Source organism: Capricornis sumatraensis, chromosome 9, assembly GCF_032405125.1.
Source record: "Capricornis sumatraensis isolate serow.1 chromosome 9, serow.2, whole genome shotgun sequence".
Classification (NCBI taxonomy): Eukaryota; Metazoa; Chordata; class Mammalia; order Artiodactyla; family Bovidae; genus Capricornis; species Capricornis sumatraensis.
Window position 1 is genome coordinate 21,319,803 of NC_091077.1, and position 107,491 is coordinate 21,427,293.

A 107,491-nucleotide genomic window follows, 5' to 3' on the forward strand; every position below is an offset into this window, starting at 1 on the left:
CTTCCCAACCCAGGGATTGAACCCACGTCTCCTGCCTTGGCAGTTGGATTCTTTATTGCTGAGCCACCAAGGAAGCCCTTCACAGGGTATATTTACATCAAAGCTTATCAGATTCTGGAATTTAAAGCTCTGCATTTAAATGTGTATATATCAGTTATACCTCAATAAAGCTGTTTTTTTTTTAATGAAGTCCCCGTGATATCTGCTCCCTTTCCTGCTGAATTTTTCTCCACAAAGTTTATCATCTTCTAACACTGAAGTTTTCTTACTTTATCATTGTGTTTATAGTCAGTATTGACCACCTCTCCCATCCTGATCTCAAGTTCTATGATATAGAGATCTTTGTTCTTTTGTTTGCTGTGTGAAGAGGTGCTTCATAAATGTTTGTTAAGATGGTAAAGATTAATTTTGATTACAGCCTATTTTTTTGCTCAAGCTGGATTTAGAAAAGGCAGAGGAACCAGAGATTAAATTGCCAACATCCATTGAATCATAGAAAAAGCAAGAGAATTACAGAAAAACATCTACTTCTGCTTCATTGACTATGCTAAAGGCTTTGACTGTTGAATCACAACCAACTGGGGAAAATTCTTAAACACATGGGAATACCAGTCCACCTTACCTGCCTCCTGAGAAACCTGTATGCAGGTCAAGAAGCAATAGTAAGAACCGGACATGGAACAATGGACTGCTTCCAAATTGGGAAAGGAGTATGTCAAGGTTGTATATTGTCACCCTGCTTGTGTAACTTATATGCAGAGTATATCATGCAAAATGCCTAGCTAGATGAAGCACAAACTGAAATCAAGATTGCTGAGAGAGAGATCAATAACCTCAGATATGCAGACGACACCACCCTTATGGTAGAAAGTGAAGAGGAACAAAAGAGCCTCTTGATGAAGGTGAAAGAGAGTGAAAAAGCTACTTTAAAACTCAACATTAAGAAAACGAAGATCCTGGCATCCAGTCCCATCACTTCATGGCAAATAGATGGGGAAACTATGGAAACAGTGACAGACTATTTTTTTGGGCTCCAAAATCATTTCAAGTGGTGACTGTAGCCATGAAATGAAAAGCCGATTGCTCCTTGAAAGAAAAGCTATGACGAACCTAGACAGTGTCATCACTTTGCCAACAAAGGTCCATGTGGTCAAAGCTATGGTTTTTCCAGTAGTCATGTACGGATGTAAGAGTTGGACCATAAAGAAGGCTGAGCATCAAAGAATTGATCCTTTTGAATTGTGGTGTTGGATTAGACTCTTGAGAGTCCCTTGGATCGCAAGGAGATCAAACCAGTCAATCCTAAAGGAAATCAACCTTGAATATTCATTGGAAGGAGTGATGCTAAAGCTGAAGCTCCAACACTTTGGCCACCTAATGTGAAGAACTGACTTATTAGAAAAGACCCTGATGCTGGGAAAGATTGAGGGCAGGAGAAGAAGGGGATGACAGAGGACAAGATGGTTGGATGGTATTATCAACTCAATGGTCGTAAGTTTGAGCAAGTTTCAGGAGATGGTGATGGACAGGGAAGTCTGGCGTGCTGCAGTCCATGGGGACACAGAGTCCTGACTTAGCCCCTGAGCAACAACAAACAGCCTTTGTTTTTACATTACAGGGAGCTGGTGGGTTGCTTGCAAACTCAAAGTCAGCCAGCAGAGGGCAGTGATAGTCAGACTCAGAGATGAGATGGCTCTTCCCTGACATGATCTTGATTTGAAGCCCTGAGCATGGGGATCTGGCCAGAGGTTTGGGTGTCTATGATGTCTCAGATCCAGCACTGAATCAGTTCCCTTACCCACAAATGACCCATTCATCCACTCATCCACCCATCCATCCATCCATCCATTCATCTATCCACCCATCCTTTGATCCTTCCACCCACCCATCCATCCATCCATCTACCTCCATCCATCCATCCATCCACCCACCCATCCATCCATCCATTCATCCACCTACCCACCCCACCCATCCATCCATCCGTCTACCCATCCATCCATCCATCTGTCCATTCACCCATCTATCTCCTACCATCTGCTCATCATTCATCATCCATACCCCCACCCATCCATCCTCCCATCACCCACCCATTTATTCATGAATTCAATAATATTACTGAGTCCCTATTTTGGCAATGAGCAGAGGCGGAAAGCAAAGTCATAACCAAGAGAAGTTTGGGGAGGAATGGTCCAGGCAGATGTCAGAACCAAGTGAAGGGTTAGAATGAACTTACGATGTTTGTATCATGGAGGAACAGAGAGGAGGTGCGTGTGGTTGGAGCAGAGTGAGCAAGGGAGGCACTGATGGAAGATGAGCTTGGCCAGGTCCTCGGGGAGCATATCAGGCATCACCTTGTGGGAGAATTCATTGAGTGCCTATGGCTTATGTGTTCTTCTATTTTCATCCTCTTGACAATGGGTGGAGGTCATCTCCATTTGCTCTTGTCTAAATGTATTTTGTATGGAAGCATAGTTGATTTACAGTGTTGTGCCAATCTCTGCTATATGGCAAAGTGACAGTTATATACATATATACATTCCTTTAAAAATATTATTTTCCATTGTGGTTTATCTCAGGAGATTGGATATAGTTCCCTGTGCTATACAGATGGGCCTTGTTGTTTATCTATTCTAAATGAAAGAATTTGAATTTACTAACCCCAGACTTCCAGTCTAAACCTCTCCCTTCCACCCCTTGGCAAGCACAAGTCTGTTCTCTATGTCTGTGAGTCTGTTTCTGTTTTGTAGATAAGTTCATTTGTGCTATATTTTAGACTCCACATAAAAGGGGAATCATACGGTATTTGTCTTTCTCTTTCTGACTTACTTCACTTATTAGTATCACTATCTGTAGTTGCATCCATGTTGCCGCAAATGGCATTATTTCATCCTTTTTTATGGCTGAGTAATATTCCATTGTATATACATACTACACATTCTTTATCCATTCATCTGCTGATGGACATTTAGGTGATTTCCATGTCTTGGCTATTGTGAATAGTGCTGCTATGAACATCGTGGTGTGTTATGTCTTTTTGAATTAAAGTTTCTCTGAGCGTATGCTCAGGAGTGAGATTGTGGGATTACACGGTAACTGTATTTTTAGTTTTCTGAGGAACCTGTTTGCTGTTGATAGCCAGAGGCTCAGAGAATTGAGGTCAGTTAACCAAACCCTCCCAGGTATTAACTTGCCAGATTCTTACCCAGGTCTCATATTTGCCCGTGCTTCTAGCTATCTTTGAACCAACCAGTCCTTCAACAGCCTCTCTCTTCTGCATGTGGCTTCACTGCTCCAACACTCTCTCCATCCAATATAGTGGATGCTTGGTGTATCTATCAGTCAGCAAATGTTCTGGTAATGTCACGTAACAAACTACACCAAAGCTCGGTGGCTTAGATCTTAACTGTCCCTGGTCAGCTGGGCTTCAGTAGGTCTAACTTTGGTTCATCTCATTTTGATTTCAAAGTTTGAATTGGTACAACTATGTTCCATGCAAGGCATGCTGGCAAATGTTTAACCACTGGCTCCTGGGTGGAGGTGGAGTGGTGGCATCCTTTTGTCTCCTTTGCCAATTTCTTTTTTATTTTTTTAAAAGATTTTTTTGATATAGATCATTTCCAGAGTCTTTATTGAATGTGTTACAATATTGTTCCTGCTTTATGCTTTCATCTTTTTGACTGCAAGACATGTGGGATCTTAGCTCCCCCAACCAGGGATCAAAACTGCACCCCCTGCATTGGAGGTCTTAAGCACTTAACCACCAGGAAAGTCCTCTCTTTTGGAGACTTCTGTGGAGTTGATACTCTCACTGATTTAAAGCTAATATCGTGACATCACTGAGTGCAGAGTTGGGAAGAGATATGGAGGGGCAGGCCATTGTACACTCAGTGCATTCGAGCTGCTGTCGCAGAATATCTCAGCGACATTTATTTCTCATAGTCCTGGAGGCCAGAAGTCCAAGATCAGGGTGTTGACAGATTCAATGTCTGGTGAGGGCCCGATTGGCTACCCTGGTGTCTCAATGGTAAAGAGTCCGCCTGCCAATGCAGGAGACACAGAAGTGGCAGTTTTGATCCCTGGATCAGGAAGATCCTCTGGAAAAGGAAATGGCAACCCACTCCAGTATTCTTGCCTGCGAAATCCCATGGGCAGAGGAGCCTGGTGATCTATCGTCCATGGGGTCGTAAAGAGCTGGACACAACTGAAGTGACTTAGCATGCACCGAGATATGTTTAATAAAAAGTCACTTTCATGCTGTTTCTCCTTTACTCTCACACCACTGACACCAAATGTGTGGGGTTTTTTTCCCACAGCAAGCAGTTCTCCATGACATCAGCTCACAGGTCTACCACTGCACTCAGTTCTGACACTCTCTATCTGGAGATGGCATCAGACCCCACAGGCTTAGGGCTCAGTCCCACACAACTGTCCCTACCCCCATACCCACCAGGGTTCTTGGCCTCCTTAATCAATCAATGCGTTCAGTAGCTCAGTCATGTCTGACTCTTTGCAACCCCATAGACTGCAGCATGCCTGGTTTCCCTGTCCTTCACCATCTCCCGGAGCTTGCTCAAACTCACGTCCACTAAGTCAGTGGTGCCATCCAACCATCTCTTCTCTGTCATCCCCTTCTCTTCCTGCCTTAAATCTTTCCCAGCACCAGAGTCTTTTCTAGAGAGTCAACTCTTGGCATCAGGTGGCCAACGTATTGGCGCTTCAGCTTCAGCATCCATCCTTTCAATAGAAATCAATAGAAATGAATAGAGGCCAGACAAGAAATTCAGGCAAGACTTTACTAGAGGACTTTTCTGGTGGTCCAGTGGTTAAGAATCTGCCTGCCATCGCAGAGGACATGAGTTTGATCCCTGGTCTGGAAAGATTCTGCATGCTGCAGAGCAACTAAGCCTGTGCACCACAGCAGCTGAAGTCCCCTGGCCCTAGGGTCTGTGCTCTCCAGCACAAGAAGGCACTGCAAGGAGAAGACCACAGACTGAAGCTAGAGAGTAGCTCCTACTCCTTGCAACTGGAGAAAATGCCAAGAAGTAACAAAGACCCGGTGCAACCAAGAATAAATAGATAAATGAAAAAAATTTAAAGGCTTCATTGGGGTGGCTCCCTTGCTGGCTGCAGGAATGAGTGAAAACAAGTAACAGGTTCCCTGGCTTGCTTCCCAACGGAGGTGGCAAGCGTGTTCCTTATCTGGGGTGAGGTGTATGCAAGGGTCAGGCTGGAGGTGCCCACCCCTCTGTGGTGTTGAGTGCAGTTCTCTGCTTTTGCGCTCAGCTCTTCAGAAATGGCAGTTGGGTTTTTTGTCTTTGTATCTTTCAGTCCAGAATTTGCCCCGACGGTGCATTCACACAGTTATTTTTGGTCCCATATAGTTTATTTGTATTTTGTAGCTGGAAGAGAGGTGGATCCAGGTGCAGGCTTTGCGACAAAGGGTCCCAGGTCCCAGGCTTGTCTCAAACTCAGATGCCAAACACGAGTCCAGGTTATCTCCTGTGCTTCCAACCAACTGGCTGGAGAAGGAGGTTGCCAGGACCCTCTCCTCAGGTGCGATTCATTTGTTAGAGCCGCTCACAGAACTCAGAGACAGCTTCCTTAAATGTTACTGATTTATTATAAAACAGAGGTCCCTAACCTTTTGGTTCTAATACCTGATGATCTGAGGTGGACCTGATGTAATAAGGATAGATAAAATGCACAATAAATGTCATGCATTTGAATCATCTTGGAATAACCCTTCTTCCCCGGGGGGGCTGGGGGGGGCATGAAAAAACTGTCCTCCAGGAAATTGGTCCTTTGAGCCAAAAAGTATGGGGACTGCTTTTATCAAGGGATGTGATAAAGGATGCAGATGAACCTCCAGATGAAGAGATGCCGAGGGCAAGGTATGTGGGAAGGGACCCAGAACTCCTGCTCTCTCTCCAAGCCCCTCTACGTGTTCACCAGCTGAGAATCTTCTGCGCTTCCTTGGCGGTCCAGTGGTTAAGACTCTGCGCTTCCACTACGCAGAGGGCACAGATTCAATACGTGGTTGGGGAACTAAGATCCTCCAAAAACAAATTTAAAAAATTCTCCCTGAGCCCTGTAGTTTAGAGATTTTTATGGAGGCATCATCATCACATAGGCACAATCCATTATTACTTCCATTTCCACCTTTCTCCCCTACCCGGAGGACGGTGGTGAAACTGAAAGTTTCAAGTTTCTAACCATGGTATGGTTTTTCTGGTGACTACTTCTAGCCAGAAGCCCACCCAAAGTCATCTCACTAGAGCAAAAGACTCTCTAGCCAACCAGGAAATTAAAAGGGACTTAAGAACGCTCACCAGAAACTGAGGGGCAAAGACAGTGTGTGTGTGTGTGTGTGTGTGTGTGTGTGTGTGTGTGTGTGCGCGCGCGCGCGTGCTCAGTCATGTCCGACTCTTTGTGACCCCAGGGTCTGTAGCCCATCAAGCACCTCTGTCCATGGAATTTCCCAGGCCAGAATACTGGAGTGGGTTGCCATTTCCTTCTCCAGGGAAACTTCACCACCCAGGGATCAAACCCGCGTCTCCTGAGCCTCCTGCATTGCAGGCAGATTATTTACCGCAGAGCCACTAATATGTATTTTTTCCTATTATTTCACAAATATCATTTATATACCATGAAACTTACCCTTTTAAATGTTTAACTTTGGACTTCCTTGGTGGTCTATTGGTTAAGACTCTCTGTTTCCCTTGCAGGGTACACAGGTTCAATCCCTGGTTGGGGAACTTGGGAACTGTGTGCCACGCGAAGCAGCCAAAAATAAACAACCCAGTGAATTTTAGCACATTCACAGGTTATACAACCGTCACTCCATCCAATGGTAGAATAGTTTAATCACCAGAAAACAAAACCTGTGACCAGTCACCCACTCGCTTGCCCAGCCCCGGACAATCTGGACCCACCCTCTGTCTGTGGACCTGCCTGTTCTGGACGTTTTGCATCAGTGGGATCACTCCTTGTGTGTCCCTCTGTGTCTGCTCCTCTCACTGACTTTCTCTAGTTGGGGCGAGCGGGGGCTACTCTCTCTAGTGGTGATGCATGGGCTTCTCGTTGCAGTGGCTTCTCTTGTTGCGGAGCGTGGGCTATAGGGAGCACTGGCTTCAGTAGTTGGGGCTCCCCGGCTCTAGAGCACAGGCTCAGTAATTGTGGCACATGGGCTTAGTTGCTCCTCAGCATGTGGGATCTTCCCAGACCAGGAATCAAACCCGAGTCCCTTGCATTGGCACGCAAATTCTTTACTACTGAGCCACCAGGGAAGCCCCTATTGAGTTTTTTTGCTTTTTAAATTTTTGAATTGTAAGTGTTCTTTAGTCTTCTAGATAAAGCCCCTTTTCAGCTGTCTCCATGTAAACAGTTTCTCCTGCTTTGTGGGTTGTCTTTTAATGTTCTCAATGGTGTTCTTGGAAGCACTTTCATTCTGATGATGTGACGTTTATCTAAATGATGAACATTCTTGGGAATTCCCTGGTGACCTAGTGGTTAGGACTCTGCGCTTTCACTGCCAAGGGCCAGGGTTCAGTCTCTGGTTGGGAAACTGAGATCCCACAAACCACAAGGCTCAGCTAAAAAAAAATTCTTGTGCCTGTGTTTTGAGGGACAAGTATTTTCATTTCTCTTGGCTATGCATGTGGGAATGGAATCAGTGGGTCACGGGATAAGTGATTGTTAGATTTAGTCATTGATGCTAAACAAGTTTCCAAAGCATTGTAAGGATTTACAATCACATGAGTGGTGGGAGAGAGCTCTGGCATTATCTATCCTTGCCAACACTTGGTTTTGTCAGCAACATTTGTTCAGTTAACACACACACATAAGGCTATAGTCATGGTGTCTACGTGGCATGGAGGTAGTTTGCCCTGATCACTCAGGAGGTCAATGGCAGGGCACCAGCCATCTGACTCAGAGCCAGAAACACCTCTGCTTCTGCTGTTAATGTTCTCACTGCTATATTTAAAATGGATAACCGGGACTTCCCTGGTGGCTCAGGGGTAAAGAATCCGCCTGCCAATGCAGGAGATGCAGCTTTGATTCTTGGTCTGGGAAGATCCCACATGCCGCAGAGCAGCTAAGCCCGTGCACCATAACTGTTGAGCCACCCGGCCATGAGCCCACATTCCACAATGAGAGACGTCACCACAATGAGAATCCCCCACACTACAACAGAGAGTAGCTCCCATTCTCTGAAACTGGAGTAAAGCCCACGCAGCCATGAAGATCCAGCACAGCCAAAAATAAATAAAACAATTGTTTTAAAAATAATAAAGGACCATCAAGGACCTAGTGTATACCACATGGAACTCTGCTCAATGGTATGTAGTAGCATGGATGGGAGGGGAGTTTGGGGAAGAATGGATACATGTATATGTATGGCTGAGTCCCTTCTCTGTTCAGTTGAAACTATCATAACATTGTTAATCAGCGACACCCCAATACAAAATAAAAAGTTATATATATATATATATTTGGCTGCACCAGGTCATAATTGCATCATGTGGAATCTAGTTCCCTGACCAGAGTTTGGGAGCATCTAGTTCCCTGCATTGGGAGCTCGGAGTCTTAGTCACTGGACCACCAGGAAAATCTCTGCTCCTGCCTTTGAAGGTTGGAGTCCCAAATGTTGTGTCTGGTTCATGTCTGGTGAGTGATTAGACACCTCCAAGCCCCAGAGACACCAGTTAGGCTGCCTGGAGCCCCTGGTGACTGCGGAGGGATCCCAGCAAAGAACTCATCATCTTGCATCACCCATGGTTCCCGTAACAACGGGCACCAGGCAGGTCTGCTGGGACGACACGGAGAGCGGGCAACTCCTGTCACGGCTGTGGTGTGAGTTGGGCTGCCAGGGAGGTGATTAAGGGGCCTCAAGGGGCCTGTTCACAGCCGAGGCTCCACTGGGAGCTCAGCGATGAGATCCTGAGCTTTGGTCTCACTAGTCGTAACCTGGGGTTGTTGTATTCCCTGTTGGCCTCATCTCATGGGGAAAAGAAAAGGCAGCACTGACAGGGAAAAAAAAAAGAAGGTAGGGCAAAGGTGTTAATTATATTGACTTTAATAATGACAATAGGACTTCCCTGGTGGAAGCGTTGAGTCCAGGCTTCCACTTCAGGGGGCTCGGGTTCGATCCTTGGTTGGGGAACTAAGATCCTACATGTTGAGCTGTCAAAAAATAAAAACAAAGAGGTTAAGCTCAAGTTGGGATGAGGATACAAGGTCCTGTTTCCTTGGAAACTACCAAATGGAATGTGTCTGGACATCCTTTACTTGAAGCTCTACATCTGGGCTGGAAATCCAGGCTGCTCCTCTGGTCAAAGTGACCTACGGGGGGTTCACACCCTCCAAGAAGGAGTAAGATGTTGTATTGTCATCAGCGGGACTCAAAATAGTGACAAGAGTCTATAATTTTAGAGAACAACGTGGTCCCGCCCTGTATTCTCATGTGATTTGTTGTTGTTCAGTGGCTAAGTCATGTCTGAGTCTTTGTGACCCCATGGACTGTAGAACACCAGGCTCTTCTGTCCATGTGATTCTCCAGGCAAGAATACTGGAATGGGTTACCATTGCCTTCTCCAGGGAATCTTCCTGACCCAGGGACAGAACCAAGGTCTCCTGCATTGCAGGTGGATTCTTTATTGTCTGAGCCACCAGCGAAAACCAGGAAAAAGTGTGGGGAAGAGTAGATTTATGTTGGAGAAACCTGATAAACACACCTCAGCCAGGTGATCAACACCAGCATCCACTGTGACAAGTCATATGAATGGCATGTATAACTGATATCATATGCTGAGAAGGGCCATTCGTCTCTACGGTGTCCTCCTTCCTAAAATTTCATCACCTCAGTCTATTCATAAGAAAAACACCAGACAAGGGATATTCCAGAAAATTTCCAACAAGCACTCTGTAAAACTGTCAGAGTCATCAAAAACAAGAATTTCTGAGAAACTGTGTTAGCCAAGAGGTTCTTAAGAGGATGAATGGGACAGCTAAATGTCATGTGGTAACCTGGATGGGAACCTGAGACAGAAAAAAGACACAGAATTGGAAAATCCACAGAGACAGAGAGTAGAACCTAGAATAGTGTGTACCAGGGGCTGGGAGAGTGAATGGTTCATGAGGACAGAGTTGCAGTTTGGGAAACTGAGAAAGTTTTGGAAGGAGATGGTGAAGATGTTTTCACAACACTGTGAATGTATTGAGTATGACTGAATCACTTTAAATGGTTAAAATGGTAAATTTTGTATTATGTGTATTTTACCACATTTTTTAAAAAAACCCATCTGGAAATGCCAGGAGTCCTATATGGTTGACCAGATGGCTTCTGGAAGATCCCATAAGGTCAAAATAGCAGAAGAGAATTTGCTTTTTTGTATTTTTTCTTTGTTTTTAATCAGCATGCTCAAACCAACTGGTATAATTTGAGGCCCAAATCTGGACACATTTTTTAAAAAATTATTTTTTGGCTGTACCATGCAGCATGCAGGATCTTAGTTTCTCAACCAGGGATTGAACCCATGCCCCCCACCGGGGAAGCACAGAGTCTTGACCACAAGGGAAGTCATTTGACCTGGAGACTTGAAAACTTTGTGTTAGTCTTTCAGTCATGTCCAACTCTGTGACCTCACAGACTGTAACCCACCAGGCTCTGCTGTCTGTGGAATTCTCCAGGCAAGAATACTGTAGTAAGTAGCCATTCCTTTCTCCAGGGGCTCTTACCCACCCAGGGATCAAACCCAGGTCTCCTGCATTGCAGGCAAAGTCTTTACCGTCTGAGCCACCAGGGAAGATAATTCCTAAGAGATGTGTTAGTAAAAGGGAGTGTTTCCTTTAATCACAGACCTCCCCTACTGCACATCAGTCAGGAGTCTCTGGGTGTGAAAATATTGAGAAGTTCCCGGAACAACCCAAGCTCTTGGGCTGCCCTAGAACTCGAGGATGACCCCTAGCTTGAGACCAAGTAAGAACTTGGAAATAGGGAGACCTGGGTGTAGTTAGCAAGACATACTAGGAGCCAGAACCTCAGATACCCAAACCCCTGGCCAAGAAAGACAAGCTGGGGAGGGGGGGTGCCAGAAAGGGGGGTGTTTCAGTACCACGGAGAGCGCTGAGCTGCCCAGCGGGAACCCAGAATCTAGATTCTGCTGAAATGGGGAGAACGTAGCATTGTAGACCAGGGGGCAGAGGAGGTGCAATCTCAGACCCCAGGGACTTTGTGGTGGGTGTAGAGTGCCCTGAAAGGGCTCCACCTTTTACTTAGTGAGAGATGGGGTTTCTGCTTTTCTAAACTCTGCATTCAGCCCTCCATTGCCTTCCTCCTGCCCACAGGCACTTGGGACCCTGCTCATCACAGCCCTGGTGACTGGCATGGAGTTAGACAGACCAGGCCAACCACGGACCAACTCCTTGTGACTCAAGCAAGTCACTGGATCTATTACAGAAAGGGGAACCCCTTCCAGGGCCCGAGAGTGGGCTATTGTCTAACACGCGGAAATGAATTGTCCAAGGAGACACACGTGCTGACAAAGTGAGAGATTTTATTGGGAAGTGGTGCCCGGGTGGAAAGCAGCAGGGTGAAGGAACCCAGGAGAATTGCTCTGCCACATGGCTTGCATGGTGATGGGATTAGTTTCTGGGTTGTCTTTGGCCAATCATTCTGACTCAGGGCCCTTCCAGGTGGCACACGCATTGCTCAGCCATGATGGATGCCAGCAAGAGGGATTCTGGGAGATGGTCAGACCTGTGGCATCTCCTTTTGACCTTTCCCAAACTCTTCTGGGTTTTGGTGGCTTATTAGTTCTATGTTCCTTACCAGGACCTCCTGTCATAAAATAACTCATGCAAATGGTTACTATGGTGCCTGGCCAGGGTGGGCAATTTCAGTCAGTGTGTTTCCCCTAACTGAACCATCAAGCTTCCATTTTTGTTTTCTCATCTGCAAAATGAGATGTTTATAAAGTATGGTGTGGAGAAGGCAATGGCACCCCACTCAAGTACTCTTGCCTGGAAAATCTCATGGACGGAGAAGCCTGGTAGGCTGCAGTCCATGGGGTCGCTGAGAGTTGGACACGACTCAGTGACTTCACTTTCACTTTTCCCTTTCATGCATTGGAGAAGGAAATGGCAACCCTTTCCAGTGTTCTTGCCTGGAGAGTCCCAGGGACGGCAGAGCCTGGTTGGCTGCCGTCTATGGGGTCGCACAGAGTTGGACACGACTGAAGCGACTTAGCAGCAGCAGCATAAAGTATGGTGGAGCAGGAGATGGCAACCCACTCCAGTATTCTTGCCTGGAAAACCCCATGGATAAAAGAGCCTGGCGGTCTATAGTCCATGGGGTTGCAAAGAGTTGAACACGATTGAGCATGCACGCATGCATAAAGTATGTGTGCAGGTAAAAGGTCCTCCCCCTCAAAGATGCCCACATCTTAGTCCCCAGAACATGTGAATATGTTAGGATAAAAAGGAACCAAGTAAACAATAAGGTCCTACTGTATATCACAGGGAACCATATTCAATATCCTGTGATAAACCACAATGGAAAAGAACATGAAAGAGTATATATATATATATATATATATATATATATGAGAAACAGACTCATGGACTTAGAGAATGAACTAATGATGAACTTATGGTAGCAGGGGGGAAAAATGGGGGGGAAGAAATAATTAGAGAGTTTGGGATAGACAGGTACACACTGCTATATTTAGAGTGGATAACCAACAAGGTCCTATTGTACAACACCAGGAACTCTGCTCAAGATTATGAGGCAGGCTTGATGGGAGAGGAGTTTGCAGGGAAAATGGAAACATGTATATGCATGGTTGAGTCCTTTTGCTGTTCACCCGAAACTACCGCAACATTGTCAATTGGCTATACTCCAATATGAAATAAAAAGAATACATATATATGTATAATTGTGTCACTTTGCTGTACAGCAGAAATTAACACTTTGTAAATCAGCTATACTTCAATAAAAATTTTTTTAAAAAGAATTTAGATTATAAGTGTTAAGACCTCCTATTTTAAGATAACTCATGCAAGTGGTTATTATGATGCCTGGCCAGGACAGGTGGTTTCCATCACTGTGTCTCCCCTAACACACCCGGAGACTGTAAAGTAGGCCTTGAAGAGCTGGCAGTGCTATCATTTCCCTTTGGAGGTAAATTTGGTGAATTCACCGAGATTTCCCAGAGCACCTGGTGACAAGAAGTCATCCTCAGTGTGCCAGTCTTTGCCAAGGAAAAAATATTGCATTTCTGGGTCTTGTCAGACCCTGATGATAAAGACCATCAGAGAAACTGTCTAGCTGAGTCCAGTCCAAATTGCTGGTTGACAGAACAAGTAACATATTAAGGGGTGGTTGTTCTAAGCCACAAAGTTTTTCCTTTTTAATATATTTATTTAGTTGGCTGCACTGAGTCTTAGTTGTGGCATTCAGGATCTAGTTCCCTGACCAGGGATTGAACCCCGGGCCCCCTGCATTGGAATCACAGAGTCTCAGCCACTGGATCAACAGAGAAGTTCCCTAAAGCCACTAAGTTTTGAGGTGGTTTGTATGTAGCAATGGATAACTAGTGTGCATGGTCAAGACCAGGGTCAGTCAAGAAGGGGTGTATGTGTTGAGAACTCTAGTGGGAGACCCAGAAAACACTCATGGCACAGCATGAGGTACGCATGGTCCTCTTGTTGGGATAGACTCAAATATCTGGGGACAGCCATCTGCTCTTACTTTCCAGGGACAGTGTGTGGTGTGTTTCCTGTAAGTCAGAAAGAGACCATTATACACAAGTACATTGTATGTACACGTGTGTGTGTGTGTGTGTATGTGTGTACAAATATGATCTTCTACATACTCCTCAGCATCTGGACTTTTTCTTGTACTCTGTTGTGTCCATTCATCTCCACGAGGACATCTGTCTAAAGTTACATCTGCTGGATGACCTTCGACTTGGCACACAGACTTGTCATCATCCTCCCCTGCCGAGACAGATGTGTCCGTGCTCCCAGTCTTGCCAAGAATGAGTTTGCTGACTCCAGGACCAAGCAAACGAGGTGTCAGGAATACCGCAAGAGCAAGCTTGGAGGCTTCTATTAATAGATTGACTGCAAAGCTGGTATTATGATTGTGTTTGCTATCGCTGCTTTTCTTCTAATTGTGTTAAAATATACATAAATATGGTGGTGGCTGGTGGCTCAGTGGTAAAGAATCTGCCTGGTATGCAGGAGACAAGGGTTCAATCCTTGGGTTGGGAAGATCCCCTGGAGAAGGGAATGGCAAACCACTCCAGTATTCCTGCCTGGTAAATCCCCTGGACAGAGGAGCCTGGAGGGCTACAGTCCATGGGGTTACAAAAAAACTGGACACGACTTAGTGACTAAAACAACAACAAATATACACAAAAAGGACACAGATTACCAAGTGACTAGTTTAATAAATTTATCTCTGAACAAACCAACCGAGGAACAGAATACCTGATCAGTCTTTCTGAAAGCTTTCTAGGTATCAAAACTCAGGAAAGTCTGAGAGACTGTCACATCCCAGAGGAGACTGGGAGAGAAAAAGGACTTATAGGGAAAACTAGGGAAATTCTAGCAAAGTCTGCTGCTGCTGCTAAGTTGCTTCTGGACTTTAGTTAATAATAATGTATCTATCTTGATTCTTCAGTTGGTACAAACATATCATACTAATGTAATGTGCTGGAAATAGGGGTCCAGGGGCACGCCGTACCTTCCGTACAGATCTTTTCAACATTTTTGTCAATCTAAGCTATTCTAAAATCAAGTGAGTACTAAACAGAGATAATAATGTTACTTCCTCAATTTGAACATGCCAGAGTATATTTTCATGGTCATGTTTTTGCTTTCTGGGTGTGTCTTGCCATTAGTAGCTAATGAGAGCTGCCAGCCCTGGGAAGGTATGGGTGGTCTGCAGGTGGCTTGTCCTGGACCTGAAGACCATGGTTGTGGCAAGAAAGTCTGCAGCCTTGGGCAGCAATGAGAACCGTGGGGGAGGAAGGGCCCAGTCACTTAGGAACTGAATCTATCAATAAAGCTATTTTTTTCTTTTCCATCATGGTTTGTCACAGGATATTGAATATAGTTCCCTGTGCTATACAGTAGGAGTTTGCTGTTTATCCACCTTATATATTCTAGGAAGATTCATCTATGTGTGTTTAGTCATATCCGATTCTTTTGTAACCCCTTGGACTGTAGGGCCTCCCAGGTGGCGCTAGTGGTAAGAACCTGCCTGTCAATGCAGGAGACATACAAGACATGGGTTTGATCCCTGGATTGGGAAGATCCCCTGGTGAAGGGCATGGCAACCCACTCCAGTCAGTATTCTGATCCCAGGGACAGAGGAGCCTGGCTGTCTTTGGTTCATAGTGTTGCGAAGAGTTGGACACGATTGAAGTGACTTAGCACACACCCACGTGGACTGTGTAGCCTGCTAGGCACCTCTGCCCATGGAGTTTTCCAGGCAAGAATACTAGAGTGGATTGCCATGTCCTTCTCCAGAGTATCTTCCCAACCCAGGGATCAAATCTATGTCTCCTGCTTTGGCAGGTGGATTCTTTACCACTAGCGCCAATACAGTAGTTTGCATTTGCTAATCCCAAACTCCCAAAACTTCCTTTCCCCAACCCTCTCTCCCTGGGCAACCACAAGCCCGTTCCCTATGTCTGTGAGTCTGTTTCTATTTTGTAGATAAGTTCATCTGTGTCATATTTTAGATTCCCTATGTAAGTGGTATCATATTGTATCTGTCTTTCTCTTTCTAACTTACTTTGATTTTAGTATGACCATATCTGGTTCCATCCATGTTGCTGCAAATGGAATTATTTCATTCTTTTCGATGGCTGAGTAATATTCCATTGTATAGCCATACCACATATTCTTTATCCATACCTGTCAATGGACATTTAGGTTGCTTCCATGTCTTGCCTATTGTGAATAGTGTTACTATGATTATTAGTATTCTTTTCAAATTAAAGTTTTGTCTTCATATATGCCCAGGAATGGGGTTGCCGGATCATATGATAGCCCTCTGTTCTCCGTACCTTTTCAGCAAGCTTCACTCCAGTCCTTGCTCTCAGTATCACCTCTGGGATAGCCAACCTGCAAAAGAGACCTTGACAAGAGAGAGTGACTCAGGGAAAAGCTAACTGCACAAGGAAGTGATTGATGCCATCACCCCTGGGCACACAGACTTGTGGTTTCATCCCCAGTGCTCATCTCGGATCTCCTGCCTGCCCCACGCTAGGTCACCTCAGGACACAGAGGTGACCTGGATAGAGTCCCTGCCTGAGCAAGAATCTGGGGGCACCAGCAGGTCAGAATAATATTAGTGCAGGGTCTCCCCCATGATACTTCAACATTCAGGGCAGATCATCCTCTGTGGGGGGAGCCCTGGGCACTGGGGGGTTGAACATCATCCCTGGCCCCCACCTATTTGATTCCAGGAGCCCCTCCCTACTCCAGTTGTTACAACCACAGATTTTTCCCAGACATCATCAAAGAACTGGGTGGGGTGGGAACAGGAATGCCCTGGTGTTGAAGCCACCAGCTTGGCTGGGGGCAAAGCCTGCCCCTGTCCCATCACTGCCTGCATTTAGATCTGCCCTTTCTCTTCCCTTCTCACCTTCCCCTCCCCTTCAGTGGTCTCTGAAATATCAGTCCCATATAAAAAACCACACCTTCTCAGTTTACTGTTTGCTTCCCTCTCTAGAACTAAAAGGAGATCCAACCAGTCCATCATAAAGGAGAGCAGTCCTTTATGGGTGTTCATTGGAAGGACTGATGTTGAGCTGAAACTCCAGTACTTTGGCCACCTGATGCAAAGAGCTGACTCATTTGAAAAGACCCTGATGCTGGGAAAGATTGAGGCCAGGAGGAGAATGGGAGGACAGAGGATGAGATGGTTGGATGGCATCACCGACTCAACGGACATGGGTTTGGATGGACTCCAGGAGTTGGTGATGGACAGGGAGGCCTGGTGTGCTGAGGTTCATGGGGTCGCAAAGAGTTGGACACGACTGAGCGACTGAACTGAATTGAACTAGAACTGAAACTGTCTACCTGAGATTGGGACTTGAATCCATGTAACAGGATTTGAACCCATGTGCCAGGGCTTGAACCCAGCCAAAGGCCAATATGGAACTCAAACTCACCTGGCTGGGACTCAAACCCAGCCAAAACCCACAGTATTCCAACCAAGATCACACACATGGTTTGAGGACCTAATGAAGCTCAGGTTCTTTATGTCTCATTGCAGAAAGAATTCAGTAAGAGAAAAAGTGATAGGTAAGAAGTGGATTTATTCAGACAGAAACACACTCCACAGAGTGTGGGCTGTTCCAGAGGGCAAGTGCGGCCTCACAAGGCACTGTGGTTAGCTTTTATGGGATGGGTGCCTTCACAGGTTAATGAGTGGGAAGATTATTCGAATTATTGAGGGAAGATTTCTAGGAATTTGGCCACAGTCCACTTTTTCGTCTTTGATGGTTGACCATCAAACTCATGGCACCTCTGGGTGTGTCATTTGGCTTGGTGAGGTGTTACAATGTGTAATGAGGATCAAGGTTTAATCCAAGTTGACTTATCTGCCATCTTGGACCCATTTGATTCTAATCAGTTTATATTTCATCCTTGGGAAAGGTTGTGCCCTGCCGCCCTCCCCTCCTGTTTCAAAATGTGAACTTTTTAAAAAAAACTAATTAAAAATTTTTTTCTACTTATTTATTTATTGGCTACACTGGGTCTTTGTTGCTGCACACAGGCAGTCTCAGGTTGTGACGAGCTGGGGCTACTCTTAATCGTGGTGGGAGGGCTTCTCATTGCAGTGGCTTCTCTTGTTGCCAAGCACAGGCTCAGGGAAGTGCGGGCTTCAGTATTTGTGGCATATGGGCTTAGTTGCTCCATGGTGTGTGGGATCTTCCTGTCCAGAGATTGAACCCACATTCCCTGCACTGGAAGGCACATCCTTATCCACTGTGCCAGCAGAGAAGCCCCTAGAATGTGGGCTGTTTGAGAATGGGGGTCCTGTTACATTCTTAGCAACAGTCTGCTGTGTATTAGTGAGGTAGAAATTGCTAGGCAGTAAGTGTAGGACTCTGACACCTAGGTCTTGTTTTCAGTAAACATCTCACTCTATTCAGTTCAGTTCAGATCAGTTTCTCAGTCTTGTCTGACTCTTTGCGATCCCATGAATCGCAGCACGCCAGGCCTCCCTGTCCATCACCATCTCCCGCAGTTCACTCAAACTGATGTCCATCAAGTTGGTGATGCCATCCAGCCATGTCATCTTCTGTCGTCCCCTTCTCCTCCTGCCCCCAATCCCTCCCAGCAAAAGAGTCTTTTCCAATGAGTCAGTTCTTCCCATGAGGTGGCCAAAGTATTGGAGTTTCAGCTTCAACATCAGTCCTTCCAAAGAACACCTAGGACTGATCTCCCTTAGAATGGACTGGTTGGATCTCCTTGAGTCCAAGGGACGCTCAAGAGTCTTCTCCAACACCACAGTTCAAAAGCATCAATTCTTCGGCACTCAGCTTTCTTCACAGTCCAACTCTCACATCCATACATGACCACTGGAAAAACCATAGCCTTGACTAGATGGACCTTTGTTGGCAAAGTAATGTCTCTGCTTTTCAATATGCTAGGTTGGTCATAACTGTCCTTCCAAACAGTAAGGGTCTTTTAATTTCATGGCTGCAGTCACCATCTGCAGTGATTTTGGAGCCCAAAAAAATAAAGTCTGACACTGTTTCCACTGTTTCCCCATCTATTTCCCATGAAGTGATGGGACCAGATGCCATGATCTTCATTTTCTGAATGTTGAGCTTTAAGCCAACTTTTTCACTCTCCTCTTTCACTTTTATTAAGAGGCTTTTAAGTTCCTCTTCACTTTCTGCCGTAAGAGTGGTGTCATCTGCATATCTGAGGTTATCGATATTTCTCCTAGCAATCTTGATTCCAGCTTGTGCTTCTTCCAGTCCAGCGTTTCTCATGATGTACTCCGCATATAAGCTAAATAAGCAGGGTGACAATATACAGCCTTGACGTACTCCTTTTCCTATCTGGAACCAGTCTGTTGTTCCATGTCCAGTTCTAACTGTTGCTTCCTGACCTGTATACAGATTTCTCAAGAGGCAGGTCAGGTGGTCTGGTATTCCCATCTCTCTCAGAATTTTCCACAGTTTATTGTGATCCACACAGTCAAAGGCTTTGGCATAGTCAATAAAGCAGAAATAGATGTTTTTCTGGAACTCTCTTGCTTTTTCCATGATCCAGTGGATGTTGGCAATTTGATCCCTGGTTCCTCTGCCTTTTCTAAAACCAGCTTGAACATCTGGAATTTCATGGTTCACAGATTGCTGAAGCCTGGCTTGGAGAATTTTGAGCATTACTTTACTAGCATGTGAGATGAGTGCAATTGTGTGGTAGTTTGAGCATTCTTTGGCATTGCCCTTCTTTGGGACTGGAATGAAAACTGCCCTTTTCCAGTCCTGTGGCCACTGCTGAGTTTTCCAAATTTGCTGGCATATTGAGTGCAGCACTTTCACAGCATCATCTTTCAGGATTTGAAACAGCTCAACTGGAATTCCATCACCTCCACTAGCTTTGTTCGTAGTGATGCTTTCTAAGGCCCACTTGACTTCACATTCCAAGATGTCTGGCTCTAGATTAGTGATCACACCATCATGATTATCTGGGTCGTGAAGATCTTTTTTGTACAGTTCTTCTGTGTATTCTTGCCACCTCTTCTTAATATCTTCTGCTTCTGTGAGGTCCAGACCATTTCTGTCCTTTATCGAGCCCATCTTTGCATGAAATGTTCCCTTGGCATCTCTAATTTTCTTGAAGAGATCTCTAGTCTTTCCCATTCTGTTGTTTTCTTCTATGTCTTTGAATTGATCACTGAGGAAGGCTTTCTTATCTCTCCTTGCTATTCTTTGGAACTCTGCATTCAGATGCTTATATCTTTCCTTTTCTCCTTTGCTTTTCACTTCTCTTCTTTTCACAGCTATTTGTAAGGCCTCCCCAGACAGCCATTTTGCTTTTTTGCATTCCTTTTCCATGGGGATGGTCTTGATCCCTGTCTCCTGTACAATGTCATGAATCTCCGTCCATAGTTCATCCAGCACTCTTATCTATCAGATCTAGTCCCTTAAATCTATTTCTCACTTCCACTGTATAATCATAAGGGATTTGATTTAGGTCATACCTGAATGGTCTAGTGGTTTTCCCTACTTTCTTCAATTTAAGTCTGAAATTGGCAATAAAGAGTTCATGATCTGAGCCACAGTCAGCTCCTAGTCTTGGTTTTGTTGACTGTATAGAGCTTCTCCATCTTTGGCTCCAAAGAATATAATCAATCTGATATCGGTGTTGACCATCTGGTGATGTCCATGTGTAGGGTTTTCTCTTGTGTTGTTGGAAGAGGGTGTTTGCTATGACCAGTGCGTTCTCTTGGAAAAACTCTATTAGCTTTTGCTCTGCCTCATTCCATATTCCAAGGCCAAATTTGCTTGTTACTCCAGGTGTTTCTTGACTTCCTACTTTTGCATTCCAGTGCCCTATAATGAAAAGGCCATCTTTTTTGGTGTTAGTTCTAAGAGGTCTTGTAGGTCTTCATAGAACCGTTCAACTTCAGCTTCTTCAGCGTTACTGGTTGGGGCCCAGACTTGGATTACTGTGATATTGAATGGTTTGCCTTGGAAACGAACAGAGATCATTCTGTCGTTTTTGAGATTGCATCCAAGTACTGCATTTCAGACTCTTTTGTTGACCACGATGGCTACTCCATTTCTTCTAAGGGATTCCTGCCCGCAGTAGTAGATATAATGGTCATCTGAGTTAAATTCACCCATTTCAGTCCATTTTAGTTTGCTGATTCCTAGAATGTTGACGTTCACTCTTGCTGTCTCCTGTTTGACCACTTCCAATTTGCCTTATTCATGGTTCATGCATTTGAGAAGGAAATGGCAACCCACTCCAGTATTCTTGCCTGGAGAATCTCAGGGATGGGGCAGCCTGGTGGGCTGCCGTCTATGGTGTCACAGAGTCAGACACGACTGAAGCGACTTAGCAGCAGCAGCAGCATGGACCTAACATTCCAGGTTTCTATGCAATATTGCTGTTTACAGCATCGGACCTTGCTTCTATCACCAGTCACATCCACAATTGGGTATTGTTTTTGCTTTGGCTCCATCCCTTCATTCTTTCTGGAGTTATTTCTCCACTGATTTCCAGTAGCATATTGGGCACCTACCGACCTGGGGAGTTCCTCTTTCAGTATCCTATCATTTTGCCTTTTCATACTGTTCATGGGGTTCTCAAAGCAAGAATACTGAAGTGGTTTGCCATTCCTTTCTCCAGTGGACCACATTCTGTTAGATCTCTTCACCATGACCCGCCCATCTTGGGTGGCCCCATACGGCGTGGCTTAGTTTCATTGAGTTAAACAAGGCTGTGGTCCATGTGATTAGATTGGCTAGTTTTCTTTAATTATGGTTTCAGTGTGTCTGCCCTCTGATGCTTCTCACAACACCTACCCTCTTATTTGGGTTTCTACTTCCCTGGTGGCTCAGACGGTAAAGCGTCTGTCTACAATGCGGGAGACCTGGGTTAGATCCCTGGGTTGGGAAGCTCTCCTGAAGAAAGCAATGGCAACCCACTCCAGTATTCTTGCCTGGAAAATCCCATGGACGGAAAAGTCTGGTAGGCTACAGCCCATGGGGTCACAAAGAGTCGGACACGACTGAGCAACTTCGCTTTCACTTTTCTTATCTTGGACATGGGGTAGCTCTTCCCCTCTGCTCCAGCCGCTGCTCCTTACCTCTTGGCCACCGCCCCTGACCTCGGGCGTGGGGTAGCTCCTCCCAGCTGCTGGGAGCTCCTCACTCCATTTGCCTAAAGCTATACCCTTTGTCCCAAATTCCTGAAATGTGTCCTTGGTCTGATAAACTATCAGCACTCAGATCCAGGAAAGTGAAGTTGCTCAATGGTGTCCGACTCTTTGCAACCCCATAGACTGTAGCCTACCAGGCTCTTCCGTCCATGGGATTTTCCAGGCAAGAATATTGGAGTGGGTTTCCATTGCTTTCTCCAGGAGAGCTTCCCAACCCAGGGATTGAACCTGGGTCTCCCACATTGTAGGAAGACACTTTAGGAAAGGGCAGTAATTAATGTATGTCTCATATGCCTGAGGGAAAAACAACTGGTGATCATTAATCTTAATCCCATACACTAGTCCACTGTAAAATGGCCAGGGGGCATGCAAAAGGGTGGTGACTTAATCCAAGGAACCATAAAGATGTTAAATTAAACAATGTGACCTTTCAGCTGATTGGTTAGAAGTGATTTATTTTAAGGACAGGAGTCAATTAAAAATGTACAGATTAATACTGGTAAACATATAAAACTGCTATAATCTTCCTCTTCTGGGGGAGTCTTTACCTCCTCTCAGTGTTTATGCTGAAGTCTTTGTACTTTCTTTCTCGTTAATGAATCCTATACATGACTGAGTGACTGAACTGAACTGAACTGATTCACTTGCTACCTTTAGTGTTTCCTTGTCTTTGAAACTCATTCTTCACCTTCATGAACAAGAACTTCGATTCCTGTTTCATTAGGTACTTGGTAAATACTTGCCAAATAAAGGAGTTGAAGACAAGGATGAATGGATGAGTAAATGAAGATTACCATATAGGAAGGAAGAGGAGGGCTCCCTTTCTGGCTCTCGGGGGTTGGGGCATCAAGTAAGAGGTCTGTCCTCAATAGGCTGAGTAGCCCCCTCCAGGGTTCCCTGGGACTGAGGGTTTTCCCAGAATTCCAGCAGTAAAACTTGGGTGGTCCGGGGCAAACTGGGGTGAGGGACTGCCCACCCAACCAAACCATGATAACAATTCCAACTGCAATATTTGGAAGGACTGATGCTGAAGCTGAAGCTCTGATACTTTGGCCACCTGATGCAAAGAGCTGATTCTTTGGAAAAGTCCCCGATGCTGGGAAAAGTTGAGGGCAAGAGGAGAAGAGGGTGACACAAGATGAGACTGTTAGGGGAAGCACACTGATTGAAACCACCCATCCTGGCCAGGCACCATAGTAACCATTTGCATGAGTTGTTTTATGACAGGAGATCCTGATAAAGAATACAGAACTAATAAGCCACCACCAACTGGAAGAGTCCGGGAAAGGTCAAAAGGAGACACCGTGTGTCTGTCCACTTCCCAGAATCCCTCTCACTAGCATCCATCTTGGCTGAGCAATGCGTCTGAATTAGAATGATTGGCCAAAGACCACCCAGAAATGAATCCCATCACCATAAAACCCAACATTGTGAGCCACGTGGCAGAGCAGTTCTCCTGGGTCCCCTTACCCTACTGCTCTCCACCCAGGTGCCCTTTCCCAATAAAATCTCTTGCTTTGTTAGCACATGGGTCTCCTCGGACAATTCATTTCCAAATGTTATACAAAAGCCCAATTTTGGGCCCTGGAAGGGGTCCCCCTTCCTGCAACAAATGGCAACTCTGGTGGAAATCTTCTTCACTGAGACTGACATCCTGATCACTTGGGGTACACAGGGGCCAGCTTGGCTGTCAATGGACCACTGGGACCCTTTTGTCCCTGGTCTCCTCCTGACGCAGACAACTGGCCAGAGTGCCCTGACCGGTAAGGATCAAGAGACTTTATTGACCTCTCTCCCCTTCCCTCTCTCTTTCCTCTTCTTAACCCTTCCTATCCTTCCCCATTTTTCTAGTCCCCCGGTCCTGGACACAGCAATCTGGTTGAAGGGCCTCAGCCTGAGCTGAGGATTGGAGACTGATCACCTCCTCTTGGCTGAGAACTCAAATTCTGGTTCTGGTCTGGTCTGATTTCTGGTAGGGCCGAGTTCCAGTCCTCCCTTCTCTGGAGGCCCAGGGTAAAGTCCCATAACGCCTGGTTATCTACAGGTGCCAGGAGACGTCTGTAAGGCCATCCCTTTCGTCCCCCTCTCCCACCTCCTCCCCCTTCTTCTTTCAACCTGGCTTCCTTTCCTCCCTTTGAATCTTTGAAGCTGTTAGTACTTGGATCTGAAGTTCTGTGTCTCTATAGGAGGTTTTCTGAGAGACTGTATTCTTGTATTTAAGGGAGTGTCTGATAAGGACTGCCAGGTTTATATGTGCGTGTTTTAACTCTGTGTTCTGTGTTGCGATTTGTGGTGGCCATTTTGCTTTGTCTGGCCACCATTTGGGTAGACCTGCCGCCATTTTGTTACAACTTGATTTTCTTTCCCTGTGCCTTGAGACCAGGGGTCTCAGGAACACTTATCTAGACCATCTCTAACTCCTGAGACTGAGGGAAAAAGACTGTAAAAATTTTATTTATTTCAACTGTTTTTTTATAAACTAGTAAATTGTATATTGTAATATCTAATTCATGACTAAACTTAGAAAATGGAGCTAGATCTTGCACTGTGTCTGTCTAAGTATGACTTGGTATGCCTTTGTCTCTGGGTAATATTTTTGAGGTTAATTTGTAAATGAGCTCTATTTCTTTGGCTTAAAAAAAGGTAAGCACTTACAAATCAAATAATTCTAAATTAAACAATAATTTCCAGGTTCATGTGAACTGGGAAATATTCAGTATTAAATACCTGATATTAATGTTTGTTTGTTAATCTATCGAATATAGACATGTCTTAGAGTAATTAAGTAGAATATTTTCATTGTACTTAGGTTTAATATAAGTTAAATATTATTTCTGTTACAAGTTTGTCAAACAGGAAATTACCTCGAGTGAAGAAACTTCTAAAAAAATGTAAATGAGATATGAACTTTTATATAAACTCTATTCAGAATAATTATTCTTTAGAAATATCTGTCTAAAATAGTCTCTCCAGATTGGCATAACTGAAATTTCTAAGGGTTGTGCTAAGTGTGCAAAGTGTTGGAAGTCTATTGAATAGTTAGGTCATTTCCAAATAAAATAAGATTTTGAAACATTTACTACTAAACACTAATTTCCTTTTACAGAGAAACTAAAGAGATTTGGGACTGTAAACGAATAATGTTTGGTGCCATCCTAAAATGTTCTAAGAAACCACGGGTTTTAGAAATTATCACTGATATTTATGCTCACCAATCTATAAAATGCTAATATAAAAGTTAGTTCTTGGTTGCTAAAGGAAAGTAGGAAGTGTGTTTTCAGTTTAAAAAAAAAAACCGGTATGAAAAATACTAAAAAGAGTTATGCATGATCAGGATTTTCTAAAATTGGATTATGATTAGTTAGATAAATTGATTTTGTTAGGAATGACACAGCCATAAGAAAACTGGTTAGAGCAAATTAGGTCCAAGATGGAGGAGCTGACTTTCACTAGACCTTGAGCCTTGGTATTTACGCCCATTGTGACATATCAACAAGCTAAATGATACACCCGTCAACATTGACTAAATCTGACCAAATGTTCTAAATGCTTTTAGTTAACCTTTTTGATAAAACCTCCTAAATCAAATTCTTTTGAAGTTCCCTTGACCTCTAGCTAACTTTGGGGTGCTTCAGACCGCCCCTGAAACATCCCAAAGAAAGATATTAAACTGTGTTTATTTGGTTGGTTAAATTACATGAAAAAGATTATCAAATGAGTGATAAATCTGCTCATGTTATAATGTATGGTAAAATTACTAATACAGATATCCTAGAAATTATATGGAGTTCTTAACATTCTGATATGTCCTGGTATTCTAATGAAAAACCTGATGACTTCACAAAAGTTAACAGAAGGACTGAATGAACCAGCGAATATGCTTATAACTTTTATGGTTTCTATTTGAAAAATTATGGGTTTGAATCTTATGTTTTCAGGGAGTAGGGAAAACCTTCCTCTCAAACTAACTATGACAATACTTTGGTAAAATTAAACATTGTAAACAAAACAATTATATTTTCTCTCTATCTGACTCCTCCAAAAATTGGAAATTCTTAGGTTTCCAGTAAGTTTATCAAATGAGTTAGGAAGGTTATCTCACGGGTTCAAAAATGTCAATCAATTTTTGAGACCTTAAAAAGGGAAGAATTCACCTAGATTTATTAGGCAAAATCTGTGATAAGCCTTTGGTGTGAGTTTCCCAGCCCTGTTTTATTTTAAAAGTTCAGTCTGAGACTCTATAAATGTTTCAGGAAAATAAAAAGTCTATAATTAATTCAGTTCAGTTCAGTTCAGTCACTCAGTCGTGTCCAACTCTTTGCGACCCCATGAATCGCAGCACGCCAGGTCTCCCTGTCCATCACCATCTCCTGGAGTTCATTCAGACTCACGTCCATCGAGTCAGTGATGCCATCCAGCCATCTCATCCTCTGTCGTCCCCTTCTCCTCCTGCCCCCAATCCCTCCCAGCATCAGAGTCTTTTCCAGTGAGTCAACTCTTCGCATGAGGTGGCCAAAGTACTGGAGTTTCAGCTTTAGTTTCATTCCTTCCAAAGAACACCCAGGGCTGATGTCCTTCAGAATGGACTGGTTGGATCTCCTTGCAGTCCAAGGGACTCTCAAGAGTCTTCTCCAACACCACAGTTCAAAAGCATCAATTCTTTGGCGCTCAGCCTTCTTCACAGTCCAACTCTCACATCCATACGTGACCACTGGAAAAACCATAGCCTTGACTAGACGGACCTTTGTTGGCAAAGTAATGTCTCTGCTTTTCAATATGGTATCTAGGTTGATCATAACTTTCCTTCCAAGCAGTAAGCATCTTTTAATTTCATGGCTGCAGTCACCATCTGCAGTGATTTTGGAGCCCCAAAAAATAAAGTCTGACACTGTTTCCACTGTTTCCCCATCTATTTCTCATGAAGTGATGGGACCAGATGCCATGATCTTCGTTTTCTGAATGTTGAGCTTTATGCCAACTTTTTCATTCTCTTCTTTCACTTTTATCAAGAGGCTTTTTAGTTCCTCTTCACTTTCTGCCATAAGGGTGGTGTCATCTGCATATCTGAGGTTATTGATATTTCTCCATATGGTTATATAAATCATCAGACCAAAATTAGTGAGGACAGAGCTATTTTGCAAACAAATTAGCCTTAATTTGGTTATATCTGATAGAAATGAGGGTAACTTTAGGGAGAAAAAGATATTTCAAAAAATGTTAAATCCCAGTTTGTTAATGGAGGTCTGCATCTAGTAAGACTCATCTCTTAGTTCTTTGCTGTTATGTGATATTAATGTAAAATCTAATTGAATTCTTAAAGAACACCCTAAGTTTGTTTCTGAAGCTTATCTCAGTAATCTATCTTTGGATGAAGATCAGATGCCTCATGACCTGCAACCAGGACAAGAAAAGGACATAATTTAAGGGACTATCTCCATCCTGGATGGAAGGACTTTTTTATCAGGAGAAACTACACTACACCAGGATAAGAAGACAACGACATCAGAGGTAGAGAACTTCCCCAAGATGCTGGACATGATTCGTATGATCATTTATGTTTTCTTGACTTCTTAGACCTTGGCATATAAATCAAATGCTTTTCTATCATTGGCCTGATTCTATGCTAGTTTTAGAAATCAATTCAATTGTTGGGTTTGTGGCCAATTACCTGTGTCTAGTTCTGGGTTACCTTGGTAAATTTCTCTACTACAAGACTCTAACTGGTTGGCCCTGAGAAAATTTACTTAAAAAAAAAAATTATAGGCATATTCAGGTCACTGTGATATTACTAGATGGGATCTCCTCACCGGGCCAATTAATAATGCCTGCTCTGACTCTGGCCATAAATTTGAGCTGTTTTCTATTACTCAAGCTCAGTCAGAGCAAGAAGAAAAGTTTCAGCAAAGGAGGAAAAATCTCACAGAATTATGAGATGGATTTATATAGATAACACCAGGCTATGGTAATTTAGGTTTAAAGTCTCCTCTATGTTGGAAACAATTGAACCATATTAAGGATAATCGTCTAGTAACACCAGAAAACTGGGCTATGTGCCTTATAGACGGTGGTGCCAATATGTAATTTCCCTGGAAGATGAAGATTCTACAGAGCTGACTAAGTCAGATGACCTGAGATACATCTGAGATGACTGGGCTATATTTAATGGAAGATCTTAACTTCAGTCTTACTTGTGACTTTACTAATAACTGCTGGCTATGTTATTTGTATTTCACCTGTTTTACAAAATTGTTGTTTCTTACACTGTCAAATGTGTGTCTGAGGCCTCTAATAGAATAATATATAGTCCCATATGAGATCGATGATGGTAACAGTGTAACTCTAGATATGGGAAGAATCAACAAGAGGGAATATTTTCCTGGACCAAGAGGCTAGTAAGACAGGCGGTCCAGAGAATTTTGGACACTGTTTTATGACCTAGGCCAGTAACACACATTGACTGGCGTGTCAAGAAAATCTTTGTCAAACCTGAGAATCGACATTCTCGGCATCATGGAATAAAATGGTCATGAAATGCCCCCCTCAAAATCATGGTCAAGTTTATGAGCAAAATGGGGCTCTGCCAACTGAAGACTCACACTTGCCATCTACATCTACAAAGATTAAAACATGGCCGCTGCAACTGCTGACTTTCAATGCCCCTGAAAGGAGTTCAGGGTGAAAATCAAGAATGAGGCACTGTGTGCTCTGGGAAAAACTGGCAGAACAGTCCTTCAGATAGTTAGATTTTTTCAGAAGATTTTATGAGTCCCAATTTTTGCATCTTCTCATATCTAAAGAAACACTGACGTCATTAATGGTGAAATCTACTTTGACTATTAAGGAAAAGTTTACAGTTAAAAGTCAAAATAGAGTAGCTATGGTTCAGATATCCTGGAAAATAACTAGGTGATGCTATGGGTGTACTTTCAGATTAGACCTTGTATTGCTAAACACCTGAGTTTTCTGAGTCGTGTCAGGCTTGGATGCCACTATTCTCAAAACAATGTCTGCTGGAAGCTAGTAACCTTACTTTTTATAAAACTAGGCAACTGGCTACCTGGCTACAAGTCTCCCTGAAGTGCCAGGTCCAGACTGGGTTTCAGGCCTATTCTTCTAAAAAGAAATGAGATTTATTTTGTCTACTAAATTCCAGTTATCACTCCTCCAACTACTTCTAATTGGGTCTGTTACACCAAAATGGCAGACCAAGGGATCAGGATTTTAATCATACAAGACTCAGATCTAGAACTTGGAACCCGGAAATACTTCCAATTCAGTGTCGATACTCCAAGCTGAGGCAGTCCTATGCTCCATTTTGACAGGAAGTTATCACAGTCATTGTTGCCTAGTTCCCTAAATTAAAACTGAGTAGAACTCTGTGGGGCTCTGGAGTAGAGATCAGTTCTGTGTTCTCCATATCTTGTCTGTAGGATATAGGCTTCTTTCAGCCTCCTTGACCTTCCCTGAGTTCCAAAGGGTGGATTCAAACAATTGCTAATCAGGGAAGGGAAGGGATACAGAAACAGGATTAACAATCAAAGGTTGGTACAGCCTCCAGACAGAGTCCTGGTTCCTACTCAAAGAAATATGCATAACAATGTCTTTGAGCCCCCACCCAGGTGGAGGATGGTAACTTCAGGCTGAACACAAGATTCCTGGAGCACAGCTCTGTTGCCTCACCACCAAACCAATCAAAAAGGGTCACAAACCCTGCAACCCTCACTCCAAATGTTGCCTTCTGTTTCTGGGGACCAGAGATGGCCAGCCTGTTAGGTCTTCTGTTCGGCCCTTGTCTATTTCATCTCTGAGAGGGGCCAACAGTTTCAAAATAAATTGCTGTTACTACAAGGGTGGAAGCTGGTTTCAGATGTGGAACACTCCAGCTTAGATCAGGTAGAGAGACACTTTTGCTCTGCTAGGCACTCCTATGCCCATGGACAGCAGGAAGAAGTTACAGAAGAAAGAGACCTCCGCCTCAATTCCCAAGAAGTATCTCAGTATGAAGTCTCTCAGGGGAGAGTTGTTAGGAGAAGCACACTGATTGAAACCACCCACCCTGGCCAGGCACCATAGTAACCATTTGCATGAGTTGTTTTATGACAGGAGATCTTGATAAGGAATACGGAACTAATAAGCCACCACCAACTGGAAGAGTTCGGGAAAGGTCGAAAGGAGACACCATGTGTCTGTCCACTTCCCAGAATCCCTCTCGCTAGCATCCGTATTGAAGAAGGCAATGGCCCCCACTCCAGTACTCTTGCCTGGAAAATCCCATGGACAGAGGAGCCTGCTAGGCTGCAGTCCATGAGGTTGCTAAGAGTCGGACAGGACTGAGCGACTTCACTTTGACTTTTCACTTTCATGCATTGGAGAAGGAAATGGCAACCCAGTCCAGTATTCTTGCCTAGAGAATCCCAGGGACGGGGCAGCCTGGTGGGCTGCCGTCTATGGGGTCGCACAGAGTCGGACATGACTGAAGCGACTTAGCAGCAGCAGCAGCAGCAGCAGCATCCATCTTGGCTGAGTGATGAGTGTGCCACCAGGAAAGACTCTGAATGTAGAATGATTGGCCAAAGACCACCCAGAAACGAATCCCATCACCATAAAACCCGAGACTGCCAGCCATGCAGCAGAGCAGTTCTCCTGGGTTCCCTTACCCTACTGCTCTCCACCCGGGTGCTGTTTCCCAATAAAATCTCTTGCTTTGTCAGCACGGGCAGTTCATTTCTGAATGTTAGACAAGAACCCAGTTTCGGGCCCTGGAAGGGGTCCCCCTTCCTGCAACAAGATGATTGGATGGCATCACTGACTCAATGGACATGAGTTTGAGCAAACTCTGGGAGACAGTGAAGGAAAGGGAAGCCTGGCAAGCTGCAGTCCATGGGATCGCAAAGAGTCAGATATGACTCAGACTGAACAGCAACAAAGGATAGGTGAGGGCACACCTTGAGCCCAGCCTCATATAGGAGAGTCTGAGAAGGTCCTGGAGGAAGTGATAGTAACACAGGAGGGAGGGAGGAGTCTAAGGAAGAAAGTGGCATGCTGACAGCATGTGCCAATATCCCTGGGCCCAAAGTCATACCTGACTAGGGCTTGCTTTGACATCTGTCAGATGGTGGGGGTGGGCACAAGGAGGGGCTAGGGTTTTCAGCTGTCTGTGGGCTATCCTGTGGCTGGTGCCTGAATCAGGGTCTCAGAGGATCCTGGGGGTCTCTGCAGAAATGCGGTTTGTGACAGCTAAGGGGGAAGGGGAAGAAGCTGAGAGGCAAGGGAGCGGGGAGAGACAGAGATTGTCTGCAGACAGCAGCTCTCTCTAGCTATGTCCTGTGGGATGCAAGCTTAAAATAGCTCCTAGTGCAGGGAGCCTGGGAGCCACGGTGACTGGCTCTCCTCTGTGGTGTGGGTAAGGTGGTGGCTCTGGGTATCTTGGGCTGGGAAGAGGGTGCCCAGAGCAGGGACCCTTCTCTCCAGGACCTTGCTGGCCATCCTTAACTCAAGTTCTCCAGCCCTGTGAATGGGGGGCTCATCCATTTCTGAGTCCTCCTGCTGGGTCCCCTTACAACACAGACACACAACTTTGGCAGGTGTGTTCCCAGCAACCAAGGCATCCATTTTTAAAAGATTTTGGAGGATAAACATACAGACAAGGGCAGAATGGATACTTTTCAAGTGAGTGACTCTGTGTAAACCCCACCCACCCAGAGTCCTGACCAAGAACACCCTTGGGGATGCAACCTCCATCTGGGGCTCCGAGGGACCTCCAGAAGCTTCTCTAGACCTTCCTGCAGATCCTGTCTCTCCCTCCACGTCTTTGTGAACAACACCCCGGGGTGCGGGACTGTGGGGCTCCACTGCTGTTAGCATAGTCAGAACTCCATGTGGGCTCCAGCCAGCCCCCCTGCCAGCACCCTGTGAACTTCTCTGACCGCAAGACACCTCACCTGGGGACTTGCAACACTAAAGGCACACACTAAAAGAACAAGCATTTGGCTTCCTGGCTGGCACAGAGGAGGTGCTCAACTGTCATAAGGGTCTGTGTCTGTGAGGGTTCTCCAGACAAACAGAATCCATCGGGTGTGTATATAGTTGCACACAACATATGTATATTGTGTTAAGTTGCTCAGTTGCGTCCAACTCTTTGTGACTCCATGGAGTGCAGCCAGCCAGGCTCCTCTGTCTATGGGATTCTCCAGGCAAGAATACTTGAATGGGTTCAGTTCAGTTCAGTTCAGTTGCTCAGTTGTGTCCGACTCTTTGCGACCCCATGAATCACAGCACGCCAGGCCTCCCTGTCCATCACCATCTCCCGGAGTTCATTGAGATTCACGTCCATCGAGTCAGTGATGCCATCCAGCCATCTCATCCTCTGTCGTCCCCTTCTCCTCCTGCCCCCAATCCCTCCCAGCAAAAGAGTCTTTTCCAGTGAATCAACTCTTCCCATGAGGTGGCCGAAGTACTGGAGCCTCAGCTTTAGTATCATTCCTTCCAAAGAAATCCCAGGGTTGATGTCCTTTAGAATGGACTGGTTGGATCTCCTTGCAGTCCAAGGGACTCTCAAGAGTCTTCTCCAACACCACAGTTCAAAAGCATCAATTCTTCAGTGCTCAGCCTTCTTCACAGTCCAACTCTCACATCCATACATGACCACAGGAAAAACCACAGCCTTGATTAGACGGACCTTTGTTGGCAAAGTAATGTCTCTGCTTTTCAATATGGTATCTAGGTTGGTCATAACTTTTCTTCCAAGGAGTAAGCATCTTTCAATTTCATGGCTGCAGTCACCATCTGCAGTGATTTTGGAGCCCCCCCAAAAATAAAGTCTGACACTGTTTCTACTGTTTCACCATCTATTTCCCATGAAGTGATGGGACCGGATGCCATGATCTTTGTTTTCTGAATGTTGAGCTTTAAGCCAACTTTTTTGCTCTCCTCTTTCACTTTCATCAAGAGGCTTTTTAGCTCCTCTTCACTTTCTGCCATAAGGGTGGTGTCATCTGCATATCTGAGGTTATTGATATTTCTCCTGGCAATCTTGATTCCAGTTTGTGTTTCTTACAGTCCAGCGTTTCTCATGATGTACTCCGCATATAAGCTAAATAAGCAGGGTGACAATATACAGCCTTGACGTACTCCTTTTCCTATCTGGAACCAGTCTGTTGTTCCATGTCCAGTTCTAACTGTTGCTTCCTGACCTGCATACAGATTTCTCAAGAGGCAGGTCAGGTGGTCTGGTATTCCCATCTCTCTCAGAATTTTCCACAGTTTATTGTGATCCACACAGTCAAAGGCTTTGGCATAGTCAATAAAGCAGAAATAGATGTTTTTCTGGAACTCTCTTGCTTTTTCCATGATCCAGTGGATGTTGGCAATTTGATCCCTGGTTCCTCTGCCTTTTCTAAAACCAGCTTGAACATCTGGAATTTCATGGTTCACAGATTGCTGAAGCCTGGCTTGGAGAGTTTTGAGCATTACTTTACTAGCACGTGAGATGAGTGCAATCGTGTGGTAGTTTGAGCATTCTTTGGCATTGCCTTTCTTTGGGATTGGAATGAAAACTGACCTTTTCCAGTCCTGTGGCCACTGCTGAGTTTTCCAAATTTGCTGGCATATTGAGTGCAGCACTTTCACAGCATCATCTTTCAGGATTTGAAACAGCTCAACTGGAATTCCATCACCTCCACTAGTTTTGTTCGTAGTGATGCTTTTAAGGCCCACTTGACTTCACATTCCAAGATGTCTGGCTCTAGATTAGTGATCACACCATCATGATTATCTGGGTCGTGAAGATCTTTTTTGTACAGTTCTTCTGTGTATTCTTGCCACCTCTTCTTAATATCTTCTGCTTCTGTGAGGTCCAGACCATTTCTGTCCTTTATCGAGCCCATCTTTGCATGAAATGTTCCCTTGGCATCTCTAATTTTCTTGAAGAGATCTCTAGTCTTTCCCATTCTGTTGTCTTCCTCTATTTCTTTGCATTGATCGCTGAGGAAGGCTTTCTCATCTCTTCTTGCTATTCTTTGGAACTCTGCATTCAGATGCTTATATCTTTCCTTTTCTCCTTTGCTTTTCACTTCTCTTCTTTTCACAGCTATTTGTAAGGCCTCCCCAGATAGCCATTTTGCTTTTTTGCATTTTTTTTCTATTGGGATGGTCTTGATCCCTGTCTCCTGTACAATGTCATGAACCTCCGTCCGTAGTTTACCCAGCACTCTATCTATCAGATCTAGTCCCTTAAATCTATTTCTCACTTCCACTGTATAATCATAAGGGATTTGATTTAGGTCATACCTGAATGGTCTAGTGGTTTTCCCTACTTTCTTCAATTTAAGTCTGAATTTGGCAATAAGGAGCCAGCCCCACCACTTAATGGCAAATAAACTGGGGAAAATGGAAGCAGTGACAGATTTCATTTTCTTGGGCTGCAAAATCACTGTAGGCTTCCCAGGTGGCTCAGTGGTAAAGAATTCGCCCGCCAGGGCAGGAGACACTGGAGATGCGTGTTTGATCACTGAATTGAGAAGATCCCTTGGAGGAGGAAATGGAAACCCACTCCAGTATTCTTGCTGGGAAATCCCATGGGCAGAGGAGTCTGGTGGGGTCTGTCCATGGAGTCGCAAAGAGTTGGACATGACTGAGCACGCACACACAAAATCACTGCCGATGGTGACTGCAGCCACGAAATTAAAAGATCCTTGCTCCTTGGAAGGAAACTATGACAAACCTAGACAGCTTATTAAGAAACAGAGACATCACTTTGCCAACAAAGGTCCCTATAATCAAAGCTATGTTTTTCCAATAGTCATGTATGGTTGTGAGATTTGGACCACAAAGAAGGCCAAGCACCAAAGAATTGATGCTTTCGAACTGTGGTGCTGGACTCTTGAGAGTCCCTCCAGACTGCAAAGACATCACCGGTCAATCCTAAAGGAAATCAACCCTGAATGTTCATTGGAAGGACTGATGCTGAAGCTGAAGCTCTAATACTTAGGCTATCTGACAGGAAAAGCGACCCTGACGCTGGGAAAGGTTGAGGGCAAAAGGAGAAGGCGGTGGCAGAGGATGAGACAATTAGATATCATCACGGATTCAATTCACTGACATAAATTTGAGCAAATTTGGGGAGATATTGGAGTATACAGGAACCTGGCATGCTGCAGTCCATGGGGTCACAAAAAATGGATACAACTTATCGACTGAACAACAACAAAACAGGCTAAATATATGGCATTCTTGTGACCGAAGCCGGGACTCTACCGGTCACCTTTAATGAGAAATTATACTTTTATTATGGGGGGGGAGGGGTTGTTCCTGTCCGCCAAGAGCGGGTTTCGAACCCTCCATCCCAGGCCTTGCGGGGTCTCCCCGGGTTCCCGCTTGGGGCTGGTGGGGGCAACCGAGGGCAACCGAGGACGTGCGTGCGTGCGTGCGTGCGTGCGTGGGAGCGGGAGAGCCCACAGGGCGGGCCGGCGGGGGGGGGCGCACGAGGCGCGGCGGGCGGGGCAGCGGGAGCGCACCGCCTCCTCGTGCCAGGCCCCCCCGCGCGCGCGCCGCGAGTGGTTCAGCCCGGCCCCCGGCTCATTGTGCTCGTCTCACGCCGGCCCAAGATGGCGGCGGCGCTGGAGGCCCCGGGCCTGTGACCACAAAGAGGGAGCCGGGGGCTGGACGGGAGCGCGGTGGCGGCGGCTGAGGCCCAGGCCAGGCCCCCTCCCCTCAGCCTCCCGCCCGCCCTCCTCCGGCCGTCCGCCCCGCCCCCGCCGGCGGGGCCCCGCCCCTCCCCCAACCGCCCGACTAGCATGGTGCGGCGGCCGCGCGCGCCGACATGGGGGAGAAGCTGGAGCTGAGGCTCAAGTCGCCCGTGGGGGCCGAGCCCGCCGTCTACCCGTGGCCGCTGCCGGTCTACGTGAGTGCCGCCCCGCTTTTCCCCAACCCCTTCTCCCCAGACCCTAGCCCCCTACTCCCCGGTGAGCTTGGTGGGGGGCCCACCGAGAAACGGAGCGACTCGAGCGCCCAACCTTCCCTGGGACCCCCCATTCCCGCCCCGCCGGATTCCCGGCGGCCGTTTCCAAGCCCCGCGCGCAGAGTGGGCAGCGGGGAACCCGGGCCGGCCGAGGGCGCAAACTGGGCCGCGGGGACCCTGCGCCTCCGAGGGGCGCCCGAGCCGGGCTGCCGTTGGTCCTGCGGGGCTGGGGACCCCCGTTCCCCGGGCCTGGACGGCCGGCGGGCTTGCCTTTCCGTACTTTATGATTTGACGTGTAGGGTTTCTCTTTGCTGGTAGTTTTTTCTTGGCGCTGTCACCGTGCTCAGCTTTTTTATTTTTGAGGACACTCTTTCCTCCTTCCCAGTTGTTAATTTTGTAAATTAGGCATTTGTCTAATTTTGAGGGGCAGGACTGGCTAGAGCTTTGGAAAGGAAGCGTCCTGTTCCCGGATCTTTAGTGGGTGGGCTGGCCGGACCCTTGGCAAGGACGCGTCCTGTTCCCTAGTTTGAGTGGGTCGGCTGGCCGGACCCTTGGTAAGGAGGCGTCCTGTTCCCTAATTTGAGTGGGTGGGCTGGCCGGACCCTTGGAGGCGTCCTGTTCCCTGATCTTGTGTGGCCTTTGGAAAATGACAGTCCGAACGGAAATTTACACAGGCGTCCGGGTGATTCCAGACATGCAGGGCGCAGGGTGGGCGCCCCGGCTCCTGTCCCCGGTGGCGGCGTGGGTGCGCGTGTCCGTGTCCCAGCGACCGCGCTCGGGCTGGGCAGCGCGCCTTCGGGAGGGAAAGCACAGCGGGCGCGGTGGGCGGGCGCCTTTGGGGCGCCCTTTCGCGCGCTCGGCTTGCGGGGGGACCGGCCTCCACGGGACCCGGCGGGGAAGCCCGCGCGCCCCGCCCCTCGCGCGGGCTCCGTGTGTGTCAGTTTTTGGAAACTGTCGCGGCCAGGGGCGGGGTCGGGACGCTGGGACCGCCCAGGAGCCGACGTTGGCTCCTGGCCCTGGTGCTCCGCGGTTCTCCGAGGTCGGAGGCTTTCCAGCCCGCCGAGCGCACCGGCGCTTTCTATTTTTGCGCTTCCTGCGCCCGGAGGCGCGGCTGAGCCCGGGCTCTGGCTTTTCCGGTTGGGTAGCTCTGTGTCGCTCGCCCTGGCGTGCGGCCTGAGCAGTGGGCAGGGCGGGGAGACGATCCAGGGGACGTAAACTGAAAGTGGGGAGAACGTTCAAAACTCCAGTTGATCCACCTGCCTCCCTCTCTGCCCCTGTTACTGCACTCGTCTTGTACCAGTACGTTGGCCCGTACATTTTTCAAAATGTAATTTGTTTATTCTCAGTAGACATGAAGTGTGGTTCACTTGTAGCTCATAGTTCTAGAGTATTTGACAGATCATTGCAGTCAGGCAGCAGAACAATCCCATCAAACCATCTGCTGCCCTTTGGGATCAACTTGCCTCTCGCTTCCTGGCCACCAGTCTCATCTCATTCTCTAAGGTTTTGGCTTTTCTGGGAAGTCAGGTAAATGGGGTCAACAATGTGTAGCTTTTTGATTCGGGCTGCTTGGCTCAGCAAAATGTATGTGAGATTCATGCCCGTTGTTGAGGGTGTGAGTAGTCACTCCTTTTCCCTGCTATGCAGTTTTGAGAGATGAGGAATAGAGCTACTAAACAGCGCGGGCAGGTGAACATGGATTTTCACCTCACTTGGGGGAACACTCTGGGAGTCAGACTGGGGTCTGTGCTGAATGTCTGTTTAACAACATTCCTGCATCTTGGAAATTGGTATTTTTCCAAAATTGGTATTTTGAGTATCAGGAGAATCTAGAAATCCACTGTGACCCAGCACTGAAGCACCTGAAACTAAGATGAAGGTTCATCTGGAGACGGTCCCATTGTTGCCATCACCATCTTATTTTCAGGGCGGAGCAAGGCCACAGAGGTCTGCTCAGTTCAGTTCAGTTTCTTAGTCATGTCCGACTCTTTGTGACCCCATGGACTGCAGCATGCCAGGCCTCCCTGTCCATCACCAACTCCCGGAGTTTACTCAAACCCATGTCCATTGAGTTGGTAATGCCATCCAACCACCTCATCCTCTGTCGTCCCCTTCTCCTGCCTTCAATCTTTCCCAGCATCAGGGTCTTTTCAAATGAGTCAGCTCTTCGCATCAGATAGCCAAAGTACTGGAGTTTCAGCTTCAACATCAGTCCTTCCAATGAATATTCAGGACTGATTTCCTTTAGGATGGACTGGTTGGATCTCCTTGCCATCCAAGGGACTTTCAAGAGTCTTCTCCAACACCACAATTCAAAAGCATCAATTCTTCAGCACTCAGCTCTCTTTATAATAAAGTCCAACTCTCACATCCATACATGACTACTGGAAAAACCATAGCCTTGACTAGACGGACTTTTGTTGGCAAAGTAATGTCTCTGCTTTTTAATATGCTGTCTAGGTTGGTCATAACTTTGCTTCCAAAGAGTAAGCATCTTTTGATTTCATGGCTGCGGTCACCATCTGCAGTGATTTGGGAGCCCAAAAAACTAAAGTCTGCCACTGTTTCCTCATCTATTTGCCATGAAGTGATCGGACCAGATGCCATGATCTTAGTTTTCTGAATGTTAAGCTTTAAGCCAACTTTTTCACTGTCCTCTTTCACTTTCATCAAGAGGCTGTTTAGGTCTTCTTCACTTTCTGCCATAAGGGTGGTGTCATCTGCATATCTGAGGTTATTGATATTTCTCCCGGCAATCTTGATTCCAGCTTGTGCTTCTTCCAGCCCAGTGTTTCTCATGATGTACTCTGAATATAAGTTAAATAAGCAGGATGACAATATACAGAGGTCTGTAACCTTTGCCAGTAAGACATCGTGTGTGTCCAGGTCCCAGCAGGAGCTGGCTTTCCAGTGGTGGGCGGGTCTGAACTAGAGAGTGTCTTTCCCTCGCTGGCAGGATCTCACTTGGCAGGGTTCAGGGTGTGCTGCCTGCCTGGCTGGGTGCTCCATCTGAGGTCAGCAGCCATTCCTGGGGTGGCAGTCCCAAGACCAGGCAGTAGGTGGAGGCTGGGGCGTGCCGTGGTCAGCAAGCTGCAACCTTCCTAAAGCAGTGCAGTGACGTCTGCTCCCCTCCCGTGTCCCCACTGGGAGATTTTGCTTTCTCACAGGAAGTGAGGGGGCAGAACTTTATTATAAGAGTTCATATTTAGTGATGACTCGATGATGAGTACGTTAAGAAAATGGGCCACTTCCAGGAGCATAGCCTTTCCAAAGGTCAGATTACTCATGTGACCACACATTGGAAATGACTGAGCTTGCTTGTTTGTTCATTCATTCATTCATTCATTCATCCCAGCACCTCCTGTATATCTCCAGTGTTCCAGGGGGAGTGGAGCACAGTACACAGTGTTCTTGCTCTCAGGAAACTTATGAACGAGGAGGGTCAGTGGGCTGTCTGTAAACACAGAGGTGCAATGGAGGTGTGTCCTGGGGATGAGGTCCTGGAGGGTGGGGCTGAGGGAGGGTGAGTGGCTTCTCCAAAGAGAGGGCACCCACAGGAGGAAGTGCAAACAGCCACAGTCTTCCACATGCGGAAATGTCCAGCCTCCGAAACAGGTTTTTGTGCAGTTGACAAATAAGAGGGCGTGGTGCAGGGCGAGTTTTGTTCCTTCTGTCACAGAGTTCCCAGATGTCCACTCGCAGTTTATGGCAGCGTTGCTAAAGCAGGATGGCCCTTCTCTTGGTAGAAAACTGGGTCTCAGCTCAGGAGGGAGCAGGTGCCTGGTGGCTGGGCCGGAGGTTGCGAGGGCGGGCAGTAGTCCTTCCCCTCGGTGACTCACGGAGGCTGTGGGTGTGGAGCAGCCTCGGTGTGACTGTCCCTGCCTGCCTCCGCGAGCGCACGAGTCTCTGATGAATGCTGAGCCGTCATGCCCCAGACTCGGCTGTGAGTAGTAGCTGAGGTGGGCGGCTGGCTGAGCCATCCCTCCCTATGACTCAGAAAATATTTTCTGCTCTGACCTCTTGTGTGCATGACTGAGTGCTGACTAATCTGAGCTCAGGTGGAAGTCAGGTTAACCCTCTGACAGCTCTCCGTGGGTGAGGTGACCACTTTAGAGAGGATGGCGTCATTGGAAACGCCTGGTACCCCGCATGTGGCTCTCAGCTTCTGTACCCTGGTCCCTGACATCCAGGTGTCCTGGAGTAGGCAGACCAAGTACTCTGTTCCTGGTGGAAGGAGCCAGCAGCGCTGGAACCTGGGGTATTCACTAGGGAGGAGGTGGCGGAGCTGTGGGCCACCTGCCCCCGTCTTCCTCTGGGAGCCCTGTCCTTTTTTTTTTTAAGTTTTTGTTTTCAGATAATCATAGATTCTTGTACAGTTCTAAGAAATGAGACGGAGGCACCAAGTGTTCTCTTCTCCCAGCTTCTCCTGATAGTGACCCCTTTCGAAGCTGCACGACGATGTGATTCTTTCACTGGCCTGGGTTCACCAGGGTGCAGTGTTCCGGGGCCCTGCAGGGTGTGGCCGGCCGTGTCTGCCGGGGCCTGGGTCCTGGGCTCCGTGCTCGTCTCCCGAGAGGCCCCTCTTGCCCCTCATTCTCTCTTCTCAGTCGGTGCTCTCCCCAGTTTGTGCACCTGTCTTTCCACCGGGGGATAACAGTCCATTCTGTTCCTCTTGCTCAGGGCTGTGCCTGGGAGCCTCTTTGGCTCCTTCTCTGTCGTTTCAAGCTGTCCTGCCCTTCCCACCACCAGGTCTCCTGCCCCCGGCACCTGTGGCGGTCCCGAGAATGTTCAGAGAGGACATGCCCGAGTCGGTCCGTGTCCTCTGCAGCCTCCCTCGCTGCCCACCTGCCTGACCTCCCCTCCCAACCAGCATTTCTCTTTTCTTCCCTGACTCTTTCTCCACCCATGGTCACTCTCTCAGTCCCTAGCCCAGGGGTGATTAGCCCTGGAGCAGTGTTCCTTGGCACCCCTGTGTTGGACAGGGCCCTCTTGCAGCTGAGGCACGGCCCTGTGAGCTGGGTGGGGAGGTCCGAGGCTCCAGCATCATTGTGTGTGACCCTGGATGGAGAAACTGTCTCTGCTGGGCTTCAGTTTGAATCCCCTGAGTTAGTCGTGGGGTCCGAGGCTGAGGCACGGAAGGTGCATTAGCGTCATTCAGGGGGATGGGCGGCCCCTGGTAGAGGAACACTGCCTCTGGAACTGCTGCTTCTTTGCTCCTCAGAGATAGCAAGGGTCGGGGCCTTGGGATGAGACTCCTCAGAAGGATTTCTCCATTGCAGGGCGGTGTTGGACCTGTTCATAGTGGATCATGTTTTTCCTGGTCTGTGAGCGGCCCCCCGTGGTCTGCTCTGGGCTTGCCCTGGGACTGAGCCAGGCTCCCACTGAGGGGCAGGGCTTGGCCCACACCTGGTTTGGGTGCAGCCCAGGTGAAGAGGCAGGACATGGGAGGAGGGGCCTTGTCAAGTCTTGTGGTTTTTGTGTTTGTTTAATAACAGCTTTGTTCTAAGCTGTACGCTTTTAGAAATTTTAGGGAGAGTGAGCCTGTAATTTCAAGATACCTTAAAGAGCAAAATTTGAAGTGCCCTTCTTAGTAAATTTATTTAGAATCAAGTTTAAAACTCACCACCAGCAAATCATTTTCGTAGCCTATATGGCAACTGAACTTTCTATTTAAATTTTCAGCACTGCTTTATTGTAAGACATAGGTTGCAAAAGATAATAAGCTATTTGTATTGTAAGCTGAACAGAATGAGAATCATAGAGTAGATTTGCAGCAATTTCTTCTGAGGATAGAAGAAAAATAGACATTTCAACTGTGTCTTTAGATTCACAGTCAGGTTGATGGAAACAAATAGCCCCAGGTCATTCACCTTAAAACCTAAATAAAGAAACAAACAATTGGCCAACCAGAGGTATAGAATTGGTATAGAATTTAAAGGCTCAAGAGACAGTTACAGGTTAACCTGGGGTATCCTCTAACGCACATTAATGAAATCTCCTTTATGTGTGGTTGGGAAGATCCCCTGGAGGAGGAAATGGCAACCCACTCCAGTATTTTTGCCTGGAGCCTGACGGGCTACAGTCATAGGGTTGCAAAATGTCAGACACTACTGAGCAACTAATACTTTTTTACTTTTATTTTGTCCAGATAACATTCGTACCACACAGCTCACCTACCGCAGGTGTACAGTTTAACGGGTTTTACTGTACTGTATTACTGTATTCACAGAGTTGTGCAACCATCTTATCTAATTCCAGGACATTTCATCCCCTCAAAGGACCTGCATCCCCACCCCGGCCCCTGACCACCAGGAACCCACTCCCTGTGTCTGCGGATCGGCCTGCTCTGCACGTTTCCCATCAGTGGAGTCATAGCCTGTGTGTCCTTCTGTGTCTGCCTCTCTCACTGAGCATCGTGTTCTCAGGGTCTGCCCACGTGGTAGCGAGTGTCGGCTCTTCACCCCTTTGCAGGGCCAACTGATGCTCCTGTGTGTGGAGGGACAAGTCGGTCTTGAGGCCCCTGGAGAGGCACTCCTTTGGCCTTGGTTCTGGGGTGGCTGGCACCAGGTACCCTGGTGGGGCATTGACAGTGACCCCTGCTGGGGGTGGGACAATGCTGGCGCGCTCAGAGCTACAGTGCTCAAGGTGAGGCTTGCCTGGACTTTCCAGACCTCGGGCTGGCAGCCATGCAGCCACTGGTTGCTCAGGGATCCTGGGTGAGTCCTTCTGCTGACTGGGCCCCTGGAAGGGCCTCCTGTCCTTCCTGACCCTTGCCCTCCTTTCCCATCACGGCCTTGGCCTTGGCCTCAGGCGAAGAGAGTTCTGGTGCTGAGCTTTTGATCATCCTCTTCTCCCATCACCCCAGAGTCCCTCCCCGACAGCCCCTCCATGTGGACCCCCACTGGTGCTACTCTGATCTGAAGACCTGTGGAGCGTGAGAAGTGGCCAGAGCTGAGAGGTTGTGAGAGCTTCCGAGTCATTCAGGTGGTCAGGGCAGCCACGGGAAGCTGGACAGGCCCTGCAGCAGCGTCACGAAGTCGGAGGAGGCATGTTGTCAACCATTCCCTCCTCTCTTTTTGGTGTTAGAGCTTAGGACAGCTTGAGTTCACCTCATCTCAGAGAAGACCACGCTCCAGGCCCCGTGTCTTCCCAGGGGCCACTGCAGGCCCTGCAGGAGGAGGGGCCCTGGACGTGTCCTGGCTGCCTGGGGGCCCAGAGAGGGAGCGCGGTCCACAGCTGGGCACACTCCTGCCAGCTGGGCACACTCCTGCCACGTGGTGGGGCTTTTGCACATGGGCATTCATGGGGCCTTTCATGGTACTCCTTGTTTTGTAATCTCACGGTGATGACTGGAATCAAATGTTTCTGGTTGCTACTGCATCTTCCTCTGGCTCTCAGACTTGTTCTTGCAGGCCGTGCTTCCTGCATATCAGCCTAAACCCAGGGCTTGTATCCGTTATCTGTGGTGTGTAACGAAACAGCCTGACATTTAGCAACTTGAATAACATACGCTGGTGACTGCTCATGGTGTCTGAGGGCAGGAACCGAGAGCTGGCAGGCGAGGGAATCTGGTCAGGTGCCCACAGGAGGCTGCTGTAGATGCTTCATCCAAATGCTGATGGGGCCAGAATCATGGCGCCCCACATGCTGCCTGAGACTCCCCAGTCCATGGGGCGAGTTCCCCTCAGAGTACGCGTCTCAGCATTGGTGAAGAGGCCCAGACCGTCCCCTTCATTCCGTGGCTGCCCCACGGCCCTGTGCACTGTTCGTGTGAGCTTGTCTCTGAGTGGACCCTTCAGGACAGCGTGGCGTCGTCTCTGCCGTCTGTGCTGTGGGGGCCTGGGGATGCCTGCCAGGGCTGTGGGGACTTGACTTCCTGGATGTTGTTGACCTGTGAGCATCCCAGAGACTCAGGATTTTCCTGCTGAGGTTGGAGGTGCTTTTAACAGTATATCACATCTACTCCCAGACATTTTGTTGTTATTAGTTTGTTTTTGCCACCTCAGTGACTTGGGGGATCTTAGCTCCCCGATCAGGGATTGAACCCGGGCCCTCAGCAGTGAGAGTGTAGACACTGCCAAGGAATTCCCTGTTAATGGCATTATTGAGGTGTAATTCCCGCCCCATGCAACTCAGCTGCCCCGAGCATGCTGTTCCCTGGTTTGTGCACTGGGTGCAGTCATCACTACTACTAATTTTAGAACCTTCCATCGCCCCCTGGAGAAACCCCATCTCCATCAACATTCCCCCCATCCTCCTGCCCCAGCCTCTGACAACCAGGAACCCACTCCCTGTGTCTCTGGATCAGCCTGTTCTGCACATTTCCCATTTGTGGAATCACACCCTGTGTGTCCCTCTGTGTCTGCTCTTACTGAGCGTCATGTTCTCAGGGTCCGTCCACATGGCAGTGAGTGTCAGGGCTTCTTTTCGAGGCCGAGTGATGCTCCCATGCATGGAGGGATGACACATTTGTTTATTCATTCACCTGTTGGTGGTTGTTTGGGTGATTTCCAGTTTGGGGCTGTGGTTGTATGTACTCACTTCTTTTGGGCAGACACCCAGAGAGGAATAGCTGTGTCAAGTGGGGCCTTTTTCACCTTTCGGGGAGCTACCAGCTGCCCCCACCATTCTGACGTTTGCCGTGAGGTGTTGGGGCCTGCCGCTCCCACCTGTGGTTCTTCCCGAAGGTGTTGGGTCAGCGGTGGTGATGCTGGGGTCGAGCACCCCATGCCAGGAGACGCTGGTCTGCGGGGCTGTCCAGTTTTGGAGCACACGCACTCCACCTCCTGCCCGTTTTGTCTAAGTGATAGGAGTTCATTGAATGTTTACTGCTCCATCCTTGGAGGAGTATTCCAAGGATGGAGGAAACAAAGTTGGACGATATTCATGATAGAAGGTTGCTTTTGTCCTTTGCCTTAAAAACTAAGCCTTTGGACAAAAGGTCACATATTGCAATTCTATTTACAAATGTCCAGAATAGGCAAGTGCGTAGAGACAGAGAGTGGACTAGTGTTTTCAGGGGCTAGGGGGAGGCCTGTCTGCTGATGGGGTAATGGAATGTTCTGGAACTAGACAGAGGTGCTGGTTGCACGACCCTGAGTATATTGACTCCACCACATTGCACACTCAAAGCGGGGTCTGTTGTATGTGAGCTATACCTCAGTAGAGCTGCTGTTAAACACTGATGAGGCTAGGGCTATGAAAGTGGTTCTGGAGTGCTGAGTTGGGTGGGGCCCTGTCCTGCGACCTGCCCTCGTGGCTCTTGTCCATTATGAAGCCGGGAAACGGTGGCCTGGGCTGAGAAGGGCAGTTGCTGTCCCAGGCAGGGCTGGTGGCTCTGGGTCTCTTACCTCACTTCTGGTTTCAGCCCGCGCTCTTCACGGCCCTCCTCACCAAGGTTGGAGTGAAAGTGTGGCCTCGAGTTACAGACGTCCGTGCGTGCACGCTCACTTGTATTTTTTGGCCACACTGCACAGCATGTGAGATCTTGGTTCCCTGACCAGGGATTGAACCCACACCCCTTGCACTGGCAGCATGGAGTCTGAACCACTGGAAGGCCTCCCTTGGTTTCTGTGGGGTCTCCAGTTCACTGGTCACCGAGACTGCAGGGAGAGGCCAGAGTGACCTGTGATATGCCCTCTGGGAAGAGCAGCTGGGAGGGCACTGCTGTGACCGGGCAGGATGATGGCTGCTCACCCACTCCTGGCAGTGACAGGACCCTTGTTTCCCATTTTACAGACGGAAGCCAAGGGTCAGGGACTCAGGCAGGCCTGCGGCTGCCCGGCTGCAAGAGTGCCCAGGAGAGCCTTGGGGAAGGAGGGTTGGAAGTTAGACTCCAGCCCAGCCCTTTCCCTTCTCTGCTGCTTTCCAGGTGCCCCCAAGGCCGGCGTGCCCCTTGTGCCAGGGACCCCAGTGCCATGGGTGGGGAAACGAGGTGGGAAGGCCTGGGGGCTAGAGTGCCTGCCTCCTCTGGTTGCCACCATCACCGAGGCTGGAGGGACGGCTCTAAACCCTGTCCCATTGTCTTTCAGGACAAACACCACGATGCTGCTCATGAAATCATCGAGACCATCAGGTGAGTGTGGCACCTGCTGGGGTGGGGCCTGGGGGTGGGGCCTCAGGTGGGCCCCCAGTGCCTAGCCGTGCACTCTGACTCTCACCTCAGGCTCCTGGCCCTTGCTTTCAGCCCCCACATGTCAGCCTCCCTGTTCTCCATGCTGGTCCACCTCAGCGTGGTTACCATGGAGAACCCGGGGAAACTGTGACTGGGGTCAGGGGTCAGGTGCCTGAGTGTGACCCAGCACAGGGCCTGGTGCTTTGTGAGCTTCCTGTGGGCAGGCTTGGAACCCCCAGTGGCAGGTCCCCAGGCCCCTTCCCCTTCCCCTCATCACCTGCTTTCCTCTCTTGTCATGGGGGGTTGGGTTTGGGCCACTCCTCCGCATGTGAACCTGCCCCTTGTGGAGGGCAGGCGCCCGGCAGGCTGGCCTGGGCAGCTCCAGGAGGAGGGCCCTGCGGTATTTCTGGTGGGCGTCCTCCTCACCCTGGACCTGAGGGTTTGCGTTGGCCTCCGGAGTGACCAAGCCTCGGCGTTCTGTGACCACTCTCCTGGCTCTGGCACCTCCCTCGTGCTGTTATATCCTCTCAAATCTGCGGTGGCCAGGCTGGCAGTGCCCTGTGAAGGAGACCTCGTCCTGCCCCTGGCAGCCAAGCGGCTCAGCCTCCTGAGCTCGTCTGCTTCACTCAGGGCCGAGCCAGGCCTCTGTGCAGGATTGTCCAGGAGACTGAGCAAAGTCTTGTGTGCATCTCACAGGGTGGGCCTGACTAGGGTGGTGCTGAGAATGTGGGATCTACTTTATTAAATGGTCTAGTCCACAAACCAGTTGATTGGTGGAGTAGTGCTACGGCCGGCTTAGTTTAGTTTATTTTTAAAGAAGGCTGCCAGTTAGGAGGGGCTTTCCAGGTGGTTCAGTGTAAAGAATTTACCTGCCAGTGCAGGAGACGAGGGAAACGTGGGTTCATTCCCTGGGTCAGGAAGGTATCATGGAGGAGGAAATGGCACCCCACTCCAGCTTCTTGCCTGAAAAAATATCCCATGGACAGGGGAGCCTGGTGGGCTATAGTTCCTGGGATCGCAAGAGTCGTACATGACAGCGACTAAGCACCCACACGTGTCAAAGTCGGTGAGGAAGGGAGGCCATGTGGTTATGCGAGGGGCTCCTAGCTGGCCAGCCTGGGTTCCCTCCCCCCTCCCTTGGGCCAGGTGAGTTCTGGGGGCAGGTTGGCCTGGTTGCCTGCTGCCTCCTCCAGGGAGGGCGTGTCCCTGTGGTGCAGGGCGGTAGGACGGGGTGCAGTGGGCCAGGCAGAACAGGTTCTCTGGAGCCTCCCGGTGGCCGGGTCCTGTCCAGGTCTGGCGGGGCCCGCTCCCCATCCTCAAGTCTACAGGCTATTTCAGTCCTTCCCTCTTGTCTCCACAGATGGCTTTTTCCCACTGGTAAAGATGGCAGTCACCTGTTTTGTTTCTTCTCTTATCTCTTCATCCTGGAGGATTTCTGACATGCCCAGAGATGGACAGTGTGTATGACGAGCCCACGTGCCCGTCACCCAGCCTAGCGTTTGTTTCACCTGTACCAGTGCCATGGGTGGGGAAACGAGGTGGGAAGGCCATCTGCTTTTCTCTTTTGCCGCGTGTTTACTGGGACAGTCAAGGTGTGACTGAAGTACAGGAGGGAGACTCCCTGTTAGGATCGAGCATGGTGGCCAGGGTGGATGTGTGGGTGCCCCTTGTACCTGTGTGAGAAGGAGTCACCCCTGTTTGCCTGGGTCCCCTATTGGCCCCGTCCCTCCACTCCTGTCCCCGGGAAGCCCAGCCTGCTTTCTGTTGCTGTGGATTACTTTGCATTTTCTAGAATTTTACATTTTTAAAAAATGTGTCAAAAGCTTTTCTTTCTTATTCCTGAGGAGTGTACCATTGGTGCACCCTTTCACCAGATGACATACGTTTGGGTGGTTTCTGAGTTTCGGCAATTGTAAATAAAGCTGTTGTAAACACCCCACGGAGGTCTTTGTGTGGACATGTCTTCCTTCATTCTGGGTAAATACCTGGGAATGAGGCTGCTGGATTGTGCTTGAAGGAAGACCGCCCCCTGCACGCTGCAGGCAGCCATGCAGGACCGCTCCTGTGGCTCCCACGTTGGCAGGGCATGTTGACCGCATTGTTTTTGCTGGTCCTTTGGTGGTATCATTGTGGTTTTAATGAGAATTTTCTTAAGAATTAATGATGTTCATCATTTTTTGCCTGCTTTTAAAAAAACTGGTTGTTTTTTAACTATTGAATTTTGAGCATTCTTTGTCATTCTGGCTTATCCTTTATTAGGTATGTGTTTTGTGAATATTTTCTTTCAGTCTGTGGCTTGTCTCTTCACATTCATAAGAGTGTCTTAAAGAGCAAATATCTTAAATTTTGATAGAGGTCTAATTTATCAACTTTTTTCTTTTATAGTTTGCAGTTTTTTGCATGCTGAGATAATGTGTGCCTAACTTGAGGTCACAAAGATTTTCTGCCATGGTTTCTGGAAGTTTTATGGTTTAGGTTTTACATTTACATCTTTTTTTCCACTTTGAGTAAACTTTTACATGAGGTGCAGAGCATGGGTTGAGGCTTATTGCTTTGCATGTGGACATCCCGTAGTTCCAGCAGCATTTGTTGATGAAACTGTCCTCTCTCTGTGGAATTTCCTTATCACCTTTGTGAAAGATGAGTTGACAGTGTATGAGGTGATTTGTTTCTCGAATCTCTTTCAGTGCCACTGACACATGGCTCTGTCCTTTGGGCAGTACCACAGCTTTATGGTGAGCTTTGGAATCACAGAAAGTCCTCCATCTTTATTCTTCTTTTTAAATGTTGCTTTGGTTATTCCACCGCCTTTGCATTTCCATGTAAATTTTTGAATCAGCCTGTTGATCTTTGCATAATTTATTTAGGAATTGTATTGAATCTGTAGGTCATTTTGGAGAGATTTGCCATCACACTTGAGTTTTCCAGTCCATGAACATGGTATGTCTCTCTGCTTGCTCAGGCCTTTCAGCTCTTCTCTTGGCAGCGCTCTGGCATTGCAGCATGGAGGTCTTAGACAAGCATTTGTTAGATTTATTTCTAGCTCATTCATGCTTTTGGCACTACTGTTAAGTGGGATTGTGTGTTAAATTTCACGTTCTGTTTGTCTGCTACTTGTGGGTAAAATACAATTGATTTTTGCACGTTAACCATGACCTTGTGCTCAATTCATCAATCCTAGTAGTAGTTTTGTAGATTTCCTGGGACTTGCTGTGGAAATAAAAATAATTGTATCACCTGTTATTTCTTTTTCTTGGCATTATTGAATTGGCTGGGACCTTTGAGACTGTTTTGTGATAAAGTGGGGGGAGGTTGCATTCTTCTTTTTTCCCTCATCTCTGCGGCAGGGATGTTAGATTTAGCCTTCTGCCATGGAGGTGACGTTAGCTGTAGTTCCTCACAGATGCCTAGTACAAGTTTGAGAACATGCTCTACTATTCCTGGTGGCGTTTTCCCTAGGTGTAACAGTTGCGTCATTGTTAGGTTAAAAAAAAAAAAAACAAGGCCATAACTTCTACAGTTTAATACTGAAATACTTATGGGTGAAAATGTCATGTGTGGTCTGCTTTCAGATAGCATGGAGTGGGTGCAGAAAAGTGCTCTGAGCCCAGCAAGCGGCTTGTGGCGTCTGCATGCCTTGCCGTGGTGAGGTGTCTTCCAGGTTTCTTTCATGTAAAGTTACCGTTTCCCACGTTTTTTTGAAAGTTATTTGTTAATTTTGGGCTCTGCTGGGTCTTCATTGCTGTGAGGGCTTTTTTCCTCTAGTTGTGGGGAATGGGGGAGTTCCCCTCCAGTTGTAGTGACAAGCTCCTCATTGCGGTGCCTCCTCTTGTTGCGGAGCATGGGCTGTAGGACTCCTCGGCTTCAGTGGTTGCGGCACCTAGTCTGTGGGCACAGGCTCAGTAGTTGTGACGGATGGGCTCAGTTGCTCAGTGACATGTGGGAGCCTCCTGGATCAGGGAGCGAACCTGTGTCTCCTGCAGTGGCAGGCGAATTCTTCACCACTGAGCCACCAGGGAAGCTCCTGCTTTCCCCTTTTTAATTAATAAAAATCATGGGGGAAATCCTTGGAGACTGTGCAGAGATCCTGTTTCTTCTTGGACTTTTGCAACTGATTGTAGGATCCAGAAGTGAATCTCACTGCTGAGAACTAGTTACTAGGGCGTTCGAAAGGCTGTTCTGTTTCGCTTTCTTCCCCTGCCCCGTTAGTCGTTGGAGCTTTTCTGGGAGAAAGGGCTGTTCCCCTGTAGGCACTGGTTTCATCCTGTGGGTCCTAACCCGCTTCTGCTGCACCTGCTTTGCTCCTCAGTCGTTCCCGTGCTGGCCTGGGGGGCTCTCTGGATTTATCCCCCCGCCCCTTGACTTGACCCTGCCTGCTCCCAGCACAGCCTCGCTATCTGGAGCCTCAAGATGCTCCACAGCCATCTTGAGTTTGCTGTGTCCCAGCCCGAGTCGGCCGCTTCCCCAGAGAGTTCTGGTTTCCTCCCCTGGAGAGGAGTTTGTGTTGCTTTTTAGAGATAAAGTTGTCTTCTTACTGAGTTGTAGGGATTCTTAACATATTGCGGCTGTGAGTGTCCAGTGAGGTAGGCATGACTGACCGCGACTTTAATGGCATCTTGATGAAGTTCTAAACTTATCAACTCATTCTTTGATGGTTAGTTGTCTGAGGCATAGCCAGGAATCTTTACGTGCAGAGTCAGGCAGTTAGTCTCCCGTTTTGGGGGGAAAGGTCTGGGGTTTTAGGTTTTACATCCAGGTTTTAGGATCAGTTGTGAATTAATCTTTGTGTCTAATGTGGGTTTGTGTTTATGGGGGTCAAGATTCTTTTTTCCCGATCAATATTCAATCCTTCCAGCCTTATTTATTGAAATATTCCTTTCCCCATCACATTGCCTTGGTGCTTTGGTCAAAAATCATTTGTTAAAATTTAGTCTATTTCTGGATCCCATGTCCTGTATGGTCGATCTGTCTGTTCACCTCTCTGCCGGTACCACACTCCTCCTGTTTTCTGTTGGCTGTGTATGGGCTCTGTTGGTGCAGCACGTGGACTTAGTTGCCCTGCGACATGTGGGATCTTAGTTCCCTGATCAGGGATCGGACTCTCGTCCCCTGCACTAGGTGAAGTCTTAACCACTGGACCACCAGGGAAATCCCACCGTCACACTCTTGGTTACTGTAGACTTACAGTACATCTCAAATCAAGGCGGTGTGGATTTTGCAACAGTGCTTTTGTAAAAAAAACATATGTATTATTTATTTGGCTGTGCTAAGTCTTACTTGCAGCATGAGGGATCTTCGATCTTCATGGTGACATGCAGGATCTTAAGTTTCGGTACGTGGGATCTAGTTCCCCAACCAGGGCCCGAACCCCGGCCCCCCCAGCATTGGGAGCACAGTCTTAGCCACTGGACCACCAGGGAGGTCCCATTGCTGTTATTTTTAAAGGCTATTTTGGCTCTTCTAGATTCTCTGCCCTTGTATGTCAGTTTGATAATTGGTTTGTCTGTTTCTCAAAAAAACCCTAATTGAACCTTTTTAGAGGAATCACTTTGCAGTTTAGTTTGAGGAGGAGGTTTAACAATATTTAGTCTTACGTTTCTTGAGTGTTTTTTGTTTGTTTGTGTATTTATTTATGTTGCCCTTAATTTTTGTCAGCAAGGTTTTGTTGTTTTCAGTGTAGAAGTCAAGATCATTCCTAAGTATTTATGTTTGAACGTTATTTTAAATAACATATAAAACTTCTCTTGTTCTAAATTCTTTGTTGCTGGCGTTTCTAAGTACAGTTGACCTGTATCCTGTGACCTTGCTGAACCCACACGAGTTCTGGTAGCTTCTCCATAAACTCTTTAGGTTGGCCCATGTACTGAATTGTGTGGGATCCCTCCATGAGGAGGGATGGTTTTGCTTCTTCCTTCCTGGCCTTTGTGCTGTTGGTTGGTTTTTCCTGCCGCATGAACGCTGTCCGGGCCCTATGGTAGAAGGCTGGAGGTCCCAGTCCTTCCCTGCCACTGGGGTGTGGATGCCCTCCCAAGGAAAGCAGATGTGCCGGAGAAGCGCTCGCCAGAGGTAGCGGTCTCTGCTCCGCAGGCCCGGTGCGGGGGAGAGACTGCTGACACAGGGACTGTGACTTGGGTTCCCTTGGGTCTGAGGGAGCTGGCACTGCCCAGCCAGCTCCGGGGACTGTGGGTGGGTCTCGCAGAGAGGGGAGCCAGATGCCTAATGTGGGAGCTCTGGCCACCCAGTGGCTAGGGCCAGTGTGTGTCAGAGGGTCCCCGGGGCGGGTGGGCACGCATGGTGAGAGAACTGCCCCTCCCTGCTTTCCAACCCTTGGTCGCCTTGGGCTCCCCTGGCAGAGCCCACAGCAGCGAAGGGACAGCAGCTCCTCCAGCCCTCCCTGCCCCTCCGTTAGGTGGCGGGTGGCTCTTTCCATGCCTGTTTCCTGAGAGTTTTTATTGTGAATGGAAACTGATTTCATCATGTGTTGAGACAATTGTATGATTTTTTTTTTCTCCTTTATTCTCTCAGTGATGTGAATTACAGTGACTGGTTTTAGAGTGTTAAACAACCTTCTGTTCCTGGGATAAACTCCATTGGAATAAGATGTGTTGCTGACTTTGGCTTACTAACATTTCTAGAGGAGTTCTGTGTCTGCGTTTTTGAGGGATGCCAGTTTAACAGCTGCATCTTTACAAGGCTTTGTCCTCTGGTTTTGGTCGTGTGGCAGTGTTGGCCTCCCCAAGCTGGAAAGGGTCAGCGTCACCATTCTCCAGCGAATGGCAGAGTTCACCGCGAAGCTCTGTGGGCTGGGAGTCTCTGGGAGAAAGTCACGTCACATTCTGTGCTGGGTGTCCCACTGTTCAGGTGTTCGGCTTCTTGTGTCGGTTTGGGTAATTTACATCTTTTAAGGAATTTGTCCACTTCTCCTAAGTTGTTGAGTTTATTGACATGCCATTTTTCGTGATATCCCTCATTTTCCTTTTATTCTCTGTAAGCTCTGTCATGATGACTCGTCTTTCACAATTTTTCTCCAGATTGTATCAGGATCCAGTCAGGGTTCCACCTTGGGATCAGCAGATTCCCCCTCCATCTCTTTTTCCCCACTGCAGTATTTTTTGTTTTCACTTTTTGTGGGGGTGATCTCAGTCCCCGTCCAGGCACTGGACCCTGGCCCTCAACAGTTAAGGCGCCGAGTCCTAGCTGCTGGGCCGCCAGAGAAGTCCGGCGGTTGAAGAAACCCTGTTGTTTGTCTTGGGATTAGTTCATTCTTCAAATAATCGTTCCCTTTTATTTCTGGTCGACGCATTGCTTTTCAGACTCTCTGATTTAAGCTGATTGGTGTCTTAGACCCTGTAACACATTAAATCCATTGAGCTCCCAATGGCCAGCGTTGTTTAAACGCGAAGCAACATGAGACTTGTGTAATTTGTAAGGACAGCATCCTCCTAAGAACATGTCTTTACATTGTTTGTTTTGAAGTCACGCCCCCCTTCCATCTTTCATGTTTTGAGATGAGTAGCCAGAATGTTTTGTTTTTGTATTTGCAGAATCAACAGTGTTTAAGAACAGCATTGAGAGTAGGACATAGAGCACTAATACCAGTTTCCTTTGCGTTTCAGATGGGTCTGTGAGGAAATCCCGGATCTCAAGCTCGCTATGGAGAATTACGTTTTAATTGACTACGATACCAAAAGGTAAGCGGAGTTGTGCTGGGGCTGCGTCTCCACCGGGGACGGGCTCCGTGTGTGTGGACACAGGCTAAATTTAGACCTTCCTCGACACTGCAGGCTGATGGGAAGTTTCCTTTTAGACTTGGCCATAGCCAGCACGGAGTTATTTTGGTAGGAAATGTTTATCAAATATTGGCAGAGGCTGTCGGAGTGAGGACATAATTGGAAAGTGGGATCGGCGTGTGTAAAGCTGGAGTTGCTCTCTCCACTGCAGCGACTGCTGTCGCTGGCCCGGCTTCTCAAGCCTCGGCCCCCAGCTCCAGCCAGATCTCATATGGTTTTGGCTGCTCCCTGCAGTTTCCTCAGGCACATCCTGGATCCCCTAGAAGAGTCCTGTGGGTGGGGAAGGGCGAGGCCGGGTCTGGAATGCCTGCCTGGAATTTCTTTTTGTTTTTCTTTGAGAGACTCTCCTGCCTCTTTCAGTTCTTGGCAGGCTCACTTTGATCGCTCGCAGGCTGTGGGCCTAGGTGACTGGTCTTGACGGAGAAGGTGGCCCCAAGGTGCCTGCGGGCCCCTGCGCAGGCTGAGTGGTCTCGCTCCTGTGTCTGGAGGACTTGCTTGACTCAGTCAGCCCTAGTCCCTTCCCCTCACTTCCCACCTCCTTCCGGTCCGATAATTGGTACAGGTGGCCATTACGGGCTTAGGTGGCTGGGTGCACGCATCAGCCCTGACCCCAGGGTGGGGGTGCCTGTGGACTCTAACCTTGAACGTCGGTCTCAAGATCCACATGGTTCACATTTCCTGGTGGTCAAGGGCCGAGTGCCTGGCTCAAGCAGTGGAGTGTTGAGAGGTGCTTCTGCTCCAAGGTGCTTGCGCGGGGGCAGGGAGGGGGAGTTTCGAAGCTCCTAAGCAGACTGAAAGGATTCCGGGCTGGGAGAGGGCAGGTGCAGTCTGATGGCAACTCTCTGCTCCCCACAACCCAAGTGACCTCGGAGTCCTGCCCAGAGCAGGGGTGTGTGAGGGCAGGGCTGGCACAGCGGGGTCCAGGTGCCAGGCTCCTCTGAGCCTCCATGTGTGTGCATTCTCCCAGGAGAAGGTATACCAGGATGTAGTCAGGGGCTCTGACAGGGACATGGAAGCTGGAGCACAAGGAAGGAATCGGGGAACTAGTGCGGGTTTTCTCCCTGAGGACAGCCAGACCGGAGTGTCGGCACTTGCCCTGGCTGCCCACTCCTGGCCTGTGTTACCAGGGTCCCTTTTGGGCTGGCACTGGGCTGGACTCCTCCCCTGAGCATACAGGTAGCTCCTCCAGAATGGGTTTCCCACCTCATCGTGTCAGCTTGCTCACAGCATATTAGAGCCGCATGTCCCCTCGCTGTCTGTGTGAGGTTTCACTGGCCTCGCGCACATCGGCTCTTTCCCATTATCGAGGTCTCTGGCTTTTCAGCTTCTGCTGCTATTCTTGGAGATTGAACGTGTCATGTGGTTACGGGTCCATTTAGATCCCTTTGCTTCTGTTAGAAAAGGAAGTGCACTTAAGCTCTTGGGGTCCATCCAGGGCCCAGGGTCAAGGGGTCTTGATGCAGGTTGAGAGAGGCTGTGGGTGGGTGCCCCGTGCCCCCCCATGTCTCTGCCTCCCCCCCATGTCTCTGCATACATCTCAGGGGTCCTGGGCCCTTGGTGCTCACTGGGGAGCAGCTATCTTGCTGCCCAGCATGTGGGTGGCGTTAGGAGACACGCCTCAAGTGACCGCCCCCTCCTCCGTGCAGCACAGATGCCGGGGTAGACCCCTCGTGCAGGGGCATCGGGTCGCTCATTGCCGGTACTGACAAACATGGATCCCCCAGATACCCTCTGGGAGAACCTGGGTTGGGGCCTTCCACTGAACACTCCCCCCTGGTGTGGGGAGAAGCTGGGTCGACGACTCCCTCGCTGAATTTCTGACGTGGACGCTTGTATCTGGGCAAGTGTCAGCAGTTCACACTGTTGGGTAAATAGAAGCCACACCAGCAGGAAGGCGGGTGCTGACCTCTGTCTGCAGGGTCGGGGTGTTGATTATCGTCCCCTCCCACCCGACTAGCAGTGCTGGGAGCCCTCCCTGCCTGCAGTGGCCCTTGGCACCCAGCTGTCCCCCAGCCCTGGGGCAGCGGGACTTCCTGCATCTACAGGTGGGGGTGAGGCTGGCCTTGGTCTGCCTGCCTGGTTCTGTGAACAGCTGTGAAGCTCATTCCTCACCTGAGCCCTCAGGGCACAGTGAACTGAAGCTCTGCCCCATGGCCTCTGCCCCCTCCCCGAGGCCTGGTGGCTTGTTCTGAGCCCAGCGGTGACCAGTGCCTTCCCTTGCTTGTTTTAGCTTTGAGAGTATGCAGAGGCTCTGTGACAAGTACAACCGGGCCATCGACAGCATCCACCAGCTGGTAGGTGGCCTTCACCCTCACCTCGGACCTGTCTTATCATCTCAGCCCCCTGAGCTGTGGTTCAGGCCCCCTCCTTGCCCATCAAGTCATGGTGTGGGGTCTGCAGTGTCCCAGGGTGTGGACCCTATGGCCCGGGGTTGGAACTGTGTTGATGCAGATGGCTGGGGCTGAGCTGGCCAGTGATCCCGGCCCTTGTGGATGCCCTAGGAGCCGTGCTGAGCCAGCTGGTAACAGGGAACCTTCCTGGGGCTTCTCCCCCACGGGTGCTCTGGGCGCCAGGACAGACCAGCTTGTGGGGAGAGCAGTGCCAGGGAGCTTGCTCTGCCCAGGTCCCAGCTGCACTTGCATGCACGCACAACCCGACACATCTATACCCACACACACTCTGTCTACACACATGCACGTAGGTTCACACCACTGGCACACACACGCAGGCTCACACACGCTCCTGCGCACTTGTGTCCCCCCTGGGTTGGGGCAGCGGGCTGGGTGGTGTGGCCCCGCAAACTGTGTGTGTGCCCTGTCGCAGTGGAAGGGCACCACACAGCCCATGAAGCTGAACACACGGCCGTCCACTGGGCTCCTGCGGCACATCCTGCAGCAGGTCTACAACCACTCGGTGACCGACCCTGAGAAGCTCAACAACTATGAGCCCTTCTCCCCAGAGGTGTATGGGGAGACCTCCTTCGACCTGGTCGCCCAGATGATCGATGAGATCAAGATGACTGAAGATGACCTGTTTGTGGACCTGGGCAGTGGTAGGTGGGGACTCTTCCCCCCACTCCTTCCCCCACTCCTTGTGCTTGCAGGATGGCCGCCCCATGAGGAGAGGTTCCGGGGGCTGGGGCCAGGCGGGTGCCCGTGGGTGTGCCATGTTGCCTGAATGAAGAAGCCATGGGCCAAATTGTCCTGGTGGGACTGTGCAGGTGACAGGCTGCCCAAGGGGCTCCCTGGCGTGTGGTTGGGCTGCTCTGTCAGGAACCCCAAGCATAGCACTCTGGGGTCTCCACTGCCCCCCATAACCTACTCACAGACCCCAAGGTCCTGTCCCATATGGCGTGGCCTCGCCACTTGAGAAGGGCCCTGCAAACAGACAAAGGTGGCTTCTCTGGTGGCATTGTCATTGGCTTAAGTGTACAATTTGTATTCTAATAAGCATGCACATGGTTGAAGGTCATTTCTAGAAAAGCCTGTAAAACTCCCCTGTGTGTCAGAAGGTTTATGATTTCTGAAAACTGCCAGCCTCCTCAGACCCCAGGTCCCCTAGCTTCTCCTGCCCCCCGGGAGGGACCCCATGTCCTCTCCCTGTTTACCCTGTGTTTCTGAATAGAGGCTTGTTTCCATCATTGGATTCTGTTCTGTTCAAAATGGGAAATCTTGGGGCTCCTGACACTTTATTTGAAGTGCACCTGGCCTGAGTTCAAGGAGGGACAGTCTCAGAAGCCTCCTTTGTCTGTGAGCTAGTACCCACAGATCCTGCCATGTCCTGTGGGCGTGTGCTGTGCGGGGCCTCTTGCCACCACTCTGGGCTGCTCCCAACTCAGGTGGATGGTGGAGCATGGCTCATTGGTGGGGGGTGCTTCCTCCCAGGGGTCACTGTGCCTCAAAAAGCTGTGTCCGCGTGTGCACAGTGAATGCCCCGTGGGGCCGTGGACCATGGCAGGTCCCAGTTGGGTGGCCACTAAGCATCTTCTTCGTGATGAAATGGAGCACGGCTTGGCTGGGGGTAGGGGCGGTGCTCAGCCCGTGGCCTGGGGCATTTGAACACATTCTGTGACCCAAGAGGGCTCTCAGGGACTTGCGCTGAGAGGCCAAGGCCTCTGCCTGATGATCTTGTTGTCATGGCCCAGCTGCTGGGTGTGTCCTGCTGTGCGTCTGACACCTCTCTCTCTCTCTCCCCCCCGAAGGGGTGGGCCAGGTTGTGCTGCAGGTTGCCGCAGCCACCAACTGCAAACATCATTATGGTGTAGAGAAAGCTGACATCCCAGCCAAGTACGCGGAGGTGAGTGGCCCTGGGCCCCGGGTGCAGCCACATCTGTGTCACTTTTGTTTCCAGCCTTGGTGTGCAGCGACCTGCAGGATAGGGGGCAGTCTGTGCTGGGGTTGAGGGAAGGTAGGGGAGGGGGTCCCTGCTTCACGTGTCCCTGAAAGACCGTTGCGGCTGTGTCCCCTGGTTCCCCTGGCGCTGGGGGTCAGCTGGCATCACCCTTGTGCCAGCGTCTGCTGGGGGTTGGGATAGGGGAGGCAGCAAGGTCTGAGGAGTGCGCGTCTGAGTGGTGGTGTCGCCATGGGAAACCGTTGAGAGTTTGTGGTTTGCACGCCTGCCCACTCTGGTTCCCTGCAGTCAGGCTTCTTTGCATGGGGAGGACAGGGGCGCCCTCCTGGCCACCGGGTCCCTGATGGGCTGTCTGGTTTGGCTCTTTGCAGACGATGGACCGAGAGTTCAGGAAGTGGATGAAATGGTATGGAAAAAAGCATGCAGAATACACAGTGAGTGCCATCGCTCCATGCCCCCCGGCTAAGGGTGCAGCCCCGCCCTCTGCGCCGCCTCCCCTGACCCGCCGCCCCCTCTTTTCCCTGCCCGGAGCCCCCTCCCCACCACTGTCACTGCCTCCTGGCCACCTGCCGCCTCCTTGCTGTGGGCCTTGTAGGCAGTCGACTCCTCCGGCCCTGCACTCTGCCCCACTTCTCTTCCTCAGGCACCCAGCGAGGCCTTGGGAGCACCGGCTCTTTCAGGACCACATGTGGGGCGGTGGGGTGTGGGCTGGCCAAGGGCATCTTTCTCGTGCTTGCCCCCTGCCTGCAGCAGTGAGGCCCCACCAACGAGCTGGCCTGGTGCCGCTGCCCCGTGCCCCTCTCCCCACATCCGTCAGCTCGGCCTTCAATGCCGAGGTTCTTTGGGTCTCCCTCCTGGATCCTGATGTTCTGGCCTCTCTCTGCTCCTCCTGCCTGGAGTGTCCAACTCCATGTTCTCAGCTCCAGCGCATCTCTGTGCCCAGGGCTTTGTCAGCCACTGCAGGTTTCAGTGGCCAGTGGACATAGGGCTGCCATGCAGCCTCCATCTGCAGGACTGCGGCCGGGGCATTGCAGGGGGAAGGTTCCAAACTGGCTCTTCAGCATACACGTCACTTCCTGTCCCAGGTCCCCCAGGGCCCCAAGCTCCACCTGGCTGTGATGTGGTCTTCCTGGTCCTTCTGAAGATTCCTGACGTTATTTGTGTCTTGCTCTTGGGGGTCCTGGGGGACGGGGGGCTACAGGGCCAGAGCTAGCGTTCCTTGTTGCCTCAGGGAATAGAATGGTGTGTGTGATTCCAGGGGGTGGGGCACCAGCAGGAGAGACGGAGTTTCGGCCCTGGAGCCACCTGACTGGTTCTCCTTTCAGGGATTGCACCCTCAGTATTGATGTGAAAGTCCAGTCTCAGCTCACCTGGATTTAAGATATCTTATAGGTGGTCCTTGATTGTGTGGTTCATCTCTAGGCCTGTGGTTTCTTTTGGGGTAATTCTCAAGGGGTGTGAGGTCTGGTCTAGACTCATCTCTCTCTGAGTGGATGTCCAGCCGTCCCACGCCATCTGCTGCAGAGACTGCCCCTCTCTGCTGAGCCATCTCTGTTGTGTCATCAGCGGCCATACTCAGTGGGTGCTCTGCTCTGCTTGGTTCCACGCTGCTGCCCCCCCATCCCCACCCCCACCCCTGGTCTGCTCTCAGCAGCGCCCTGCCATGATAGCATCGTGGGAGTCAGCCCAGAGTCCTCACCTAGGAGGTGAGCCGTTGACTTTGTATGTGGTCTGTTAACAGATGATAGGGCCTTTATCTGCAGCCTTGCTGTAGTTGCTGGTGTTACTTCTGGGTGACTGTTGTTGTGGTTGTTGATTGTTTTCGTTTTCCTCCGTAGAATAGAAGATTTGAAGGTTGAGCCAGCCTTCCAGGCCTGAGGTCAACCCCATCTGGCCTTGGGAATAGTTCCTTTTTGTTGTGGGTATTTGCAGCCCGGGGAGATACTGGTTTCCTCCCCTCGTGAGTCTGACTTTGGTGTCCAGGTGATGCTGACCCCATGTCGGGAGGTCAGCCATCACCCTCTGCTTCTGCCCTGCTTTCCCTGGGCCAGGACTTACCCATCTGCAGTGTGGGCCCAGCTCCCCTCCCCTTTCTCTTGATGTGATTTCTCATAGGTTTCTTCCCCTCAGTGAAATATGAGGGTGTCACCTCTGGCCCACATGTCCTCCCACACCTGCAGTCCTCTAGTGTTTGTTGCTCAGGCTGAGGGAAATTAGTCCAGTTCGTTTCTATTTCTGAGAAACTTCTTCCTGTCCTGTCCCCAGTCCCATTGGCATGCTAAGAGTTCCTGGATGGCTTGCCATTTTCCTAAGGCCTCAACCTCCTCGGAGAAGGCGATAGCACCCCACTCCAGTACTCTTGCCTGGAAAATCCCATGGACAGAGGAGCCTGGTGGGCTGCAGTCCATGGGGTCGCAAAGAGTTGGACACGACTGAGTGACTTCACTTTCACTTTTCACTTTAATGCATTGGAGAAGGAAATGGCAACCCACTCCAATGTTCTTGCCTGGAGAATCCCAGGGACAGGGGAGCCTGGAGAGCTGCCCTCTATGGGGTCGCACAGAGTCGGACATGACTGAAGTGACTTAGCAGCAGCAGCACAACCTCCTAAAACACAGGTTTTTAAAATTATAAAGTGCTTCTTGGTTCTGATGAGAGGGCCAAATGGTTGAAACGTGATGTAAAAGCCTGGTTGACTTAGGCCCCAGAATGCCCCATGGACCCACAGCAGCCTGTGGTGCTTGATTCACAGTGTGGTTCTAGCTGCTGGCATGACGCCCATGGCTGGAGGCCAAGGTGGGGGTGAGGCTGGTGGGCTGCCTGCCTGGTGGGTCACTGCTCCTTTCTCCCTCTCTTGGCAACATCGGGAAGCAGTGCAGTTTGAGAGGGGGGTGATTGGGGGTTGGTGGCATGTCAGCTGGTGCACTGGCGCAGCCCCCTGCGTGGAAACCTGCTTGTTCTCTGCCTCCTGAAGGCCAGGCACTCATCAGGGCCCTGCTGTTAGGCCCCACGAGGTGGCTGCGAGCAGAACTTGGCTCTGAGGACTCTTAAGTCGTGGCTTTGGCTGCTGTGTCTGGAGCAGCAGCCGGCAGTGCCTCTGGTGTCCAGGCAGCCCTACTCCAGGAAGCCGTAGTGACAACTCCTGCCCAACGCCTGGACTTGGCGGAAGGGCGCGTGCTAAGTCTGGGGAGGCCCTCCTTGAGGTTCTGTGTGGCTTCAAGCAGGCACCCTGGTTGGCAGGCAGAGTCCTGCCTCCATCACTTGATGATAGACAAGGGACAGCAGACACCCTAGCCAATGTGTTTACCTGCGGGCGCCGGAGCCTCCTCCTGGGTCCCCTCCTCCTGTTGAAGCCCTGGGCCCTCCCTGTGTCCGGCTTCTGCCTATGTCCCCAGCTCCTCAGGGTGCCCCTTTGCCTGGGGACGTCTGAGTGACCGCGTACCACTGGTGCCTGGTGGCGGGCCTGGCACAAGCAGGTTTCCTGTGCCAGGGTGTCAGTGAGTTCTCGGAAGTGCCGCTGAAGGAGGTGCCCCCAGCCAGGTGGCAGCGTGGAGCCCAGTGGGCGAGGCTGCCCTCGGGCTGGTGCGGTCAGGTTGGCAGGGACCTGGTGCTGCTGAGGGGCCTCCCAGAGCACGAGCCCTGCCCTCCTCTGGTGGCTCTAGCACACAGCAGCTCCGAGGGACTGGCTGGCAGTTGGGTGCCGCGTCTGCACCTGTGGCCGTTCCAAGGCAGGTGGCAGGGTGACTGAGTTTGGGGCACCTGTCTCTGGCTCCCGCCCTATGGCTTCGGGTGGGGCCTCCCTGGGGCCCCCGGGAGGGAGTGCTTTCTGCAGGGGGAGCATGTGCGCCATGTGGTGTGGGTGGTGGCCCATAGGAGGAGGCTTGTGGTGAGGGGGGCTGTGCCCGCCTTGTCTGGTTCGCGGCCTGGAGCAGGGGCACACTGGAGGTCTCCCTGGTTGGGGAAGGGCGGTCACGCGGGGCAGCCTTCACGCACATTCCTCTGGAGCTGGAGGTCTGGGCCAGCTGGGCCGGTCACGGTCCTCGGTGGGGGTGACAGGAAGGCCGTGCTTACCTTCCTGTCACTGTTAACCTGGGCACGCGGACCCCAGCGACACAGAGCTGGCCTGGTCAGTCCCTGTCCTCCACCAGTTATGGCCTGCCCGTGCCAAGAGGTGGTAGGTAGCCTGGGGGCCAGGCGGGCGCGACAGTGGCTGTTTTCTTGCCCTGAGCCTGAGGCCGCCGCGGAGCAGTGGTGCTGTGGCTCCAGTGGCTTTCCTTGGGTGGGTGAGCCCCACAGAGAGGAGCTGCATCAGGCTGGGCTTGAGGGAGCCCAGGACACAGCAGTCGGCTGTCCTCACCGACCAGTGTGTTAGGGACAGGACAGAGCAAATAGAGGAAGGAGGCGGTGGATGAGTCCCAGGACCAGGCATGAGCTTTTAGTAGGGCTGAACTCTCTCAGACAAGACATGACAGCACCAGTGACGTGCAGTCCCCAGTGGGGCTCGTACAGACCCCATGCCCAGATGAGACGTAACGGCACCAGGGAGGTGTGGTCCCCCGGGGGGCTCGCACAGACCCCATTCCCAGGGTTCTTTCTGGGTGCTGGCCATGCCAGTGTTGCTACCTACCATGGCCAAGACCCCAGACTCTGGGAGGATGTGAGGTGTTTGCACGGACAGTGTGGGAACGCTGAGAACCCTCCCCAGGACACAGCCCTGGGCCCGCAGCATGAGATTTCTCCTGCACAGCATCATAAGGATTTTGAACTTGAATCAGTGCCCAGCCCCACTGGGCTGTGTGCAGGGAGCGGTGGCAAACTTGGGAGACCTAGAGATGGATCCCCTGGACATGGACAGCCCTCCGCCAGCTCCCGGATCCTTTAGGATGGCCGCCTCTCTTCTGCCCAGCAAGGCTCGGCCCCTCCCATGCTGGTGGTTTCTGTGTGCAGGGAGGGTACTGAACCCGCAGCTGCTCTGCCTGGGCGCTGCTCGTTGCAAGGACCTCTGCTGGGTGCTAGGCCTGCTGGGTGGTGCTGCCCCGTCGCTGCCTGGAGGGCCTCCCTGTCACCTGGGGGCACTGGTGGGAGTGCAGATGAGGGCCTGTCAGCAGTCACCCCCACCTGCTCCCCCAAGGTGCTCTGCCTCTGGACCTGCCTGTTCTGGATGTTTCCCATCAGTGAAATCACATCCTGTGTGTCCTTCTGTGCTTCCTCTCACTGAACATCATTTTCTCAGGGTCCATCCATATGGTAGCGAGTGTCAGGGCTTCTGACGGATGCTCCTGGGTGTGGGGGGATATGTGTGTATCTGCTTGTCCATCAAGCGACACATGCACTGTCCACACCTGTGCTCTGCGGACAGGGGTGTGCAGATGTTCCCGTGGGTGGACACGGGGTGGGATGATAACATTTTTTGAAGAATCATAAAATCAGGTTTCTTGGTTTCTGAAATGGTACAGTTCTAGACAGTGAGGTTAATGAGACTTGTGTTGTCTCAGATGCACTTTGGCCTTGAGGCAAAATGAGATTAGTCCTCTGAGGGAGACAGTAGTGGGAGCAGTACTGGAAACGTCGGGATGCCCCCGGCACGGGGAGACCACCCACAGCAGTGTGGATGGGCGCTGGGCTGCACCCTGGGGCCCTGATGCTGTCACAGCGCTTGCAGTCCAGCTCTGTGGCACATGGTCACCCTGGGGCGCCCCCTGCTGGCCATGCATGGACATGGCATTGGGACTTTCCAGCACCTCCAGTGCTCCGGCAGCTGTGTCCACGTGCATGGTCAGCCTGTGGCTGTGACCCTGGCCTCTTCCCATATCCTCCCAGTCAGGGCCTCTGATCATTTCATCTCTTCTTGGGGGTCAGACGGGGGTGGAACACAGAGGCAGTGAGACCCCAAGTGATGGGTTGTCCCTCTTATCTCCTTTCAGCTGGAGAGGGGGGACTTCCTCTCGGAGGAGTGGAGAGAACGGATTGCTAACACAAGGTACGGCCGGGGCCTGGGGGTGGGGCTGAGGGGCCGGGCTGGCAGGGACGATGTGGCTTTCCCTCCCTGAGGGTCACACCAGCAGACAGGGTCCCGACCCCCTGCCTCCCTGGGCTGGACAGCAGCGACCACCGCCACCTGTCCTGAGCTTGCTGTGGCCCCGCCTTTGTGTCCCTTGCGCTGGAGCCTGATGGGCATCCTCCTGGCCCTGGCCGTGGGGCCGTGTGCTCACACTCCTGGTGGCTCCCCGGGCCTCAGTGACCAAGGAGCGAGTGTGTCACATGCTCTTGGCTCTGACCGGGGGAAGGGGTCACAGTCATTCTCTCTGACCTTCCTTCCACACGTGCTTGTTGCAGGGCGCCCTGAGCCCCGTCATTATCTTCTCGCTCACAGAGGTCTGACCCCATCTTTGATCTCAGTGAGGACGTCTCCCCTGAGGCGGGCATGCTATCCCCCTTTTGTCGAGAAAACATGCTGGCTTGAAGTGTCCCCCTCAATCTGAGTGTGGGGACTCTATTGCAGCTGTGGGGCCTCTCCTGTGGGGCCCTGCGGCTGTATCTGGGCTCCATGGTCATGGTTATGGCGAGGAAGAGCTGGCTGAGGGGCCTACTCCCAGCTTTGGCTGCCCACTGTCCACCTGGCCTGGAGTACCTCGAGGCCGCGCCTCACCCTAGCTCCCATGGGCCTCGGAGCTGCCTTGTCTCCTTGCAGGCGACCCCAGGCTCTGTCCTGGCTCACGCCCTCTCCTGGCCAGTCCCCTTGAGACCCTGCCATCCAGCCTTCCCAGGCTATGTCCCTGCTCCCCATGGAGGCCTCCCAGCCAGCCGCTCTCATCAGGGCTCTGCCCGTCATAACCTCACCATCCCTGCGCTTTTTCCCAAGTAGGGGCTGGGAGAGCTCAGCCCCCAGCTGAGGGCTCCCACTGCCACTCTCTCACAGCAGTCAATGTGTCCTCGCCCTGGCCAGGCCCTGTGACTGTCCTTTTGCCGAGATTCAGGAGGAGCCGCATGGGGCCGGCAGGCAGCTGGCTACTCTGTCACATTCAAATAAGGAGGGAAACCCAGGTTGGGGAGATAACCCCATGTGGACAGGAGCCAGGGGATAGAGGATGGCCAAGGGATGGGGGACCCTGGGTGGGGCAGGAGCCCCCGACTGCCTGGTTGGCATCTGCAGACAGAGCTTCTCAGGCCCTCAGATGCCAGAGAACATTGGAAAAACGGGAAGCCTGGGCCAGCCCCTGCCTCAGAAAAACTTCGTGCTGGGCCCTCAGGTGGTGGGCTCCCTTCCAAGTGTAGCTCAGTGGGTCTGTGCTGCCTTCCTGCCCAGGCGGCCTCACCCCTGTGTGCCCAGGTGGCCCAGCTTGTACTGCCCATGCACCAGCCTTGGGGACGCCCGTGTCGGTGCAGGCCTTCCCCAGGGAGCCAGCAGCCTGCTTGTCATGGGACCTGGCTGAGGGGTCTGTGTTGGCAGCACCCGGGGCAGCTGGCACGCCCCGTGGGCCCTGAGCCTGTGCCCCCGCTGTGGAGGAGGTGCGGACAGCGCTGCGGTGGAGGCGCTGCAGCTCTGTGCGTGTGCGCGCAGAACCTGGCACTCAACTGGAGCATTGTTTTGCAGTGTTGTATTTGTGAATAACTTTGCCTTTGGTCCTGAGGTGGATCACCAGCTGAAGGAGCGGTTTGCAAACATGAAGGAAGGTAATGTATCCCTCTGTCTCTGCTCTGTGTGTCCGTTCTGCGTCCGTCCCACGTCTGTCCCGTGTCCGTCCTGCTTGGGCCGTGTAGCAGCGGCCTTGCTTACGCATGCTGGGGTCCTGACTAGCAGCATCCTCTGATCTAGCCCCAGTGGGAAGGCCTCGGAGGCAGGAGGGAGGGGTTTGTCTGTCTTTCTTGCTGTCACCTAGGTTGCAGGCAGGGTGCCTCCCAGCTCAGAATGTTCAGTGAACAGAGTGGACCTCACCACTGCTCAGGCCAGAGCTTGCAGCTGCCTGGGAAACGGGTGGGGACCTGGTTAGCAAGGGAGTTGCAGGCTGTCCAAGTCATCTGGGTTTCCCATGGACAGTGCGTAACTTCTTAGTTTAAGGACGTCCTGGGCACTTAACTGTGTGTCTCATACTGGAACTTGACTAAGTGGAAGTTCAGCCTTGGGGTGCTGGGGCTGCCCAGACCAGCCCTTTGGCTTTGCCCAGGGCTTTCTTGTGTCTGGACCTTCGAGGCCTGGCTGCAGCCCCCCGCCACTTCCCCACTTTCTCTTACTCTCCGTCCCAAGGCTGGGTGAGACCAGAAGCACCCAGGAGGGGAGCTCACCTCTCCAGCTCTGAGTCTCAGAATCCCTGTGGGACTGCTGGGCACAGCTCTGGAGGGAGAGGTCATCAGAGCTTGAAAGCTGAGCTTCCATTCTGATTCTGAGTCAGAGTCCATGTAGTCTTTAGGAAGGGTGTGCTCCGTGTGTGTGTGAAAGTGTGCAGACTTGAGGCAACAGGAGTGGTTTTATGGAGGGAGTATTGATGGCGTCTGGCTAGAAGCTCATGGGAGATCTTGACAGTCCACAGGGAGGCCGAGAGGAAGGTGCTGAGGCTGAGTTCTTGCTTTTGACCCTGCTAACCTCACTGGCCTTCCCTCCCTCCTCTCCTCAACCTCTTCCTCTCCCCTCGCCGCCCTTCAGAAACGCCGGGGTGTTGGATCTTCTTGTGTCCCAAGCTCCTCCCCCAGCCTGTGGCAAACCTGAGCAGGGCTGTCCCCAAGTGGGTGATCTCTGAGAAGCTTCCAGACCACTGAAGGTACAGGGAGCAGGGATGCAACTGCGTCACGATCTTGCGGTCATGCAGCAGGTGCAGCAGTCCATGGGGCATCCCTTCACAGTGCCAGAGCATCCTGGTGCCTGTGGAGCGTCACACCCATGAGGACTGGCATTCATTCGTGTTCTCATCACCACCGCTGGGTCCCTGGGGAGTTGGGCTCTGGCTCAGGGTAGGAGAGCAGGTCTGGCATGTTCAGGAAGGGGGTTGGAAGAGCTTCTCCAGTCGTGACTCAAGACAGCAGGAGTCCCCTGTCCTGGAGGGAAGCCTCGCCTGACACGGGCAGGCACCTTGCCCTGCCTCCCTCATCCCCCACGTCCCTGTCCCCAAGGCTCCAGGGAGACTCCCATGTCCTCCTGAGGTCCGTGGCTGGGAGAGAAGCAGGGTGGGTCCTCCATGTTTCATCATGAAACATGTCAAGCGGACAGAAGAATTGAAAGGATCACCCAGCATAGAAGCAGTTTCCAGCTGCCCTCAGTACAGCCGGCTGCATGTGTTTGCATGCGTGTGCAGGTGAGCACAAGCCTGAGCGTGCGGCAGGGGTCGTTCCTGATGGTTTATGGGAGTGAGTGCCTTTCCCCAGCCCCAGGTTCCACCCAGAGAAGAGCTTGAATTGCTGTCCTCCCAGCTGGCCCAGGCATCTATCTGGCTGTGGGGTCCCACTCTGTAGCCTTTGGGCCTCGGGACACAGCCCCTCCATTTGGACACTGCCCACTGGGCATCCTTGTTCGTTGTCTTATGGATTGTCACCTGGGGTGCACTGGTTCCTCATGGTCTGCTTAATCTTGCCCTCTGCACCCCATGTCCTGAGTTCTCGGGTGTCACACATGCTTGGCTCGTGGCCCCTGGTGGGAGTGGGACTGCCTACCAGGCCCTCCTGTCACCTGGGATCTGTGGCCCTGCAGTGACATGCCCACAGAAGTCCTCTTAACGTATCCTGTTGACCCTAAAAACTTGCTTGGGCTTTCTAATTAAAGCATCCTGGAATGTGTGGGCTTTACTCCCTCCCGCTCCCCGGCCCCACTCTTCAGACGCCTCCACGATGCCTGGGGTAACCCCAGACTCTGGCCACAGTGACTGCTTAAATGTGCACCCAGCTGGCCAGGGACCTGTCATCACCGCCTCCTCATGGGGTGCCAGAGGCCAGGCTGATGCTAGGGTGCTCTTTGCGCCTGGAGAGTCAGGAGCATGTGAGCATGTGCTGAGGGGCTCATCCTGACCACTCCACTTTCCTTGTAACATATTTTTTTCACTTTTTGGGGGTAAGTTTATGTATTTTGTCTGTGTTGAGTCTCTCCTGCTGTGCAGACTTTTCTCTAATTGTGGCCAGCGGGGGCTAATTTCTAGCGGGGTGCAGGCTTCTCCATGCTTTGGATTCTCTTGTTGCAGAGCACTGGCTCTGGAGCACATGCTCAGTAGTTGCGGTACACGGGCTTAGTTGCTCCGTGGCGCTTGGGTTCCTCGTGGACCAGGGATTGAACCCATGTCACCTGAGTTGACAGGCAGATTATTAAAAACTGAGCCATCAGGGAAGCTCCTCTTGGACATTTATTCTTGGTTCTTTATTTCTTACACTGGACAGTTTCAGTCCTTCTTGCGTTGGTGCATTTAGAGAGCGTTTCGTACAGGGTAAGGGGAAGCTTTTGTACTCTGAAGGTAACATCACCAGTCACAGTGACCTCTTTGCATAAGGCTTCGAGTCCTTGTGGTTCTTTTCTCTGCAGTGATTCGCACGCATGCCAGGACTTACTGGAAAAACTTTCCTGTGCAGCCGTTTCTGACTTGAACCATTCCCATTATGGCTGTGTGGGGTCAACCCCTGATTCTCCTCAGGTTCTGTCTGTGTGGATCAGGGCCCGGTTCTCCTCAGATCCTGTCTGTGTGGATCAGGGTCTGGTTCTCTGCAGGTTCTGTCTGTGGATCAGAGCCCGGTTCTCCTCAGATGCTGTCTGTGTGGATCAGAATCCGGTTCTCCTCAGATTCTGTCTGTGTGGATCAGGATCCGGTTCTCCTCAGATCCTGTCTGTGTGGATCAGAATCCAGTTCTCCTCAGGTTGTGTCTGTATGGATCAGGGCCTGTCCGTGTGGATCAGGGCCCGGTTCTCCTCAGGTTCTGTGTGGATCAGGGCCTGGTTTTCCTCATGTTCTGTCTGTGTGGATCAGGATCCAGTTCTCCTCAGATCCTGTCTGTGTGGATCAGGATCTGGTTCTCCTCGGGTTCTGTGTGGATCAGGTCCCGGTTCTTCTCCGGTTCTGTCTGTGTGTTTCAGGATCTGGTTCTTCTCCGGTTCTGTCTGTGTGGATCAGGGCCCGGTTCTCCTCAGGTTCTGTCTGTGTGAATCAGGATCCAGTTCTCCTCAGGTTCTGTGTGGATCAGAGCCCGGTTCTCCTCATGTTCTGTCTGTGTGGATCAGGGCCCGGTTCTTCTCAGATTCTGTCTGTGTGCGTCAGCGCCCGGTTCTCCTCATGTTCTGTCTGTGTGGATCAGGGCCCGGTTCTTCTCGGGTTCTGTCTGTGTGGATCAGGATCCGGTTCTCCTTGGCTCCTGTCTGTGTGGATCAGGATCTGGTTCTCCTCGGGTCCTGTCTGTGTGGATCAGGATCCGGTTCTCCTCGGGTTCTATCTGTGTAGATCAGGGCCCGGTTCTCCTCAGATCCTGTTTGTGTGGATCAGGGCCCGATTTTCCTCATGTTCTGTCTGTGTGGATCAGTATCCGGTTCTCCTCATGTTCTGTCTGTGTGAATCAGGGCCCAGTTCTCCTCATGTTCTGTCTGTGTGGATCAGGGCCCGGTTCTCCTCAGGTTCTGTGTGGATCAGGGCCTGGTTCTCCTCAGATCCTGTCTGTGTGGATCAGGACCCAGTTCTCCTCATGTTCTGTCTGTGTGGATCAGGATCTGGTTCTCCTTGGGTTCTGTTTGTGTGGATCAGGACCCGATTCTCCTCAGATCCTGTCTGTGTGGATCAGGACCCAGTTCTCCTCATGTTCTGTCTGTGTGGATCAGGATCTGGTTCTCCTTGGGTTCTGTTTGTGTGGATCAGGACCCGATTCTCCTCAGATCCTGTCTGTGTGGATCAGGACCCAGTTCTCCTCATGTTCTGTCTGTGTGGATCAGGATCTGGTTCTCCTTGGGTTCTGTTCGTGTGGATCAGGACCCGATTCTCCTCAGATCCTGTCTGTGTGGATCAGGATCTGGTTCTCCTCCGGTCCTGTCTGTGTGGATCAGGACCCAGTTCTCCTCATGTTCTGTCTGTGTGAATCAGGATCCGGTTCTCCTCAGGTTCTGTCTGTGTGGATTTGTCCTGCTTCTCCTCAGGTTCTGTCTGTCTGCGTCAGGGCCCGAGTCTCCCTCAGGCTCTGTCTGTTAGCATGGTTCAGGGCTGGTTCTGATCTGGCTCATCTGCACAGTGCAGACAGTGTGGAGGACCCCAGCTGTCCCACCCTGAGCCCCGGGGCTGTGGGGCTGTGAGCACCTTTGCAGGAACGCAGTCAGTGCTCCAGGCCAGGGCACTCAGATGCCGCTTAGTTTGGCTCTCACTGGAGCAGAGGACTGACTCACAGTGCGTCCTCCCTTCTGGGTGCTGGGGGCTCGTTTCCTGGACGCTTTTGCACCCCTCTGCTCTGATGTCATCAGGCTCTTGTTTGCATCGTGTGCTGGTGTCCTCAGGGCGGTGCTGACTCCTCTCTGTTTTCCAGGTGGCAGAATCGTGTCCTCGAAGCCCTTTGCGCCTCTGAACTTCAGAATAAACAGTAGAAACTTGAGTGGTAAGAACACTTGTGTTGCCAGATTCTTAACATGTCTGATTGTCAGCACCTGCAGTGACTTAAAGCAGGATCCCTGCCAGCAGAGGTGACCTGGGGGGATCCTGGGCCTAGCTCCACTCACTCCATGCAGGATCCCCCATGTGACAGCCCCTGATGTCCCCAGACATAGCCCCGGTCAGGGTTGTAGGGGTGAGAGTCTCAGGTCCCATGGGAGAGTGACAACGCCCCTTGGGGGCATATACGGGACCTGGGCATTCTTGCAGCTGCCCTGGCTGTCTTGTTGGACTCCGAGACTCTTTCAGAGCCCATGCTGTGGGCTTGTCCCCACCCTCGTCCTCGGCTGAGGGCCGGGGGGAGGGAGGGCCATGGGCACCTCCCAGGCCGGTGGTTGGGATGCCCAGGCGTCCCCTGACCCATGGGCCCATTGTGCACAGACATCGGCACCATCATGCGCGTCGTGGAGCTGTCGCCGCTAAAAGGCTCGGTGTCATGGACGGGGAAGCCAGTCTCCTACTACCTGCACACCATCGACCGCACCATAGTGAGTGGTGCCCGAGCGCCCCTGCCCTGCCTCTCAGCTAACCTGGTGGGGGCAGAGGTTGTACTCCCACCCCGGGGTCCAGCATGTTCCCTGGGCACGTCACTGCCTGGCGTTGGTGGGTCTGGGATATGGCTTTTATCCTGCAGGGTTTTCCACCACTAATGAGACTTTTTCTTTTCCATTTTTAGCTTGAAAACTATTTTTCTAGTCTAAAAAATCCAAAACTCAGGGTAAGTTTGTCTGTTTGCCCTTGACCTATAAGCCTGGTTGCTGCTGACCAGGGCCTGAGGGTCCGGATTCGGGCCTGGGCACCAGGGGCCCCTGGCTGTGACAGCCTTGACTTGAGCAGTTTCAACAATTTGGGGGGAAATAGGTTGATAATAGGTTGAAAACAGTTAACATTTTGAAACGTTTTGCTGCCCCTTGGTCCCTGTTGGTTTGTCCCTGAATCTTGTGGGATGTGTGTCCCAGTGTCCCAGCATCTTTCTCTTTGGAGGCTCAGATGAGCCTGTGAGCCTGGAGGAGCCCCCAACCCGGGCCCCTCCTACCGTGATAGGACCTCAGGTCACAGTGTGGGGACTACCACCCCATCCAAGACAGAACGGCTTCATGGGCAGCACTGTACTGCCTGCTGGTGACCCAGGGTGTCCCTCAGCCCTCTTCATGGACAGAGCACCCCCAAGTGGGGAAGCAGCTGTGGGGACCTCAGGGAGGCCAGGCCATTCAGCAGCTCCTCACTCTGCACCCAGGCTCTGCCTTTAATAACTTTTCCTTGTGACCTGAAGGCCGCTGGGGTCCTGGCAGAGACAGGGTGTGGGTATTGTTTTTCCCTGCGGCATCATCAAGGGTGCAGATGAGCAGAACCTGGCTGACCACCCCCGGGAGCCTGAGCTGTGGGGCCCCTGGAGGCAGGGGGTTCCACACGGTGCCTGAGATTCAGGAGACACCCCCTGCCTGCCCACCAGGAGGAACAAGAGGCAGCTCGGCGCCGGCAGCAGCGGGAGAACAAGAGCAACACAACCACACCCACCAAGGTGCCCGAGAGCAAGGCAGCTGTGCCGGCAGACACCCCCGTGGTGAGCCCCACTCTGGTCGGGGAGGGAGCCAGGCCACCCTCAGAGCCCACACCTCTGGCCAGTCCTTCATGCGGGTTTCCACCAGGACTCCGGTGCTGAGGAGGAGAAAGCCGGGACGGCCGCTGTCAAGAAGCCATCTCCCTCCAAGGCCCGGAAGAAGAAGCTGAACAAGAAGGGCCGGAAGATGGTGGGTCGGAAGCGTGGGCGCCCCAAGAAGATGAGTGCCACCAACCCCGAGCGCAAGCCCAAGAAGACCCAGAGCGCACTGGACCTGTTGCACGCCCAGACCGTGTCACGAGCGGCCTCCCCCTTGCCGCAGGGTGAGCCCCGCCCCCGTGCTGTGGGATCCTGGGAGTGAGTGCCGTGAGGTCCTTGGGCAGAAGCTGCTGTGCCAGTGTCGTGGGCGTGCTGTGTGGGTACGCCCAAGCTCTGAACCTTCCTGAGGGAGGTTCCACCTGAGGGAGGTTCCACCTGAGGGAGGAACCACCTCAGGGGTCCCCTGGGCCATTGGTGTGGTCAGCTTGACCCAGCCATCTGCCCGGGAGCAGGTCCTAGGGCCTTGGCTTCCCACGCTCCTGGTCCTGGCAGGAGGCTTGGCTCAGAGTGAGTGGCCAGGTCACGAGCATGTACAGCTCAGTGTCTGGTGGTTGGGGCTGTTGGAATTGTGTTGAGTCCTGTTGTTGGGGCACTGGGGGCTCTGTAGTGGCCTTCTGGGCCCCGTTAATGGGATTGTGACCACTGCTGTGTCCCCACAGACGCGCACAGGCCACCTCACAGCCCATTCTACCAGCTACCTCCCAGCGTGCAGCGGCCTACCCCTGAGCAGCTGCTGCTGGCACCCACCCCGCCCGCGCTGCACAGGCTGCTAGGTGAGCACCAGCCGGGCCCACGGGTCAGGGAGGGCGAGCAGCAGCTGGTCTACACCCTGGCAGGAGCCCCATGCTGTGCAGCGGAGCACACCACCTCCAGGGCTCAGGCTTACCCTGCCAGGGGACTCCTGGGTTCCGGGATCACCAGGGCCCGTGTGGTGGTCTGAGGCTAAGGTTCTGCCCCAGGGCACACTGGGCCACCCTGGGGGCTCCTGGCATTGAGTGAGTGGGGCCAGGGAGGCAGCTCCACCCCCCTAGAGGATGGCCTCCGTGTCCATGGTGCCAGGATTCCGCGGGATCAGACCCTGTTCTGCCAACTTGAGCTCGCAGTCGTGGGCAAGGGTGGGCTGTGTTGACATCACTCACCTCCAGAAGCTGGGTGAAGGAAACCCTTTACAACCTTGGGAGCTATCAGTTTTCTCAACAGCAGTAGCGTATGTTTACCAAGAAAACTGGCAGATTAGCCAACCAGAGCCCACACGTGTGGGAGAAAGGAAACATCGGCCGGTGATGCCAGGAGCTTTGCGGGGCCCCAGGAGGGGGCGACCCCAGGTTGGGGCAGAGCCCTGGCCCTACCAAAACCCTGTGGGGCCTGCATGTGTTCATGAACCCCACCCCTGCCTTGAGCCTCGGCGGGATCCTTCCTGTGTCGACATCCAGTCTGCTCTCTCCTTTCAGAGTCCTTCAGGATTCAGTATCTACAGTTCCTGGCATACACGAAGACCCCTCAGTACAAGGCCACCCTGCAGCAGCTGCTGGACCAGGAGAAGGTGCAGCCCCCGTGCTGCCAGCCAAGTTCCCGGGAGGGTTGGGGGGCACTCATCCCCCACCTCAGGGCCCAGTGGCCCCATGGTTGCAGCTGGCCCGGGCCCTGCTGTGATGGCTGAGGCGTCCTCATCTGGGGACAGTGTCCCCCGTGCTGAGAGGCATCTAGGGGGCCCTCAGCCTGGGCGTGTCCTCTGCAGCCTCAGTCAGGCCCAGCTCGGGCATGGCTCTTGGAGGGTGGGCGGCATAAGGCCCCACGATGCTTATAAACAGGACTTGAAGCCACCGCTGTGTGGCACCACGTTCTGGGGTGAAGCCCTTATGGGGGTCTGGCCAATCTGCTCGCGTTTCCCCCACCTCCCTCCTGCCATGGTCCTTGCACTCATCAGCCCTGCCCCGCAGGAGAAGAATGCCCGGTTGCTAGGCGCAGCGCAGCAGCTGTTTGGCCACTGCCAAGCTCAGAAGGAGGAGAGCAAGAGGCTCTTCCAGCAGAAACTGGACGAGGTAGACTGGTCCCTGCCTGGCTGCCGGGAGGCCTTGCACATGACCCCCAGTGCTGAGCTATGGGCAGGCGGGTGGGCAGGCAGGTGAGAGGGTTGGGACCCCAGCCCAGACAGCTGATATCCAGGTGGACTGTTGCCCTTCCTGTGCTTCTGACGCTGAAGTCTCCCTCACAGGAGGCCTGGAGCCTGGGGGCGGTCAGAGGGCAGCTCCTGGGACTGCCTGGGGTACAGTGGTTGAGACTTCGCCTTCCAGTGCAGGGGCCACGGTTTTAATCCCTGAGCAGGGAACTAAGATCTTGAATGCCTTGCGGCCAAAAAACCAAAAACATAAAACAGAAGGAATATTGTAACAAGTTCAGTAAAATCTTTAAAAATGGTCCGCATCAAAGAAAACGAGGGGAAGTCTGCATGTGGCCCCGTGAGCGCCCACCTGGGCCATGGTGTGTCCTCAGCTGGGAGTGAAGGCGCTGACCTACAACGACCTGATCCAAGCGCAGAAGGAGATCTCAGCTCACAACCAGCAGTTGAGGGAACAGACGGAGCAGCTAGAGAAGGGCAACCGGGAGCTGAGGAGCCAGAGCCTGCGGCTGGTGAGCATCCCGGGCCGGGTGGGACCCGTCCTTGCCCCTGTCTACCATCAGGATGCTCTAAGGGCACCTGGCGGATCTCAGACTCGGGCTCTGATCTTCACTGCCAGGGCACCCTCAGCCCTTCCCCCACCTACAGCCCAGGGACCCTGAGCCCACATCCCCCTGTGTGCTGGGCCTCACCTGCTGGAAGCGCCCTGTCTCCTCTCCTGGATGTCCCTCACTTGCTCCTGCAGGGTGTCCTTCCCAGGGACCCATCTTCTCAGCCCTGCCTCTGCTCTGTGCTTCGAGGGTGCGGGCTTGGGGTTGGGCAGCAGACTCCTGCTCTTCCGTGCCCCAGCTGTGTACCAGGGGCTCCTCCCCATCTCCACTGCAGGCACCCCTGGGTAGGAGCCGTCCACCGGAGCCCCTCCCAACCCCCACCAGCTGTGCATACTGGGTGGGGGCTGCCCGCCAGGACTCACAGCCCAACACCCTCCCCACAGCTCAAGGCACGGTGTGAGGAGCTGAAACTGGACTGGTCCACGCTGTCCCTGGAGAATCTGCTGAAGGAGAAGCAGGCCCTGAAGAGCCAGATCTCAGAGAAGCAGAGGCACTGCCTGGAACTGCAGGTAAGGCTGGGCTGGGGATTGGAGCCTTCCTCATTGCCCCCTTCCCCACTCCCTGGCTCACCTACAGAGACGCCTTCCCCTCGACTGCAGCTCCCAGCACCAGACCCTGGGACGCTTTTGAGGGATCTCTGATCACAGAGCTTTCATGGTGAACTGGTGTCCACTGAGATCCTTTTGAGGATGTGTCCTGAGCACACACCTCCCCAGAGCAGCTTTCTGCAAGGTCACAGCCCGTGTGTCACAGAAAATGAGATTTATTGCCCAAGCCTGTGTGTGATGGGGCCTGCAGGAGGGGTCTCAAGAGGGAACACTCTGGGTTCTGACCCTCCTCCGTAATTGAGAATCAAGGAGCGGCCCGTTAATTGTGGGGAAAAGCCAAACATGCGGTTCCTCAAGCCCTGGCCCGCCCAGGACAGGTTCTGTCCTGATGTCTTACCCTGGCAGTCGCCATGATGGCCACGGAGCCTGGGTCCCTTATCATCTCTGTGCACCTGCGCCCGACTCTGACACTCGTTCACCTGTCAGCTCACCAGCCACATCCTCCTCTCCTGGACGGTTCTGGCTGGAGGGGTGCTGGGCTTGGGGCTGGGCGGGCCTGACACCCCCCTGGTCGTCCCACAGATCAGCATCGTGGAGCTGGAGAAGAGCCAGCGGCAGCAGGAGTTGCTCCAGCTCAAGTCCTGCGTGCCGCCTGATGAGGCACTGGCCCTGCAGCTTCGTGGGAAGCCAGAGGCCGAGCCTGGCCGGCTTCACTTGGAGCTGGACTGCGCCCGCTTCTCCCTGCCGCCCTTCAGCAGCTTGAGCCCCGAGCTCTCCATGAATGGCCATGCGGCTGGCTATGAGCTCTGCAGCGCACTGGGTCGGCCCTCACCCAAGCAGAACACCCCCCAGTACCTGGCCTCTCCGCTAGACCAGGAGGTCGTGCCCTGCACCCCTAGCCACAGCGGCCGGCCACGGCTGGAGAAGCTATCCGGCCTGGCCCTGCCTGACTATACCAGGCTATCCCCTGCCAAGCTGGTGCTGCGGCGCCACCTGAGCCAGGACCACGCGGCCAGTGGCAAGGCAGCTGCCAGCGAGCTGCACCCACGGTGAGTGCAGGCCAGTGTCACTGCATTGTACAGGCCCTGTGGGTCTTCTCATCTGAGAGTCATCAGTTTTGAAGAGAATCGGGGGTTCGCTAGGCCAGGGCTGTCAGCTCTGAACGCAAAGCTGCAGCCGTGTTCACACTCTCCAGAGTGACCGAGGACACGCCTTGTTTCTAGAGCCGAGCATGCCAAGGAGAACGGGCTCCCTTACCAGAGCCCTGGCATCACCAATGGCATCAAGCTGAGCCCACAAGACCCCCGACCTTCATCCCCCACGGCTTTACAGATGGGAGAGAAGGGCCCTGAGAAGGTGAGGCTGCTCTCTGAGAGCATCTATGGCGCTGGGTGCGGGGGGGGGCTCTCAAAGGAGGTCCTGCAGGAGGGGGCAGCATGGCCACCCGAATGCACCCTTGCCTTCAGGTGAGGGTGGGAGAGAGCTCAGTCCCTGGGGATGGGAGGAGAGGGTGGTTGAGCAGCAGGGTGGGCCAATCATGGGTGGAGGCTGCTGACGGGCGGGTCTGGCCAGTTGGGAGAACGGGTTGGGGTGGGGGCTGGTTGGAATCCCCGGTATCCCCGGGGCAGTGCCCGAGGCCACTGTCCTGGTCGGCAGGGTGTGAAGGAGCGTGCCTACGCCAGCAGTGGGGAGGCCATCACCAGCCTGCCCGTCAGCATCCCGCTGAGCACCGTGCAGCCCAGCAAGCTGCCCGTCAGCATCCCCCTGGCCAGCGTGGTGCTGCCCAGCCGCGCCGAGAAGGCGGTGAGTGCGGCCCTTGGCCCAAGCCTGCTGCCCCAGGCCTCGTGTGCATGCACAGGCAGAGCCGCGGGCCTGTCCTTTCTCCTCGAGGGCCAGTCACTTTCTGTTCAGTTGCTCGCAGTTATATCTCCAGCATGCCGCAATACCTGAGAGAAAGAAAGCACCGATTCCCAGTAAGGTTTTCAACTTTAATCTTAGATCTGAGTGTGCATGGTGACTGTGAGTGGAGAGAAGCTGCCCTTGTCCTTCTGGTCCACACTTGGGTTCTCCCTCACACACATGCCCTTCAGAATGACACTTTGTGTAGAGCGGGCTGGGCTTTGTGTTTATGGAGGTGTCATTCACACAGAATTCATTCATCTAAGATGTTCAGTGCAGGGGTCTTTGGTGTGTTCACCAGTCTTGCAGCCAGCTCTACTTCTAGAACATTCTGTACCCCAAGAGGAGGCCCATCCCCATCGGCATCACCCCTGTACCCCCTCCCAGCCCCTGACAATCAGTACCCCACTCCCTGTCTGTGGTTCAGCCTGTTCTGGATGTTTCCTATCAGTGGAATCACACACTGTATGTCCTGTGTCTGCCTCTCTCACTGAGCTTCGTGTCCTGAGGGTCCATCCATATGGTAGCGAGTGTCAGGGCTTCTCTCCTCTTTGTGGCTGAGGGATGGTCCAGTGTGTGGAGGGACACGTGTGTATCCTCTGTGGATGGTCATTTGGGTTGTATGCACTTTGGGGCTGTTGTAAATCACACTGCTGTGGACATGTGTGAACAGGAATCATGTGGACAGTTGTTTTTATCTGGCTTCACCTAGGAGTGGAGCTGCCAGGTCAGGTCATGACATCGCCCCACTGCTGTCCCAGGCGTTTAGACCTGAGCTCAGACATCTGCACCTCACCTTGTGAGAGCCTTCTGGTAGCTGACTTCTAGGCTTACCTGCGTGGCCGTCGCCCTTTTGGGCTCGCTGCCTCAGGCCCTGGGGACGTCCTTGGGTGTGTGCCCGGCTTGGCTGACAGTGTGCGCCTTCTTTCTGCAGAGAAGCACACCCAGCCCTGGGCCACCGGCCCGAGAGTCCTCGTCTACGCTGGAGAAGCAGGTGGCTGCTAACACCCATGGTGCCGGGGGCAACACTGCTGGGAGCAAGAGCCTCGCCCTGGCTCCCACAGGTGAGGGTTCCCAGAGGCCAGGCCTGGCCCCTCCAGCCGCAGGGTCTAAGCTGCATCAGGGCCGCCCTCAGCTGCACGCACCCTGGGGACCCGCCCGGCTTGTGTCAGGCAGCCATGCTCGGCCCAGGCCCGTGCCAGCCCTGTTGGCGGGGTCTGGTCCTCTGGGAGATCCAATGGGGCTTCTGTGTGGGGCCAACTGTGCACTTGGGTGCCTGCCCTGTAGACGGGCCCTGTTGCTGCTGTGAAGCAGGCGGCTCCAGCACTCGTCTCGATGCCACTGCTCTTGTGGGGGAGGGCATCTCTGCTGGCAGTGCCCAGGGTCCACTCAGCATGTTCATGGGCTCCAGGCCCTCGACTGTCGCAGGCCCAGAAGTGGGGAGGAGGGCACAGTGAAGGCCCAGGGGTGCCAAGCATGAAGAGAGCCGAGCCACCACCTCGTGTTCTCCACAGGCTTTGCATACAGCGGCTCGGTGGCCATCAGTGGGGCCCTGGCAGGCAGCCCAGCACCCCTTGGCCCTGGAGCTGAGCCCCCGGCCCTGGACGAGTCCTCCAGCTCTGGAAGCCTCTTTGCCACTGTGGGGTCCCGCAGCTCCACCCCGCAGCACCCACCCCTGCTGACGCAGCCACGCACCTGCGGCTCAGCCTCGCCGGCCCCCCAGCTCTGTGCCAGCCCCCGGCTAGGCGCCCTGGGCCCGCTCCCCGACTCTGGCAAAGGGGACCTGCCCTGCGACGCCAGCTTCTCAGACCCCGAGAGCGAAGCCAAAAGGAGGATCGTCTTCACCATCTCGGCGGGTGCCAGCAGCGCCAAGCAGTCACCTTCCAGCAAACACAGCCCTCTGCCCTCGGGTGCCCGCGGGGATGGTGGCCAGGGCCATGGGCCAGACAGCCGCAAGCGGGGCCGGAGGAAGCGGGCATCGGCGGGGACCCCCAGCCTGAGCTCAAGTGTGTCCCCCAAGCGCCGGGCCTTGCCATCTGTTGCTGGGCTTTTCACGCAGTCTTCAGGGTCCCCCCTGAATCTCAACTCCATGGTGAGGCGGGAGCAGTGTGCTGGGGCTGGGTGGCTGATGAGGGCACATGCCAGGCCTGCTGGCGCTCATCTGTGTGCCCGGCCCTCAGGTCAGCAACATCAACCAGCCCCTGGAGATCACGGCCATCTCGTCCCCTGAGAGCTCCCTAAAGAGCTCACCCGTCCCCTACCAGGACAATGACCAACCACCTGTGCTCAAGAAGGAGAAGCCCCTGAGCCAGACCAATGGTGCCCACTACTCCCCACTGACCTCGGACGAGGAGCCAGGCTCCGAGGATGAGCCCGGCAGTGCCAGGCGAGTGGGCTGCGATCAGGGGGTTGGGGGGTGGTCCTGACTGCAGGGCGCATCTGGGATTGTTTAACTGTGTGAGAAACAGCCCGCGAGGGCCCAAGGCTTCTGAGAGCACCTCGCTGCCTATGTGCGGGGCGAAGCCGAGCCTGAGCCTGCAGCCCACCTGCAGGTGTCCCATGTCAGCGGAGAGGAGGGAGGGCAGCAGGTGGGAGAGCTGGAAGCAGGTGCACAGGCTCCGGGCCACTCATCTGATGGGGAGCAGGGCTTTCTTTGCCTTATTTTTTCTTTGACAGCAGCTGTGTTAGGTATAATTCACATAATATACCATCTGCTTAAAATGTGTGATCCAGGGCTTTCTGATGTATTTATGGGGTTGTGCAGATATCACCACTCAATTTAGGGCAATTTCATCACCTCAGAAAGACTCCCTGTCCCCTCCCCCAGTCCCTAGCCTCATCATCTACTTCCTGTCTCTGTGGATCTGACTCCTCTAGGATCTCCTGTGAGTAGAATCAGATAGAGTGTGTCTTTCTGTGTCTGGCTTCTCTTACTGAGCATCGTGTCCTTAAGGCTCATCCAGGTTGTAGCAGGTGTCGGAACCTGCTTTTTAAAAGCTGCATCATGTTCCACTGTGTGGATGGACCACGTTGTGTTCCCCCATCGTGGATGCTTGGGTTGCTTTGTTTTTAGCTACTGTGAATCATGCTGGTCTGGATGTTCGTATGTATGTTTCTATTTGAAAGCGTGTTTATGGTTAGTGGTGCTAGTGGTAAAGAATCTGTCTCCCAATGCAGAAGACATAAGAGATGTGGGTTCAGTCCCTGGACTGGGAAGATCCCCTGGGGAAGGGCATAGCAACCCACCCCAGTATTCTTGCCTGGAGAATCCCATGGACAGAGGAGCTTGGCTGGCTAGTCCATGGGGTCACAAAGAGTTGGACACAACAGTGATTAGCACACATAGGCCCTAGGTGTGGAATTTGCTAGATCACATGGTGAGTCTGTGCTTAACTTTTGAGGATCCTTCCAACTTCCCACAGCGGCTGCCCCATCTCACTCCTGCCAGCCATGCACGGGGTGCGTTTCTCCACGTCCTTGCCCTCGTGTGTTAGCTTCTGGGTCTCTGTTCCATGCAGCGATGCTGTCTCTGTGGGTGTGGTGGTGTCCTCCTGGTTCCAACCTCTTCTCCTCAGGGGCCAGCAGCACTCCACATTGCCTCTTCCTTGGAGAGATGTCTGTTCACATCCCGGCCCATGTGTGATTCGGGTTGTGCTGCTAAGTCGTGAGAGCTCTTTGTTTGTTCTCGTGTGACCCCTCTCCAGGTAGGGGCCTACAGCTGTGTCCTCCGATCCTCGGTGTGTGGTTTCTGTCCTGCTGGTGTCCATTGAGGCACAGGAGTGCTGTGTTCTGAACAGGCCCCGTGTACCATGTATTTGTGGTATTTCTTTAGTTGGCTGTTTCCAGTGTTGTCTGAGTTCATTCTTCCACAAACAAACATCACATTGTGAAAATTCTGGATTATTTTGGGAGTTATGTTTCGAGGTCATGGTCCTTTGGGACGGCCGCTAAGAATCCTGACATGTGAAGCCACACCGTTGTGTCACTGGGTGCAACCTGCTGGGGGGTCATTACGTGCTCAGCACCATGTCATCCCCCTCTGTGGACAACATAGTCTTGTGGCTCAAGAGCCCGTTCCACTTGGGGCCAGTCCTGCGTGGGGCTCCTGCATGTGTCTGTGTGTTGGGAAGCAGCATTCCTCCGCTGCCGGGGCCCACCCACAGCCGTGTCCCCTTGCCACAGCCGCTGTTGGGGGCCCTGACGGCAGGTCAGACATCCCTGGCTCACGGCTTGCCTGGGCAATTCAGTGTACACACACAGCGTTCTGGTGTGCACGTGGATGGCAAACACTCATCCTCTTTTTCTTTTTCTGATAGAATTGAGAGAAAAATTGCAACAATCTCCTTAGAAAGCAAGTCTCCACCAAAAACCTTGGAAAATGGTAAGTTTAGTCTGCACAACGTTTGAGTCCTTGGCACCCACGCTAGGCTTGCTGCCTGGTCCCTGAGGACCCCACAGGGCTTCCAGGATTGTCCTGGGCTGTGCTGAGTACACACCTCCCCCGCCCCTTTCCCTGTGATGCTCTGGACGCCCTTGGTGCCGCCTGGTTCACTCAGGTGCAAGTAGTCCTCCCTGTCAACACAGCTTTCCTCTCGCTGAGCAGCCCACCGCCCTCAGCTTCTCTGGCAGCCCCACCCTTGCCAGGCCACTCTTCCTCTCCAGAGGGCCTTCTCTGTGTGGAGGCACTCTGAGCAGGCGGTGGTCTGGGATCTGCAGCGTCTTCCCCAGACCCCACCGGTGGCCCAGGCCTCAGCCACTGCCTCTCCCAGCAGGTGGCAGCCTAGCAGGAAGGAAGGCACCGCTGGCCAGCGAGCCGGTCAACAGCAGCAAGTGGAAGTCCACCTTCTCACCCATCTCCGACCTGGGCCTGGCCAAGGCAGCTGACAGCCCGCTGCAGGCTGCCTCCGCTCTGAGCCACAACTCCCTGTTCGCTTTCCGGCCCGGCCTGGAGGAGCCCAGTACAGCCGATGGCAAGCTGGCCACCCACTCCAGGAAGAGCTTCCCAGGCACCCTGCCGGGGGCAGGCGGGCTGAGCCCCAGTAGCCTTCCTGCCAGCGGCTTCGCCCTGGGCGGGGGCCTAGCAGCTGACCTCAGTTTACACAGCTTCAGTGATGGTGCTTCTCTCTCCCACAAGGCCCCCGAGGCAGCTGGCCTGGGTGCCCCCCTGAGCTTCCCCGGCCCACGGGGCAAGGAGGGTGGCGCTGCAGAGTCTGGCCCCTTCGCGAACAAGCGGCAGCTGGACGGACTGGGCCCAAAAGGCGAGGGGGGCCTTCCCACATGCGGACCCCCGGACAAGGCCTCCACAGTGCATAGCAAGGCAGGCAAGGGCCGTGAGCGCGAGCCCGACGTCAAGAACGGCCACAACCTGTTCATGGCTGCTGCCGCCGCGCCCCCTGCAGGCCTCCTCAGCGGCCCAGGTCTTGCCCCAGCGGCATCCTCGGCAGGTGGCACAGCCCCGTCCGTGCAGACCCACCGCCCCTTCCTGGGCGCCTTCGCCCCTGGGCCACAGTTCGCGCTGGGCCCCATGTCGCTACAGGCCAACCTGGGCCCGTCTGTGCTGCAGTCCCTGTTCAGTTCTGTGCCCGCCGCCGGCCTGGTTCACGTCTCGACCGCCGCCACCAGATTGACCAACTCGCACGCCATGGGCAGCTTCTCCTCCGGGGTGGCCGGCGGCGCAGTTGGAGGTAGGCAGGGCCCTCGCGGCCACTCGGTCCCACAGGACCCGCTGGGGGACGAGCTGCGGGCCACACGTTGTCTCCGCCGCCCACCCGGACTGTTGGGTTTAACCGCCGCTGTTTGCAGGTTCCCTTCCAGGGCCCCCTGAGGGGGGAGAGGCTGTGCCCGCGTGTCCCTTTGGGTCCACTTTGCGCCCGCCACCTCGTTCCTTTTCACGAAACGCAGCCGTGACGGTCGTGTGGGCAGAGCACTCGGGCGTGAGTCGGCTGTGCCGGGCTCTCTGGTCTGACCGCGCCCTCTGCTTCTTAGAGGGATCGGCACCATGCCCGGGCTCTCCTTCCTCCCGCAAGCTCGCCCGGAAGGTCCGATGCGGCCGGCGCTGGGACAGAGCGAGGGGCTGTGGTGCCCATGGCCCGCGTGCATGCAGGGTGGAGCAGAGTGCGGGGAGCCAGAGGCTCCCGGCTCGCGTGGCACCCAGGTGGGGTGGGGTGGGTCCAGGCCGGCGGTGGGCCCGCCCGCGCTCCTGCTGCCTGCGCTTCGCTGCATCTGTGCCCGCACGCGGAGCTGCAGCTGCCGTCGCTTCCTCCTCCGCGTGCTGCTCTGGGCTCGGCTGGAGGTGCCCGCCTGTTGAAGCTGAGTTTTTCTCTCCTGTTTGCAGGTGTCTTTAACCACGCGGTGCCTCCCGCCTCCGCCCACCCGTTTGGAGCCAGTTTCGGCAGTGGGGCTGCATGTCGCAGCACCACGCTGAGCTTAACCCCGCTGCAGGCGGTGGCCAGCACCCCGGCCTCTTCCTCTCAGGCCCCGTCCTCTGCGGAGCCGAGGCCACCCCAACCCCCTCCGCACCTGGGCCGGCCCCCTCTGGGGCAGCCTGCCCTCCACGCACCCCCCCATCCTAACGCCACCTTGCCTCCTCCCCCTGCGCTGCTCCCAGCTAACTCTGAGCCCGTGCTTCTGCAGAACCTCGCATCCCTCCCTGCTAACCAAGCTTTCTTGCCCGCCGCCTCTGCCGCCTCTCTGCCGCCTGCTAACGCCTCTCTGTCCATCAAGCTCGCCTCCCTCCCGCACAAGGTGTCCCGGCCCGCCTTGACGGTGCATCACCAGCCCCTGCCTGGGTTGGCCCTGGCCCAGGCCGCGCCCGTGAACCCACAGGCCAGCTCCACGGGGCCGCCCGCCGTGTGGGTTTCCCTTGGCATGCCGCCTCCGTATGCCGCACGCCTTGCGGGGGTTAAGCCGCGATAAAGACCTTGCTTAGCTAGCAGTTCGTATTCTGTAAGGTAAGGCTAGAGCCCGACTAGGTGGCCGTGCTTCCCTTTGCAGAGAACAGGTGGGCCGGCGGGGCTCCTGGAAGGTCATGGGGCCAAGGCTGTGCTCCCAAGCCAGGAGGTGTGAAGGCAGAGAGCCAGGGCAGCAAGGGAACCAGGGTGTGGCTGGTCCCACTGCCTTTGGACCCGCACCCTAGGTCTCCCAGGTAGAGTGCCAGGAGGAGCAGAACCGAACTGGTGTCCTCCCTGTTGAGCCCAGCTTGAGCTTGCTGCCATTCTGGGCTTGGGTGTGTGGCTGCCGGGGACCCGGGCAGCTCCCATGTGGGTTCATGGGGGCCATGGAGAAGCCCAGCAGTGCCTTTTGTGCGCTCTTGGGCCTGTCGCCTGGTGCTTGAACGTGCCTCATAGGGTTTTAGGAAAACTCAATGCATTTAAGGCCCCTGGTGCACTACAGGCCTTCAGACCGTGGTCATCTGGTGGGCTCCTTAGCTGAAGGGCCTGCCGCGGGTGGCCTAGGGGCAGCAGGGTGAATGTGGCAGGAGCCACAGGAAGACAGGCCCGGTGGGTGGGCAGCGTTCTGTCATATGACTGAGGCCCAGCCACTCCCAGTGCCGCACCCACATCCCCAGGGTGAGGTCTGGAGCAGAAATGGGGCATCAGGACTGGGCTCAGGATCTGCCTGTCTTCAGCTGCGTGTCGTGTGTGTAAGTGGAAACAAATGGGCAGCCGTGGGAGTCCGACGGCCTCCTGGTCAGGGTCCTCAGACAGCTTTACTTGAGGCCTGGGACTGGGGCTGTGCCTTGGTGGTTGGAAAAACCCAGGTGGGGCTGCTCAGCGTGCAGCGGCTGCCAGTCATCAGGAGCTAAAGAGGGCAGCTGAGCACATGGAGGCCGGGTCAGGCCCATGGTGGACGCTGCCTCCCCTGCTGCCTGAGCCAGTCTCTCCCAGGAGCACGTAGGCTTATTGCCAGGCTGCTCACAGGCCTCTAGGAGCGCTGCCCGACAGGGGACCTGGGGACGGGCCTAGGGTGTGGCTCGGGGTCCTACGGCCACCATGTGCGTCGTCTGTCGGTCCGTCTGTCCGTCGGTGGCTCTGGCTCCCGACCTGGGGCAGCGCCGGGCCGTGTGGGTGAGGGGCTAATGCTGTGCTGCCTTTCTTCCCACGCGTGTCCGCAGGTAACTAGGATTTCTACCTCAACCGCGAGACTATGCAAGGGTGGGCTGGGCCAGCGGCGCGGGGCCCCCCATGGGACGTCGAGGACGGACGGAGGCCGGAGAACAGGCTCTACTGTGAATCAGCACCGCGCAGACCTGCGGAGACGGCTCGCTGGAGCCCAGCTCCAGCCTGTACTGTCCTTAGTTTTAGATAAAGTATTTATCGTTTTTTAAAAAGTATAAACAACTTTGACTTATTTTATTCCACCGAAGCCGTAAAGGCAACCTATTGAGAGATGTAGATACTGTATGTGAAAGGATCTATGTAAAAGACGTCCATCTGCCCGAGGACTGGCCGCCACGGGGACCGCCAGCTGCCCGGTGCTATCGTTGCAGGCCGGCCTCCATGCTCTTGGTGCTGACTCTCGGGGTTGACCAACGCCGATGCCAGGCCCCGTGCCTGCCCTGTTTATCTAACGCTCTTCCTATACCAAAGGCCCCAGCTCCGGGTGGAGGCCCGCCCCACCTCGCACTGTGAACGGCCTCGCTCGGCCCCTGGGTCTGCATCATGCCTTTGGCATAGGAATGGTGGCCGCACGGCCAGGCTGCAGCAGGGTGCCTCGAGGAGGAGGGGACCCGTTTGAGTGGTGCTCGCGAGGAGGGTCTGGAACCCGCCGTGTGACAAGTGCATTTACTTTTGTACGTCTCTGCTCGTCTGGGCCCGCGCCACGGCTGCCCAGGGAGGGTCAGCGCCAGTGGTGGCTGGGGACGCGGGTGGTTAGTCCGTGGGTGCCTGGTGTGTCTACAGGGGAGTCACGCTGACGGGTGACAGTATTTTATAGAAATGTGATGAAAATTTATAAATTTCATAGACTTGACTTCATTTATTTTTAGACTGTATGATGAATACACAGTAAACTAAAGAGAAAAAGGAAGAAAGAAAAGTGAGGGGAAACCTTGCTGTTTATTCAAGTGCACATAGGTGCTGGCCCAGGGCCCACCCACCCACCATCCCATAGCTGGAGTGACCCTCTCCCCCTGCCCCCCGCAGCCACATCTCTCCATGCGGGAGGGATGTGGTGGGGTGGCAGGGCAGGAGGGCTGGTCCCTGAGGCTCTGAGGTGGTGGGTGGGGCTCTCCGTCCGCCACACAGCATCTGTGACTATGCTGGGTCCTTGGTGCAGCGGTGTTGTCTGTGTGCCTCCCTGGAAGGGCCAACATTGGCCAAAGGTGCTGGCAGGGGGCCCAGACCCCAAGGTGGGCACCCAGCCAAAGGCTGGGCGTGGGCAGTCAGAGCCCTGTCCTCAGGTGCTCACCACCCCCCACCAGGTGGCACCCACCAAGAAGCGCAAGAGGTGGGCCTCCACGTAGGGATCTAACCTGAGCCTTCCCCGGCCTGGCCACCACCACCCACCCCTGTGGAGTGGGGCCCTCTGCTGCCCCAAGGATCAGTATGGTGGCTGAGCCCCAGCCCGCCGCCTCATTCCTGGGGTGGGTCTGGAGCCAGCCTTTCTGGCAGGTGGAGGCCCGGCGAGATACAGGCCACAAGGTCAGAGCAGGACAGTGTCCCACCTCTGGCCACCTCTCCACTGCTCAGAGCGGCAGTTGAAGCTGGAGATGGAGCCCTCCTCCTGTGACCACCGGCCCTGCCCTGCCCCCTCCACTCCAAGTCGGTGCTCCTGGTGGGTGCGTGATGGTGCTTTCCTGCCCCCTGCCCCCACCCCTCTTCAAGAGGCTCCCCACCCCCAACAGAAAGCTGCGGGGCTGCCTGAGGAGCCCCATCTGAACAAATGACACTGTACACAAACACTGCATGGCTTGTGGGCCACCGTGCCCTGTCTGCCCTCCAAGCTACAGGGAGAGACACACGTGCACAGGGCCTGCCCCACAGTGGGGCCAGCTTGGCCTCTCCACACCCACCATCCGGCCCCAGCCCCCTGCCTTGGCCTGGGTGCCGCTGCCACAGGAAGGAGGGGGCACCAGGGTATTGGGCGTGGGGAGGAGCCCCACTGCTGCTGTTGACCCAGGTGCTTCACTCCACTCCAGGAAGTCCGATGGCTACGGTTGCTTTGCTCAGGAAACCCTAACAATGAAGACACCCTCTGGTCAGGGGACACAGCCCTCCATTTAGCTACAAGTCAAATCGTGAACTATTTAAGATTCCCCCGTTATTTATCCCGCCCATCCACTGTAGGACTGTTTGTTCTCACACATCCATCCACGCTCGCTCTGTCGCACCTTGGTTTGTAATGCAGACGGGCTTGGCTTTGTCGTTTCGGTAGCCTGTGTTTCAGTTGGGGTGCTAACTCCCTTCCCTTCCCAAGGGAACCCCACTGCACTGCATATCCATCTCTAGACGCTGTAATAAAATACCTGTTTTCACTTGAACCTAGTCTGGCAGCAGTGTTTCTTCCGGGTGATGACACGGCAAGGTCGTGGAGTGCATAGGGCCCAGGGCAGTGCTTACCATCCCCAGGCAGGGAGAACGGTCGCTCCCAGTAGAGGCCCCACCTGCTCCTGAAGACAGGCACGGTGGCCACAACAGACAAGTCACAATGACTTCCCCAACCCTGGTCTCAGAGGCCCAGCCCCTGCTCAAGGGCAGACAACTATAACCAGGTCAGGACCACCCAGGGTAGTCTCCTTTTAGCCTTCCTAAACTGACTACTTAGCGACCTTAATGCCACCAACAAACCCTTCCTGAGGTCCTGCTGGCACTCAGACGGGGGCCTGTGAGTGCCAGAAGCCCTGTAGGCCGGGTCCCAGCCCCCCTTGACCTTACTGGCTCTGGGTTCCAGGCCTCCCCACTCTTGCTCCCAGGCACTTCAACCTTGAACCTGGGAAGAGCCTCACCTCCCTCAGGAACGGCTGTGCAGATGCAGGACAGACGCACGGCAGAGGACACACGTCCCTCTCTGCAGTCACAGCACCACTGGCCCGTATGGAAAAGAGGTACCTTTATTTGAACAGAATATACTGGCCACCCCAAAGGCAAGCCTTCCAGCATTGCCCAGAGGCGTCCGGCCAGGGCCTGCCCCTTCAGCAGGAGAATTCACAGTGGCCCCAGCACAGCCCCACGCCCTTCACAGCTTTACCTAACTTTATACATTCAGCCTGCCCAGCGCAGGAGAATTGCACCTGCCAGGCCCTGAGTCAACGCACCCAAAGGGCAGGGCACAGCTCATGGGAGGGGGCACTGGTCCCCTGGCAGCAGCAGGTAGCACCGACGTACCAAACCAGTCCAGTGGTTCCCAGTGTGTCTAGAGGACACTTGCTGGGTGGTTTCTCGCAACAAGGCAGCCCCTGCCCACCCTGGGGCGTTTGAAGTCTTTAAACCAAGACACTTCCCACAGCAAATCCAGGGTTGGTCAGGAAATCTGGGGCCAGGAGGGCAGGGAGGCCTTGTCCGACAACAGGACAGCTGGGGAGCCCCACCCGGCCTCATGCCTTCAGGCCGCTCAGCTGGAACCTGGCCTCCTCTGATATGCCAAACTGTTCCAGGGGGTCCTGCGTGGGTGGACAACAAGGGTGGTTGGCGTAAGCCTGAGCCCAGGCGGCCCCCATCCCCTGCCCCCTGCCCCCACCCCCACACACACCTTGCCAGTCATCTTCTGGATCTCATTCCTGTAGAAAATGAGGCTCCTCCGCATGAACTCGTAACTGGAGAGGAAAGCTGAGTGAGCCCCCAGGGCCCCGCACTGCCCTAGGCTCCGCCTGGCCCTAGGTTCTGTCAGCACCCCACCTGGCTCGACGCAGCGCAGCCATCCACTCCTGACACTGCTCCTCACTGCAGCACTCGAAGTGGTACTTCCTCTCTGGGTCCTCCAGGAAGCCTGGGAAGGGAGCAGCCCCCATATGTCCCTGCCCCTCCCACCTCCCCCATCCAGGCCTCAACCTCCTTTTACAGCCCCGGTCTGGGCCCACTGCTTCCCAACAGCTGGCTGTGGGTTGAATCATGTCCCCCAGAAAACATACGTTCACGTCTTAAAACATATCTCCCAGGACAGGGACTCTATCTGGACATAGAGTCACTACAGGCATAGGTAGTTAAGTGGTTAAGCTGAGCTCATACCGCAGGAGGGTGAACCTCTAATCCAATAGAACTGCTGTTAAGAAAAGCCGAACCTAGACCCAACCACACAAGAGAGGAGATCCCAGAAAATGAAGGCAAAGATGGGGAGATGTTTCTACAAGACAAGCTTTGCCAACGACCCCTCCAGAAGCTGGGCAGATTCTCCTTCAGAAGGAAGCAGCCGCGCTGACACTCTGATGTCAGACTTCTCGCCCCCTAGAACAGGGAGGAATACATTTTTCCTATTTAAGCCTCCCAGTCTGTGGCACTTTCTTGCGGCCTCCAGCGAAAACTAGTAGAAGCTCTATCTTTCCCCCTGCAGACCCCACCCTCTCAAAAGCACCGAGAAGAAAACCCTCCCGGATCCCCAGCACAAGCCCTGCTCACAGGAGAAATGGAACAGTTGCAGCGAGGCACGCCGGGAGAGAAATGCTCCCCAACAAGACAACGGCGGCCGTTCGGATCACTTCCGTCTAGGCTACTGGGCCCCACGGGAGGAGCCAGCGCGTGAGGCTGCCCGGACACTGCACTCAGCCTCTAGGGACTTAGGTGGGGCCGCGCCGGGGCGGGGACAAGCAGCCTCGTCCCAGGCCGCACTCACTGATGGAGAAGCTGCTGGGCTCTTCGTGGATGACTCTGCAGTGCTCCAGCAGCAGGGCTCCAATGGGCTGCGGGCAAATAGGCGCATGGGGGAGGACCCCGGGAACCCGCCCGCCCCTTGCCCCGCCCCTTGCCCCGCCCCCGATCCCCGAGCCCGCCCTGCTCTGACACCGGACCTCGACCCCGCCCCGTCCCCGACTCCGAACTCCGAACCTAACCCCCACTCCGATCCTCTCTACCACCCTACCTCCGCCTCGTCCGTCCGGAAGTAGAAAAGGAAGTTGACCACCAGCTTCACCAGCCGCCGCTTCACCACTGCGAGCACAAGGCGGGATCGCGCGGGTTCAGTACCTGCCCACTCCCACCCCCTCAGCCGCCCGCCCGCCCGCCCGCTCCGGCGGCCCGGACCGCTCACCGCTGCCTTTCTTGGGTCCCCGCATGCCCAACTCGGCTGCCATCTCGGCAGGCTGCCGGGATAACGCCTGCAGCTCTTTGTCGTTATAGCGCATGGCGCCGCCGGTACCCAGAACGCGGAACGCCGGCCGCGCCCTCCCGGCCGCCGTCCCAACGCTCGCCGATGCCGGCGCCAAGAGTCCCACGGCACCGTCCCGGAAGCGCAGCCGGAGCTACTACGCCTGCGCGCTCCCGGGCCGCTCGGTCTGTCAATCACCGGTGTGTGGCGGAAGCGTCTCGGAGGCCGTCAAGACGGAGCGGGAACTTCCTGGGGCGAACGGGACTATAGGCAAAATGGACGGTGTCATATATGACCATGTAATAACGTGAACCCGGGATGGGAACAATAAAGCATCCCCACGACCGGTGATGCCCGTTATTCAGACAAACAGGCGCCAGGGGTGGGAGGCGAGTCGCAACTACCCTCCCCGCGAAAACTGGCCCTGCGCGAGCGGTACTGACAGAAAGAACAAAATTATCCGGCGTGCACGCGCACTTCGACTTCCGGTTTGCACTCCGCTCCCCTCTTTCCTTCAGCCTATCAGCGTGTCGCCCGCGCCATTGGGCGGGCCGGGCATGCGTACGCAGGAGGCCCCGCCCGTCCTGTCCCCGGAAGTGCTTTCTCAGCTCTCGGCGCGCGTGCGCAGGACGAGGTCGTCGCGGTGGCTGTGGCGCCTGAATAGATCAAGGCAGTGTGTGAGGAGCCCGTGGACTTGACGAAATCGTGGGTGAGGATTACTAGTAGTGCGAGACAAGGGCGGCGGCCCCGGGGGACTCCTTGGAGGGGAGTGGCTGAAGTGCTGGGTTGAGGGCGGCATCGGCTCTCTACCCGCCGGGCGCTGGGCCGGCCCAGCACCCCCACCCTCCCGCGGGGAGCTCCGGCTGCAAAGGCCCGTTGGGTCGGGTCGGGTCGCAACGGACCCGGGGCGCCTTCCCTGTGTCCTTTGGTTTGCTGGCTTTGTGGTCCGGGGCTTACCTGGTTCCTGTAATAGGTGGGGGTGACGGCGCGCCTGGTTCCAGGCCCGCCGAGGAGTGAGGAAGGTCCAGAGGCGGATCTCTTGGCGCGAGGCCCAAGACCCGTTAGCTAGGCCCCCTTTAGCGAGCGAAGCCCAGAGTTTAAATGACTTCTCCCCTTGTCACTCTGGGAGCCCGGCCACCTTCTCCCTTCTGCCCTTTGGCAGCTGAGTACGAGCGACCTGAGCTTGTAAATAGCCTGAGTCGGGTGTAGAAGTGGTCTCTAAACTTCCTACCGGGACTGCTGAGGTCTCATTTCTGCCACCCCCTCACCCGCTGTAGCCTCATCCTTCATACCATGGATGTGGTTATCCTGAGCTTTAGTCAGATTGTCAATCTTATTTTCTAGGGCTGAAAATAGCGTTCGCTGCTCAGGCGGGTACTGTATTGAGCCGTGCTGCTTTTGGGGGGTACTGTTCTCCTCTTAACCCTCCCCCCAGAGCGCTTTCATTTCTTCATTCTTCCTATTTGTCTGATTTTGCTGGTTATTAATTTTTCTCTCAAAGCATCATCATTTCACACGCCTTGTTTTTCAGTCGCGTCTGACTGACCCCATGGGCTACAGCACATCAGGCTTCCCTGTCTTTCACCATCTCCCAGAGTTTGCTCAAGCTTATGCCCATTGGGGCTTCCCTGGTGGCTCAGAGGGTAAAGTATCTGCCTGTGATACGGAAGACCCAGGTTTGATCCCTGGGTCGGGAAGATCCCCTGGAGAAGGAAATGGCAACCCACTCCAGTATTCTTGCCTGGAGAATCCCATGGACAGAGGAGCCTGGTGGGCTACAGTCGCAAAGAGTTGGACACGACTGAGCAACTACACTTAACTTATGTCCATTGAGTCAGTGATGCCATCCAACCATCGCATCCTCTGCTGCCCCCTTCTTTCGTGGTTAGTCTTTCCAAGCATCAGGGGCTTTTCGGATGAGTGCGCTCTTTGCAACCGTATGGGTTGTAGTTTCCCACGGGTTGAAACAATGGATGTCTTTTTTTCTTTTCCTGCCTGCAAACTTCCCTCTCAGCGCTGGCATCCTCCTGTTCCACTGAGGACTGGAGCTCCACTCAGCAGCTGAGTAACTATCCTAGAACCTTCTGTCCAGGCTCCCATGGGCTGGTTTCTGTTTTCAGTCCCACTGTCTCCTCTTTTTCCCATCAGAGCTCTTCAGGTAGGTTTTGAAGAAGTCGACTCATTTGTTCAGTTTGAGTCCTCAGTTTGCTGAAAATGGCTTTATCCATCCTGACAGTCAGAAGTGTGGGTGTAAAGTTCTAGATTGAAAGCCCCTGATGGGAATTGGGAAAAGCCTTGCCCTGCCTTATGTGTTCCTGCTGTTCTGAAGGCTCTCATCTCATCCTGGTTTCTAACCTCTTGTTGCTGAGTTTTTTTCCATCTACTAGAAAACTTCATGGTCTATTTATTGGATAGTTTTTTATTTTTTTAGGTTGTTTCTTTGATAATACTCTCCAAGTATTTTGGTTTTCTTTTCTAGTTTTAGTTTTGTATTTGGACTGTAGTTGACTAACAGTGTTGTGCTTCAGGTGTACAGCGAAGTGAATCAGTTATACATATATACAGACCCATTGTTTTTCGTTTTGTTTCCCTGTGTAGGTCATTAGAGAGCACTGAGCAGAGTTTTTTCTGTGTTCTGTATACAGTAGGTTCCTATAGGTTATATCTGTATTAAATATAGTAGTGTGGCCATGTTGTGTTCTCAGTCCAAAATTTCTAGGTTCTTGCTTTGCCTCCTGTTATCTTGTTATTTTGCTATTGTTTATTTTTCTGTTCTTCTTTACGATAGCTTTGATTCTTATCTTCAGGTGCTCACATTCAGTGTGTTGTTAGGCTCATCGCATCTTTGCTTAAAGGGTTTATCTAGTTTTAATTGGCCATGCTAATCTGTGGCATCCTGTTCTAGTTTCGAGCTGTGGGAACATCACCCATCATCCAAGAGGATGTTAACATCTTCTGTTGAGCTTTTCACTGAGTTTCCTTTTTCCCCAGTACATGCATTTCTTCACATCTGTTTAGATATCAGTTCTGCATGGAGCTTCCTGGTGGCTCAGACGGTAAAGCGTCTGCCTGCAATGCAGGAGACCCGGGTTCGGGAGGATCCCCTGGAGAAGGAAATGGCAATCCACTCCAGCATTCTTGCCTGGAAAATCCAATGGACGGAGGAGCCTGATAAGCTACAGTCCATGGGGTCACAAAGAATCGGACACGACTGAGCGACTTCACTTTTCTGCATGGAGAGCAATGCTTCTCTAGTGAGCTCAGTGGGCCTGGCAAAGTGCTGAGGTTTAGGGGATGCAGAGCCCCCAACTTTCAGTGTCTGAGAATACTGTCTCTGGTGCTCTCTCCCCAGAAGAAACTCCTGATCTCCCCTGTCCCCTGGGCTGGAAACTCAAGCCGGGTTTCCTGCCTGCTGGACACAGGCCAGGTTGGGGGGCGGGAGTGGGCAGTGTGGAGCCTGCTGCTCAACGGGCAGGCACCAGTGGACCTGGCCTTACCCCAGCCTCTCTGAGACTCCCAACAGGTAGGCTGCTGAGTGATTAAGTATCTGTCTGCTTTTGGGTTTCCTGAGTTGGTCAGATTCTCCTTGCGGTCTTTCACCATTGGCATGTTCTTCTGGCTGCTTACGAAGGAACTGGCTGTCCCCAAACTGACTGGAACTCTTGGCTCTGTTAGTGTTTTGCCTTTACAAGTTGACGGCTCTGGGTGGCCTTCTGTGTAGTAAAAGAGTTAGGCCTGGTGATTCTGCAGCCAGCTAGGTCACCCTACTGGTCACCCGATGTGAGGTTTTCATAAACTCATCAAGTTGTAGGGCAGGTCAGTGGCACAGCTGGCTGGTACAGGAAACCACCAGTGGCTTCCATGACATGAGTTTGCGCTGCATCTATGTGGTCAGAAACTCAGCACTAGTCTCACTGGGCTTTATTCCCTCTGGAGGCTTCAGGGGAGCACCAGCTCCTGCTGAAAGACATGTGCTTTCCAGCTTCTAGAGCCACTGCATCCCTGGCTCACAGCCAGCAGAGCAGCATCTCCTGTATCTGCCTCTGACCCTCCCCCTCCCTCTTATAAGGACCCTATGATGACACTTGGCCCCCCCAGGGAATCCAGGGTCGTATCCATCTCAGGGACCTAACTTAATCCCACCTGCAAAGTCCCCTCTTCTGCGTGAGGTGACGTGTCCAGGCACCCCAGGGAGCAGGACAGGTACATCTTTGGGGGTTCACACTCTTGGGCCCCATCTCTGTGAGCTTACCCTAACAGAGTCAAGATACTGTGGGTTTAAACCAGGGGCCTGGGGCCAGCTTTGACAGTAAAGAGAGTGTAGGATGAGAGGAAGGTACCCGAGGCTGGATCTGAACTGCACCTGGAACAGTATGGGGAACAGTAGGAAACAGCAGTTGGATAGCTTGATGGGCGTGGAGGAGAATCCAGGGCCTGGAAGAGTTGCCTCAGCTGCAAACGAGCTGTGACTGTCTCGTGTGTTAGGAAGTGGGGGTCGGGGGCGGGCAGGTAGACAGATGTGTTCCTTGTTCCAGCAAATGTACTGCTGAATCAGAGAAGTAGAGTTTAGGTTGCGGGAAGGAAGTGTAGACGAGCAGAAAAGAGATTCAGAGAAGGGGGTGAATGGTGTGGGCCTGGGCAGTTTGGGAAGGCTGCTTAGAGGAGATGGGACTAATTAGTGAGAACTCAGCCTCCTCTTCTCAGTTGTTGTTTCGGGTCCCTGGGCCTTTGCACTCCTCAGTCAAAGAGACCTTCCTCTCCGGTCCACCCCTACTGTCACCTGGAGATGCCTCGTTTCTCCTGTTTCTCCTTCCTCATCCCTGTGTGCCTGGCCCAGCATGGGCCCTCAGCCATTGGGAGACAGGTGGTGAAGCCAGGGCTGGGGCGGTGAGAGTGGGGAGAGGTGAGGCCAGCCCAGGAGGGTGAGATCTCACACATAATCTCACCAGCCGCCCCTTGGCCTCCGCAGGTTTCTCCCCTGGTCTGACAGAGTGCCCAGGGTCTCACCATGGACTTCCAGCATCGCCCCGGGGGCAAGACCGGGAGCGGGGGCGTGGCCTCCTCCTCTGAGAGCAACCGGGACCGCCGGGAGCGCCTGCGACAGCTGGCCCTAGAAACCATTGACATCAATAAGGTGTGCGCCCACCTGCCCACCCTAAAGCAGCAGCTCAGCACCCTCCAGACCATGGTCTCCCCAGGCCTGGGGTTGGCCTGCCTGCTTCTCTCCTGCCCGCGCCCAGTTTGTACTGCAGCACGAGGAGCCCTGTCCCAGCTGGGGAGTTGGAGGATCAGCAGTGCACCTTCGGCTCTGCCTCTTCCTAGATCCCAGGCCACCGCTAACATGGGGCTGGGGGCTTTCAAGGGAGCCCTCTCCGGGGCTTGCTGCAGAGGCAGGCGGTCAGCCCCAACCCTAGCCCCGTGCAGTGGACCCTGTGGGATCCCAGGGGCGGTGGTGCTGGCTTGGGGCTCCAGCTTGTCCTCCATCCCTGAGCATCTCCCCCTCTGCCTGACACGTGTTTCTTCTGCAGGACCCCTACTTCATGAAGAACCATCTGGGCTCCTATGAGTGCAAGCTGTGCCTGACGCTACATAACAATGAGGTGCGTCTTTCCCAGGGAGGTACTGGCTTTAGAGCCCCGCTGTGCCATCTCCGCCCTGCACGGCACTGGGACAGCCACCGTGGGGTCCCTACCTCCATCTGTCCGTTTCCTGTAACATCAGTGGCTCCGACATCACAGATATGCATCTGTACATGTGGGAATGTCCAGGATGTCCACGTGGGGCGAGAGGTCTGGAAGGCGTGGCTTCTAGTTTGAGTCTTTAAGCAAGTGTCAGTCTGTTGCTTGCTTGCATTGGGTTCCTGTCCTTCACCATAAGCAGGTCCTCTCTGTCCTTTCCTGTGTATGGAGGGCGCACTTTCTGTCCAGATGGTTCGCAGCTCCAGACAGCTGCACTGAGCTGAATAGTCTCATATGGGAGCATCTCCCAGCGATTTTGAGGCTCCCCCTTCTCTTTGGGGGACCATCCTGGACATAGAGTCCCTGGAGGTCAGAAAAGCCTCCAGTTGGAAACTGCTGATACACGTGTTTTCTTCTTGGGACATTATTGAGGTGGAATCAAAGGGCATGTTTATTCCAGCTGTCCCCACCACTGCCCAGCAATATCCACTGGCCCCACCCACATCCTGGCAGCCACAAGACTGCTGTGTCCCCCCCACCCGAGACTCTCATCTCTGGCTTTTGAGCATCTCGTCCCCCTGTGTGCAGACCCACGAGAGCTCATGTGTTCAGTAGCCACCAGGTGCCCGTCAGCGCTGAGCCCTGTGGATGGAGGCGGGCCCGGGTGGGACACCGGGCACCACTCCCTCACTGTGCCCTCAATTGCATGTTCCTCTCATGTTCCAGGGGAGTTACCTCGCGCACACCCAGGGGAAGAAACATCAGACCAACTTGTAAGTACCTGGCACCCCTTCCCATGCCTGCTGTCCCCCTCACCTCACATCTCCAAGGTCGGCCGGGGATGGGCGCTCCTGGCGCCTGGGGGTGTGGCCTTGATGGCCTGTGAGGAGGGGCCTCAACACTGTGTCCGTCCCACCTGCAGGGCCCGGCGAGCAGCCAAGGAGGCCAAGGAGGCCCCCGCCCAGCCAGCACCGGAGAAGGTCAAGGTAGAAGTGAAGAAGTTTGTGAAGATCGGCCGCCCGGGCTACAAAGGTAACTGTCGATGCCCTGGGCGGGCAGTCCCTCACCCACCTCCAGCTTCACCAGTGGCCTCAGCTTCCATTAGAGGCTTCCTGCCCTGAGGGCGGGGGCCTTAGTGTCTCCTCTGCTCTTTACACTTCTAGCAGAGGTGGGTGCGAGTGTGGGAGGGGACTGCAGGCCCTGGTGTAGTCCTTTCCTCTGACCTTAGAACTGGGTGCTGGTGCCTTTTCACATGGAGAGAGAGTAAAGGAAAGAGGAGGCTTACCTGGGCCAGCAGCTGCAGAGGATCGGATTGCCAGGGAGGAGGGGAAGGCAGGCCTCCTTGCAGGTGTTCTTGCTGAAGTGGGCACACCCTGTGTATGACTGACGTTTCAGACAAGACCTGGCTTGGGAGGGCCCTGGAGTCGTCCAGCTTGGTGAGCCAGGGCGAGGATGGCACTACCCCCAGGGAGGCCACCACAGGCCTTTTGGTCAGTCTGGGTCATCTGGCCTCTTCCTGGGTGTGTCAGGGAGACACTAAGTGCCTGAGGGCGCATATGAAGGGGCCCAGAGCTGTGTGGAGAGCAGCCCAAAGCTACAGAGGTAGACAGTGATGGGCACCTGCTCCCAGAAGGTCTGGTGGAGGGGGGTAGGCAGTGGGGAGCCCACCCTCTGCCCCCACCCAAGTGATATCAGGCAGGTGGCACCTGGGGCACAGCCCTCCCACCCTTGGGCCAATGACTGCTAGTTGCCCAGCAGGGTGACCTCCCCCCACTTGCCAAGCCAGCTCTCCCATTCATGGGTGACATTAGGCCAGTCCTAGGACCCCGTTACTGGACCTGACATCCTCCTATGTTGCAGTAACCAAGCAGAGGGATACAGAGATGGGCCAGCAGAGCCTCCTTTTCCAGGTGAGCAAAGGCCGGGGAACCCTTTGTCCTGAGGGGAGGGGCCCCTGAGAGGCAGTGCTGTCACTGGCCGTGTCCCTGCAGATCGACTACCCCGAGATTGCCGAGGGCATCATGCCGCGACACCGCTTCATGTCTGCCTACGAGCAGAGGATCGAGCCCCCGGACCGGCGCTGGCAGTACCTACTCATGGCCGCTGAGCCCTATGAGACCATCGCCTTCAAGGTAGTTTGCTGGGATCCCGGAGGGTCCTGCAGGGTCTGCTCCATCCAAGCAGCTGGCCCCAGCCCACACCAGGCGCCCCCTCTGGGCCCTTGCCTCCTGAGGGTTGTCAGAAGACGATGCAGAGCGAGGGCAGGGGCTGGGTGTCCACCGTGAATCAGACCCTGGCATGGCCCCAGCAGTGAGGTGGCCCTGTTACCAGGCTGTGCAGGACTCTGACCTGGTCCAATTCTCAGATATATGTTAACGAGACAGGGTAGGTTGCAGCTTCCCTGGGTGGCAGGGCTGCTAAGCAGTGGAGCAAGAATGCCAGCTGTCACCCCCATGTTAGACCCTGTTCCCTCACAGAAGGGCCTCCTGGGCCAGGCCATTTCATGGTCCTGAGGGCCTGTCTGCCCCTCTACCCTGCACAGGTGCCAAGCAGGGAAATAGACAAGGCTGAAGGCAAGTTCTGGACTCACTGGAACCGGGAAACCAAGCAAGTGAGTCAGTCCATGTCCATGCAGTTCCCCATCCTTCTCCCACCCTCTGGGACCCTACTCAGTTCTTCCTGTCTGTCCAGTTTTTCCTGCAGTTCCACTTCAAGATGGAGAAGCCACCAGCCCCACCGAGCCTTCCTGCTGGGCCTCCTGGGGTGAAACGGCCCCCACCCCCACTGATGAACGGCCTGCCCCCTCGCCCGCCACTACCAGAGTCGCTGCCTCCGCCCCCACCAGGAGGCCTGCCCCTGCCACCGATGCCGCCCAGTGGGCCTGCACCCTCAGGGCCCCCAGGCCCTCCTCAGCTGCCCCCACCAGCTCCTGGGGTCCACCCACCGGCACCAGTGGTCCACCCACCAGCCTCTGGGGTGCATCCCCCTGCTCCTGGGGTCCATCCCCCAGCTCCTGGGGTCCACCCCCCGGCACCAGTGGTTCACCCACCAGCATCTGGGGTCCACCCCCCTGCTCCAGGGGTCCACCCTCCAGCCCCAGGAGTCCACCCTCCTGCTCCGGGAGTCCACCCTCCAGCCCCAGGGGTCCATCCTCCCCCATCTGCTGGTGTTCACCCCCAGGCACCAGTGGTGCACCCACCAGCTCCTGCAGTTCACCCCCAGGCTCCGGGGGTGCACCCAACTCCTGCCGTTCACCCCCAGGCTCCAGGGGTCCACCCACCAGCTCCAGGGGTCCACCCACCAGCTCCTGGGATCCACCCCCAGCCTCCTGGGGTCCACCCCCCTCCTCCTGGGGTCCATCCTCCGGCTCCTGGGGTCCATCCTCAGCCACCTGGGGTGCACCCCTCAAATCCTGGGGTGCACCCCCCAACGCCCATGCCCCCGATGCTGAGGCCTCCACTGCCCTCCGAAGGCCCTGGGAACATTCCTCCCCCTCCCCCCACCAACTGAAAAGCCACCCCCATCCTAGCAAGTCTGGTTTGGTTTTCCTAGGTTTCGCCCTCAGAGTAGAGTTCTTTTGTACTGGGCTGGGTGTCCCCAGAGCTCATTAAAGAGTCTGCTGACCCTGAACTGGACTGCTGTGTTAACCTGTGGGCGGTCAGCTTGCTGTGGGTGAACACACGTGGCTGCTTTCCACCACCATAGGGGGTGTCAGGGTCCCACCTGGACCACAGAGGGTGGCCCCTGGTGTCTCTGCAAGGACAGACCCTGTGGGCCAGCAGAATGTGGGGTGGTTCTCTGGGAAGACAGCAGAGCGAAGAAGGCTGCTCACTCTCCTTGGGGGTCTCTGTGGGCCTCAGAGGTAGGGTGAGCGAGCACGTGGGGTCACTGGGGGCCAGACCTGCCTACCCGATGTGAAGCGTCATCCCCCTTGGGGCTGGCACCTGAATCCTCCTGGGGCAGGGGCTCCACACCTTGCCCTCCAACACCCGCAGGTTGTTGATAGTCTGACTGTCTGGGGCATGCACTCCTGCTCACATTCCTGCTCTGGGGAGGGGAAAGATTTGTCAAGGACAGTCTGACAAATGGGTCACAGGCCACACACACTGTATCACTGCTCAGGAGATAGGCAGGCAGGTTGGAACAGAGGGGGCTTTGAGCAGGCCACAGGCCTCCCAGGCTCGCAGCAGGCACCAGCCTTCAAGGTCATGTCCCAGGAGGAGATAGGGACTGCCCTGTACCACAAACAGCCCTGCTCCCCTTATAAAGTAGGGCAGCACAGCCCCTGGAAGCTCCCAGGATGCCCGGTCCATCTCTCTCTCTGGCCCTGGTGCTGTCGGCCATGGGGGCTCTGCTGAGGCCAGGGACCCCCAGGGAAGAGGTCTCCAGTACCTCAGCCTCGCCCAGGGAGCAGACCACAGGCAGCGGGGCACTCATCTTTCAGCAAGACTGGGACTGGCCACTCCCCAGTCTCTGGCTGCCAGGCAGCCCTCAGGACCCCCTGTGCCTGGTGACCCTGCATGGGAGTGGCAACGGGAGCAGGGCCCCCCTGCGGGTGGTGGGGTCTCTGAGCAGCTATGAGCAGGCCTTCCTGGAGGCTGTGCGGCGCACCCACTGGGGCCTGAGTGACTTGACCACCTTCGCTGTGTGCCCCGCTGGCGACGGGCAGCCTGTGCTGTCCCACCTGCAGCGGCTGCAGGCATGGCTGGGGGAGCCCGGGGGTCGGTGGCTGGTGGTCCTGCACCTGGAGGAAGGTATGTGTTGTGTTGGGGCTGGGGTGGGAGGCCAGGCTCTAGTGCCCTCCTCCCAAGACCAGGGGACTGCAGAGCCCCCAGCCCAGACCCCTCCCCAGTCTCAGGAATTGGAGGCTAATGGCCAGAGAGGTGGGTCACTGTATCTTTGCTTGTTTGGGGCCAGAAGTTCTCCAGCTCCCAGCCACCCCTCTCCCCATGCAGTGCCTGGCCGAGGGGGGTGTGGGGGCTAACACCTTGTTCACCTACCTGGGAGCTACACGGTGGGGGATGGAGGAGGGAGGCAGGTCAGTGCAGCCTGATGGTCCAGCAGAGGAGTGCCTCTCCCTCCACACCGGGTAGCAAGAGGTTCCTGTTCCAAGGGATCGCTGTCCTCAGACCCACTACCAGGAATCCCCCAGGAGCTCTCCAGCCCTAGAGCCCCCAAGGGCTCGGGAAACAGGTGGCAGCCCCACTGCCCACCCTATCCATCACTTCTAGGCCACTCCTGTCCCAGGGAAGCCAGGAGCCAGCGTCAAACCTCTCTCACCAGGTTCCCCCAGGCTTTGGTTGGCGTGGGGTCTCCTATGGAGGGGACAGGCTTAGGGGAGGTGCTCGGGCTTCGGTGGCTCAGGTGCCTCCCTTCTTTGTCCTGGCCGCAGTGACGTGGGAGCCGACACCCTTGCTGAGGTTCCAGGAGCCTCCACCTGGAGGAGCCAGCCCCCCAGAGCTGGCGCTGCTGGTGTTGTACCCAGGGCCTGGCCTGGAGGTCACTGTCACCGGGGCTGGGCTACCTGGCACCCAGGTACCAGGGAGTGGAATGTGGCTCTCTCAGGCCTCCCAGGCCCCCCCACAGAGCAAGGGAGGGATTATGGGTTTGTGTTTGTGTTGTTTCTAACTTGGCCTCACAGAAAGGCCACAAGTGTCCAGGCTAGACCTTGAGGGGATGTTAAGGGCAGCAGACAGAGCAGGGTTGGCATCCGTGCCCGTCCCCCAACCTGGCTGAACTCCCGTGTCTGCCCGCAGAGCCTCTGCCTGACCGCGGACTCGGACTTCCTGGCCTTGGTCGTGGACCCTCCGGAGGGGGCCTGGCGCCGGCCTGGGCTAACCCTGACCCTGCAGCGCCGTGGAAATGGTAGGCCTTGCCTGGACAGGGACCCGACCGGGTGGCTGCCCTCGACCCGCAGACCCCAGCCCATCCCCGGCCGCTGAACCGCACGGCACACGCGCCTCCCCTCTCAGGTGAGCCCCTGAGCACCGCCCAGCTGCAGGCGCTGCTGTTCGGTGCGGACTCCCGCTGCTTCACACGAAAGACCCCGGCCCTGTTGCTCTTGCTGCCGGCGCGGTCGTCGGCACCGGTGCCCGCGCACGGTCGGCTGGACTTGGTGCCCTTCCCACAGCCCAGGTGCGCGCAGGCTCGGACCTGGGGATGCGGGGAGTGTGGGCGCCGCAGCCTTGCGCCCTCCCGACCCCCGACTCTGCTGTCCAGGCCTTCCCCAGAGCCAGAGGAGGCACCGCCCAGCGCCGATCCCTTCCTGGAGACTCTCACGCGCCTCGTGCGCGCACTGCGGGGACCCCCGGCCCGAAGCTCGCCACCGCGACTGGCCTTGGACCCGGGCGCACTGGCTGGTTTCCCGCAGGGCCAGGTCAACCTGTCGGACCCCACGGCCCTGGAGCGCCTGCTGGATGGCGAGGAGCCGCTGCTGCTGCTGCTGCCGCCAACGGCAGCCACCACCGGGGTCCCCGCAACGCCGCAAGGTCCCAAGTCCCCTCTGTGGGCCGCGGGACTAGTGCGCCGGGTGGCTGCCGAGCTTCAGGCGGCAGCTGCCGAGCTGCGCGCCCTCCCGGGGCTGCCTCCCGCCGCCCCTCCGCTGCTGGCACGCCTGCTGGCACTGTGCCCGGGAAACCCAGATGGCCCCGGCGGCCCGCTGCGCGCACTGCTGCTACTCAAAGCGCTGCAGGGCCTGCGCGCTGAGTGGCGCGGGCGGGAGCGGAGCGGCTCTGCACGGGCGCAGCGCAGCACCGGAGCCGCGGCTGCAGACGGGCCGTGCGCTCTGCGTGAGCTGAGCGTAGACCTGCGGGCCGAGCGCTCGGTGCTCATCCCCGAGACATACCAGGCCAACAACTGCCAGGGCGCCTGCGGCTGGCCTCAGTCGGACCGCAACCCACGCTACGGCAACCACGTGGTGCTGCTGCTGAAGATGCAGGCCCGCGGCGCCGCCCTGGCGCGCCCGCCCTGCTGTGTGCCCACAGCCTACACCGGCAAGCTCCTCATCAGCCTGTCCGAGGAACGCATCAGTGCGCACCACGTCCCGAACATGGTGGCCACCGAGTGCGGCTGTCGGTGACCTCCCGCCGTGCTCCTTGTGCTGCCCAGGCCCGTATTTATTCGGACCCCGTCATCGCCCCAATAAAGACAGGAAGGCACGCGGTTGGGGTGTTTGAGCATGTTTGGGGACAGGCGGAGGCCTTCCCGCAGTCCTCGCCGTCTTCACCCGCTGTCCCCTTGCGCCTCCGTCCTCCCTCCACCCCCCACCCAAAGCTCCTTATCCGCACCACGCAGGCCTTGGGCAGGTTCTGGGGTCCTGGTGCGAAGGAACAGACGATGAGGGGGCCGCAGCACTTGCTTTATTTAGCTGGAACCGCGGGGCCCTAGAGCAGATATTCAGAAACTCATGCACACAGGTCCCGTTCTCACTCAGTCCCGGCCTTTGCCGGCACGGCGCTTCTGGCGGCCCGGAGGCCGGTCCTCCTCATCGGGGCGCCACGGGGAGACCCAGGCCTGCCTCTTCCTATCCTCGGGGGCTGCAGAGTCTCGCCCCCAAGGTCGATGGCCCCCTTCGCGGGCCTCCCAGCGTCGCGGTAGGGCCCCCTGGGGCTCCCTGGCACCACGTGGCTTCTCCTCTTTCCGTGGTTTCTCCTTTCTCAGCCTCTCCTCCTTCTGTGGCTTCTCCTTCCTGGGCCTCTCCTTCCGAGGCTTCTCCTTCTTCAGCCTCTCCTTGGGCCCTCGGCCGGCAAGGGGCGCATGCTCCTCATCAGCGGCTTCTTCAGATTCCCATTCGTCCTTCTCTGCATCCTCTTTGCTCCTAGGAACCTGGACCCTTTCCTCTAACTTCGAGGGGCGCTCAGGCTGCCTCACTGGGGGGGCCCAGGCCTCAGGCTTTGGCTGTTATGCAGACAAGCGCAGGGTGGTGGGATCAGCCACAATTCCATGGCTCAAGCCTCTTCCCCCAGTGAGGAGCCCACTGAGGAAGAGCTTACCAGGGGTGACGTTGGCCCCTTGGATGATGAGCTTGACGAGGCCCACGACTCAGGGACAGGTGCGGGGGCTTCTGCATCCCCAGCCACAGCCTCTGGGAGGGGACAGGAGGGGATGCGAGTCAGCCTGGGGCAGGAGTCGGGAGTGGAACCACAGCACACCATCCATCACCTAGAGGCCCCTCTCCTGGGGACAGGCAAGGGGACCCAGCTGTCTCCACCCAGGTACACTGAGGCTAGGCTGGGTCCCTTCCAGCCCTGGGAAGGGGCTCCGGGTCTCCACCGCTGCTCCTCTTCAAACCTCCCTCATTCAGGGTGTGCCAGGATGCTTCAGTTTCTCTGAGGGCATGGGAGCACTGAGGCACACAGGAAAAGCCACACACTGTGAAATGGGGGTGCACATGGCCTTTCCTGGGCATGCAAGGCCCAGGGTATGGGGTGGTGAGGCAGGTGCATCAAGGTCCCTACTGGGGTGGGGGAGGAGGCAGTTCCCTGTAAGATCTGTTGGTGAGAGGGATGGAGGGATCTCAGAGCCAGTACTGGATAGAGGGATTATTACAGGACCATGGGGGTACACAAGGTCCGCTGCCCAGCAAGAAGTGCAGGGGGCCGCCAGGAACCCCTTACAAGATCCAGGCGGCCTGCACACCGCCTAGTGTCAGGGCACACAGACCCTCCCCGTGGGGTGTCCGTGCTTCCGGGAAGGAGTAGCCAAGTGTGAGGCTCACCGCGGCACAGCTGGAAGGCGGAGCCCAACAGCGCCACGAGCGAGGCGAGCACCAGGCACTTGTTGAGCGTCAAGTCTCCCCAGGGCAGCTCGTCGCTCAGGGCCGGCGGCGCCGGCGGCGGCTGCGGTGGGGGTGCGGTCTGTGCCTTCTTCCGTGCGGGGCTCCGGGGGGCTGCAAGAGCAAGTGCTGGCTGGGTTCTCGGGCAGCCAGGGGCAGACCTGCGGCTAAAGTCAGCTCTGCTCTGCCCGGCTGTGTGGCCCTGGGCTGAGAAACTAAGCCCTGCCGGCTTGGCAGCTTCACTGGGATGCAGAGAATTTTCCAGAAGATAATTAGCTGAAGCTTAGTGGCAACTAAGCTGGTGTTATCATGAATTAGCGGAGACTCACAGCCCTTTCAGTTACAGCCTTGGAAACCGCTCAGCTGGGAGCCCCATGCCAGCTATCCTCCCAGATCCAAGAACCCACCCTCCCCTCCCATGCTGGTCCATACCCATCCCCCCACCTCACCCCTGCCTCCTGCAAACCCACTTGCTACTGCTTTCAGTCTCTCCTTCCCAGTTCCTGAGGTCACTTTGGACACAGGCTCCTTTTCCATCTTCTTGGGCTTGGTGTCCACACTGCCTGTGGGGCTGCCCTCAGTCACCCGCTCCTGAGAATCCTGTAGGGACACGTGTCATCCTGGATGTTCCCTCTAAGGGAGACCGAACCTTCCCAGGGGCTGCAGAAACCCACCCTCTTAAGCCAGCACCTCCCTACTCCAGAAGCACCTTGGGCTGAAACCCAGAGGGATGACCCCCCCGACCCCCACTACTCACATGGGACCGGCTGCTGGAGTCAGCCAACCTGGATGTCTCTGTTGGTGGAAAAAGAGGGGAGAATCAAAGTCGTGGGGACCCCCAGATCCCACTTTCTGTTGGGTTCTGCTGAGTGAGGGGCTGGGGACAGGAGATATCCCAGTTTACTGGTTAGAAAGTAGACAGACTCAGACAGCCTTGCACAAAAGCACACAGCAAGTCACTGGCAAGCCAGGATCTAAACCCTGACCTGTGTGGCCCAGCCCCATGTTTTCTGGGATCTTTACAACCCTCACCACCCCCCAGGACACTAATGGGCACAGAAGTTGGAAACAAGGAGCATGGTTTAAGCCAGTCCAGTGTGGAAGTCCAAGTCCTGGTTTCTGAAGGTGGGCCACCTGACTCAGAAGGAGGATGGGGGCGTGGGCTTCCTCCCCTGGCACCTTCTCTGGTACCTTGCACACTATCCTCCTGAGGCCGGCCGGGACAAGGGTCAGCCAGTGCAGAGAGGTCCTCATCCACTTGGCAGCTGCCCAGGCCTCCATCCAGCTCCTCCAAGGCCCTGGTTGCCATGGAGACAGCTGAGCAGCAGCAGGCCCAGAGTCAGGCTAAGGGGAGTGGGGAAGAGGCAGCCTGAGCCCCTGCTATGGGCCTGGGCTTAGCTCTTGGAGAAGGGAGCTCCTTGCCTCCCCACACCACCACCCTGACTTGTCCCTCTGCCTGGAGCCACCTTCCCTGGTAACTTCACACTTGCGAAGGGCACGGCCCGACAGCCCTCCAGCAGGCACTCTCCTTGACATCCCCCCAGGTCTGTCTTGGGACCCCTCTGGATAGGCCAACTTCTACAGGCTCCAGTATCCCTGTGCACACAGCAGAGACCGCTGGGGCCCAGAGCAGGCTGGGTCCTGCCCATGGTCACACAGAGGTGAGTACAGAGCCTAAACCGGAACCCTTGGCCCCAGGGTCAGCTCATGTTCTCTGAGACCAGGGACTATTTTTATCCAGTGCCCAAGGCCAGCAGGGCAGGCCAGTTAGGGGCCCAGCCCCTCTTAGGCCCTTGCTCCCCTGGGGTCTCCCTCTGGGTCCTCCTTACCCCTCATTCCTGGCACCTAGCCTCCTTCCGGACCCTGTGGGTGTTGGAGCTCAAGCCCCAGCAGCCAGGACCAGCCTGACTCTGGCCATGACAGGCAGGGGCAGGGAGTGCCAGGCCTCCCACCCCCGACCCTGGGGTCCCTGCCTCCTTTATGCCATCCCCATAGGGCAGATGAAGAAACAGGCTGAAGGTGGAGCTGTGGACCAGAGGTGGTGCAGAATTGGAGCCAAACCCCATCTGTTGGCTCCCACGCCCCTGTTTTTTGGAATCCTCAGTGTCCCTGGCACCAGTGTTAGTGTGACCCATCCTTGGGCAGAAAGGGGACCCTTCCCTGGGGCCAGAGCAGTCGGTGGGGGAGGAGACCTATGGGTGGGGAGGGCCCCTAGGGGTGCGTGGGGGCAGCCACAGA

The 107,491-nt window shown here is 53.8% G+C and overlaps 5 protein-coding genes across 11 annotated transcripts; 3 read left to right on the top strand and 2 right to left on the bottom strand.

Annotated features, from left to right (window-relative positions):
• The first annotated feature begins 35,733 nt into the window (after positions 1–35,733).
• Positions 35,734–88,014, top strand: DOT1L (DOT1 like histone lysine methyltransferase). Of its 6 annotated transcripts, XM_068979607.1 has the most exons (29): positions 35,734–35,828; positions 45,917–45,960; positions 53,616–53,690; positions 56,020–56,083; positions 56,613–56,841; positions 57,991–58,085; positions 58,511–58,573; positions 64,064–64,119; positions 65,734–65,813; positions 70,608–70,676; positions 71,111–71,217; positions 71,406–71,447; positions 72,183–72,293; positions 72,379–72,613; positions 73,049–73,162; positions 73,841–73,932; positions 74,330–74,431; positions 74,883–75,020; positions 75,503–75,628; positions 76,250–76,716; positions 76,891–77,023; positions 77,324–77,470; positions 78,501–78,630; positions 79,081–79,658; positions 79,747–79,952; positions 81,883–81,947; positions 82,336–83,250; positions 83,369–83,499; positions 83,901–84,084. In XM_068979607.1, exons 1-29 carry the CDS (start codon positions 35,748–35,750, stop codon positions 83,988–83,990), a joined length of 4,785 nt encoding a protein of 1,594 aa, XP_068835708.1. In that variant the 5' UTR covers positions 35,734–35,747; the 3' UTR covers positions 83,991–84,084. The 6 variants fall into 6 exon arrangements, with proteins under 6 accessions (XP_068835708.1, XP_068835705.1, XP_068835709.1 ...); XM_068979604.1 differs by lacking the exon at positions 83,369–83,499 and having other exon boundaries at positions 83,901–88,014; XM_068979608.1 differs by lacking the exons at positions 83,369–83,499; positions 83,901–84,084 and adding an exon at positions 85,680–88,014.
• Positions 88,015–88,624: 610 nt separating this feature from the next.
• Positions 88,625–91,015, bottom strand: PLEKHJ1 (pleckstrin homology domain containing J1). Its single transcript, XM_068980748.1, has 6 exons — positions 90,746–91,015; positions 90,578–90,645; positions 90,332–90,398; positions 89,401–89,491; positions 89,255–89,318; positions 88,625–89,165 (listed from the first exon to the last, which is right to left on the bottom strand). The coding sequence occupies exons 1-6, from the start codon at positions 90,837–90,839 to the stop codon at positions 89,100–89,102; spliced, it is 450 nt and encodes a 149-aa protein (XP_068836849.1). The 5' UTR covers positions 90,840–91,015; the 3' UTR covers positions 88,625–89,099.
• A 421-nt stretch (positions 91,016–91,436) lies between these two features.
• SF3A2 (splicing factor 3a subunit 2) lies at positions 91,437–100,035 on the top strand. Of its 2 annotated transcripts, none has more exons than XM_068980573.1 (9): positions 91,437–91,511; positions 95,772–95,936; positions 96,331–96,402; positions 97,207–97,253; positions 97,403–97,512; positions 98,341–98,390; positions 98,472–98,612; positions 99,023–99,091; positions 99,172–100,035. In XM_068980573.1, exons 2-9 carry the CDS (start codon positions 95,811–95,813, stop codon positions 99,988–99,990), a joined length of 1,434 nt encoding a protein of 477 aa, XP_068836674.1. In that variant the 5' UTR covers positions 91,437–91,511; positions 95,772–95,810; the 3' UTR covers positions 99,991–100,035. The 2 variants fall into 2 exon arrangements, with proteins under 2 accessions (XP_068836674.1, XP_068836675.1); XM_068980574.1 differs by having other exon boundaries at positions 99,184–100,035.
• Positions 100,036–100,780: 745 nt separating this feature from the next.
• AMH (anti-Mullerian hormone) lies at positions 100,781–103,558 on the top strand. Its single transcript, XM_068981441.1, has 5 exons — positions 100,781–101,234; positions 101,873–102,015; positions 102,237–102,345; positions 102,453–102,615; positions 102,700–103,558. Exons 1-5 carry the CDS (start codon positions 100,781–100,783, stop codon positions 103,556–103,558), a joined length of 1,728 nt encoding a protein of 575 aa, XP_068837542.1.
• A 350-nt stretch (positions 103,559–103,908) lies between these two features.
• On the bottom strand, positions 103,909–106,562 carry JSRP1 (junctional sarcoplasmic reticulum protein 1). Its single transcript, XM_068981502.1, has 6 exons — positions 106,445–106,562; positions 106,011–106,048; positions 105,724–105,853; positions 105,197–105,367; positions 104,472–104,563; positions 103,909–104,376 (listed from the first exon to the last, which is right to left on the bottom strand). The coding sequence occupies exons 1-6, from the start codon at positions 106,560–106,562 to the stop codon at positions 103,909–103,911; spliced, it is 1,017 nt and encodes a 338-aa protein (XP_068837603.1).
• Positions 106,563–107,491: the final 929 nt, after the last annotated feature.

Bases quoted from the DNA above. Each gene is read 5' to 3' on its own strand.
- DOT1L (XM_068979604.1), top strand. From the start codon at position 35,748: ATGGGGGAGAAGCTGGAGCTGAGGCTCAAGTCGCCCGTGGGGGCCGAG. The intron at 35,829-45,916 runs GTGAGTGCCGCC...ATTGTCTTTCAG, and splicing joins CGTGGCCGCTGCCGGTCTAC to GACAAACACCACGATGCTGC. The intron at 71,448-72,182 runs GTAAGTTTGTCT...CCTGCCCACCAG, and splicing joins TAAAAAATCCAAAACTCAGG to GAGGAACAAGAGGCAGCTCG.
- PLEKHJ1 (XM_068980748.1), bottom strand. From the start codon at position 90,839: ATGCGCTATAACGACAAAGAGCTGCAGGCGTTATCCCGGCAGCCTGCC. The intron at 90,646-90,745 runs GTGAGCGGTCCG...TTGTGCTCGCAG, and splicing joins GGGACCCAAGAAAGGCAGCG to TGGTGAAGCGGCGGCTGGTG. The intron at 89,166-89,254 runs GTGTGTGTGGGG...CCACCCACGCAG, and splicing joins TCCAGAAGATGACTGGCAAG to GACCCCCTGGAACAGTTTGG.
- SF3A2 (XM_068980573.1), top strand. From the start codon at position 95,811: ATGGACTTCCAGCATCGCCCCGGGGGCAAGACCGGGAGCGGGGGCGTG. The intron at 97,513-98,340 runs GTAACTGTCGAT...CCTATGTTGCAG, and splicing joins CGGCCGCCCGGGCTACAAAG to TAACCAAGCAGAGGGATACA. The intron at 98,613-99,022 runs GTAGTTTGCTGG...TACCCTGCACAG, and splicing joins ATGAGACCATCGCCTTCAAG to GTGCCAAGCAGGGAAATAGA.
- AMH (XM_068981441.1), top strand. From the start codon at position 100,781: ATGCCCGGTCCATCTCTCTCTCTGGCCCTGGTGCTGTCGGCCATGGGG. The intron at 102,016-102,236 runs GTACCAGGGAGT...GTCTGCCCGCAG, and splicing joins CTGGGCTACCTGGCACCCAG to AGCCTCTGCCTGACCGCGGA. The intron at 102,346-102,452 runs GTAGGCCTTGCC...CTCCCCTCTCAG, and splicing joins CCTGCAGCGCCGTGGAAATG to GTGAGCCCCTGAGCACCGCC.
- JSRP1 (XM_068981502.1), bottom strand. From the start codon at position 106,562: ATGGCAACCAGGGCCTTGGAGGAGCTGGATGGAGGCCTGGGCAGCTGC. The intron at 105,368-105,723 runs GTGGGTTTGCAG...TTGCTCTTGCAG, and splicing joins GAGACTGAAAGCAGTAGCAA to CCCCCCGGAGCCCCGCACGG. The intron at 104,564-105,196 runs GTGAGCCTCACA...GTCCCCTCCCAG, and splicing joins CGCCTTCCAGCTGTGCCGCG to AGGCTGTGGCTGGGGATGCA.